Source organism: Aegilops tauschii, chromosome 5 (assembly GCF_002575655.3).
Source record: "Aegilops tauschii subsp. strangulata cultivar AL8/78 chromosome 5, Aet v6.0, whole genome shotgun sequence".
Lineage (NCBI taxonomy): Eukaryota > Viridiplantae > Streptophyta > Magnoliopsida > Poales > Poaceae > Aegilops > Aegilops tauschii.
In genome coordinates this window covers 494,145,561-494,289,739 of record NC_053039.3, presented here as the reverse complement: position 1 = coordinate 494,289,739, position 144,179 = coordinate 494,145,561, and the positions used below count along the sequence as shown (strand labels likewise).

The 144,179-nt window shown below is 44.7% G+C and overlaps 1 protein-coding gene and 2 pseudogenes across 1 annotated transcript; 1 reads left to right on the top strand and 2 right to left on the bottom strand.

Annotated features, from left to right (window-relative positions):
- Positions 1 to 15,539: 15,539 nt before the first annotated feature.
- On the top strand, positions 15,540 to 17,491 carry LOC109783284 (zealexin A1 synthase). The gene is made up of 2 exons (XM_020341895.4): positions 15,540 to 16,660; positions 16,752 to 17,491. Exons 1-2 carry the CDS (start codon positions 15,728 to 15,730, stop codon positions 17,364 to 17,366), a joined length of 1,548 nt encoding a protein of 515 aa, XP_020197484.1. The 5' UTR covers positions 15,540 to 15,727; the 3' UTR covers positions 17,367 to 17,491.
- Positions 17,492 to 26,467: 8,976 nt separating this feature from the next.
- LOC109756999 (zealexin A1 synthase-like) lies at positions 26,468 to 29,124 on the bottom strand (annotated as a pseudogene).
- A 728-nt stretch (positions 29,125 to 29,852) lies between these two features.
- LOC109757001 (L-type lectin-domain containing receptor kinase SIT2-like) lies at positions 29,853 to 122,010 on the bottom strand (annotated as a pseudogene).
- Positions 122,011 to 144,179: the final 22,169 nt, after the last annotated feature.

The following is a 144,179-nucleotide window of genomic DNA, read 5'->3' as shown; positions in this document are numbered from 1 at the left end:
CCTTCTAACTCAGCAGGTGCAATATCATGCATAATTTCTTCTTATAAAGAATGAGGTATTGCACTCGCACTAGCACCCATATCACATAAGCCATGATAACAATGATCTCCTATTTTAACAGAAATAACAGGCATGCCTACAACAGATTTATGTTTATTTTTAGTATCGGGTCTAGCAATTCTAGCAGCTTCATCACAGAGGTAAATAACATGCCCATCAATATTATCGACCAAGAGATCCTTAACCATAGTAATACTAGGTTCAACTTTAATTTTCTCAGAGGGTTTGGGTGTTCTAGTATTACTCTTACGAACCACAATTGAAGCTTTAGCATGATCCTTTATTCTAACAGGGAAAGGTGGTTTCTCAATATAAGCGGTAGGAACAATAGGATCAACATTATAAGTGATAGTCTTTTCTTCAACTTTAATGGGTTCAACTACTTTTACTTCCATGGGAGGATGATATTTAAACCACTTCTCCTTAGGAAGATCAACATGAGTAGCAAATGATTCACAGAAAGAAGCTACTATCTCAGAGTCAAGTCCATATTTAGTGCTAAATTCACGAAAAGCATCGGTATCCATAAAAGATTTAACACAATCAAACTTAGGTGTTATACCTAACTCCTTACCTTCGTCGAGTTCCCAATCTTCATAGTTGCGTTTAATTCTTTCCAATAAATCCCATCTGAATTCAATAGTCTTCATCATAAAAGAACCAGTATAAGAAGTATCGAGCATGGAGCGATTATTGAGAGAAAGCCGAGCATAAATTTTTGAATAATAATTTCTCTTGAGAGCTCATGATTGGGGCATGAATATAACATTGACTTAAGCCTCCCCCAAGTTTGAGCGATACTTTCTCCTTCGCGAGGCCAAAAATTATATGTATAATTACGATCATGATGAACCAGATGCATAGGATAAAACTTCTGATGAAATTCCAATTTCAATCGGTTGTAGTTCCATGATCCAATATCATCACATAGCCTAAACCATGTCAATGCCTTTCCCTTCAAAGATAAAGGGAAGACCTTATTCTTGATAACATCCTCGGGCATACCTGCAAGCTTAAATAATCCACAAACTTCATCCACATAGACTAGGTGCAAATCGGGATGTAATGTTCATCTCCTGTAAAAGGATTAGCTAGCAGTTTCTCTATCATACCCGAAGGAATTTCAATGTAAACATTTTCAGTAGGTTCAGTAGGTTGAGGAGCAACTCTTTGCTCTACTGGTCGGGGTGAAGATACCCCGAACAAGCCCCTCAAAGGATTATTTCCATAGTAACAAGTGACAGTAAATTTCAGCACACTATATAAATTTTTCCTCACCAAATTCCACCTACCAAAGGCGCTTCACTCCCCGGCAACGGCGCTAGAAAAGATTCTTGATGACCCACAAGTATAGGGGATCTATCGTAGTCCTTTCGATAAGTAAGAGTGTCGAACCCAACGAGGAGCAGAAGGAAATGACAAGCGGTTTTCAGTAAGGTATTCTCTGCAAGCACTGAAATTATCGGTAACAGATAGTTTTGTCATAAGGTAACTTGTAACGGGTAACAAGTAATAAAAGTAGATAAGGCGCAGCAAGATGGCCCAATCCTTTTTTTAGCAAACGACTAGCCTGGACAAACTCTTATATAAAGGAAAACGCTCCCGAGGACACATGGGAATTATCATCAAGCTAGTTTTCATCACGCTCATATGATTCACGTTCGTTACTTTGATAATTTGATATGTGGGTGGACTGGTGCTTGGGTACTGCCCTTCCTTGGACAAGCATCCCACTTATGACTAACCCCTATTGCAAGCATCCGCAACTACAAAAGAAGTATTAAGGTAAACCTAACCATAGCATGAAACATGTGGATCCAAATCAGCCCCTTACAAAGCAACGCATAAACTAGGGTTTAAGCTTCTGTCACTCTAGCAACCCATCATCTACTTATTACTTCCCAATGCCTTCCTCTAGGCCCAAACAATGGTCAAGTGTCATGTAGTCGACGTTCACATAACACCACTAGAGGAAAGAAAACATACATCTCATCCAAATATCGAACGAATACCAAATTCACATGACTACTTATAGCAAGACTTCTCCCATGTCCTCAGGAACAAACGTAACTACTCATGAATCATATTCATGTTCATAATCAGAGGGGTATTAATATGCATAAAGGATCTGAACATATGATCTTCCACCAAATAAACCAACTTGCATCAACTACAAGGAGTAATCAACACTACTAGCAACCCACATGTACCAATCTGAGGTTTCGGGACAAAGATTGGATACAAGAGATGAACTAGGGTTTTAGAGGAGATGGTGCTAGTGAAGATGTTGATGGAGATTGACCCCCTCCCGATGAGAGGATCGATGGTGATGATTTCTCCCTCCCGGAGGGATGTTTCCCCGGTAGAACAGCTCCGCCGGAGCCCTAGATTGGTTTCGCCAGGTTCCGCCCGTGGCGGCGGTGCTTCGTCCCGAAAGCTTGCTTCTGATTTTTCCAGGGCGAAAGACTTCATGTAGCCAAATATGGGCACCGGTGGCCTGCCAGGGGGCCCACGAGGCATTATTCATGCTAGAATTGTATTAACCGGAAACTTAGTACATGTGTGAATACATAGACAAACAGAGTGTCACTAGTATGCCTCTACTTGACTAGCTCGTTGAATCAAAGATGGTTAAGTTTCCTAGCCATAGACATGAGTTGTCATTTGATTAATGGGATCACATCATTAGAAAATGATGTGATTGACTTGACCCATTTCGTTAGCTTAGCATTTGATCGGTTAGTATATGGCTATTGCTTTCATCATGACTTATACATGTTCCTATGACTATGAGATTATGCAACTCCCGAATACCGGAGGAACACTTTGTGTGCTACCAAACGTCACAACGTAACTGGGTGATTATAAAGGTGCTCTACAGGTGTCTCCGATGGTACTTGTTGAGTTGGCATAGATCAAGATTAGGATTTGTCACTCCGATTGTCGGAGAGGTATCTCTGGGCCCTCTCGGTAATGCACATCACTATAAGCCTTGCAAGCAATGTGACTAATGAGTTAGTTGCGAGGTGATGCATTACAGAACGAGTAATAAGACTTGCCAGTAACGAGATTGAACTAGGTATTGAGATACCGACGATCGAATCTCGGGCAAGTAACATACCGATGACAAAGGGAACAACGTATGTTGTTATGCGGTTTGCCCGATAAAGATCTTCGTAGAATATGTGGGAGCCAATATGAGCATCCAGGTTCCGCTATTGGTTATTGACCGGAGACGTGTCTCGGTCATGTCTACATAGTTCTTGAACCCGTAGGGTCCGCATGATTAACGTTCGGTGACGATCGGTATTATGAGTTTATGTGTTTTGATGTACCGAAGGTTGTTCCGAGTCCCGGATGAGATCAGGGACATGACGAGGAGTCTCAAAATGATCGAGCCGTAAAGATCGATATATTGGAAGGTGATACGTCTCCAACGTATCTATAATTTATGATTGTTCCATGCTATATTATATTCTGTTTTGGATGTTTAATGGGCTTTATTATACACTTTTATATTATTTTTGGGACTAACCTATTAACCGGAGGCCCAGCCCAAATTGCTGTTTTTTTGCCTATTTCAGTGTTTCACAGAAAAAGAATATCAAATGGACTCCAAACGGAATGAAACCTTCGGGAACGTGATTTTTGGAGTCCACGTCAAGGAAGCAACGAGGAGAGCACGTGACAGGGGGGCGCGCCTACCCCCCCAGGCGCGCCCTCCACCCTCGTGGGGCCCACGTTGCTCCACCAACGTACTTCTTCCTCCTATATATACCTACGTACCCCCAAACCAACAGAAGCATCCACGAAAACCTAATTCCACCGCCGCAACCTTCTGTACCCGTGAGATCCCATCTTGGGCCTTTTCCGGCGTCCTGCCGGAGGGGCCATTGATCACGGAGGGCTTCTACATCAACACCATAGCCTCTCTGATGATGTGTGAGTAGTTTACCTCAGACCTTTAGGTCCATAGTTATTAGCTAGATGGCTTCTTCTCTCTCTTTGGATCTCAATACAAAGTTCTCCACGATTCTCGTGGAGATCAATTCGATGTAATCTTCTTTTGCGGTGTGTTTGTCGGGACCGATGAATTGTGGGTTTATGATCAAGTTTATCTATGAACAATATTTGAATCTTCTCTGAATTCTTTTATGTATGATTGGTTATCTTTGCAAGTCTCTTCGAATTATCAGTTTGGTTTGGCCTACTAGATTGATCTTTCTCGCAATGGGAGAAGTGCTTAGCTTTGGGTTCAATCTTGCGGTGCTCGATCCCAGTGACAGTAGGGAAAACGACACGTATTGTGTTGTTGCCATCGAGGATAAAAAGATGGGGTTTATATCATATTGCATGAGTTTATCCCTCTACATCATGTCATCTTGCTTAAAGCGTTACTCCGTTCTTATGAACTTAATACTCTAGATGCATGCTGGATAGCGGTCGATGTGTGGAGTAATAGTAGTAGATGCAGGCAGGAGTCGGTCTACTTGTCACGGACGTGATGCCTATATACATGATCATACCTAGATATTCTCATAACTATGCTCAATTCTATCAATTGCTCGACAGTAATTTGTTCACCCACCGTAATACTTATGCTCTTGAGAGAAGCCACTAGTGAAACCTATGGCCCCCGGGTCTATTTCCATCATATTAATCTTCCAACACTTAGTTATTTCTATTGCCTTTTATTTTACTTTGCATCTTTATTTCTCTTTATCATAAAAATACCAAAAATATTATCTTATCATATCTATCAGATCTCACTCTCGTAAGTGACCGTGAAGGGATTGACAACCCCTTTATCGCGTTGGTTGTGAGGTTCTTATTTGTTTGTGTAGGTGCGAGGGACTTGAGCGTGGTCTCCTACTGGATTGATACCTTGGTTCTCAAAACTGAGGGAAATACTTACGCTACTTTACTGCATCACCCTTTCTTCTTCATGGGAAAAACCAACGCAGTGCTCAAGAGGTAGCAAGAAGGATTTCTAGCGCCGTTGCCGGGGAGTCTACGCAAAAGTCAACATACCAAGTACCCATCACAAACTCTTATCCCTCGCATTACATTATTTGCCATTTGTCTCTCGTTTTCCTCTCCCCCACTTCACCCTTGACGTTTTATTCGCCCTCTCTTTTCCGTTCGCCTCTTTTTTCGCTTGCCTCTTGTTTGCTCGTGTGTTGGATTGCTTGCTTGCCATAATGGCTCTACCTAGATTTGGTGATCTTCACCTTAAAAGGTTAGAGGAGATTGAAAACAACGTTAGAAGTTTCATGACTTTACAATTTGAGCATAACAATTTCTTTAGCAACGAGCTTAAAGAACAAAAAAGCTTTATGGGTTACATGAATAAAGAGCTCGAGAATATGTCTAAGGAATTTTATGGGTTGAAATCTCAGATTGCTCATCTCGAGAAATTAATTGCTGAAATTTCGGATAAGCAGGCTACCTTAGTTAATAAGATGGCCGCTAAACCGGAATTTTTTTCTAAGAATAAAGATGAAGATCTAAAAGTTATTGATGTGTCCCCTATTAAATCTTTGTTTTGCGATATGAATCTTGATAATGATGGGACTGCATATGATCCACCTTTACCTAGAAGGCGTTCCAAAAATTCGGAGTTTTTAGATCTTGATGCTAAAATTTGTAAAAGTGGGATTGAAGAAGTCAAAACTTTAGATAGCAATGAACCCACTATTTTGGATTTCAAGGAATTTAATTATGATAATTGCTCTTTGATAGATTGTATTTCCTTGTTGCAATCCATGCTAAATTCTCCGCATGCTTATAGTCAACATAAAGCTTTTACCAAACATATCATTGATGCTCATCTCATGAAGAAAAACTTGAGTTGGAAGTTTCTATCCCTAGAAAACTTTATGATGAGTGGGAACCTACTATTAAAATTAAAATTAAAGATCATGAATGCTATGCTTTGTGTGATTTGGGTGCTAGTGTTTCCACGATTCTAAAAACTTTGTGTGATTGGTTAGGTTTCCGCGAATTTGATGATTGCTCTTTAAATTTACACCTTGCGGATTCCACTATTAAAAAACCTATGGGAAGAATTAATGATGTTCTTATTGTTGCAAATCGGAATTATGTGCCCGTAGATTTTATTATTCTTGATATAGATTGCAATCCTTCATGTCCTATTATTCTTGGTAGACCTTTCCTTAGAACGATTGGTGCAATTATTGATATGACGGAAGGGAATATTAGATTCCAATTTCCATTAAGGAAAGGCATGGAACACTTCCCTAGAAAGAAAATTAAATTACCTTCTGAATCTATTATGAGAGCCACTTATGGATAGCCTACCAAAGATGGCAATACCTAGATCTACCCTTGCTTTTATGCCTAGCTGGGGGCGTTAAACGATAGCGCTTGTTGGGAGGCAACCCAATTTTATTTTTAGTGTTTTGCTTTTTGCTTCTGTTTAGGAATAAATATTTGATCTAGCCTCTGGTTAGATTTGTTTTTATGTTTTAATTAGTGTTTGTGCCAAGTTAAACCTATAGGATCTTCTTGGATGATAGTTATTTGATCTTGCTGAAAATTCCAGAAACTTTCTGTTCACGAAAACAATTGTTAAAAATTACCAGAACGTGATATGATATTGATTCCAATTGCAGTAGATCAATAAAAAATTATTTAGGTCGCTATTTTGGCTGAATTTTTAGAGTTCCAGAAGTTTGCGTTAGTTACAGATTACTACAGACTGTTCTGTTTTTGACAGATTCTGTTTTTTGTGTGTTGTTTGCTTATTTTGATGAATCTATGGCTAGTAAAATAGTTTATAAACCATAGATAAGTTGGAATACAGTAGGTTTAACACCAATATAAATAAAGAATGAGTTCATTACAGTACCTTGAAGTGGTGTTTTGTTTTCTTTCGCTAACGGAGCTCACGAGATTTTCTGTTAAGTTTTGTGTTGTGAAGTTTTCAAGTTTTGGGTAAAGATTTGATGGAGTATGGAACAAGGAGTGGCAAGAGCCTAAGCTTGGGGATGCCCATGGCACCCCAAGATAATCTAAGGACACCTAAAATCCAAAGCTTGGGGATGCCCCGGAAGGCATCCCCTCTTTCGTCCTCATCCATCGGTAAATTTACTTGGAGCTATAATTTTTATTCACCACATGATATGTGTTTTGCTTGGAGCGTCTTGTATTATTTGAATCTTTATTTGTTAGTTTGCCACAATCATCCTTGCTGTACACACCTTTTTAGAGAGACACACTTGATTTGGAATTTGTTAGAATACTCTATGTGCTTCACTTATATCTTTTGAGCTATATAGTTTTTGCTCTAGTGCTTCACTTATATCTTTTAGAGCACGGTGGTGGATTTGTTTTATAGAAACTATTGTTCTCTCATGCTTCACTTAGATTATTTTGAGAGTCCTACAAAACAGCGTGGTAATTTGCTCTAATTATGATAGGCATTCAAGATTAGTAAAAAAAATCTTATGAGTGTGTTGAATACTATGAGAAGTTTGATGCTTGATAATTGTTTTGAGATATGAAGATGGTAATATTAGAGTCATGCTAGTTGAGTAGTTGTGAATTTGAGAAATACTTGTGTTGAAGTTTGTGATTCCCGTAGCATGCACGTATGGTGAACCGTTATATGATGAAGTCGGAGCATGATTTATTTATTGATTGTCTTCCTTATGAGTGGCGGTCGGGGACGAGCGATGGTCTTTTCCTACCAATCTATCCCCCTAGGAGCATGTGCGTAATACTTTGTTTCGATAACTAATAGATTTTTGCAACAAGTATATGAGTTCTTTATGACTAATGTTGAGTCCATGGATTATACGCACTCTCATCCTTCCACCATTGCTAGCCTCTCTAATACCGCCCACCTTTCGCCGGTATCATAAACCCACCATATACCTTCCTCAAAACAGCCACCATACCTACCTATCATGGCATTTCCATAGCCATTCCGAGATATATTGCCATGCAACTTACCACCGTTCCGTTTATTATGACACGTTCCATCATTGTCATATTGCTTTGCATGATCATGTAGTTGATATCGTATTTGTGGCAAAGCCACCGTTCATAATTCTTTCATACATGTCACTCTTGATTCATTGCATATCCCGGTATTCCGCCGGAGGCATTCACATAGAGTCATATTGTTGTTCTAAGTATTGAGTTGTAAAAAAATAAAAGTGTGATGATCATCATTATTAGAGCATTGTCCCAAGTGAGTAAAGTATGATGGAGACCATGATTCCCCCATAAGTCGGGATGAGACTCTGGACTAAATAAAAAAAAAGAGAAAGGCCATAAAAAAAGAAAGGCCATAAAAAATGAGAGAAAAAGAGAGAAGGGACAATGCTACTATCCTTTTTACCACACCTGTGCTTCAAAGTAGCACCATGATCTTCATGATAGAGAGTCTCTTATGTTGTCACTTTCATATACTAGTGAGAAATCTTCATTATAGAACTTGGCTTGTATATTCCAATGATGGGCTTCCTCAAAATGCCCTAGGTCTTCGTGAGCAAGCGAGTTGGATGCACACCCACTTAGTTTCTTTTGTTGAGCTTTCATATACTTATAGCTCTAGTGCATTTGTTGCATGGCAATCCCTACTCGCTCACATTGATATCTATTGATGGGCATCTCCATAGCCCATTGATACGCCTAGTTGATGTGAGACTATCTTCTCCCTTTTTGTCTTCTCCACAACCACCATTCTATTCCACATAGGGACATTTCCATTTTTACCCCTAACTCGAACCCACTACTCAGATTTGCCCCTAATTTCGAAGCATGCTCAAATTTGCCCCTCTGCCGTGAGTTACACTTATAGAAATACCCTTCTGTGCCGTTACCGTCTAGTCAAAGGCCTTTGACAGTCAACGTGATGTTTTCTGGACATTTCTACCCCTCCCTCCATATGTCACTGCCATGTGGGACCCACTCATAGAAAAATAAAAAGTATAAGCTCTCTCTCTTCCTCTCTCTGCCTGTCTCACTTACACGTGGGACCGAAATGAAAAAAATATCAATTTCTCATGGGGGCCACATGTCATTGTTGTATTATTTTCTGAAATGGTATTCACTTAATTATTTCAAGGGTGGGCCCTCTAGTCAGCGTCTCTAAAAGGGGTGGTTAAAAGGGGTCGTTAAGAACTAATAATGGTTTATCCCTAATTATAAGTAACAAGCTCGGGCCCACCTTTCATGTACATGACGGAGTTTGAACTCCGGCGAGCACCGGCGCTCCAAGGTCGGCTCGAGACTGCGAGGGAGCACGCAAGGGCGAGCTGCGAATGGTCCAGGAGCAAGGCGGGGTCGTGGGGTGCTCGGCAAGGGCACTGGGAGTTCACAGGACAACCGGGAAGTTCGCCGGCGACGAGGTCCCGTGGAAACGGCACAAGATGTTACGCATGGGTAAGCTACAGAGGGGGAGGGGACTCAAGAACGTGAGAAAACGCTCACTTAAGGCGCGATCCAGGAGGCATGGGATTCACCAGAGTGACGACCTCGTCGTCCATGGCGGACGGCGGAGTGAGGCAACACGAACATGGTGGCTCGGGAATGAAAGGTTCCGCATCGAGGGATCCACAGGTTCTGGAAGCATCAGATCTTGATGAAGCAGCCAAGAGAAAGCACAGGGACGGCGTAGAAGAGGAGGTCGGGGCGCGGTGAAGCATTACCGGAGGGGGAGAAGATGACATCAACCATAATGATTGGTGGCGTTATACTTCAATTCATTTGATGTGGTAGACGAGGATGGACACGCGGATTCTCTGGACAAGGTTACGGGTCGTGGGGTTCCCGCTGGCCGCGTGCACGATGAACAGCACCAGGGCGGACAGCCATGATTCCCATGGAGCACGATTTTGTCGCATGGCTGAGAGAAAAGAGGGGCGGGGGAGGGGGAGAGGGGACCGCGGCGGGGAGGGCAGAAGGAGTCGGAGCCGTGCGGCACCATACCCTGGCGACGACGCGTACGGGGCATGGGCTCCGTCGGAGGTGAGAGAGAGACAGGTGAGGTAGGGAGGGGAGAGTTTTTTCCTTTTTTATATTTTATTTATTAGGTCATACATGTAAGCTAGAGAGAGTTTTTTTTCTATTTCTTTTTTAGGACCCACATGTAAGTGATACTGCATAGAGGTGAGAGAGTTGTTATTTTAATCAGAGGGCCCACCTATAAGGAGGGGCAAAATGTCAAGCAAACGCCCAGAAAACGGTCAAAGGCCTTTGACTGGACGGTAACGGCATAGAAGGGCATTTCTATAAGTGCAACTGACGGCAGAGGGGCAAATTTGAGCATGCTTCGAAATTAGGGGCAAATCTGATTAGTGGGTTCGAGTTAGGGGCACAAATGTAAATGTCCCTTCCACATATAGTGCTATGTCCATGGCTCATGCTCAAGTATTGCGTGAAGATTGAAAAAGTTTGAGAACACCAAAAGTATGAAACAATTGCTTGGCTTGTCATCGGGGTTGTGCATGATTTAAATATTTTGTGTGATGAAGATAGAGCATAGCCAGACTATATGATTTTGTAGGGATAACTTTCTTTGGCCATGTCATTTTGAGAAGACATAATTGCTTAGTTAGTATGCTTGAAGTATTATTATTTTTATGTCAATATTAAACTTATGTCTTGAATCTTTCGGATCTGAACATTCATACCACAATTAAGAGAATTACATTGAAAATTATGCCAAGTAGCATTCCACATCAAAAATTCTGTTTTTATCATTTACCTACTCGAGGACGAGCAGGAATTAAGCTTGGGGATGCTTGATACGTCTCCAACGTATCTATAATTTTTTATTGTTCCATGCTATATTATATTCTGTTTTGGATGTTTAATGGGCTTTATTATGCACTTTTATATTATTTTTGGGACTAACCTATTAACCGGAGGCCCAGCCCAAATTGCTGTTTTTTTGCCTATTTCAGTGCTTCGCAGAAAAAGAATATCAAACGGAGTCCAAACGGAATGAAACCTTCGGGAACGTGATTTTTGGAAAAAACGTGATCCAGAGGACTTGTAGTCCACGTCAAGAAAGCAACGAGGAGAGCACGAGGCAGGGGGGCGCGCCTACCCCCCCAGGCGCGCCCTCCACCCTCATGGGGCCCACGTTGCTCCACCGACGTACATCTTCCTCCTATATATACCTACGTACCCCCAAACCAACAGAAGCATCCACGAAAACCTAATTCCACCGCCGCAACCTTCTGTACCCGTGAGATCCCATCTTGGGGCCTTTTCCGGCATCCTGCCGGAGGGGGCATTGATCACGGAGGGCTTCTACATCAACATCATAGCCTCTCCGATGATGTGTGAGTAGTTTACCTCAGACCTTCGGGTCCATAGTTATTAGCTAGATGGCTTCTTCTCTCTCTTTGGATCTCAATACAAAGTTCTCCACGATTCTCGTGGAGATCTATTCGATGTAATCTTCTTTTGCGGTGTGTTTGTCGGGACCGATGAATTGTGGGTTTATGATCAAGTTTATCTATGAACAATATTTGAATCTTCTCTGAATTCTTTTATGTATGATTGGTTATCTTTGCAAGTCTCTTCGAATTATCAGTTTGGTTTGGCCTACTAGATTGATCTTTCTTGCAATGGGAGAAGTGCTTAGCTTTGGGTTCAATCTTGCGGTGCTCGATCCCAGTGACAGTAGGGGAAACAACACGTATTGTATTGTTGCCATCGAGGATAATAAGATGGGGTTTATATCATATTGCATGAGTTTATCCCTCTACATCATGTCATCTTGCTTAAAGCGTTACTCCGTTCTTATGAACTTAATACGCTAGATGCATGCTGGATAGCGGTCGATGTGTGGAGTAATAGTAGTAGATGCAGGCAGGAGTCGGTCTACTTGTCACGGACGTGATGCCTATATACATGATCATACCTAGATATTCTCATAACTATGCTCAATTCTATCAATTGCTCGACAGTAATTTGTTCACCCACCGTAATACTTATGCTCTTGAGAGAAGCCACTAGTGAAACCTATGGCCCCCGGGTCTATTTTCCATCATATTAATCTTCCAACACTTAGTTATTTCTATTGCCTTTTATTTTACTTTGCATCTTTATTTATCTTTATCATAAAAATACCAAAAATATTATCTTATCATATCTATCAGATCTCACGCTCGTAAGTGACCGTGAAGGGATTGACAACCCCTTTATCGCGTTGGTTGCGAGGTTCTTATTTGTTTGTGTAGGTGCGAGGGACTTGAGCGTGGTCTCCTACTGGATTGATACCTTGGTTCTCAAAACTAAGGGAAATACTTACGCTACTTTACTGCATCACCCTTTCCTCTTCAAGGAAAAAACCAACGCAGTGCTCAAGAGGTAGCAGAAGGCTATATTCGGACATCGGAAAGGTTCCGAGTGATCCGGGTATTTTTCGGAGTACCGGGGGTCTTACGGGAATACGGGAGTACATATGGGCCTTAGTGGGCTTTAGGGGAAAAAGAGGAGAAGCCACGAGGGCTGGCTGCGCGCCCCCCATGGGCCTAGTCCGAATTGGACTAGGGGAGGGGCTGTGCCCCCTCTTTCCTTCTCCTGCCCCTCTCCTTCCTTCCCCCTCCTAGTAGGACTAGGAAAGGAGGAATCCTACTCCTACTAGGAGGAGGATTCCTCACCCTCTTGGCGCGCCTAGAGAGGCCGGCCGGCCTCCCCTCCCTCCTTTATATACGTGGGGGGAGGGGGGCACCCTAGGACACACAAGTTGATCAGTTGATCTTTTAGCCGTGTGCGGTGCCCCCTCCACCATAATCCACCTCGGTGATATCGTAGCGGTGCTTAGGTGAAGCCCTGCGTCGGTAGCATGATTGGTGATGTATCTACTAGTTATTTTTATCATGTGGCTAAACCGTCATCCAAATTGGTCAAATAACGCCAGAGCTATCGTCTTCAAGTAGTTTCACCCTGAGTCCATAGTATACCGTGCCTCCTCCGAATCCTTTAATACAAATAAGCTCAAGAATTTCTACTACCAGAAACATGTTGTGTTTATTAAAATATCTTGAGCTAAAAAAAAGAAATTTTGGACATGTTTAGCAAATAATCAATATTTTGTAACTATGTAGTCCAAATAAGCTAAAAATTTCCATTACTATTGGAAACATTTAATATTTACTAATCCGCCGATCTATATTAATTGCCGCTGCTTTAATACAACTTTGTACTAAAGTTGTACTAAAGGAGCGGCAATTAATATGGATTAGAGGGAGTATAATGTCTTGAGATGTTTTGAAAATATCAAATTTTAAACCAAAATTTGGTTTTGTTTAGCAAAACAATCCAACACAATAAGCGTCGCGAGATGGGCGAGCAATGAGCGATGACACGTGTCTACGAACAGTAGGAGGAGAAGAAAAAACGCACCGATTAAGGCAGAAAGAAAGGGCGACCTCTCGCGCGGATACACCTTTGACCTCCCCCAAATGGACTCCTTCTTTCATTGCCTTTCCCACGAAGGCTTGAAACCCAGACACGCACCTCCTCCCCTCTCTCGTTTCCTCTCCTCCAGCCCCACGCCCATCACCCCCTCCCCTGCTGATTCGCCACTACCTCTTTCTCCACCAAATCCACATCGCCGTTGTCACCGTTACTGGAACAAGACAGGAGGGTGGAGGCGAGGGAGAGAAGGGAGGTTGGACGAGGGTGATGTGGCGTTTCGTGGCCGCGGTGGCTGGACGACAAGGGAGAGTGGGAAGGCCGGACAAGGGCGGCGTGGCCGCGGTGGCTGGTGGGGTGGCTCCCCCGCTCTCGTGCAGCCGCATGTTGATACGTCCATTTTGCATCATGATTTTATATCGATATTTATTGCATTATGGGTTGTTATTACATATTATGTCACAATACTTATACCTATTCTCTCTTATTTTACAAGGTTTACACGAAGAGGGAGAATGCCGGCGGCTGGAATTCTGGGCTGGAAAAGGAGCAAATATTAGAGACCTATTTTGCACAACTCCAAAATTCCTGAAACTCCATGAAAGTCAGCTTTGGAATATATAAAAAATATTGGGCGAAGAAAGCACCAGAGGGGTGTTGGGGAACGCAGTAATTTCAAAAAAATTCCTATGCACACGCAGGATCATGGTGATGCATAGCAACGAGAGGGGAGAGTGTCGTCCACGTACCCTCGTAGACCGTAAGCGGAAGCGTTATGACAACGCAGTTGATGTAGTCGTACGTCTTCACGATCCGACCGATCCAAGTACCGAACACACGGCACCTCCGAGTTCTACACACGTTCAACTCGGTGACGTCCCACGAACTCACGATCCAGCAGAGCTTCGCAGGAGAGTTCCGTCAGCACGACGGCGTGATGATGGTGATACATCACCAATCATGTGGCTAAAAATGCAATAAAAATAACTAGTAGATACATCACCAATCATGTGGCTAAAAATGCAATAAAAATAACTAGTAGATACATATTTGATGCAGAGGCTGATGATATCCCCTTCTCTAACTGAGATGCTGTTCAGCGCTCACCAACGGGGAACGCAAAACTTCTGGATGCCGTCCCGTTTCTTCTTGTCCTGTCCATCTCTGTTTCATTTCCCAGTATGATGCGACATAATTGATCTCTTTCATAGATGCGCCAGCTCCATGATTCACTAATTGCCAATTCCACACAGCAAGGCGAAGCAATATAAAAGGTTCGTTCCTGCACTCGGTAGTCAGTACCAAATGCCAGACATGATCGTACGTTAGTTCGTGCGTGTCTTTCATGGTACCAATTTCTGTCGCTTGTGTACACTCCATGGACTCTCGGTTTGTTAAGTGCATCTTGGAGAAATGCTTTTCTGTTATGCATCGGCCCTAGACTGCTGCCTTGCAAATCCGCAGCCGCACCCATGTACTAGTATTCACGTGCATTTGGATTTTGCTCTTTTGTGTATCTATCTAGCTCGGGTTTCTCAGTTTCCCGTCATTCTTTGCCTCCCCTGTTTCTCTGCTTTTATTCCACGCTTCATATGTTGATTTTGTTGCGATGTATGCCTTCTTTGCCGAGCACACCAAAACATATGTGCCTCCGACTTATTTATGGACCAATAATGCTAGAACTACAAAGGTTTTCTTAACCTTTCAAACTAACTCTCTCTTTCCCTGACCCCTTCGTCTCTCTATTACCAATCACAATCCTTCACATCAGTTTGTACGTAGATTTTTTAAGTAAACCTTTGTAGATGTAGCATTACTCTGGACCATTTGTGTCAGAGTAATGCTACATCCACGTAAAACTTTACGTATGTTTACGCGCTGAACTGATTTGGCTATGTTTGATTGGATTAAGGTGGAGGGTCAGCCCACCCACCCTGAAAATCATCAGTAGTAGATTAAGAAAAAAAGGGGGTTAGTGTGCGTAAGGTTTCGTAGACTTGCACAAACCTTTTATGCACGGCAGCTGGAAGATGATGGGATCTGACGTTGCAGAGGTATGGAGGGATTTAATCTAAGGATTATTAGACAGTGTCGTCCATGCATCGGCCGCAGAGTCATCGGCTGCGTAGCACTGCTGGTAGACTTATCCGTAGGTCTAGCATTCCATAAACTCTCGATTTATTTACAACTCACCTGGTTCAAGTCCTATATAGCTAAGCTGGATTTTCCAATCTTTACACCTACGCTCGATGAGCTAGCTCCAATGGCAGAAACCACTCCCCTTCAGCTCGCCTGCTACACTTTACTCTGCGTCCTTGTCGTCACCATAGTCCTCAAGCTCAAGCTCAAGATCAGAGTCAGACCAGCCTCTGCCGGCCGTCTGAACCTGCCTCCGGGCCCATGGGCGCTGCCGGTGATCGGCCACATGCACTTCCTGCTGGGCGCCCTGCCGCACCAGGCCATGCGCAGTCTCGCCCGGCGGCATGGCCCCGTCATGCTCCTACGCCTCGGCCACGTCCCGACGCTAGTGCTCTCCTCCGAGGAGGCGGCAAGGGAGGTGATGAAGGTCCACGACGCCGCCTTCGCCAACCGGCCCGTGTACGCCACCGCGGACGTCCTCACCTACGGCGGCCAGAACATCTCCTTCGCGCGCCTCGACAGCCGGCACTGGAAGACCGCCCGGAAGCTGTGCACCGTGGAGCTGCTCAGCCCGAGGCGCGTCCGCTCCTTCCGCCCCATCCGGGAGGGGGAGGCGGCGAGGCTCGTGAGGTCCGTCGGTGACGCCGGCGCCACCGTGAACGTCAGCGAGAGGGTGAAGGTGATGATGAACGACGTCATCATGAGGGTCTCCGTCGGCGACCGGTGCCAGCAGCGGGCGCTGTACCTGGAGGAGCTGGACAAGGGACTGGACGTCTTGTCTGGGTTCAACCTGACCGACTTGTTCCCGACGTCGCGCCTGGCACGGGTGCTTGGCGGCGGGTCCGTGAGGGCGGCATGGGAGGTGCGCGAGAGGATCCAGTCCATCTTGGACGCCATGGTCGAGGACCACAAGAGGGCGATGGAGAGTGAGGAAGCCGCTGGCGCTGGCGCCGGCCATGAGAACGAGGACATCCTCACCACCCTACTGCGGTTCCAGAGGGACGGTGGGATGGGCGGCATCACCCTCACGAATGAGAATGTCAACGGCGTCTTGTTCGTAAGTCACTCACCAGTGACCACCACCATCTCTACCATGCGTCCTCCTTCCCGCGCTGCAGAGTATTAAGTGTTGCAATTTTTGTCTTCAGGATATTTTCTCCGCCGGATCAGAGACGACGGCGACGACCACCGTCTGGGCCATGTCGGAGCTTATCAGGAACCCACGGACAATGGCCATCGCACAGTCTGAAGTGCGGCGAGTGCTCCAAGGCAAGACCAAGGTGGCCGAGGCGGACATCGACGGCCAGCTCCACTACCTCCAGATGGTCATCAAGGAGACATTCAGGTTGCACCCTCCGGTGCCGTTGCTCCTCCCGAGGCTGTGCACGGAACAGAAAAAAATCATGGGTTACGACGTGCCTCCAGGCACCACCGTGTTCGCAAACGTGTGGGCCATCGGCAGGGACGAGAAGAGCTGGACCGACGCGAGCGAGTTCAAGCCGGAGAGGTTCGAGGTCCAGAAGGTGGACTATGGTGGTACCAACTTCAGGTTCCTCCCTGGTGGCGCCGGTCGGAGGATGTGCCCTGGTATGATGTTTGGTGTGTCCAACATGGAGATTGCTCTCGCGAGTCTTCTCTATCACTTCGACTGGAGGCTCCCCGATGGCGCGAGCCCGGAGAAGCTTGATATGACCGAGGCATATGGGATCACGGCGCGTCGGAAGACTAACCTCTTGTTGGAAGCTACCGTTTTTGTGCCTTAGTATGTTGGTTTACTAATTGATGTGTGCATCTTTGGCTGCAGAGATTGAGAGAGTGTACTTTTTCACTGTATATGTTACACTGTACTTTGTCGAAATATGTCATTGTATATTATAATTTGTATTAACTCATTGAGTGTTATTTAGTAATTTTGTCGATCTCTATTTTATCCACAAGTACAACTACCATGTCCATACGTGCAAAGCGCATCAAAAGTTTGTGTATGTATATGGACTCATTTGAGATACAATATGAAATAAAATAAACCCGCCTCTTAAAATTTGTCATGCATTTTATATTAGTTTATGCTGAGCCCGGTAAGCCGATTTTCATGATTTGACTATAATAAAGTGCACTTCCGGTTAATCCCTTTGATCTCAACCATTGCATCAACCAAACAACCAGATGGAACTGTTTAGTCCTCACGTCCTATGACTCAACTATTCAAAACTAAAAATATGGGCCTCTTTGGTTTGCAGGATGCTAAAAACGTGAGAACAGAAAATAAATAGGATTCAAATCACACATACCTTGTTGAATTCCGGAGGAACTGAAAACACAAAAACATTGAATAGGAATTTTTGTTGCACCACATGAGATTTGTCCCATGGAAATTTTCCTTACACGCAGCATAGACAAGAGGACAAGTTTCTATAGTTCACAATCTTACTAACCAAATGAGCATTAAAATTCACAGAATCTCCTGGAAATGCTATAAAATCCCTTTGAATCAAAGAAACCTGGATAGATATCTCGGATAATCAACTATTTTTTGGCTGGCCTGATAATCAAATTGTTGCTACATGGTCAATAGGATGGCTAATACATTTGGTTGGATAGGAACCCCAGCCATTCTTTACCATAATGGTGTTTTCTCAGTGCTAGAAGAAAACAGATCGGTGCAACAGAGTGAATGATTGGTATCTTGGCGATTGGGATGGGCACACGATGATAACAATATTTATGTTCCATCTAAGGATATACGTGGAGATTGAAGCAATGGATTGACTTCAACTAGTAGTAAAGAATTTGCAAGGACATTTGGATGCTGATGTTATATTTGTTATTATTTCGATTGTTTGACTTATGTAGAATGTGTAAGGGTCATTATCAATCATGTTTCTCAGCTGCAAGTCGAGGGGGCGTTCGCCGCAGCAAAGCCGATTGCAACATTGGTAAGTACGGGCCGGTATGTTGCAAGTCAAGAATCACGACAAAACAAAGGGTGGGGGGGGGTGGATGCTGCAAGCCTGCATGTATGGTAATGTAAGGCAGGACGACTGAACCAAGGATGCTATAAGCTGGAGCCGTGATGGAACTATGTCGGGACACGTGACACTAGAAGGTGGGGTTGACCGGGGCAAATAAGCTGGAACGATGATTCTTTAAGTCAGTTTCACGACACAGCAAGATAGGGTAACCTAGGCTACAAAGCCGAATGGTGAGGCTGTAAGGCCAAGGCAACATGTTGGGATGTTTTTGTCACATTTCTTTGCAATGAGAGGAGATGTCATCGTTGTCATCGTAGAGGAAGTCACAGGAAAGTTTCGTCAAAAGAGGAAGTCATAGGACATGACGTGGTTGTACCGTCATGCTTCGGTAGCCTTGACAACACCATCATGTCGCTTGGTTCCATGCAACATTGCAAGGCCAACCAACGTTGCTGCAAGTTGGACCGCGACACCGCAAGGCCAGCCGATCGCTGCTACAAACTGGTTGCCGCTATTTTGGCAGTTGCAAAGCCGGACCACCATGCTAGAAAGCCACTCGATGGTGGAAGTCGTTCGTTGATTTGTTATTTTTATTGCAATCAGACCGCTATGCTACAAAGTCCACGATGCTACGCTTCAGAGAATCTGTTGAGTATATTAGCAATACTTCGATCAATTTAATCCACGAAAAATCACTAGCATGGCATTGACAGAAATAGATTATGCAAACACATACTACGGTAACAACAGACACATCTACGTGTAACGCTAGCATGGCTCAAATAGAAATCAATAGGAACGGGATAAACGAGTTGTACCTTCCAATCGGCGAGGCAGAGGCCGCGGCGGCAGCGGTGGCTGTCGAGGCAACAAACTTGACAATGAGTACTAGGGATACGAACAAGGGGTAGAGGCTAGCTACGTCACAGTTGTATCACTCGGATTTAGCGAGTTCAGGCCCCTCTCGAAGAGGTAACAACCCTATGTCTCATGCTCGAAGGCTTGTGTTTTCTCTTGGGGTATATGATTACAATGGGTGTTGAACCCTTGCCACGGAGTCGAGGGGAGGCTTATATAGAGTGCGCTTCGACCCACTAATGCACCGTTACAAGGGAGATGAATGAGCATAACTACAATGGTTACAGGTAACGGTCGCTATAACTACATTTGATGCCTAACATAAAGCCTCTCGTCCGTTGCAATTCCCACGTCGCCTCTATGCCTCCTCTGCCCGACTGGTGCTGGCGAGGCCGACTGGAGGGAAGATGTCCGAGTGCCATTGGTGTATCCGAGTTGATATCCAAGGGGCGCTTCCGAATGCGCCCGTGGTCATGGGACCTGCCGATGATGGTGTAGGACCCCGGGTGGGTCCTGGATGCCCGGTCTATGACCCTACCCTAAGTAGGTGACCCAATCATTAGCCCCCGAATCGGTTGAGGTTTTGTAGTATGATTGGATTGAACTCTTGGTATGCAGAATCTGCCGCCAAGTTGAAAGATCGTGGATGTCGCCTAGAGGGGGGGGGTGAATAGGCGCTTTAAAATAATTACGATTTAGGCTTGAACAAATGTGGAATAAACCTAGCTCGCCTAGAGGGGGGGTGAATAGGCGCTTTAAAATAATTACGGTTTAGGCTTGAACAAATGCGGAATAAACCTAGCGGTTAATTTGTCAAGCACAAAACCTACAACACTAGGCTCACCTATGTGCACCAACAACTTATGCTAAGCAAGATAAACAACTAGGTGATAGCAAGATATATGACAAGAAACAATATGGCTATCACAAAGTAAAGTGCATAAGTAAAGGCCTCGGGTAAGAGATAACCGAGGCACGCGAAGACGACGATGTATCCCGAAGTTCACACCCTTGCGGATGCTAATCTCCGTTTGGAGCGGTGTGGAGGCACAATGCTCCCCAAGAAGCCACTAGGGCCACCGTAATCTCCTCACGCCCTCGCACAATGCAAGATGCCGTGATTCCACTAAGGGACCCTTGAGGGCGGTCACCGAACCCGTACAAATGGCAACCCTTGGGGGCTGTCACCGAACCCGTGCACTTTGGCAACCCTTGGGGGCGGTCACCGGAACCCGTCAAATTGCTCGGGGCGATCTCCACAACCTAATTGGAGACCCCGACGCTTGCCCGGAGCTTTACACCACAATGATTGAGCTCCGAACACCACCAACCGTCTAGGGCGCCCAAGCACCCAAGAGGAACAAGCTCAAGGGCACCAAGCACCCAAGAGTAATAAGCTTCTCAACTTGTAACTTCCACGTATCACCGTGGAGAACTCAAACCGATGCACCAAATGCAATGGCAAGGGCACACGGAGTGCCCAAGTCCTTCTCTCTCAAATCCCACCGAAGCAACTAATGCTAGGGAGGAAAATGAGAGGAAGAACAAGAAGGAGAACACCAAGAACTCCAAGATCTAGATCCAAGGGGTTCCCCTCACATAGAGGAGAAAGTGATTGGTGGAAATGTGGATCTAGATCTCCTCTCTCTTTTCCCTCAAAAACTAGCAAGAATCCATGGAGGGATTGGGAGTTAGCAAGCTCGAAGAAGGTCAACAATGGGGGAAGAACACGAGCTCAAAGGATAAGGTTCATTGGGGAAGAAGACCCCCTTTTATAGGAGGGGGAAAATCCAACCGTTATGTGCTCAGCCCGCACACGAGCGGTACTACCGCTCCACGAGCGGTACTACCGCTCGGGCGGAAGAAGCAGGGAAACGGATCAACAAAACATGAACCTTGGGGCGGTAGTACCGCTTATAAACGGTACTACCGCTCACCCCAGCGGTACTACCGTGGAGTCTGAAGGGCAGGAGAGTGACAGACCCGAGTGGTACCGCCGCGGTGGTTGGGCGGTACTACCGCTCGTGAGCGGTACTGCCGCCCTACTACCGCTGCGAAGTACCGCACTATCCGACACGAAAAATGACCCCTCGAGTCGACGCGGTAGGGGCCTGGTACCGTAGCGGTACTACTGCTGAGGACCCACCAGCGGTACTACCGCTGCGGAGCGGTACTGCCGCTTGTGACCCCTAAGCGGTACTACCGCTGGGACCATCCTAAAGCCACTTCCACGAAAACAAGAATACTCCACGGGAAACCAAAACTGCCATAACTTCTGCATATGAGCTCCGAATTGAGCAAACTCAAGCTTGTTGGAAGTGCGGCGAGTGGAGGTATGCCAACAAATAGAGGAGTGAAACCTCCAACCGAGAAGCACATATAGTAAGAAGAGGCAGGGGAGGTATGCCAACAAATAGAGGAGTGAAACCTCCAACCGAGAAGAACCGGCATAACCTCCAACATCGAAAACATCATAGAAGATGTGAGTGAACTCCGTTTTCGATGAACCATAAGCTCCAAAACTCACAAAGAGAAGAACCAAACAAGAACCAAGAAAGATGATGCAAGGATGCAATGGTTTGAGCTCTCTACGAATGATACGATCAAGCTACTCATCGAGGGCCCCCCCCTTGATAGTACGACAATCGATCCTATAACCCGGTCTCCCAACTACCATCATGAGACCGGTAAAATAGAAAATCTATCAAGGGCAAACCTTTGCCTTGCACATGGTCCACTTGAGCTAGATGATGACGATCTTGACTCCCTCAAGTTGGACCACCTTTCTTGGTTGCGTTGGCTCGATGAAGACTAGTTGATTGCTCCCCCATACTCTACTATGGGTGAGCCACTCTTCCGCACATCTTCACAAGTCCATTGTCACCACAATGGACGGCAAGCTTCAAGCATTTGATCTCTTCATGATGCTTCACTTGAACTTGCACACCGCAACATCTTCACAAGTCCATTGTCACCACAATGGACGGCAAGCTTCAAGCATTTGATCTCTTCATGATGCTTCACTTGAACTTGCACACCGCAACCTAACCCCACAAAGAACTCTCACGAAGATCATGGGTGAGTACACAAAGCGTAATTGACAATGCTTACCACACCATGGGATCGCTTGATCCCTCTCGGTACATCTTCTACGCTTTGTGAGTTGATCAAGTTGATTCACTCTTGACTTAGTCTTGATCAACCATGAATCTTTTCAACTCTCTTCATTTGGATGATGTCTTGAAGATATACATGAATGATCACACAATCTTCTTCTCCAAGACATGCTTGCAATAAGCTCAACTCTCACATGACCAATCTTTGGATAATTCCTTAATAACACCTTGGTCACCACATAAACTCCTTGAAACCAACGCATGAACTTCAAGAAATGCCTATGGACAAATCCTTCAAATATAACTCAAGGCAACCATTAGTCCATAGAGATTGTCATCAATTACCAAAACCAAACATGGGGGCACCGCATGTTCTTTCACAAGTGATTACCCATCGTGAAGGAGGGGGAATCGATCACGGAGAGCTTCTACATCATCCTTGCTGCCTTCCGATGATGCATGCGTAGTTCACCACAGACCTACAGGTCCATAACTAGTAGCTAGTGGTTTCTTCTCTCTTTGATTTTCAATACAACGTTCTCCTCGATCTTGTTGGAGTTCTATCTGATGTAATCTTTTTTTGCGGTGTGTTTGTTGGGATCCGATGAATTGTGGGTTTATGATTTTAATATTCATTTAAAGTAATTAAGTTTTTTCTGAACTTTACTATCCATGATTGTTATAGCTTTGTATTTCTCTCCAGTCTATCCATTTGGTTTGGCCAACTAGATTGATTTATCTTCAGTGGGAGATGTGCTTTGTAATGGGTTCCATCTTGCGGTGCTCTATAACCCAGTGACAGAAGGGGACAAGACATGTATTTGTATTGTTGCCATTAAGAGTAAAATGATTCATATTGATTGGGTTTACTTTGTGTACATCATGTCATCTTGCTTAAGACGTTGCTCCGGTTTTTATGAACTTAATATCATGGATGCATGCTGGATAGTGGTTGATTGGTGGAGTAATAGTAGTAGATGCAGGCAGGAGTCGGTCTACTTGTCTCGGGCGTGATGCCTATATACATGATCATTGACGTGAATACGTCATAACTATATGATTCTCTATCAATTGTCCAACAGTAATTTGTTCATCCACCGTATGCTATGTGTTCGAGAGAGAAGCCTCTAGTGAAAACTATGGCCCCCGGGTCTACTTTAATCATATTATAGAAACCAAAATTATTTGCTACAATTATTTACTTTTATTTTATTTTGCAATTTATCTATCTACCACTACAATATTTGACCCTTGCAAGTAATGAGTTCAAGGGGATGGGCAAACCTCTTGCCTGCGTTGGGTGCAAGTATGTACTGTATCTTCCCTCCTCTTCGAGAAAAATCCCAACGCAGCTCCCAAATAGCAATCGTGGTTATTGAGTGCATTGTTTGATGCATAGTATAGTTATGTTTTATGTCATCAATTTAGTGATTAGATGTGCTATGTTCGTTCACTTGTGCTAAAGCATCTGGTATCATCTTAGCATTTTTTAAATGGAGCTAAGCGGGAGAAAAAACTAGAAATTTTTGAAAAGGAGCTAAGTGAACAATGACATTTGAGTTTGTGAACGAATTTTAAAAATTGAAGGAAACACCTATTGGTTCAATGCATGGTCACATAACTTCACTCTATGTTGGATATATACAATCTAGCATCCAGTGTGCACTTCTATTACTTTTCTCATGTCGCTTTATGCTTCAAATCCTATTTTTTGGGAAAGCATGCACTCATCAAACTATGTTTAGGTCCTATAGATTTTGCAACATTTTCTTTCACGAGGCAATGGCAATAAGTTTAAGTCTTGAAAGTAGAAATCATAGGAAGCATTTATTTGAATGGCATGGTTAGTAAAAAAATATAGGTCTTTTGTCTACACTACTCAATTTTGCCATTAAAAATGTCAACTACTCAAAAATATCACTCGATGCCATTACCGTCCAATCAAGGCCATTACCATCCGTTCAAAGGACCCACATGTTATAGACGGCGCTGACAAGTGGGGTCCAGGGATATTTTGGTCATTGCATGCCGGTCAATGGTCTTTGACCAAACAGTAATGGTGCACAATGACTTTTTTAGCACATGCTTACTAGAAGGATTGTGTTTTTGAGTAGTTGAAACTTCTAGTGACAGAATTCAGTAGAGTAACACAACTAATGGCAAAACTGACAAAACCCCAAAATTCTAGTTGTTCAGAAAGCACACACATACACATAATTGTTACCCATTCATAAAAAAAATCAAATGACAAGCATCTGAATGTCCTGGTTACTCCAAAATCCTCATTATCCAAAGAAACACACACCTACACATGAGTGTTACCCATTCGTATAAAAGGAAATGACAAGCATGTTAAGCGGGAGCTCATCATGTCACATTGGATGTATATGGAGTGAAATAGAGCAACTACACAAAGCTTATGCTCAGGATCTTCCTGTACATAGTAGTAGTAGTTTAGTTGTAGTAGGACTTGCCATGGTGGCGTCATGTGATGTCTTTCTAGAGTTTTGCTTCAACGTTATCAGACAACGTCGAGACCCTCTTTGATCTCTGTTTTCCTCCATGCCAGAGGCTTGCGGAGAGGGAAAGCAAGGCATGGAGCTTCCTATCAATAAGGCCCATGGAGAGCTAGATTTGGCTAGAGTAAGTGTCTTTTTTCCCTCTTCCTTAGGCCATAGTAGCGATGGTATAAGAGAAGTGGAAGGATATGGTCGTGTCGTCTTTGATTTGACGATCCAGGGAAAGACGAACTTGGCTTCAAAATCTTCTCCGATCATCTTCTTCCTCTGCTTCGAACTCGGCTATTGGAGCTGCAAATCAAACATCAACAAATCTCCAGCAAGCACCTCGGGAGGCCGAGCTTAGGAGGTTTCCCGGGCAAAACTGATGCCCTGACCATTTAATATTTAGTCGGGAGCCCTTTCAAGTTCTTGACCAGAGTTGGCGGGGAATCCTATTTGGCGCGTACGTCGCAAGGTAGGGTTTTAGATAGCGACCGAGCGCGTGCCCTTTGGGCCGACCCATTAGCTCTTTCCGATCTAGAACCCTCCCAAACCGGGTTTTCTCTCTTTTTGGTTTTGTTTTTCATTTTTGTTCTTTTCTTTCTTCTTTCCTTTTTCTTTTTTTCATGTCTGTTTTTCTTTTCTTTTTAGTTTTCATTTTACTTATTTTTTTTTACTTTTTTATTTAATTTTTTGAAATTATGAACATTTTTTTACATTATTAAAAAAATGAAACCGTGAACATTTTTTACAAATTCGTGAACATTTTTTGAATTCACAAACACTTTTACAAAATTCCCGAATATTTTTAAAACTGTGAAAAAATATGAAACTCGGAAACTTTTTTGAATGGATGAACTTTTTTTGAATTGATGGACGATTATTTAAATTGGGGAACAAATATTGAAATTCATGAATCTGTTTTAATTTAGAAAAAATATTATTTGAATCAGCTAACATTTTTTGAGTTGATGAACTTTTTTTAACTAGCGTACAATTTTTAAATTTTGTGAACATTTTTCGAATTCATGAACAATTTTTTAATACACGAATATTAAAAATATTAATATGCAAAAATATATTCAAATTCAAGATATTTTTTTGAATACACGAACAGTTTTGCAAAATGAAAAACATTTTTTGGTTATGCGAACATTTTTTTGAATCCGCGGACATTAAATAAGAAAATAAAAATAGAAACAATTAAATGAAAATTACAGGGCTCGCCTTAGCGTGGGCCGGCTCAAAAAGGGCACCCGTGTGGAAGGGGGCCGGCTCAAAAAGGGCATCCGCGGACAACAGGATGTCTCCCCAAGTCCGGCGACTGTGATGGCATGCACAATCCGTAAGAGCCAGCCCTGCTGCGCCGGCACGAGCCCACAGCCGTGCCTCCTCCTGGATCGTACTGGCGGCCGCCTCAACTAGTTAAGTTGTCCGGGACAGGCAAGCGCATGATGGGGCGGAGCAGGAGGCCGGCCTTCCGCCGTGCGGTGATGCCAAACGCCTCGGTCATGTCGAGCGACCCGTTGGGGCCGGGCGCTTCCCAGTCGAAGTGTAGCAGCAAGCTGGCGAGCGCGAGCTCCACGTTGGCGAGCCCGAACGCCATTCCGGGGCACATCCTCCTCCCGGCACCAAACGGCAGGAACTCGAAGTCCACGCCCTTGAAGTCCACCTCCACCGCCGCGCCGTCTTTACCGTCGCCGGCGGGCTCGAAGCGCTCCGGACGGAACTCCTCAGGCTTATCAGGCCAGTACCGCTCGTCGCGGCCCAGCGCCCAGGCGTTGACCAGCACCTGCGTGCCCTTGGGCACGTCGTAGCCGAGCACCCTGCACGCCGGCTCCTCTCGGCACTCCCGGGGGAGCAGCAGCGGCGGCGTGTGCAGCTGTAGAGTCTCCCGGATGACGAGGTGCAGGTACGGGACGAGTTCGCCGAGCTGCTGCTCGACCACCTTGCCGCCGGCCTCGAAGGCTCGCCGCACCTCCATTGTGGCTCGACGCATCACCTTTGGGTTCTTGACCAGTTCCGCCATTATCCACTACAGCGTTGTTGTCGACGTCTCGCTGCCGGCGCCAAATATGTCCCGCGCACACACACACACACACAAGATGACTACCTGCATGTAGTAGTGTCATTTTAATTTTATCTATAGCAACTCAGTTGAGATTATTGTAGAACATGTCGAGTGAGATACATATTTCTTTAAGGAGGGAGTATTTTTCTAAACGCATTTTTTCTGAAAATTATTTTTCCTACTAGTAAGGTTTGGAAATTAATTTCTGTCGCTTTGGCATAAGCAAAGAAAAAAAACACAATTAAAATTGCTTACAAATATGACGGCTTTGATGCAGTCCATGTCGAGTGGAAACTGGAGGCCACCGTCCTTCTGTATCCTCGGCATCGCCGGCACCGGCGCCTACCCTCTCCTGGTGCTCGGCGATAATGCCGTCGAGGATCCCGAACACGGTGTCACGGCACTCCTTGGTGCAGTGGACGGCACCGCTAGCCCAGGCGGCGAGCCGCGACGACCGGCACACATCGGCCGGGTTGAACCCCGCGACGAGCCCGATGGAGCGTTCGAGCTCCCGGAGGAACACGTCGCGGCTGTAGAAATTGTAGGATGGGTAATATTGTGTTGTATTGATCTGACCCTTGTAGGGGTATTTATAGAGTATAATATGAGGGAGAGAGACTTGAAGTAGAGGACAAGTCATACATGGTTTAAACATATCATATCTCTAACTCCTAATTTCTAACTTAACATAATTATACTTCTAACATTCCTCCTCAGTCGTAGAATGAGTGAAGCGGACGATTACGACTGAAGTTGAAGTCCTGCGCTTCTGTCATTTTCTCCACTGTACCATCATCAACTGCGTCTCTGATGGCTGATGGGTCGGCACCTAGGGTGGTGACTGCGTCCCCTTCTGGTGTCTTCCCTATCTTCTCCTCTATTTTGTGGCCACTGCACCCGTCGCCAATCACGACGCGCAGCTCACTCTGTGCATTTTGAAACCGAACCGAAAAACCATACCGAAAATAAACCGAACCAAACCAATTTTACGGTTTTTATGGTTTCTAGTTTTGGTATGATATGAACTTTTCATACCGTTTTGAACTTTGGTTTTTATGATATATACCGAAAAACCGAACGGTTAACCAAATAAACCGAAGTAAAAATAAATTTATATTTCTTGAGGCAAACAACCATACAGGTTATCTTTTTCTTGTACATGAGTCATATTCACTACCAAGCACATACATTTTTTTGTAACATAGTCATTTTTCTCTTTAAAAAATGCTAAGCACGTCCATAACAATCAAGGGATGAATCCATTCATGCATATATAGTTATATAATATTTGTGCAAAATAATACTCCCTCCGTCCGGTGAAGAGTGTACATCTAGTTTTAAAATTTGTTCACAAAAGAGTGTACTTCTATCTTCCCAATGCACTTTAAAGTGAGAAAAAATATTTCTCTCTCAGCACACGGTAATCAAGACCAATAACAATCTACACATGGTCTTTTTTAATTTCTACATGCACTTAGCTCATTGGGGGTTGGGTAATTAAAGAGGAGAGAGATGGTGGTTTGCACCTTTTCAATGTATTTTTTACTCAACTCCATAATTTGTCCTAAAATTTCTAGATGTACACTCTTCACCGGACGGAGGGAGTATGTGTTTTGAGTCATAAATTTGTAAGTTGTTATTACGTCATTTTCAAGTTCGTGTCAACTTTGGTTATTATGGTATATACCGAAACCATACCGAAACAATTTGGTATATACCAAAACCAAATCGTATTTTAGTTTCATACCGTATGTACCGAAGTATTAATACCGTATAAACCAAAAAACCGTATAAATCGAATCATGTAAACCGAACACACATAGTCACGCGCAGCGTGCTGTCGGCCACGAGCACGACAGTCGCGCGTGCATGTCAACCACGGCGCCGCCATCCCCGATGGATGCGACGGCCCAGAGCATGGCGGCGACCTCCTCCTCCCGGATGGCGCGGAAGGAGAGGACGCGACGCGTCGTGAGGAGCTCGTTGACGGCGATGCGGTGCATCTGGCGCCAGTAGTCGCCGTAGGGCGCGATGGCCGCCCTTGGTGAGCACGCGTATGGTGGAGGGAACCGGATCCTCTAACATTGTGAAGGAAAGTCACGGTGCTACAGTGTTTGCCTAATGTAAAATAAAGAAGGAAAGTTAAGGACTGTTAATAGATAATTAGTAGGTTGTTTGCTGTTGGTATTTATTGTAATATAAATAATTTAAAATTAATTTTATTTCACCATTAATTTGTTTGTACGTAATTACTATAAATCTACACAGCAGATCATCAATTTGCAAATTAATTTAAGTCATTTTAGCCATAATCATATGGATAGAAGAAGGAAAGTTAGGGTATTGTAGCTTCTCTAACTTTCCTTCTTAATGTTAGAGGATCCGGTTCCACGGTGGAGCATAGCAGCCGCGTTGACCCAAGCGGACGACCGCTGATGAAGTGGGTACGTGCGTTGGAGTTGCTCTAAGTTATTAAGTTCATATATCCATCTAGTGTGAAAATACACATGGAGACCGAGCTCCATGGAGGCCTTTATTTGAAAACTTCAAAATTCAAACTTTTCAATTTTAAAAAATTCTGAAAGTAAATAGACATATACCTAGATACATATATAATTTACATCTGTGCAAATTTTCAGGTCGAAATATATTAAAATGTGAGCTACACAAAAAAGACAATCTGAGCCTTTTTAGCATATGTACCGTTCATCTTTAAAGTCCATAATTTTGTTTTTTTTTTTTGCAGCTCACAGTTCAAGGTATTTCATCCTGAAATTTTTCACACATACACTTTACATCCTTGCATACATGTGTAATTTTTTTCAATTTTTTTAAAACTGAAATTTATGAATTTTGAATTTTTTAAAATAAAGGGCTCCGTGGAGCTCGGTCTCCAAAATGCCCTGCTCCATCTAGTGTGGCTAAACTTATACATGTATGCTACGAACATCTTATAGAGAAACTATAGCAAGTGTGTACTACTAGTACTCCAAGAAGGCGAGTACTCACGAGTCCGTGAAAACTAACTAATTATGTCATCTCCCTCCTGAGAGTCCACTTATTGTGCCCATGGTCATCGTCGTATTCGTGGCCGACGACGGATCCGACGCCGCCGACAAGACGAAAGCGTCAAACCCTTGGCTCTGCATCAGGGCCAGCATACTGAAACTCATCTGCGTGGGTGTCAGCTCGGGGATCGGCATGTCACCCTCCAGGTACTGCATCACCTGCCGCATGCTAGGCCACGCGCCGGGCATGGGGTGCGAGCACATCAGACCAAGCTTCAGCGCCAGAACCACCTCGCCGGCGTCATAGTTTCCGTCGAGCCTCGCGTCGACCACCTCGAGGAGCGCCTCCTTCTGCCAGTGCTCCAGCACCCAGTCCACCAGCATGAGCCGGCTGTCGTTCATGGCCTGCTCCACGGGCCTCCGGCCGCAGGCCACCTCGAGGATGAAGAAGCCGAAGGCGAACACGTCGGTGAGAGGGGACACCTTCCCCGTCCGCGCCAGCTCCGGGGCCAGGTACCCCATGGTGCCCACCACGTGCGTCGTCTGCGGGTCGGCGCCGTGGTCGTACAGCCGCGCCAGGCCGAAGTCGCCCAGCCGCCCGTTCATGTCGGCGTCGAGAGCACATTGCTGGCCTTGATGTCCCGGTGGATGATCACCTGCTCGAAGTCCTCGTGGGTGTACGGCAGGCCCGACGCCACGCCCTTGATGATCCGGAACCTCTGCGCCCAGTCCAGCGCCGTCTTCTCCTTGTCCTTGCTGCCGCCGTACAGGTACTTGTCCAGGCTGCCGTTGGACATGTAGTCGTACACCAGGAGCAGCTCCCCCTTCCGGCGGCAGTAGCCGAGCAGCTGCACCATGTTGCGGTGCCGGAGCCGGCCGATGGTGACCACCTCCGCCACGAACTCCTTGATGCCCTGCCTCGACTCGTGCGACACCTTCTTCACCGCCACCTCCAGCTTGGACTTGGGGAGCACCCCCTTGTACACCCTCCCGAAGCCGCCGAAGCCCAGCAGCGTCTTGTTCTTGAACCCTTCCGTGGCGCGGAACAGGTCCTTGTACGTGAACCTGTGCGGCCCGAACTCCACCTCCCAGTCCTCCCGCACCTCCGCGTACCTGGACCGCCGCCGGACGAGCAGGATCACCACGGCGACCACGCCGAGGACGAACGCCGCGGTGGCGATCGGCAGGACGATGTCCAGCACCTTAGACCGCGGCTTGGCGCCCACGAACGGCAGCTTCGGCAGGCTGCCGATGTCGATGGGACGAGCAGGGCCGTGCCCGTCGACGACGAGAAGCCGGCGTACGCCGGCTCCACGAGCACCACCGAGAGGTTGTTCTTGGCCGACACCAGGGGCGTCGAAGGCTTGGCGCCATTCTTCAGGGCGCCAGGTGTTGGCCCAGACCCGACGCCGAGCGGTGATACGACCAACGAGCAAAGCTAGCCTTCAGCTAGTAATCAATCCTTTGTCTGATCGTCTACTAGTACGTAAGCACTTCTATCCGGAAGCGTTCCAATCGATCTAGCTATCTCACGTAACCAGCACAACACAAAGAATCGATCTGATGGCCAGACGCACGTATCGTATGTTTCTTTATTGCTTTTAACTCACGGCTATACCGGTGGTTCTTCGTGTAGAAAAGTTATAGACTTTCCATCAACATTGAGCATCACTTGTTTCGGATTTTGATCCACGAGATCACCATGTAGCCTCCCTGACCACATACCTCGACACATCGCAGCTGCAGCCGCAATATACTCTATTGCATCAACTGCGAGTGTTTTGCTCTTCTTGCTTAGCTCAAGACGAGGTTTCATTGGAGCGTCAATTGGATTGCAATATTTCATGCCACAGCTTTCAAGTACCTTCCTTACATATGCCTCCTGGCATAGTGTGACCCCCTCCGGCTTTTGATGTACCTCTATCCCAGGGCAGTAGCTCAAAAGACCTAGATCATCCATCTTGAAAAGCTCTTTCATCTGTAGCTTGAACTTTGCAATCACTTCTTCATCCGCTCCGGTAATTAATAGATCGTGGACGTAGATGCCAACTAGTAGACGATCCCTTCCTTCATCTCTCTTGTACAATTGCATGCTTTAGTGGGGCTTTCTCAAATCCAAGAGAAATCAATGTCCGATCAAGTTTGATGTTCCACTCCCGAGGTCCTTGCCATAGCCCATACAAGATTTTGTGTAACTTCAGTACCTTGTGCTCTTCTCCCTCTTTGATGAAACCCGGTGGTTGATTCACATACACATCTCCTTCTATCTCGTCATTCAAAAATGTGGAATTTACATCCATGTGATGTACTTTTCATGATTCCTGAGCCGCGAGAGCGATGAGTAATCTCACCGACTCCATCTTTGCAATGGGAACGAACACTTCTTTGAAGTCCATAATTTCCTCTTGCACATACTCTTTGGCCACAAACCTTGCTTTGTGCTTCATGCATCCTTCAACATCTTTGTTAACCTTAAATTCGCACTTGAGCTCTATAGCCTTTTCATTGTTGGGAAGATCCACAAGCTCCCATGTATTATTGTCATGGATCGATGCCAACTCTTCTTTCATAGCATGACGCCAACACTCCTTCGTATTTGCGTCCACAAATTTCACCGGTTCCTCGGTGCTTGCTAGACACCGTCGCCCACTCCCTTTCACCTTTACCGGGACAATCATCCGAAGAGTTTTCTCCGAATATGGGTGTAACACCGGCTGTACAGTTGTGGGTGGACGTGTCCTTTCCTCCATTGATGTCCGAGGCAACAACATATCTTCCGGAGTTGCCAAATCTCCTTTTTCTGGCGTTTTTAGACCTCTTGGTTTGCTTCCACCGATTACTGGACAACCGTACTGGTCACCAAGGGCACACAGGCTGCCAAACTTGCGTACGTTTTCTAGCCCGCTAGTGAAGCCAGCAACACTAGATGGACCGCAGCTAACTTGTGGCACGTCTCCTTTTACTGGACGTTGCACATATTTTAGCCCAATCATTACTAGCACTCCACGTGGTAGTGAGCTCCTTGGTGGAGCTGTTGCAGACAGCTTGTAGTGGCCACCACAATCCGGCTTGTTCACTGGACTGTGCATGGTGGAGCTGTTACTAACACCAGCATTTCCGATCCATATGCGTCAACCAGGCCCAACCGAAGAGTTAAAAGCAATAAAGAAATGCACGATACGTGTGTCTGGCCATCAGATGGATTCTTTGTGTTGTGCTAGTTACCTGAGATAGCTAGATCGATTGGAACGCTTCCGGCTAGAAGTGCTCATAGGTACTAGTACTAGTAGACGATCAGATAACGGATTGATTACTAGCTGAAGGCTAGCTTTGCTACGGTGCGTCTCGGCGTAAAAGCAACTCGTCGAGCTCGTCAGCGAGCTTCGTCTGTCATCGTCGTTCGTCACTGATTGTATCACCGCCGCCAAAAGTACTCGCCGTCGGGTCTGGACCAACAATTGGTATCAGAGCCCAGGTGGCCGGAATAAATCTCGGTGAACTCACGGGTGGTCGGTCATGGTTGGTGGGCTGGAAACGCTGGTGTTAGCGGGCCCATGTGTAACCAATGTGTGAGGGGGAGATTGTTGGGTTTAGTCCATATCGATTGTGGGAGGAGACATAACACGATTTATAAGTGCGGGGATGTCCCCTCCTAACAGGCTAGTCTTTTGGGGGAGAGGGTCCAAGACCTCTCATAAGTCGGTGTTGCTCTCCGGTTGGGTCTGGTTGACGCATGTGGGCCAGGCCAACGCGGCGGCGGCGGCAGCAGCCTCGGCGTCGTCCGTGGCCTTCTTCTTGGCAGCGGCGGCGGCCATGGTGTCGATGCAGGGGAAGTAGTGGAAGCAGAGGCGGACGGAGTTGGGGACGGATCGGGAGAAGTCGCGTCGAGACGCTCCCCAAAAACCTTATTGCCGTTCTCCCGGGCAGGATCTCGAACGACAGGGTTCCGGAGGCACCTGCTCTCCCGACCAGCCGTGCACACAGTCGTCGGGATGGTGTCACCGGAGGCAGCACAGAGTGAGGAACAGTAGATGATGGCTAGGTCACGCGAGAGGGAGTGAGTGAACCGAACTAGGTTACTTCACTGGCCAGAGCCTTCTTATATAGTCCGTAAGGAAGAAAGTTGTGGGCCTTGCGGAGGCCCACGACCGAGTCGATCCACTCCCGGCATGGGAGTCGTCGTTCCGGCAAGGGTCGCACTCCCGGCAAGGGAGTCGACGAATCCCGGCAAGGGTCGCACTCCCGGCAAGGGAGTCGACCAATCCCGGCAACGCAAGTCAACCCACAGTCGCGCGTGTGTACCACTCCTCTTCCCAAGCTCCCAATGGCAAGTGGTAGAGCGGCCCTTACAAAGGGGTCTCAACTCTCCTCAACTAGCAAGGTGGGACTAAACTTCCCACCACCTGCCATCTCATACATGGGCCTTAAGATTAACCTGGGATTAATGTCTTATAAGGGCCTAAGCCCATCCATAATCCAACATGATCTGCGTGGACCCGCTGTCGTAGTCCACCCAGACCTGCATAGCCTTGCCGCTGATGAGAAGCAGGTCATGGAACGCACCGGTCTTGTCGTCGTAGTAGCCGGCGTGGCGCGCGGCGATGGATTGCAGGCTGTTGACGTCGATGACGACGTGGTTGTCGTCAGGGTCCTAGAACTCCTTGCTCTGGATGGCGTCGAGCTCGACGCCAAAGATGTGGTTGGTGGCGTTGCCGTTGTTGGCGCTGTTGAGGAGGCCCAGGTACTGGCTCGGCAGCACGGCCGAGAAGTTGTCCTTGCCGACGAAGAAGACGATGCCGTGGCCGCTGAGGTCGGAGTACGGGGGAATGATGCCGAACACGAAGGACGCCGAGAAGGAGCGCACGCCGTTGCCCGGGGACCTCCGGAGGCGCAGCGGCGTCCGGTGGACCACGTGGCTCGAGAGCTGGGCCGTGCCGTTTGTCAGCTCCAGGAGCCCGCTCGGCTGGACGACGGCCGTGCCGTCTGTTGGAAATATTAGCACTTTTCTGATTAGACTAATCCACAAGTAAACATTAAGCATGGCATAAAAGGTACGCATCTCAAGCTATACCTAAGCATACTAGCTCGTACAGGACATAGAGGCGAACCATCTATGAGCAGCACATATACGGCTAGTACAAGTATGAGTAAACGAGGGATGAACAGATCATACCCTCCGGTTGGCCAGGCCAACGCGGCGGCGGCAGCAGCAGCCTCGGCGTCGTCCGTGGCCTTCTTCTTGGCGGCGGCGTCATCGGCCATGGTGTCGATGCAGGGGAAGTAGTGGAAGCAGAGGCAGAGGGAGTTGGGGACGGATCGGGAGCAGTCGCGTCGAGACGCTCCCCAAAAACCTTATTGCCGTTCCCCCGGGCAGGATCTCGAACGACAGGGTTCCGGAGGCACCTGCTCTCCCGACCAGCCGTGCACGCGGTCGTCGGGATGGGGTCGCCGGAGGCAGCACAGAGTGAGGAACAGTAGATGACGGCTAGGTCACGCGAGAGGGAGTGAGTGAACCGAACTAGGTTACTTCACTGGCCAGAACCTTCTTATATAGTCCGTAAGGAAGAAAGTCGTGGGCCTTGCGGAGGCCCACGACCAAGTCGATCCACTCCCAGCAAGGGAGTCGTCATTCCGGCAAGGGTCGCACTCCGGGCAAGGGAGTCGACGAATCCCGGCAACGCAAGTCCCGTCAGGGGTCGCATTCTGATAACCCACAAGTATAGGGGATCGCAACAGTTTTCGAGGGTAGAGTATTCAACCCAAATTTATTGATTCGACACAAGGGGAGCCAAAGAATATTATCAAGTATTAGCAGTTGAGTTGTCAATTCAACCACACCTGGATAACTTAGTATCTGCAGCAAAGTATTTAGTGGCAAAGTAATATGATAGTAGTGGTAATGGTAACAAAAGTAACGGTAGCAAAAGTAATATTTTTGGTGTTTTGTAGTGATTGTACCAGTAGCAACGGAAAAGTAAATAAGCGAAGAACAGTATGTGAAAAGCTCGTAGGCATTAGATCGGTGATGGAGAATTATGCGGATGCGGTTCATCATGTAACAGTCATAACATAGGGTGACACAGAACTAGCTCCAATTCATCAATGTAATGTAGGCATGTATTCCGAATATAGTCATACGTGCTTATGGAAAAGAACTTGCATGACATCTTTTGTCCTACCCTCCCGTGGCAGCGGGGTCCTAATGGAAACTAAGGGATATTAAGGCCTCCTTTTAATAGAGTACCAGAACAAAGCATTAGTACATAGTGAATACATGAACTCCTCAAACTATGGTCATCACCGGGAGTGGTCCCGATTATTGTCACTTCGGGGTTGCCGGATCATAACACACAGTTGGTGACTATAGACTTGCAAGATAGGATATAATGTAATGTAGGCATGTATTCTGAATATAGTCATACGTGCTTATGGAAAAGAACTTGCATGACATCTTTTGTCCTACCCTCCCGTGGCAGCGGGGTCCTAATGGAAACTAAGGGATATTAAGGCCTCCTTTTAATAGAGTACCAAAACAAAGCATTAGTACATAGTGAATACATGAACTCCTCAAACTATGGTCATCACCGGGAGTGGTCCCGATTATTGTCACTTCGGGGTTGCCGGATCATAACACACAGTTGGTGACTATAGACTTGCAATATAGGATCAAGAACTCACATATATTCATGAAAACATAATAGGTTCAGATCTGAAATCATGGCACTCGGGCCTAGTGACAAGCATTAAGCATAGCAAAGTCATAGCAACATCAATCTCAGAACATAGTGGATACTAGGGATCAAACCCTAACAAATCTAACTCGATTAGATGATAAATCTCATCCAACCCATCACCGTCCAGCAAGCCTACGATGGAATTACTCAGGCACGGCGGTGAGCATCATGAAATTGGTCATGGAGGATGGTTGATGATGATGATGGCGACGGATTCCCCTCTCCGGAGCCCCGAACGGACTCCAGATCAGCCCTCCCGAGAGGTTTTAGGGCTTGGCGGCGGCTCCGTATCGTAAAACGCGATGAATCCTTCTCTCTGATTTTTTTCTCCCCGAAAGTGAATATATGGAGTTGGAGTTGAGGTCGGTGGAGCGTCAGGGGGCCCACGAGGTAGGGGCGGCGCGCCCCCCACCCTCGTGGACAGGGTGTGGACCCCTGACATGGATTTTTCTTCCAGTAGTTTTAATATTTTCCAAAAATATGTTCCGTGGAGTTTCAGATCATTCCGAGAACTTTTGTTTCTGCACATAAATAACACCATGGAAAGTCTGCTGAAAATAGCGTCAGTCCGGGTTAGTTCCATTCAAATCATGCAAGTTAGAGTCCAAAACAAGGGCAAAAGTGTTTGGAAAAGTAGATACGACGGAGACGTATCAACTCCCCCAAGCTTAAACCTTTGCTTGTCCTCAAGCAATTCAGTTGATAAACTGAAAGTGATAAAGAAAAACTTTTACAAACTCTGTTTGCTCTTGTTGTTGTAAATATGTAAAGCCAACATTCAAGTTTTCAGCAAAGATTATGACTAACCACATTCGCAATAACTCTTAGGTCTCATGTTTACTCATATCAATGGCATAATCAACTAGCGAGCAATAATAATAAATCTCGGATGACAACACTTTCTCAAAACAATCATGATATGATATAACAAGATGGTATCTCGCTAGCCCTTTCTGAGACCGCAAAACATAAATGCAGAGCACCTTTAAAGATCAAGGACTGACTAGACATTGTAATTCATGGTAAAAGAGATCCAATCATAGTCATACCCAATATAAATTAATAGTAATGGATGCAAATGACAGCAGTGCTCTCCAGCTGGTGCTTTTTAATAAGAGGGTGATGACTCAACATAAAAGTAAATAGATAGGCCCTTCGCAGAGGGAAGCAGGGATTTGTAGAGGTGCCAGAGCTCGGTTTTGAAATAGAGATAAATAATATTTTGAGCGGCATACTTTCATTGTCAACATAACAACCAAGAGATGGCGATGTCTTCCATGCTACACACATTATAGACAGTTCCCAAACAGAATGGTAAAGTTTATACTCCCCCTCCACCAACAAGCATCAATCCATGGCTTGCTCGAAACAACGAGTGCCTCCAACTAGCAACAGTCCCAGGAGGAGTTTTGATTGCAATTATTTTGATTTAGTTTGCATAAAGCATGGGACTGGGCATCCCGATGACCAGCCATTTTCTCGTGAATGAGGAGCGGAGTCCACTCCTCTTGAGAATAACCCGCCTAGCATGGAAGATACGGGCAGTCCTAGTTGATACATGAGCTATTCGAGCATACAAAACAGAATTTCATTTGAAGGTTTAGAGTTTGGCACATACAAATTTACTTGGAACGGCAGGTAGATACCGCATATAGGAAGGTATAGTGGACTCATATGGAATAACTTTGGGGTTTAAGGGATTGGATACACAAGCAGTATTCCCGCTTAGTACAAGTGAAGGCTAGCAAAAGACTGGGAAGCGACCAACTAGAGAGCAACAATAGTCATGAACATGCGTTAAAATTAATAGACATTGAGTGCAAGCATGAGTAGGATATAATCCACCATGAACATAAATATCGTGAAGGCTATGTTGATTTGTTTCAACTACATGTGTGAACATGTGCCAAGTCGAGTCACTTAAACCATTCAAAGGAGGATACCACCCCACTATACCACATCACAACCATTTTAATAGCATGTTGGCACGCAAGATAAACCATTATAACTCATAGCTAATCAAGCATGGCACGAGCAACTATGATCTCTAATTGTCATTGCAAACATGTTTATTCATAATAGGCTGAATCAGGAACGATGAACTAATCATATTTACAAAAACAAGAGAGGTCGAGTTCATACCAGCTTTTCTCATCTCAGTCAGTCCATCATATATCGTCATAAAAGCCTTTCACTTGCACGACCGAACGATGTGAATAATAATTAGAGTGCACGTGCATTGGACTAAGCTGGAATCTGCGAGCATTCAATAAACAGGAGAAGACAAGGAAATATGGGCTCTTGGTTAAATCAACAATAATGCATATAAGAGCCACTTCAACAATTTAATTATGGTCTTCTCCTATCGACCCCCAAAGAAAAGAAAAGAAATAAAACTATTTACACGGGAAAGCTCCCAACAAGCAAAAGAAGAACAGGAAATCTTTTTGGGTTTTCCTTTTAATTATTACTACTACAGCAAGAAAGGTAAACTAACTAAAAGCTACAACTATTTTTTTTGGTTTTCTTAGGGTTTATCAAACACACAAGAAGAAAGCAAGAAAAAGAAAATAAAGTAGCATGGATATTACAGTGAAAAAGTATGAGCACCGACATCTAGCAATGAGTGTGTATGAACATGAATGTACTGTCGGTGGGAAATACGTACTCCCCCAAGCTTAGGCTTTTGTGTTGGAAATATGCCCTAGAGGCAATAATAAATTGGTTATTATTATATTTCCTTGTTCATGATAATTTTTTATTATCCATGCTAGAATTGTATTGATAGGAAACTCAGATACATGTGTGGATACATAGACAACACCATGCCCCTAGTAAGCCTCTAGTTGACTAGCTCGTTGATCAATAGATGGTTACGGTTTCCTGACCATGGACATTGGATGTCGTTGATAACGGGATCACATCATTAGGAGAATGATGTGATGGACAAGACCCAATCCTAAGCCTAGCACAAGATCGTGTAGTTCGTTTGCTAAGAGCTTTTCTAATGTCAAGTATCATTTCCTTAGACCATGAGATTGTGCAACTCCCGGATACCGTAGGAATGCTTTGGGTGTACCAAACGTCACAACGTAACTGGGTGGCTATAAAGGTGCACTACAGGCATCTCCAAAAGTGTCTGTTGGGTTGGCACGAATCGAGACTGGGATTTGTCACTCCGTTTGAACGGAGAGGTATCTCTGGGCCCACTCGGTAGGACATCATCATAATGTGCACAGTGTGACCAAGGAGTTGATCACGGGTTGATGTGTTACGGAATGAGTAAAGGGACTTGCCGGTAACGAGATTGAACAAGGTATCAGGATACCGACGATCGAATCTCGGGCAAGTAACATACCGATAGACAAAGGGAATTGTATACGGGATTGATTGAATCCCCGACATCGTGGTTCATCTGATGAGATCATCGTGGAACATGTGGGAGCCAACATGGGTATCCAGATCCCGCTGTTGATTATTGACCGGAGAACGTCTCGGTCATGTCTGCATGGTTCCCGAACCCGTAGGGTCTACACACTTAAGGTTCGATGACGCTAGGGTTATAGGGAATATATATACGTGGTTACCGAATGTTGTTCGGATTCCCGGATGAGATCCCGGACGTCACGAGGAGTTCTGGAATGGTCCGGAGGTAAAGATTTATATATGGGAAGTCCTGTTTTGGTCACCGGAAAAGTTTCGGGTGCTATCGGTAACGTACCGGGACCACCGGGAGGGTCCCGGGGGTCCACCAGGTGGGGCCACCGGCCCCAGAGGGCTGCGTGGGCCAAGTGTGGGAAGGGGCCATCCCCTAGGTGGGCTGGTGCGCCTCCCACAAGGGGCCCAGGGCACAGGAAAGGGGGGAAGGGGGAAACCCTAGGCTCAGATGGGCCTAAGGCCCACCTAGTGGTGCGCCCCCCCTCTCTCCCCCCTTGGCCGCCCCCCAAGTCCCATCTAGGGCTGGCCGCACCCCTTTGGGGGGGAACCCTAGATGGGGGTGCAGCCCCCTCCCCTCCCCTATAAATAGTGGGGGTTTTGGGGCTGCCATACACATGAGACTTCCTCTCTCTTGGCGCAGCCCTACCCCTCTCCCTCCTCCTCCTCTCCCGCGGTGCTTGGCGAAGCCCTGCAGGATTGCCACGCTCCTCCACCACCACCATGCCGTCGTGCTGCTGCTGGACGGAGTCTTCCCCAACCTCTCCCTCTCTCCTTGCTGGATCAAGGCGTGGGAGACGTCACCGGGCTGCACGTGTGTTGAACACGGAGGGGCCGTGGTTCGGCGCTTAGATCGGAATCAACCGCGATCTGAATCGCTACGAGTACGACTCCTTCATCCGCGTTCTTGCAATGCTTCCGCATCGCGATCTACAAGGGTATGTAGATGCACTCCCCTTCCCCTCGTTGCTAGATTACTCCATAGATTGATCTTGGTGATGCGTAGAAAATTTTGAATTTCTGCTACGTTCCCCAACAGTGGCATCATGAGCTAGGTCTATGCGTAGTTTCTATGCACGAGTAGAACACAAAGTAGTTGTGGGCGTCGATTTTGTCAATTTACTTGCCGTTACTAGTCTTATCTTGATTCGGCGGCATCGTGGGATGAAGCGGCCCGGACCGACCTTACACGTACACTTACGTGAGACAGGTTCCACCGACTGACATGCACTAGTTGCATAAGGTGGCTAGCGGGTGTCTGTCTCTCCCACTTTAGTCGGATCGGATTCGATGAAAAGGGTCCTTATGAAGGGTAAATAGAAATTGGCATATCACGTTGTGGCTTTTGCGTAGGTAAGAAACGTTCTTGCTAGAAACCCATAGCAGCCACGTAAAACATGCAACAACAATTAGAGGACGTCTAACTTGTTTTTGCACGGTATGCTATGTGATGTGATATGGCCAAAAGGATGTGATGAATGATATATGTGATGTATGAGATTGATCATGTTCTTGTAATAGGAATCACGACTTGCATGTCGATGAGTATGACAACCAGCAGGAGCCATAGGAGTTGTCTTAATTTATTGTATGACCTGCGTGTCAATGAAAAACGCCATGTAATTACTTTACTTTATTGCTAACCGTTAGCCATAGTAGTAGAAGTAATAGTTGGCGAGACAACTTCATGAAGACACGATGATGGAGATCATGATGATGGAGATCATGATGATGGAGATCATGGTGTCATGCCGGTGACAAAGGTGATCATGCCGCGCCTCGAAGATGGAGATCAAAAGGCGCAAGATGATATTGGCCATATCATGTCACTTTATGATTTGCATGTGATGTTTGTCATGTTTACATCTTATTTGCTTAGAACGACGGTAGCATAAATAAGATGATCCCTCACTAAAATTTCAAGAGACGTGTTCCCCCTAACTGTGCACCGTTGCGAAGGTTCGTTGTTTCGAAGCACCACGTGATGATCGGGTGTGATAGATTCTAACGTTCGCATACAACGGGTGTTGACGAGCCTAGCATGTACAGACATGGCCTCGGAACACATGCGAAACACTTAGGTTGACTTGACGAGCCTAGCATGTACAGACATGGCCTCGGAACACAAGAGATCGAAAGGTCGAACATGAGTCGTATAGTAGATGCGATCAGCATGGAGATGTTCACTGATGATGACTAGTCTGTCTCACGTGATGATCGGACACGGCCTAGTTTGACTCGGATCATGTATCACTTAGATGACTAGAGGGATGTCTATCTGAGTGGGAGTTCATTGAATAATCAGATGAACTTAATTATCATGAACATAGTCAAAAGGTCTTTGCAAATTATGTCATAGCTTGCGCTTTAGTTCTACTGTTTAAGATATGATCCTAGAGAAAATTTAGTTGAAAGTTGATAGTAGCAATTATGCGGACTGGGTCCGTAAACTGAGGATTGTCCTCATTGCTGCACAGAAGGCTTATGTCCTTAATGCACCGCTCGGTGTGCTGAACCTCAGCGTCGTCTGTAGATGTTGCGGAACATCTGGCATACACGTTTTGATGACTACGTGATAGTTCAGTGCGTAATGCTAACGGTTTAGAATTGTGGCACCAAAGACGTTTTTGAAACGTCGCAGAACATATGAGATGTTCTGAAGACTGAAATTGGGATTTCAGACTAGTGCCCACGTCAAGAGGTATGAGACCTCTGACAAGTTTCTTAAGCCTGCAAACTAAGGGAGAAAAGCTCAATCGTTGAGCATGTGCTCAGATTGTCTGAGTACTACAATCACTTGAATCGAGTGGGAGTTAATCTTCCAGATGAGATAGTGATGGTTCTCCATAGTCACTGCCACCAAGCTATTAGAGCTTCGTGATGAACTATAACATATCAGGGATAGACATGATGATCCTTGAGCAACTCGCAATGTTTGACACCGCGAAAGTAGAAATCAAGTAGGAGCATCAATTGTTGATGGTTAGTAAAACCACTAGTTTCAAGAAGGGCAAGGGCAAAAGGGATACTTCATGAAACAGCAAATCATTTGCTGCTCTAGTGAAGAATCCCAAGGTTAAACCCAAACCCGAGACTAAGTGCTTCTGTAATGAGGGGAACGGTCACTGAAGCAGTACTACCCCAGATACTTGGTAGATGAGAAGGCAGGCAAGGTCGACAGAAGTATATTGGATATACATTATATGAATGTGTACTTTACTAGTACTCCTAGAAGCACCAGGGTATTAGATACCGGTTCGGTTGCTAAGTGTTAGTAACTCGAAATAAAAGCTGCGGAATAAATGGAGACTAGCTAAAGGTGAGATGACGATACGTGTTGGAAGTGTTTCCAAGGTTGATTTGATCAAGCATCGCATGCTCCCTCTACCATCGAGATTGGTGTTAAACCTAAATAATTGTTATTTGGTGTTTGCGTTGAGCATAAACATGATTGGATTATGTTTATCGCAATACGGTTATTCATTTAAGGAGAATAATGGTTACTCTGTTTATTTGAATAATACCTTCAATGGTCTTGCACCTAAAATGAATCTCGATCGCAGTGACACACATGTTCGTGCCAAAAGATATAAAATAGTAATGATAGTACCACATACTTGTGGCACTGCCATTTGAGTCATATTGGTATAGAACGCATGAAGAAGCTCCATGTAGATGGATCTTTGGACTCACTCGTTTTTTAAAAGATTGAGACATGCGAACCATGTCTATTGGTATGAAGAAACTCCATGCAGATGGATCGTTTGGACTCACTTGATTTTGAATCACTTGAGACATGCAAATCATACCACATGGGTAAGATGACTGAAAGGCCTCATTTTCAGTAAGATGGAACAATAGAGCAACTTGTTGGAAGTAATACATTTTGATGTATGCAGTCCAATGAGTGCTGAGGCATGCAGTGGATATCGTTATGTTCTTACTTCACAGATGATTTGAGTAGATGCTGAGTGTATTTACTTGATGAAACACAAGTTTGAATTATTGAAAGGTTCAAGTAATTTCAGAGTGAAGTTGAAGATCGTCGTGACAAGAGGATAAAATGTCTGTGATATGATCATAGAGATGAGTATCTGAGTTACGAGTTTGGCACACAATTAAGACATTGTGGAAAGTGTTTCACAATTAATACCGCCTGGAACACCACAGTGTGATGGTGTGTCCGAACATCATTGGATATGGTGCATACCATGATGTCTCTTATCGAATTACCACTATCGTTTATGGGTTAGGCATTAGAGACAACCGCATTCACTTTAAAAAGGGCACCACGCAATTCCGTTGAGACGACACCGTATGAACTATGGTTTAGAGAAACCTAAGTTGTCGTTTCTTAAAAGTTTGGGGCTGCGACGCTTATGTGAAAAAGTTTCAGGCTGATGAGCTCGAACCCAAAGCAGATAAATGCATCTTCATAGAATACCCAAAACAGTTAGGTATACCTCCTATTTCAGATCTGGAAGCAAAAGTAATTGCTTCTAGAAACGAGTCCTTTCTCGAGGAAAAGTTTCTCTTGAAACAATTGAGTGGGAGGATGGTGGAGACTTGATAAGGTTATTGAACCGTCACTTCAACTAGTGTGTAGCAGGGCACAGGAAGTTGTTCCTGTGGCACCTACACCAATTGAAGTGGAAGCTTATGATAGTGATCATGAAACTTCGGATCAAGTCACTACCAAACCTCGTAGGACGACGAGGATGCGTGCTACTTCAGAGTGGTACGTGATCCTGTCTTAGATATCATGTTGTTAGACAATACTGAACCTACGAGCTATGGAGAAGCGATGGTGGGCCCATATTCCGACAAATGGTTAGAAGCCATGAAATCCGAGATAGGATCCATGTATCAGAACAAAGCATGGACTTTGGTGAACTTGCCCGATGATCGGCAAGCCATTGAGATAAATGGATCTTTAAGAAGAAGACGGACATGGACGGTAATGCTACCGTCTATGAAGCTTGACTTGTGGCAAAGAGTATTTTCACAAGTTCAAGGAGTTGACAACGATGAGATTTTCTCATCCATGGCGATGCTGAAGTCCGTCGGAATCATGTTAGCATTAGCTGCATTTATGAAATCTGGCAGATGGATGTCAAAACAAGTTTCCTTACCAGTTTTCGTAAGGAAAGGTTGTATGTGATACAATCAGAAAGGTTTTGTCGATCCTAAGGATGCTAAAAGGTATGCTAGCTCCAGCGATCCTTCCATGGACTAGAGCAAGCATCTCGGAGTCAGAATATACGCTTTGATGGAGTGATCAAAGTTTTTGGGTTTATACAAAGTTTGTTAGAAACTTGTATTTACAATAAAGTGAGTGGGAGCGCTGCAACATTTCTGATAAGTATATGTGAATGACATATTGTTGATCCGAAATGATGTACAATTTCTGGAAAGCATAAAGGGTTGTTTGAAAGGAGTTTTTCAAGGGAAGACCTGGATAAAGCTGCTTACATATTGGGCATCAAGATCTATAGAGATAGATCAAGATGCCTGATGATACTTTCAAAGAATACATACCGTGACAAGATTTTGAAGGAGTTCAAAATAGATCAGCAAAGAAGGAGTTCTTGGCTGTGTTACAAGGTGTGAGTATTGAGTAAGACTCAAGACCTGACCACAGTAGAAGAGAGAGAAAGGACGAAGGTCGTCCCCTATGCTTTAGACATAGGCTCTACAGTATGCTATGCTGTGTACCGCACATGAAGTGTGCCTTGCCATGAGTTGGTCGAGGGGTACAATAGTGATCCGGGAATGGACCACATGACAGCGGTCGAACTTATCATTAGTATCTAGTGGACTAAGGAATTTTCTCGATTATGGAGGTGAAAAGGAGTTCGTCGTAAAGGGTTACGTCGATGCGAACTTTGACACTAATCCGGATGACTCTGAGTAGTAAACCGGATTCGTATAGTAGAGCAGTTATTTGAAATGGCTCCAAGTAGCGCGCGGTAGCATCCACAAGATGACATAGATATTCGTAAAGCACACACGGATCTGAAAGGTTCAGACCCGTTGACTAATAACCTCTCTCACAAGCATAACATGATCAAACCAGAACTCATTGAGTGGTAATCACATAGTGATGTGAACTAGATTGTTGACACTAGTAAACTCTTCGGATGTTGGTCACATGGTGATGTGACCTGTGAGTGTTAATCACATGGTGATGTGAACTAGATTATTGACTCTAGTGCAAGTGGGAGACTGTTGGAAATATGCCCTAGAGGCAATAATAAATAGGTTATTATTATATTTCCTTGTTCATGATAATCGTTTATTATCCATGCTAGAATTGTATTGATAGGAAACTCAGATACGTGTGGGGATACATAGACAACACCATGTCCCTAGTAAGCCTCTAGTTGACTAGCTCGTTGATCAATAGATGGTTACGGTTTCCTGACCATGGACATTGGATGTCGTTGATAACGGGATCACATCATTAGGAGAATGATGTGATGGACAAGACCCAATCCTAAGCCTAGCACAAGATCGTGTAGTTCGTTTGCTAAGAGCTTCTCTAATGTCAAGTATCATTTCCTTAGACCATGAGATTGTGCAACTCCCAGATACCGCAGGAATGCTTTGGGTGTACCAAATGTCTAAACGTAACTGGGTGGCTATAAAGGTGCACTACAGGCATCTCCGAAAGTGTCTGTTGGGTTGGCACGAATCGAGACTGGGATTTGTCACTCCGTGTGAACGGAGAGGTATCTCTGGGCCCACTCGGTAGGACATCATCATAATGTGCACAGTGTGACCAAGGAGTTGATCACGGGATGATGTGTTACGGAACGAGTAAAGGGACTTGCCGGTAACGAGATTGAACAAGGTATCGGGATACCGACGATCGAATCTCGGGCAAGTAACATACCGATAGACAAAGGGAATTGTATACGGGATTGATTGAATCCCCGACATCGTGGTTCATCCGATGAGATCATCGTGGAACATGTGGGAGCCAACATGGGTATCCAGATCCCGCTGTTGGTTATTGACCGGAGAACGTCTCGGTCATGTCTGCATGGTTCCCGAACCCGTAGGGTCTACACACTTAAGGTTCGATGACGCTAGGGTTATAGGGAATATATATACGTGGTTACCGAATGTTGTTCGGAGTCCCGGATGAGATCCCGGACGTCACGAGGAGTTCCGGAATGGTCCGGAGGTAAAGATTTATATATGAGAAGTCCTGTTTTGGTCACCGGAAAAGTTTCGGGTGCTATCGGTAACGTACCGGGACCACCGGGAGGGTCCCGGGGGTCCACCAGGTGGGGCCACCGGCCCCAGAGGGCTGCGTGGGCCAAGTGTGGTAAGGGACCAGCCCCTAGGTGGGCTGGTGCGCCTCCCACAAGGGGCCCAGGGCGCAGGAAAGGGGGGAAGGGGGAAACCCTCGGCTCAGATGGGCCTAAGGCCCACCTAGTGGTGCGCCCCCCTCTCTCCCCCCCTTGGCCGCCCCCCAAGTCCCATCTAGGGTTGGCCGCACCCCTTTGGGGGGAACCCTAGATGGGGGCGCAGCCCCCTCCCCTCCCCTATAAATAGTGGGGGTTTTGGGGCTGCCATACACATGAGACTTCCTCTCTCTTGGCGCAACCCTACCCCTCTCCCTCCTCCTCCTCCTCTCCCGCGGTGCTTGGCGAAGCCCTGCAGGATTGCCACGCTCCTCCACCACCACCACGCCGTCGTGCTGCTGCTGGATGGAGTCTTCCCCAACCTCTCCCTCTCTCCTTGCTGGATCAAGGCGTGGGAGACGTCACCGGGCTGCACGTGTGTTGAACGCGGAGGGGCCGTGGTTCGGCGCTTAGATCGGAATCAACCGCGATCTGAATCGCTACGAGTACGACTCCTTCATCCGCGTTCTTGCAACGCTTCCGCATCGCGATCTACAAGGGTATGTAGATGCACTCCCCTTCCCCTCGTTGCTAGATTACTCCATAGATTGATTTGGGTGATGCGTATAAAATTTTGAATTTCTGCTACGTTCCCCAACATTTTGGCCTAAGTTGGTTCATTGCCACGGATGACCTGGCAGATATCTATAGTTGTAGCCGGGGTCGTACTGAGATGCGGCAATTATTGCCTCCTGGGCCGTAGCGTGGCGGTGAGCTGCCTCCGCCCTCCTCTTGTACTCATCTGCCTCCTCTTTGGTAATAACATATCTTCCTTTTGCCTGATAATCAAAGAAGGCAGGAGCAGGGAGAGTAATACGGACAGCACGACGTCTGTCAAAGATTAAGCGATACTGGAGAGGTGATTTATTCCTCTCAACAAACTGGTGGTGAACCATAGCATTATAGTCTAGGTAAGCAGGAGGCAATTCAATATCATCATTACGTATGGTTACACCAAGAAAATCAGCTAAGCGGGTTGCATAAATTCCACCAAAGAAATCTCCATTAAAGCTATTATTATGCAACCTACGTGCAACAATGGCTACCAAATTATAAGATTTGTCTCCTAACAGAGCACTCCTAAGAATACTGAGGTCAGGGACACACATATGACATGCTTCATCTTTACCATTTATGCACCTACCTATGAAGAGAGCAAAATAATGTATAGCAGGAAAATGAATGATCCCTATGGTAGCTTGTGCTATGTCTCTCGATTCCCCCACAGTTATACTAGCAAGAAAATTTCTAAATTCAGATTTGCGGGGTTCACTAGCACTACCCCATTGCGGAAGTTTGCAAGCAGTGGTATAAGATTTCTCATAAAGATCAAACAGGACAGTTGGAGAATTACGTGAAGATGAAAATTCAAACCTCCTCAGAAAGGAACTAGTGAGATAGTGATACTGGTGGCATTTTTCTGCCTCAAAGCTCACAAGATCAGCGTTACGCAAATATGCGTTAAATTCTTCCTTGATTCCCGCTCGATCCATAAAATTTTCTGATTCACAAGGCCGCACTGGAGCGTCCCTTGGTGGCTCATCGTCAGCATCACACATTGCAAGCCTGGGTCCTTGCTTCCTTGAAGAACCACCTTGGTACATTTTCCTAAGCATATTTCTTCCTCTGAAAAATTTCTGAAATTTTTAGTAACTTCAAACAAAAGTGAACCAAGCTCAACAAAATTGATAGCAACAACTCCTACAAGTGCCTAGAGGCTATATCATGCATTAGAACTACTTGGAACCATATAAATTTGCATGCAAGCTCAAGAACATGGTCACCTAGGCAGCACAAATTTGCAATGAATAGAGCACTAGAACAAAAACTAATTGGACCAATGGAGGAGTCACATACCAAGGAACAATCCCCCCAAGCAGTTTTGTGAGAGGTGCTTTTAGCAAGGAGATCGAAAATCGCAGCAAAATGAGCTAGAACTCGTGCTTGAGCTGGATAGTGATTTTTTGGGAGGAAGAAGGAGTGTGTGGGTGCAGGAATAAGTGGAGGGGAGCCACCATGGGCCCACGAGGCAGGGGCGCGCCCAGGGGGGTAGGGCACGCCCTCCACCCTCGTGGCCAGGTGCTTGCCCCTCCTGCTGTGTTCTAAGTGCCAGATATTCTCAAATATTCCAAAAAAAATCATATTCCATTTTCAGGGCATTTGGAGAACTTTTATTTTCGGGGTATTTTTATATGGCACGGATAAATCAGAAAACAGACAGAAAAAATACTATTTTTACTTTATTTCAACTAAATAACAGAAAGTAGAGAGAGGGTACAGAAGGTTGTGCCTTCTAGTTTCATTCCTCTCATGCTCATCAAAAGGAATCCACTAACAAGGTTGATCAGGTCTTGTTAATAAACTCATTCCGAATAACATGGAACCGGAGAAATTTCGAATAACACATGTTACCTCAATGGGGATATGCACATCCCCAATAATAAGAATATCATATTTCTTCTTGACAGTAGGAAGAGGAAATTCAAAACCTCCAAAAATAATCGATGGAATTTTTCCAATAGAATTGATACTATGAACTTGAGGTTGTTTCCTCGGAAAGTGTACCGTATGCTCATTACCATTAACATGAAAAGTGGCATTGCCTTTGTTGCAATCAATAACAGCCCCTGCAGTATTCAAAAAGGGTCTTCCAAGAATAATAGACATACTATCGTCCTCGGGAATATCAAGAATAACAAAGTCCATTAAAATAGTAACGTTTGCAACCACAACAGACACATCCTCACAAATACCGACAGGTATAGCAGTTGATTTATCAGCCATTTGCAAAGATATTTCAGTAGGTGTCAACTTATTCAAGTCAAGTCTACGATATAAAGAGAGAGGCATAACACTAACACCGGCTCCAAGATCACATAAAGCAGTTTTAACATAGTTTCTTTTAATGGAGCATGGTATAGTAGGTACTCCTGGATCTCCAAGTTTCTTTGGTATTCCACCCTTAAAAGTGTAATTAGCAAGCATGGTGGAGATCTCAGCTTCTGGTATCTTTCTTTTATTAGTGACAATTTCTTTCATATACTTAGCATAAGGATTCATTTTGAGCATATCAGTTAACCGCATACGCAAAAAGATAGGTCTAATCATTTCTGCAAAGTGCTCAAAATCCTCATCATCCTTTTTCTTGGATGATTTGGGAGGAAAAGACATGGGTTTCTGAACCCAAGGTTCCCTTTCTTTACCATGTTTCCTAGCAACAAAGTTTCTCTTATCATATCGTTGATTCTTTGATTGTGGGTTATCAAGATCGACAGCAGGTTCAATTTCTACATCATTGTCATTACTAGGTTGAGCATCATCATTAACATTATCACTAGTTTCATGTTCATTTCCAGATTGTGTTTCAGTATCAGAAATAGAAATATCATTTGGATTCTCAGGTGGTTCAGCAATAGGTTCACTAGAAACATGCAAAGTCCTATCATTTTTCTTTTTCTTCTTTTTAGAAGGACTAGGTGCCTCAATATTATTTCTCTGAGAATCTTGTTCAATTCTCTTAGGGTGGCCTTTAGGATACAAAGGTTCCTGAGTCATCTTACCAGTTCTAGTAGCCACTCTAACAGCATAATCATTTTTCTTACTATTCAATTCATTGAGCAAATCATTTTGAGCTTTAAGTACTTGTTCTACTTGAGTGGTGACCATAGAAGCATGTTTGCTAATGAGTTTAAGTTCACCCTTAACATTGGCCATGTAATTACTCAAGTGTTCAAGTGTATCAGAATTTATTTCAGTTGTCTACCAAAATAAGCATTGAAGTTTTCTTGTTTGACAATAAAATTATCAAACTCTTCTAAGCATTGTCTAGCAGACTTATAGTGAGGAATATCACCTTCATCAAATCTATAGAGAGAATTTACCTTTACTACCTGTGTCGGGTTATCAAGACCATATGTTTCTTCAACAGGCGGTAAATTAAGACCATGTATTTCTTCAATAGGAGGTAAATTCTTAACATCTTCAGCTTTTATACCTTTTTCTTTCATAGATTTCTTTGCCTCTTGCATATCTTCAGGACTGAGAAATAGAACACCTCTCTTCTTCGGAGTTGGTTTAGGAATAGGCTCAGGAGCTGGCTCAGGAAGTGTCCAATTATTTTCATTTGTCAACATATTATTCAATAGAATTTCATCTTCATCCGGTGTTCTTTCCCTGAAAACAGAACCAGCACAACTATCCAGGTAATCTCTGGAAGCATCGGTTAGTCCATTATAAAAGATATCAAGTATTTCATTTTTCTTAAGAGGATGATCAGGCAAAGCATTAAGTAATTGGAGGAGCCTCCCCCAAGCTTGTGGGAGACTCTCTTCTTCAATTTGCACAAAATTATTTATATCCCTCAAAGCAGCTTGTTTTTTATGAGCAGGGAAATATTTAGCAGAGAAGTAATAAATCATATCCTGGGGACTACGCACACAACCAGGATCAAGAGAATTAAACCATATCTTAGCATCACCCTTTAATGAGAACGGAAATATCTTAAGGATATAAAGGTAGCGAGATTTCTCATCATTAGTGAACGGGGTGGCTATATCATTTAATTTAGTAAGATGTGCCACAACAGTTTCAGATTCATAGCCATGAAAAGGATCAGATTCAACCAAAGTAATTATATCAGGATCAACAGAGAATTCATAATCCTTATCAGTAACATAGATAGGTGAAGTAGCAAAAGCAGGGTCAGGTTTCATTCTAGCATTAACAGATTGCTGCTTCCATTTAGCTAATAACATCTTGAGCTCGTATCTATCTTTGCAAGCTAAAATAGCTAAAGCAGCTTCTTTTTCCAAAACATAACCCTCAGGAATAACATGCGATTCATATTTATTAGGGGGAGAGTCTTCATCATCACTTTCATCAATATTATCAGTTTCAATAATTTCATTCTCTCTAACCCTAGCAAGTTGTTCATCAAGAAATCCACCAAGTGGCACAGTAGTTTCAAGCATAGTAGTAGTTTCATCATAAGTATCATGCATAGCAGAAGTGGCATCATCAATAACATGCGACATATCAGAACGAATAGCAGAAGCAGGTTTAGGTGTCGCAAGCTTACTCAAAACAGAAGGTGAATCAAGTGCAGAGCTAGATGGCAGTTCCTTACCTCCCCTCGTAGTTGAGGGATAAATTTTTGTTTTCTCGTCTTACAAGTTCTTCATAGTGACCAGCAGATATAAATCCCAAGTGACTCAAAGAATAGAGCTATGCTCCCCGGCAACGGCGCCAGAAAATAGTCTTGATAACCCACAAGTATAGGGGATCGCAACAGTTTTCGAGGGTAGTGTTAGATGAGAATACGGCAACATGTCTGGGTAGGATAGAAGGACAGGATCATGATAGACTGTCGATTTCCATGTATAGTTCAAACCCACCTAGCTAAGCTAACTTGTATTGCAAGTCTGTACGTGTATATATGTTGATCAATGAAATCAATCGAGGCGTGCAATTGCAGCCCGATACTGTTATCTTACATGGTATCAGCTTGGCCCTCGATCCTTAGCCTCCCTCCTCTTCCAACCTCGTATTCTCCAAACCCTAGCCTTGAACCTCCATCACCATGACTCCCGAAGAGATTGCCGCCAAAGAAAAAGAGCTGAACGAGCGTGCCAACGCTCTTGACGCCCGTGAGACCCAGCTCAATCAACAAGCCACCGACACCGGCAAAGCAAACGCAACCTCAGCACTTAGCCCTTCCACCTACGCCACCTCCATTAAAATCCATGTTCCCATTACCCTAGACCTCGCTGCCTCCAACTACACCAACTGGCGCAAGCTGTTCCTTGTCGCCCTTGGCCGCTATGGCCTCACCTCCCATGTCGTCAGCAAGGACGGTGCTACACCCTCCGACACCTCGCCCACCTCTGATTGGGGTCGCGGCGATTATACGGTCCTCTCCTGGATCTATGGCTCCATCTCCGCCGATCTTCTCGGCATCGTCATGCGCCCTGGATCTTCGGCGCGCACCATCTGGGACGCCATCGAGAACCTCTTCCGCGACAACAAGAAACATTGGGTGATCCAGCTCGAGGCGGAGTTCCGTAATACCCCGCAAGGCGACATGATGATCAACGACTACTGCACCAAACTCAAGGCTCTCGCGGATGCGCTTGTGGACGTTGGCCAACCGATCAGCGACGAAACACTCGTCCTCACCCTCCTCTGCGGCCTCAATGACAACTTTGCACATCTCCGCTCTTTTCTTCCGTTTCAGGTTCCCTTCCCCACGTTCCTGCAGACACGCTCAGCACTAATCCTGGAGGAGAATCAGAAGAAGACCGACACCAAAAACGCCGCGTCCACGGCGCTTTGGGCAAGCGGCAACAGCGTTCTCTACGAACGCGCTCCTCCTTCCGGCTCCGGGGGCGCGACTGGCGAGCACGCTCCCTCCTCTGGCTACGGGGGCGGACGTGGCCAGGTCTCTAGCAACACAAGCTTCACCAACTACAACAACCGCGGCGGCGGTCGCGGTAGTGGACGCGGTCGCAGCGACAACCCATGGCAGTTCAACCCCTGGACCGGTGCTCCTACGCGCGCCAACCTGCTTCAGCAGCAGCACTCTGTCGTCCCATGGCAGCAGCCCCAGACGCCATGGCAGCCTCGCCCATGGCAAGCTCCTACACAAGGTCTACTTGGTCCCCGCCCACCAACACCAATGGCTCCGCAGGCGTACCCTGCTTATGGCACCAACAACCAGAACCTCTCCATGCGGCCGTCAACGTCCTCAAACTCGGCGATCGACCCAGCTCTCCTAGCGGCCCTCAACAATATGTAGCTCCCTGGCTCACACGAGTGGTACATGGACTCCGGCGCTTCATCTCATATGGCATCCGATCATGGTAACTTTGACTCTCTCACCCCATCTTCTCCCCATCAATCTGTCACCGTTGGTAATGGTGCAACTCTTCCTATCACACATATTGGTTCCTTCGCTCTTACCAGCACATATATTCCTCTCTACCTCCGCAATATATTAATTGTTCCGCAAATAATCAAAAATCTCGTTTCTGTTCGTCAGTTCACTACTGACAATTCTTGCTCCATTGAATTTGATCTGTATGGTTTTTCTGTGAAGGATCTTCTTACCGGGACCGTGATTCTTCGATGCAATAGCTCCGGCCCACTCTACCCCATCTACCAATCCGGCCATGAAGCACACCTCACCACTTCATCGTCTTCATCTGACACTTGGCATCGTCGTCTCGGTCATCCTGGCTCGCACACCATGACGCGTCTTCATCACCTCCATCATATTCCATACAATAAAGCCGGCCACACATTATGTCATGCTTGTCAATTAGGAAAACATGTTAGGTCTCCGTTTTATTCTTCACGGTTTTCTACTGTTCGTCCGTTTGAAAGAGTTCATTGTGATCTTTGGACCTCCCCTATACCTAGCTCATTAGGCTATTGTTACTACTTAATCATTGTGGATGATTTCACTCATTATTTTTGGAGCTTTCCTCTTCGCAAAAAGTCTGATGTGTATGCTACCTTTCTTGCTTTTCATGCTTATGCCTCCACTCAATTTAACCTTTCTATTCAGTCCATCCAATGTGATAACGGACGCGAATCTTCTGCAGCACCAAAGGCATTCTTTTTCGATTTTCTTGTCCTTACACCTCTCAACAAAATGGCAAGGCCGAACGCGCTATTCGCACAACCAATGATGTTATTCGCTCCCTTCTCTTTCAAGCCTCACTCCCCTTATCCTTTTGGGCTGAAGCACTCCATACTGCTACATATTTGATTAACATCCATCCTACCAACACCTCACATATTTACACTCCATATTTTCTTCTTCATGGTCATCATCCTCGTTACAATGATCTACGCATTTTTGGCTGCCTATGCTATCCTAACACCTCCTCGACCTCGCCACACAAGCTAGCTCCACACGCTACTCGTTGCATTTTTCTTGGCTATCCATCACGGCATCGTGGTTACCGCTGTCTTGATTTGACCACTCGTCGTATTATTATTTCTCGCCACGTCACCTTTGATGAGTTAACTTTTCCCTATGCCACCACTGACAAACCTCCCTTCCATGCCACGATTGACGTTTTTGATCCTGTCGAACTAGAACCACTACCTGTATCGCCACCAATTTTCTCTCCTATCGCAGCAGCTGTTCAGCCTATTTCCTCTGCCGCGGGAGCAGATTCGCCCGTTTCTTCTATCACGCCCGACCCTGCCGCGGCAGCATCCCCACCCGACCCTTCGATCCCGTTTCTGCTACTACTGGGGCCTCGGCGCCTGCCTCACCAGCAACACCAGTACCTGTGTCTCCCATTCCTCCACCACCAGCACCTCCACCGGTCCATCGGACATGTCTCACCACCGGTCGGCTTCCAGGACCTCGCCCACGTCTCAACCTTTCTGCTACTATCTCATCCCCTATTCCACATAACTATCTAGTAGCTCTCCGTGATCCTTCCTGGCGTCAAGCCATGCAAGATGAATACGATGCTCTTCTCGAAAACGGCACTTGGACTCTGGTCCCTCCCCCTCCGGGTGCCAACATTGTTAGTGGCAAATGGATATTCCGTCACAAATTCAACTCCGATGGATCTCTTTCCCGTCACAAAGCTCGTTGGGTAGTTCGAGGATTCACACAGCAGGCCGGCATTGATTTTGATGAAACATTCAGTCCTGTCGTCAAGCCCTCTACTATTCGGGTAGTTCTCTCCCTCGCTCTCTCTAAATCCTGGCCAATCCATCAACTCGATGTTAAAAACACATTCTTACACGGCAATCTTGATGAAGAGGTTTATAGCAATCAGCCCTCCGGGTTTGTTGATCCACGTTTTCCTAAACATGTATGTCGTCTTCATAAATCTCTCTACGGTCTTAAACAAGCTCCGCGTGCCTGGTTTCATCGCTTTGCTTCCTACGCTCGTACTATTGGTTTTCTTGAATCTAAATCTGATGCTTCTCTCTTTGTTCTTCATCATGACAACCACACTGCTTACCTACTCCTTTATGTCGATGATATCATTCTCACCGCATCTTCTTCTGTTATTCTTCACACCATCATTGCTAAACTCAGTTCCGAATTTTCTATGAAAGATCTTGGCTCCCTTCATCATTTTCTTGGTATTTCTGTCACTCGCACCTCTTCAACCATTCACTTGTCTCAACGTCAGTATATTCTTGATGTGTTGTCTCGTGCCGGCATGCGAGATTGGAATCCTTCTCCTACACCAATCGATACTAAGTCCAAACTCTCTGCTACAGCAGGTCCACGAGTTTCCGACCCTTCTCATTATCGTAGTCTTGCAGGAGCTCTTCAATACATTACTCTCACTCGTCCTGAAATTGCCTATGCTGTTCATCAAGTTTGTCTTCATATGCATGATCCTCGTGAACCACATTCTCTTCTCATCATACGTATTCTTCGTTATCTCAAAGGAACTCTTGATCATGGTCTCACTCTTTATAAATCTTCCTCTCATAACCTTGTTGCCTACTCGGATGCCGATTGGGCAGGTTGCCCGGATACTCGCCGCTCGACATCAGGGTTTTGTGTGTTTTTGGGGGACAATTTGATTTCTTGGTCTTCTCGTCGACAGCCGACTGTGTCCCGTAGCAGCGCCGAGGCTGAATATCGTGTCGTTGCTACCGCTGTTGCAGAGACATGTTGGCTTCATCATCTCCTGGGTGAATTACATTGCCCGCTTGACAGTGCTACTATTGTGTATTGTGACAACATCTCTGCAGTTTATATGTCAGCTAACCCTGTCCAACATCGACGTACTAAACACATTGAGCTGGATATCCACTTTGTTCAGGAGAAGGTTGCTCTTGGTGCTCTTCGTGTACTACATGTTCCATCCAACTCACAGTTTGCAGATATTTTTACAAAGGGGTTGCCGACACATTTATTTGCTGAGTTCAGGTCCAGTCTTCACATCAGAGATGGTTCAGCCTGCGGGGGAGTGTTAGATGATAATACGACAACATGTCCGAGTAGGATAGAAGGACAGGATCATGATAGACTGTCGGTTTCCATGTATAGTTCAAACCGACCTAGCTAAGCTAACTTGTATTGCAAGTCTGTACGTGTATATATGTTGATCAATGAAATCAATCGAGGCGTGCAATTGCAGCCCGATACTGTTATCTTACAGGTAGAGTATTCAACCCAAATTTGATGATTCGACACAAGGGGAGCCAAAGAATATTCTCAAGTATTAGCAGTTGAGTTGTCAATTCAACCACACCTGGATAACTTAGTATCTGCAGCAAAGTATTTAGTAGCAAAGTAATATGATAGTAGTGGTAATGGTAACAAAAGTAACGGTAGCAAAAGTAATATTTTTGGTGTTTTGTAGTGATTGTACCAGTAGCAATGGAAAAGTAAATAAGCGAAGAACAGTATGTGAAAAGCTCGTAGGCATTGGATCGGTGATGGAGAATTATGCCGGATGCGGTTCATCATGTAACAGTCATAACATAGGGTGAGACAGAACTAGCTCCAATTCATCAATGTAATGTAGGCATGTATTCCGAATATAGTCATACGTGCTTATGGAAAAGAACTTGCATGACATCTTTTGTCCTACCCTCCCGTGGCAGCGGGGTCCTAATGGAAACTAAGGGATATTAAGGCCTCCTTTTAATAGAGTACCGGAACAAAGCATTAGCACATAGTGAATACATGAACTCCTCAAACTATGGTCATCACCGGGAGTGGTCCCGATTATTGTCACTTCGGGGTTGCCGGATCATAACACATAGTTGGTGACTATAGACTTGCAAGATAGGATCAAGAACTCACATATATTCATGAAAACATAACAGGTTCAGATCTGAAATCATGGCACTCGGGCCCTAGTGACAAGCATTAAGCATAGCAAAGTCATAGCAACATCAATCTCAGAACATAGTGGATACTAGGGATCAAACCCTAACAAATCTAACTCGATTACATGATAAAGCTCATCCAGCCCATCACCGTCCAGCAAGCCTACGATGGAATTACTCAGGCACGGTGGTGAGCATCATGAAATTGGTGATGGAGGATGGTTGATGATGACGATGGCGACGGATTCCCCTCTCCGGAGCCCCGAACGGACTCCAGATCAGCCCTCCCGAAAGGTTTTAGGGCTTGGCGGCGGCTCCGTATCGTAAAACGCGATGAATCCTTCTCTCTGATTTTTTCTCCCCGAAAGTGAATATATGGAGTTGGAGTTGAGGTCGGTGGAGCGTCAAGGGGCCCACGAGGTAGGGGGCGCGCCCAGGGGGGCAGGCGCGCCCCACCCTCGTGGACAGGGTGTGGGCCCCCTGATGTGGATTTTTCTTCCAGTATTTTTAATATTTTCCAAAAATATGTTCCGTGGAGTTTCAGATCATTCCGAGAACTTTTGTTTCTGCACATAAATAACACCATGGAAAGTCTGCTAAAAACAGCGTCTGTCCGGGTTAGTTCCATTCAAATCATGCTAGTTAGAGTCCAAAACAAGGGCAAAAGTGTTTGGAAAAGTAGATACGACGGAGACGTATCACACTCCCGGCAAGGGAGTCGACGAATCCCGGCAACGCAAGTCAGCCCACAGTCCAACGTCTCAGACAGTGGCCCACCTGTTAGCGACTCGTTAATTAATCCCCGATTAATTAATTCATTCCTGAGCGGCAAAAATAAGCTTCGGCTCGGCTCATTCCCGCAACCCACGGCGCGCGCGCATCGTGACGAGGCGAGGCGGGATGCGGAGGAGGACGAGCGCGCGTGTACCACTCCTCTTCCCAAGCTCCCAATGGCAAGTGGTAGAGCAGCCCTTATAAAGGGGTCTCAACTCTCCTCAACTAGCAAGGTGGGACTAAACTTCCCACCACCTGCCATCTCATACATGGGCCTCAAGATTAACCAGGGATTAATGTCGTATATGGGCCTAAGCCCATCCATAATCCAACAATCCCCCACCAGATCTCGAGGCACATAAGTTTGTCAACTGTTCCAAACAATGTTTGATATACCAAAATTTTTAGTGGAGACTGTTAGTTGAACTTCCACCTAGAGCAACAGGATTAGACTTCTTCACAACTGAACAATGGACCATGCCTTGAATTGTCAGTTTGGCGTGCAGAAGTTTCGCCTATTGTCAGCTGATACGTGGCTGCCGAAGGCTAAACCCCACGGGTGGAGCTTATTAGTCATACTCCGTGCCTTCTCATGAGCTTCCTAGAGATTACCCAATCTCATAGACTGTGACCGACAGTCGGGCTCACATAGGTGTGTTCCTCTAAAGAATGCTCTGTAGGTTAGCATCTTGCTTACACAAGTTTTGGAACACATTAAGACAAAAGTCAGCCTGCCTTACAGAATTGAGAGTATTGTGCATCTCCGACGGAGTGGGTTAATTAAGGATACTCTCCTCAGTTGACCGTTGGATTGTTTTCCCAGGTCCTAATTCACGGGATCTCCGATCACATAGGTTGGGTTTCCCTCATGGCAACTTACGTGGGTCTCATACCCATCTCCCTCGATGCATTTTCTATCACAATCCGTGATAGCCCTTTGTAAAAGGGTCTGTCAGATTTTTAGCCGTATGGATATATCCAACGCTATTACTCCGGAGTTTCTTGATTTTTTGACAGATTTCAATCTTCTTCTTATGTGCTTTGTGGATTTCATGTTGTCCTTTGAACTCTTAGCCTTGGCAATCACCGTTTGATTGTCACAGTTCATAAGGACAGCCGGCACTGGTTTACCAACCACCGGCAAATCCATCAAAAGCTCTTGAATCCATTCTGCTTCGACGCATGATGTGTCTAATGCTGTGAGTTCTGCTTCCATAGTCGATCTGGTTAAGATCGTCAGCTTGCAAGACTTCCAGGAAACAGCACCACCACCAAGTGTGAAGACATGTCCACTTGTGGCTTTCATCTCATCAGCATCAGATATCCAATTCGAATCACTATACCCCTCAAGTACCGTCGGGTACCCAGAATAGTGCATTCCATAGTTCGCAGTACCTTGCAAATAACGCATCACTCGCTCAACAGCATGCCAATGCACATCTCCCCGATTGGAAACAAATCGGCTCAGTTTGCACACAGCAAATGAGATGTCAGGACGAGTAGCACATGCTAGGTACATCAGTGAACCAACCACTTGAGAATGTCTCAATTGATCTATAGTCGTGCCTTCGAACTTTCGAATCCGCACGCTAGGATCATATGGTGTTGCAGAAGGTTTGCAGTCCGAATATCCAAAACGGCTCAAAATCTTCTCAACATAGTGGGATTGCAAAAGTGTAATTCCACCCTCAGAATTTCTCAGTAGCTTGATGTTCAAGATAACATCAGCCACGCCCAGGTCTTTCATCTCAAAGTTATGAGATAGAAAAGCCTTAACCTCCTCAATGACCTTGAGGTGGGTCCCAAATATCAGTATGTCATCGACATACATACACAGTATAACTCCTTCGCCCCCACCATAGCGATAGTATACACATTTGTCAGCTTCGTTCACAACAAAGCTAGCAGATGTCAGAGTAGTGTTGAACTTCTCATGCCATTGCTTAGGCGCTTGTTTCAGGCCATACAAAGATTTCACTAGCTTGCACACCTTTCTTTCCTGACCATTTACTACAAAGCCATCCGGCTGTTGCATGTAAATTTCCTTGTCTAGCTCTCTGTTAAGGAAAGCCGTCTTAACATCCATTTGATGAACGAGAAGACCATGCGAGGCAGCCAAAGCGAGTAACACTCGAATGGTTGTCAGCCTAGCCACAGGTGAGTAAGTGTCGAAGAAATCCCCTTCTTCCTTTTGGGTATAACCTTTGGCCATAGGCCTAGCCTTGTACTTCTCAATAGTACCATCGGGCCTAAGCTTCTTCTTGAACACCCACTTACATCCTAATGGTCGACAACCATAAGGACGATCAGTGATCTCCCATGTCCCGTTAGCCAAGATGGAGTCCATCTCACTACGGACCGCATCCTTCCAGTAGTTAGCATCCGGAGATGCATAAGCTTCTGAAATGGAGCTGGGAGTATCATCATCCACGAGGTACACGAGGAAATCATCACCAAAAGACTTTGCAGTCCTCTGTCTCTTGCTCCTAATAGGAGCTTCCTCGTCATCCTCCGTGGAACTCTTATCACTTTTATGTTCATAATATTCCATCGGAATAGCAGGTTCAGGAGTCTCATCAGATTCCAGTCTAGAATTGCTTTGCATATCTCTCATGGGGAAAATATCCTCAAAGAATGTAGCATCCCTAGACTCTATAATTGTATCGACCTTCTGCTCAGGTACCTCAGATTTCACCACTAGAAATCTATAGCCAACGCTATGCTTGGCATAGCCAAGAAAAACACAGTCCATGGTCTTTGGTCCCAACTTGCTCTTTTTATTATCGGCACGTTGACTTTCGCCAAACAGCCCCAAGTGTGCAAGTAAGAGAGTGTAGTTCTTTTCTTTTCCCATTGCTCATAGGGAGTAGTCTCATTATCCTTTGTCAGAACTTTATTCAGGACATGACATGATGTCAATACAGCCTCCACCCACCATGCCTTGGATAAACCCTATGTATCTAACATGGCGTTAACCAAATCAGTTAGAGTATGGTTTTTCCGTTCGGCAACCCCGTTTGACTGGGGTGAGTAGGGAGGCATCCTCTCATGAATAATACCATGTTCCGCATAGAATAAACCGAACTCATTAGAAAAGTACTCTCCACCACGATCAGACCGGACTCATTTTATTTTCTTGTCAAGTTGGTTCTCAACTTCAGCCTTATAGACTTTAAAGTAGTGTAGAGCCTCATCCTTAGTATTTAACAAATACACATAGCAGAATCTAGTGGAATCATCAATCAGAGTCATGAAGTATTTCTTTCCACCTTTAGTCAACACACCATTCATTTCATAGAGATCTGAATGTATGAGCTCTAATGGTGCCAGGTGTCTCTCCTTCGCAAGCTTGTGAGGCTTACGAGGTTGCTTAGCTTGCACACACGCATGGCACTTAGAGCCTTTGGCTAAAGTGAAACTCGGTATTAAGTCCATCTTAGCTAGCCGCGTCATACAGCCGAAATTTATGTGACAAAGACGTGAATGTCAAACCTCAGATTCGTTCACATTAGAATGAATTTGGTTCATGACTTTATTACATAAATCCTCCAGGGAAAGGCGGAACAAACCACCATAGTCATAACCTTTTCCAACAAACAGTCCATACCGAGATACGACTACTTTGTTGGACTCAAATACTAACTTAAACCCTTCTTTACATAGAAGGGAGCCACTAACGAGATTCTTCTTGATGGCGGGGACATGCTGCACGTTCTTCAGTTGCATGATCTTTCCCGAAGTAAACTTCAGATCTACCGTGCTAACACCATGAACAGAAGCATGCGAGCCATTCCCCATCAGGACGGAACAATCTCGTGCGACCTGGTAAGAAGAAAACAAAGACACATCAGCACACACATGAATATTGGCCCCAGTGTTAACCCACCAATCGGTGGACTGACAAACTGAAAGTATGGTAAACAGATTACCATACCCAGATGCCGCATCATTGTTGCTCAGAGTGACATTCATAGACTTGGAGTCCTGCGTTGGCTTCTTGTACTTGTTTGGGAACTTGTTTGCCCAATATTCATCTGAACCACAAGTAAAGCAGCCATCTCTCTTTTTGTCTTTCTTCTTACCCTTCTTCTTAAAGGTAGTATTCTGCTGGACAGAGTTCTTTCCCTTGAACTTGTGGAAGTTCTTCTGCACCACATTGGTGCTAGAAGAACCCTCTACCCCTTTCACGAGTGAGTCCTTTGCTCTCGAGTTCTGCTCAACACTGAGATGACCGATGAGATCCTCAACAGAGAATTCACGTCTCAAGTGCTTGGGAGAAGTAGCAAAGTTCCTCCAACTAGGAGGGAGTTTCGCAATAATGCAACCCGCGACAAACTTGTCCGGTAACTCACACTTCAAGAGCTCCAGCTCCTTAGCAATGCACTGTATCTCATGAGCCTGGTCCAATACAGAACGGTTATCAACCATCCTGTAATCATGGAACTGCTCCATGGCATACAGCTCACTGCCAGCATCAGTTGCGCCGAATTTGACTTCGAGTGCATCCCACAAGTTTTTGGCAACCCCCATATGAATATAGGCGTCAACCAACTTGTCTCCAATCACACTCAGAACTGCTCCTAAAAATATTGTGGTTGCCTCCCTAAACGCCTTCTCTTGTTCAGGAGCAATCGTTTCTGTGAGGGACACACCACTAACCCAGAACATGTTCATCGCTGTGAGCCAGCAGGTGGTCCTAGTCTGCCAACGCTTAAAATGCGTCCCGGTAAACTTTTCCGGTTTCCGAGTAGCAGCAAAGCCTTGAATCAAAAAGTGCCTAAAATAAGGTTTTTGGATTGTTGGAAATATTAGCACTTTTCCGATTATACTAATCCACGAGTAAACAGTAAGCATGGCATAAAAGGTATGCATCTCATAGCTATACCAAAGCATACTAGCTCGTACAGAACATAGAGGCGAACCATCTATGAGCAGCACATATACCACTAATACAAGTATGAGTAAACGAGGGATGAACAGATCACACCGTCCGGTTGGCCAGGCCAACGCGGCGGCGGCAGCAGCAGCCTCGGCGTCGTCCGTGGCCTTCTTCTTGGCGGCGGCGGCCATGGTGTCGATGCAGGGGAAGTAGTGGAAGCAGAGGCGGACGGAGTTGGGGACGAATCGGGAGCAGTCGCGTCGAGACGCTCCCCAAAAACCTTATTGCTGTTCTCCCGGGCAGGATTTCGAACGATAGGGTTCCGGAGGCACCTGCTCTCCCGACCAGCCATGCACGCGGTCGTTGGGATGGGGTCGCCAGAGGCAGCACAGAGTGAGGAACAATAGATGACGGCTAGGTCACGCGAGAGGGAGTGAGGGAACCGGACTAGGTTACTTCACTGGCTAGAGCCTTCTTATATAGTCCGTAAGGAAGAAAGTCGTGGGCCTTGCGGAGGCCCACGACCGAGTCGATCCACTCCCGGCAAGGGATTCGTCGTTCCGGCAAGGATCGCACTCCCGGCAAGGGAGTCAATGAATCCCGGCAATGCAAGTCCCGGCAAGGGAGTCGACCAATCCCGGCAACGCAAGTTAGCCCACAGTCCAACGTCTCGGACAGTGGGCCACCTGTTTGCGACTCATTAATTAATCCCCGATTAATTAATTCATTCCTGAGCGGCAAAAATAAGCTTCGGCTCGGCTCATACCCGCAACACGCGGCGCGCGCACGTCGTGACGAGGCATGGCGAGGCGGGCGGCGGATGAGGAGGAGCGCACGTGTACCACTCCTCTTCCCAAGCTCCCAATGGCAAGTGGTAGAGCAGCCCTTATAAAGGGGTCTCAACTCTCCTCAACTAGCAAGGTGGGACTAAACTTCCCACCACCTGCCATCTCGTACATGGGCCTCAAGATTAACCAGAGATTAATGTCTTATATGGGCCTAAGCCCATCCATAGTCCAACATGATCTGCGTGGACCCGCTGTCGTAGTCCACCTAGACCTGCATAGCCTTGCCGCTGATGAGAAGCAGGTCATGGAACGCGTCGGTCTTGTCGTAGTAGTAGCCGGCGTGGCGCGCGGCGATGGATTGCAGGCTGTTGGCGTCGATGCCGACGTGGTTGTCGTCAGGGTCCTGGAACTCCTTGCTCTGGATGGTGTCGAGCTCGACGCCGAAGATGTGGTTGGTGGCGTTGCCGTTGTTGGCGCTATTAAGGAGGCCCAGGTACTAGCTCGGCAGCGCGGTCGAGAAGTTGTCCTTGCCGACGAAGAAGACGATGCTGTGGCCGCTGAGGTCGGCGTACGGGGGAATGATGCCGAACACGAAGGATGCCGAGAAGGAGCGCACGCCGTTGCCCGGGGACCTCCGCAGGCGCAGCGGCGACCGGTGGACCACGTGGCTCGAGAGCTGGGCCGTGCCGTTGGTCAGCTCCAGGAGTCCGCTCGGCTTGACGACGGCCGTGCCGTCTGTTGGAAATATTAGCACTTTTCCGATTAGACCAATCCACGAGTAAACAGTACGCATGGCATAAAAGGTACGCATCTCATAGCTATACCTAAGCATACTAGCTCGTACATAACATATAGGCGAACCATCTATTAGTAGCACATATACGGCTAGTACAAGCACGAGTAAACGAGGGATGAACAAATCATACCCTCCGGTTGGCCAGGCAAACGCGGCGGCGACGGCAACAGCCTCGGCGTCGTCCGTGGCCTTCTTCTTGGTGGCGGCATCGTCGGCCATGGTGTCGATGCAAGGGAAGTAGTGGAAGCAGAGGCGGAGGGAGTTGGGGACGGATCGGGAGCAGTCGCGTCGAGACGCTCCCCAAAAACCTTATTGCCGTTCTCCCAGGCAGGATCTGGAACGACAGGGTTCCGGAGGCACCTGCTCTCCCGACCAGCCGTGCACGCGGTCTCGGAATGGGGTCACCGGAGGCAGCACGGAGTGAGGAACAATAGATGACGGCTAGGTCACGCGAGAGGGAGTGAGTGAACCGAACTAGGTTACTTCACTGGCCAGAGCCTTCTTATATAGTTCGTAAGGAAGAAAGTCGTGGGCCTTGCAGAGGCCCACGACCGAGTCGATCCACTCCCGGCAAGGGAGTCGTCGTTCCGGCAAGGGTCGCACTCCCGGCAAGGGAGTCGACGAATCCCGGCAACGCAAGTCCCGGCAAGGGTCACACTCCCGGCAACGCAAGTCAGCCAACAGTCCAATGTCTCGGACAGTGGCCCACCTGTTAGCGACTCGTTAATTAATCCCCGATTAATAATTCATTCCTGAGCGGCAAAAATAAGCTTCGGCTCAGCTCATTCCCACAACCCATGGCGCGCACCCGTCGTGATGAGGCGAGGCATGGCGAGGCGGGCTGCGGAGGAGGAGGAGCACGCGTGTACCACTCCTCTTCCCAAGCTCCCAATGGCAAGTGGTAGAGCAGCCGTTATAAAGGGGTCTCAACTCTCCTCAACTAGCAAGGTGGGACTAAACTTCCCACCACCTGCCATCTCATACATGGGCCTCAAGATTAACCAGGGATTAATGTCTTATATGGGCCTAAGCCCATCCATAATCCAACAATCCCCCACCAGATCTCGAGGCACATAAGTTTGTCAATTGTTCCAAACAATGTTTGATATACCAGAATTTTTAGTGGAGACTGTTAAGATGAACTTCCACCTAGAGCAACAGGATTAGACTTCTTCACAACTGAACAATGGACTATGCCTTGAATTGTCAGTTTGGCGTGCAGAAGTTTCGCCTATTGTCAGCTGATACGTGGTTGCCGAAGGCTAAACCCCATGGGTGGAGCTTATTAGTCATACTCCGTACCTTCTCATGAGCTTCCTAGAGATTACCCAATCTCATATACTGTGACCGGCAGTCAGGCTCACATAGGTGTGTTCCTCCAAAGAATGCTCTGTAGGTTAGCATCTTGCTTACACAAGCTTTGGAACACATTAAGACAAAAGTCAGCCTGCCTTACAGAGTTGAGAGTATTGTGCATCTCCGACGGAGTGGGTTAATTAAGGATACTCTCCACAGTTGCCGCTGGATTGTTTTCCCAGGTCCTAATTCATGGGATCTCCGATCACATAGGTTGGGTTACCCCCATGGCAATTTACGTGGGTCTCATACTGATACGTCTCCAACGTATCTATAATTTTTGATTGCTTCATGCTATATTATATTTTGTTTTGGATGTTTAATGGGCTTTGTTATACACTTTTATATTATTTTTGGGACTAACCTATTAACCAGAGGCCCAGCCCAGAATTGCTGTTTTTTTTTCCTATTTCAGTGTTTCGCGGAAAAAGAATATCAAACGGAGTCCAAACGGAATGAAACCTTCGGGAACGTGATTTTTGGAACGAACGTGATCCAGAGGACTTGGACCCTACATCAAGAAAGCTACCAGGAGGGCACGAGGTAGGGGGCGTGCCTACCCCCCCAGGCGCGCCATCCACCCTCGTGGGGACCACGTTGCTCCACCGACGTACTTCTTCCTCCTATATATACCTACGTACCCCCAAACCAACAGAGGCATCCACGAAAACCTAATTCCACCGCCGCAACCTTCTGTACCCGTGAGATCCCATCTTGGGGCCTTTTCCGGCATCCTGCCGGAGGGGGCATTGATCACGGAGGGCTTCTACATCAACACCATAGCCTCTCCGATGATGTGTGAGTAGTTTACCTCAGACCTTCGGGTCCATAGTTATTAGCTAGATGGCTTCTTCTCTCTCTTTGGATCTCAATACAAAGTTCTCCACGATTCTCGTGGAGATCTATTCGATGTAATCTTCTTTTGCGGTGTGTTTGTTGAAACCGATGAATTGTGGGTTTATGATCAAGTTTATCTATGAACAATATTTGAATCTCCTCTGAATTCTTTTATGTATGATTGGTTATCTTTGCAAGTCTCTTCGAATTATCAGTTTGGTTTGGCCTACTAGATTGATCTTTCTTGCAATGGGAGAAGTGCTTAGCTTTGGGTTCAATCTTGCGGTGTCCTTTCCCAGTGACAGTAGGGGCAGCAAGGCACGTATTGTATTGTTGCCATCGAGGATAACAAGATGGGGTTTATATCATATTGCATGAGTTTATCCCTCTACATCATGTCATCTTGCTTAAAGCGTTACTCTGTTCTTATGAACTTAATACTCTAGATGCATGCTGGATAGCGGTCGATGTGTGGAGTAATAGTAGTAGATGCAGGCAGGAGTCGGTCTACTTGTCGCGGACGTGATGCCTATATACATGATCATACCTAAATATTCTCATAACTATGCTCAATTCTATCAATTGCTCAAAAGTAATTTGTTCACCCACCGTAATACTTATGCTCTCGAGAGAAGCCACTAGTGAAACCTATGGCCCCCGGGTCTATTTTCCATCATATTAATCTTCCACCACTTAGCTATTTTTATTGCCCTTTTATTTTACTTTGCATCTTTATCATAAAAATACCAAAAATATTATCTTATCATATCTATCAGATCTCACTCTCGTAAGTGACCGTTGAGGATTGACAACCCCTTTATCGCGTTGGTTGCGAGGTTCTTGTTTGTTTGTGTAGGTGCGAGGGACTCGTGCGTGGTCTCCTACTGGATTGATACCTTGGTTCTCAAAAACTGAGGGAAATACTTACGCTACTTTACTGCATCACCCTTTCCTCTTCAAGGGAAAACCAACGCAGTGCTCAAGAGGTAGCAAGAAGTATTTCTGGCGCCGTTGCCGGGGAGATCTACGCCAAGTCAAGTCAAGTCAAGACATACCAAGTACCCATCACAAACTCATCTCCCTCGCATTAAATTATTTGCCATTTGCCTCTCGTTTTCCTCTCCCCCACTTCACCCTTGCCGTTTTATTCGCCCTCTCTTTTCCGTTTGCCTCTTGTTTGCTCGTGTGTTGGATTGCTTGTTTGTCACGATGGCTCAAGATAATACTAAATTGTGTGACTTTACCAATACCAACAACAATGATTTCCTTAGCACTCCGATTGCTCCTCTTACCGATACTGAATCTTGTGAAATTAATGCTACTTTGTTGAATCTTGTCGTGAAAGATCAATTCGCCAACCTTCCTAGTGAAGATGCCGCTACCCATCTAAATAGCTTCGTTGATTTGTGTGATATGCAAAAGAAGAAAGATGTGGACAATAATATTGTTAAATTGAAGCTATTTCCTTTTTTGCTTAGAGATCGTGCTAAAGCTTGGTTTTCGTCTTTGCCTAAAAATAGTATTGATTCTTGGAATAAGTGCAAAGATGCTTTTATCTCTAAGTATTTTCCTCCCGCTAAGATCATCTCTCTTAGAAACGATATTATGAATTTTAAGTAACTTGATCATGAACATGTTGCACAAGCTTGGGAGAGGATGAAATTGATGATACGTAATTGCCCTACACATGGTTTGAATTTGTGGATGATTATACAAAAAAATTTATGCCGGATTGAATTTTGCTTCTAGAAATCTTTTAGATTCGGCCGCGGGAGGCACTTTTATGGAAATCACTTTTGGAGAAGCTACTAAACTCCTAGATAATATTATGGTTAATTATTCTCAATGGCACACTGAAAGATCTACTAATAAGAAAGTGCATGCGATAGCAGAAATTAATGTTTTGAGTGGAAAGATGGATGAACTTATGAAATTATTTGCTAATAAAAGTGTTTCTTCTGATCCTAATGATATGCCTATGTCTACTTTTATTGAGAATAATAATGAATCTATGGATGTGAATTTTGTTGGTATTAATAATTTTGGTAACAACGCGTATAGAGGAAACTTTAATCCTAGGCCGTACCCTAGTAATTCCTCTAATAATTATGGTAATTCCTACAACAATTCTTATGGAAATTTTAATAATATGCCTTCTGAATTTGAGACTAGTGTTAAATAATTTATGAATTCGCAAAAGAATTTCAATGGTTTGCTTGAAGAAAAATTGCTTAAAGTTGATGAATTGGCTAGGAACGTTGATAGAATTTCTCTTGATGTTGATTCTTTGAAACATAGATCTATTCCACCTAAGCATGATATCAATGAGTCTTTCAAATCCATGATAATTTCCATTGATGAGTGCAAAGAAAGAACCGCTAGGATGCGTGCTAAGAAAGATTGCTTTGTGAAAGTGTATGCCTAGCTAGGGGCGTTAAACGATAGCACTTCTTGGGAGGCAACCCAATTTTATTTTTAGTTTTTTGCCTTTTGCTTCTGTTTAGGAATAAATATTTGATCTAGCCTCTGGTTAGATTTGTTTTTATGTTTTAATTAGTGTTTGTGCCAAGTTAAACCTATAGGATCTTCTTGGATGATAGTTATTTGATCTTGCTGAAAATTCCAGAAACTTTCTGTTCACGAAAACAATTGTTAAAAATAACCAGAACGTGATAAAATATTGATTCCAATTTCTGCTGATCAATAAACAAATTGTCTAGGTCGTCCTATTTTGGCTGAATTTTGTGAGTTCCAGAAGTTTGCGTTAGTTACAGATTACTACAGACTGTTCTGTTTTTGACAGACTCTGTTTTTCGTGTGTTGTTTGCTTATTTTGATGAATCTATGGCTAGTAAAATAGTTTATAAACCATAGAGAAGTTGGAATACAGTAGGTTTAACACCAATATAAATAAAGAATGAGTTCATTACAGTACCTTGAAGTGGTGTTTTGTTTTCTTTCGCAAACGGAGCTCACGAGATTTTCTGTTAAGTTTTGTGTTGTGAAGTTTTCAAGTTTTGGGTAAAGATTTGATGGATTATGGAATAAGGAGTGGCAAGAGCCTAATCTTGGGGATGCTCATGGCACCCCAAGATAATCTAAGGACACCAAAAAGCCAAAGCTTGGGGATGCCCCGGAAGGCATCCCCTCTTTCGTCTACTTCCATCGGTAACTTTACTTGGAGCTATATTTTTATTCACCACATGATAAGTGTTTTGCTTGGAGCGTCTTGTATGATTTGAGTCTTTGCTTTTTAGTTTACCACAATCATCTTTGCTGTACAAACCTTTTGAGAGAGACACACTTGATTCGGAATTTGTTAGAATACTCTATGTGCTTCACTTATATCTTTTGAGCTATATAGTTTTTGCTCTAGTGCTTCACTTATAACTTTTAGAGCACGGTGGTGGATTTGTTTTATAGAAACTATTGTTCTCTCATGCTTCACTTATACTATTTTGAGATTCCTACAAAACAGCGTGGTAATTTGCTTTAATTATAATAGGCATTCAAGATTAGTAAAAAAATTCTTATGAGTGTGTTGAATACTATGAGAAGTTTGATGCTTGATAATTGTTTTGAGATATAAAGATGGTGATATTAGAGTCATGCTAGTTGAGTAGTTGTGGATTTGAGAAATACTTGTGTTAAAGTTTGTGATTCCCGTAGCATGCACGTATGGTGAACCGTTATGTGATGAAGTCGGAGCATGATTTATTTATTAATTGTCTTCCTTATGAGTGGCGGCCGGGGACGAGCGATGGTCTTTTCCTACCAATCTATCCCCCTAGGAGCATGCGCGTAATACTTTGCTTCGATAACTAATAGATTTTTGCAACAAGTATATGAGTTCTTTATGACTAATATTGAGTCCATGGATTATACGCACTTTTCTTCCTTCCACCATTGCTAGCCTCTCTAATACCGCGCACTTTTCGCCGGTATCATACACCCACCATATACCTTCCTCAAAACAGCCACCATACCTACCTATCATGGCATTTCCATAGCCATTCCGAGATATATTGACATGCGACTTACCACCGTTCTGTTTACTATGACACGCTCCATCATTGTCATATTGCCTCGCATGATCATGTAGTTGACATCGTATTTGTGGCAAAGCCGCCGTTCATAATTCTTTCATACATGTCACTCTTGATTCATTACATATCCCGGTACACCGCCAGAGGCATTCACATAGAGTCATATTTTGTTCCAAGTATTGAGTTGTAATTGTTGAGTTGTAAGTAAATAAAAGTGTGATGATCATCATTTTTAGAGCATTGTCCCAAGTGAGGAAAGGATGATGGAGACTATGATTCCCCCACAAGTCGGGATGAGACTCCGGACGAAAAAAGAAAAAGAAAAAAGAGGCCATAAAAAGGGGGAAAAGGCCCAAATAAAAAAATATGAGAGAAAAAGAGAGCAGGGAAATGTTACTATCCTTTTACCACACTTGTGCTTCAAAGTAGCACCATGATCTTCATGATAGAGAGTCTCCTATGATATCACATTCATATACTAGTGGGAATTTTTTATTATAGAACTTGGCTTGTATATTCCAATGATGGGCTTCCTCAAAATGCCCTAGGTCTTCGTGAGCAAGCGAGTTGGATGCACACCCACTTAGTTTCTTTTGTTGAGCTTTCATACACTTATAGCTCTAGTGCATCCGTTGCATGGCAATCCCTACTCACCCACATTGATATCTATTGATGGGCATCTCCATAGCCGATTGATACGCCTAGTTGATGTGAGACTATCTTCTCCCTTTTTGTCTTCTCGACAACCACCATTCTATTCCACATATAGTGCTATGTCCATGGCTCACGCTCATGTATTGCGTGAAGATTGAAAAGTTTGAGAACAACAAAAGTATGAAACAATTGCTTGGCTTGTCATCGGGGTTGTGCATGATTTAAATACTTTGTGTGGTGAAGATAGAGCATAGCCAGACTATATGATTTTGTAGGGATAACTTTCTTTGGTCATGTTATTTTGAGAAGACATGATTGCTTAGTTAGTATGCTTGAAGTATTATTATTTTTATGTCAATATTAAACTTTTGTCTTGAATCTTTCGGATCTGAATATTCATACCAAAATTAAGAGAATTGCATTGAAATTATGCCAAGTAGCATTCCGCATCAAAAATTCTGTTTTTATCATTTACCTACTCGAGGACGAGCAGGAATTAAGCTTGGGGATGCTTGATACGTCTCCAACGTATCTATAATTTTTGATTGCTTCATGCTATATTATATTTTGTTTTGGATGTTTAATGGGCTTTGTTATACACTTTTATATTATTTTTGGGACTAACCTATTAACCAGAGGCCCAACCCAGAATTGCTGTTTTTTTTCTATTTCAGTGTTTCGCGGAAAAAGAATATCAAACGGAGTCCAAACGGAATGAAACCTTCGGGAACGTGATTTTTGGAACGAACGTGATCCAGAGGACTTGGACCCTACATCAAGAAAGCTACCAGGAGGGCACGAGGTAGGGGGGCGCGCCTACCCCCCCAGGCGCGCCATCCACCCCCGTGGGGACCACATTGCTCCACCGACGTACTTCTTCCTCCTATATATACCTACGTACCGCCAAACCAACAGAGGCATCCACGAAAACCTAATTCCACCGCCGCAACCTTCTGTACCCGTGAGATCCCATCTTGGGGCCTTTTCCGGCATCCTGCCGGAGGGGGCATTGATCACGGAGGGCTTCTACATCAACACCATAGCCTCTCCGATGATGTGTGAGTAGTTTACCTCAGACCTTCGGGTCCATAGTTATTAGCTAGATGGCTTCTTCTCTCTCTTTGGATCTCAATACAACGTTCTCCACGATTCTCGTGGAGATCTATTCGATGTAATCTTCTTTTGCGGTGTGTTTGTTGAAACCGATGAATTGTGGGTTTATGATCAAGTTTATCTATGAACAATATTTGAATCTCCTCTGAATTCTTTTATGTATGATTGGTTATCTTTGCAAGCATCTTCGAATTATCAGTTTGGTTTGGCCTACTAGATTGATCTTTCTTGCAATGGGAGAAGTGCTTAGCTTTGGGTTCAATCTTGATGTGTCCTTTCCCAGTGACAGTAGGGGCAGGAAGGCACATATTGTATTGTTGCCATCGAGGATAATAAGATGGGGTTTATATCATATTGCATGAGTTTATCCCTCTACATCATGTCATCTTGCTTAAAGCGTTACTCTGTTCTTATGAACTTAATACTCTAGATGCATGCTGGATAGCGGTTGATGTGTGGAGTAATAGTAGTAGATGCAGGCAGTGTTGGAAATATGCCCTAGAGGCAATAATAAATGGTTATTATTATATTTCTTTGTTCATGATAATTGTCTATTGTTCATGCTATAATTGTGTTATCCGGAAATCGTAATACATGTGTGAATACATAGACCACAACGTGTCCCTAGTAAGCCTCTAGTTGACTAGCTCGTTGATCAACAGATAGTCATGGTTTCCTGACTATGGACATTGGATGTCAATGATAACGGGATCACATCATTAGGAGAATGATGTGATGGACAAGACCCAATCCTAAGCATAGCTCAAAGATCGTGTAGTTCGTTTGCTAGAGCTTTTCCAATGTCAAGTATCTTCTCCTTAGACCATGAGATCGTGCACCTCCCGGATACCGTAGGAGTACTTTGGGTGTGCCAAACGTCACAACGTAACTGGGTGATTATAAAGGTACACTACGGGTATCTCCGAAAGTGTCTGTTGGGTTGGCATGGATCGAGACTGGGATTTGTCACTCCGTATGACGGAGAGGTATCTCTGGGCCCACTCGGTAATGCATCATCATAATGAGCTCAATGTGGCTAAGGAGTTAGTCATGGGATCATGCATTGCGGTACGAGTAAAGAGACTTGCCGGTAACGAGATTGAACAAGGTATTGGGATACCGACGATCGAATCTCGGGCAAGTAACATACCGATTGACAAAGGGAATTGTATACGGGATTGATTGAATCCTCGACATCGTGGTTCATCCGATGAGATCATCGTGGAACATGTGGGAGCCAACATGGGTATCCAGATCCACTGTTGGTTATTGACCGGAGAGGCGTCTCGGTCATGTCTGCATGTCTCCCGAACCCGTAGGGTGTACACACTTAAGGTTCAGTGACGCTAGGGTTGTAGAGATATGAGTATGCGGAAACCAGAAAGTTGTTCGGAGTTCCGGATGAGATCCCGGACGTCACGAGGAGTTCCGGAATGGTCCGGAGGTGAAGAATTATATATAGGAAGTCAAGTTTCGGCCACCGGGAAAGTTTCGGGGGTCACCGGTATTGTACCGGGACCACCGGAAGGGTCCCGGGGGTCCACCGGGTGGGGCCACCTATCCCGGAGGGCCCCATGGGCTGAAGTGGGAAGGGAACCAGCCCTTAGTGGGCTGGGGCGCCCCCCATGGGCCTCCTCCCTGCGCCTAGGTTTGGAAACCCTAGGGTGGGGGGGCGCCCCACTTGCCTTGGGGGGCAAGTCTCCCCCCTGGCCGCCGCCCCCCCATCCAGATGGGTTCCTGGCCGGCCCCCCCCTCCCAGGGGGCCTATATAAAGGGGGGAGGGAGGGCAGTAGTACAACAGCCTTGGGCGCCTCCCTCCTCCCCTGCAACACCTCTCCCTCTCGCAGAAGCTCGGCGAAGCCCTGCCGAGACCCCTCTACATCCACCACCACGCCGTCGTGCTGCTGGATCTCCATCAACCTCTCCTTCCCCCTTGCTGGATCAAGAAGGAGGAGACGTCGCTGCTCCGTACGTGTGTTGAACGCGGAGGTGCCGTCCGTTCGGCACTCGGTCATCGGTGATTTGGATCACGGCGAGTACGACTCCATCAACCTTGTTCATTGGAACGCTTCCGCTCGCGATCTACAAGGGTATGTAGATGCACTCGTTTCCCCTCGTTGCTAGTATACTCCATAGATGGATCTTGGTGAGCGTAGGAAAATTTTAAAATTCTGCTACGATCCCCAACAGTGGCATCATGAGCCAGGCCTATGCGTAGTTACTATGCACGAGTACAACACAAAGCAGTTGTGGGCGTAGATGTTGCCAATTCTTCTTGCCGCTACTAGTCTTATCTTGTTTCGGCGGCATTGTGGGATGAAGCGGCCCGGACTGACCTTACACATACGCTTACGTGAGACAGGTTCCACCGACTGACATGCACTAGTTGCATAAGGTGGCTAGCGGGTGTCTGTCTCTCCCACTTTAGTCAGAACGGATTCGATGAAAAGGGTCCTTATGAAGGGTAAATAGAAATTGGCATATCACGTTGTGGTCATACGTAGGTAAGAAACGTTCTTGCTAGATACCTACAAGCCACGTAAAAACTTGCAACAACAATTAGAGGACGTCTAACTTGTTTTTGCAGCATGTGCTATGTGATGTGATATGGCCAGAAGATGTGATGAATGATATATGTGATGTATGAGATTGATCATATTCTTGTAATAGGAATCACGACTTGCATGTCGATGAGTATGACAACCGGCAGGAGCCATAGGAGTTGTCTTTATTATTTTGTATGACCTGCGTGTCATTGAATAACGCCATGTAAATTACTTTACTTTATTGCTACACGCGTTAGCCATGTAAGTAGAAGTAATCGTTGGCGTGACAACTTCATGAAGACACGATGATGGAGATCATGATGATGGAGATCATGGTGTCATGCCGGTGACGAAGATGATCATGGTGCCCCGAAGATGGAGATCAAAGGAGCAGAATGATTTTGGCCATATCATGTCACTATTTGATTGCATGTGATGTTTATCATGTTTTGCATCTTATTTGCTTAGAACGACGGTAGTAAGTAAGATGATCCCTTATAATAATTTCAAGAAAGTGTTCACCCTAACTGTGCACCATTGCGAAGGTTCGTTGTTTCGAAGCACCACGTGATGATCGGGTGTGATAGATTCTAATGTTCGCATACAACGGGTGTTGACGAGCCTAGCATGTACAGACATAGCCTCGGAACACACGCAATACACTTAGGTTGACTTGACGAGCCTAGCATGTACAGACATGGCCTCGGAACACGGAGGACCGAAAGGTCGAGCATGAGTCGTATAGAAGATACGATCAACATGGAGATGTTCACCGATCTTGACTAGTCCGTCTCACGTGATGATCGGACACGGCCTAGTTAACTCGGATCATGTTTCACTTAGATGACTAGAGGGATGTCTGTCTGAGTGGGAGTTCATTGAATAATTTGATTATATGAACTTAATTATCATGAACTTAGTCTAAAATCTTTACAATATGTCTTGTAGATCAAATGGCCCACGTTGTCCTCAACTTCAACGCGTTCCTAGAGAAAACCAAGCTGAAAGATGATGGCAGCAACTATACGGACTGGGTCCGGAACCTGAGGATCATCCTCATAGCAGCCAAGAAAGATTATGTCCTAGAAGCACCGCTAGGTGAATCACCAATCCCAGAGAACCAAGACGTTATGAATGCTTGGCAATCACGTGCTGATGATTACTCCCTCGTTCAGTGCGGCATGCTTTACAGTTTAGAACCAGGGCTCCAAAAGCGTTTTGAGAAGCATGGAGCATATGAGATGTTCGAAGAGCTGAAAATGGTTTTCCAAGCTCATGCCCGGGTCGAGAGATATGAAGTCTCCGACAAGTTCTTCAGCTGTAAAATGGAGGAGAATAGTTCTGTTAGTGAGCACATACTCAGAATGTCTGGGTTGCACAACCGCTTGTCTCAGCTGGGAGTTAATCTCCCGGATGACGCGGTCATTGACAGAATCCTTCAGTCGCTTCCACCAAGCTACAAGAGCTTTGTGATGAACTTCAATATGCAGGGGATGGAAAAGACCATTCCTGAGGTATATTCGATGCTGAAATCAGCGGAAGTGGAGATCAGAAAAGAACATCAAGTGTTGATGGTGAATAAAACCACTAAGTTCAAGAAGGGCAAGGGTAAGAAGAACCTCAAGAAGGACGGCAAGGGAGTTGCCGCGCCCGGTAAGCCTGTTGCCGGGAAGAAGTCAAAGAATGGACCCAAGCCTGAGACTGAGTGCTTTTATTGCAAGGGAAGTGGTCACTGGAAGCGGAACTGCCCCAAATACTTAGCGGACAAGAAGGCCGGAAACACCAAAGGTATATGTGATATACATGTAATTGATGTGTACCTTACCAGTACTCGTAGTAGCTCCTGGGTATTTGATACCGGTGCGGTTGCTCATATTTGTAACTCAAAACAGGAACTGCGGAATAAACGGAGACTGGCAAAGTACGAGGTGACGATGCACGTCGGGAATGGTTCCAAGGTCGATGTGATCCCCGTCGGCACGCTACCTCTGCATCTACCTACGGGATTAGTTTTAAACCTCAATAATTGTTATTTAGTGCCAGCTTTGAGCATGAACATTGTATCTGGATCTCGTTTAATTCGAGATGGCTACTCATTTAAATTCGAGAATTATGGTTGTTCTATTTATTTGAGAGATATGTTTTATGGTCATGCCCCGCTGGTCAATGGTTTATTCTTGATGAATCTCGAACGTGATGTTACACATATTCATAATGTGAATACCAAAAGATGTAAAGTTGATAACGATAGTCCCACATACTTGTGGCACTGCCGCCTTGGTCACATTGGTGTCAAGCGCATGAAGAAGCTCCATGCAGATGGACTTTTGGAGTCTCTTGATTACGAATCATTTGACACGTGCGAACCATGCCTCATGGGTAAGATGACCAAGACTCCGTTCTCCGGAACAATGGAGCGAGCAACCAACTTATTGGAAATCATACATACCGATGTGTGCGGTCCAATGAGTGTTGAGGCTCGCGGAGGATATCGTTATGTTCTCACTCTCACTGATGACTTAAGTAGATATGGGTATGTCTACCTAATGAAACACAAGTCTGAAACCTTTGAAAAATTCAAGGAATTTCAGAGTGAGGTTGAGAATCAACGTGACAGAAAAATAAAATTCTTACGATCAGATCGTGGTGGAGAATATTTAAGTCACGAATTTGGTGCACACTTAAGGAAATGTGGAATCGTTTCACAACTCACGCCGCCTGGAACACCTCAGCGAAACGGTGTGTCCGAACGTCGTAATCGCACTCTATTGGATATGGTGCGATCTATGATGTCTCTTACCGATTTACCGCTCTCATTTTGGGGCTATGCTTTAGAGACTGCCGCATTCACTTTAAATAGGGCTCCGTCGAAATCCGTTGAGACGACACCGTATGAATTATGGTTTGGGAAGAAACCTAAGCTGTCGTTTCTAAAAGTTTGGGGATGCGATGCTTATGTCAAGAAACTTCAACCTGAAAAGCTCGAACCCAAGTCGGAGAAATGCGTCTTCATAGGATACCCTAAGGAAACTATTGGGTACACCTTCTACCTCAGATCCGAAGGCAAGATCTTTGTTGCCAAGAATGGGTCCTTTCTGGAGAAAGAGTTTCTCTCGAAGGAAGTAAGTGGGAGGAAAGTGGAACTTGATGAGGTGATAGTCACCCCTTCCGTACCGGAAAGTAGCGCAGCGCGGGAAGATGTTCCTGTGGTGCCTACACCGACTCGGGAGGAAGTTAATGATGATGATCATGAAGCTTCGGATCAAGTTACTGCTGAACTTCGTAGGTCCACAAGGACACGTTCCGCACCAGAGTGGTACGGCAACCCTGTCCTAGAAATCATGTTGTTAGACAACGGTGAACCTTCGAACTATGAAGAAGCGATGGCGGGCCCGGATTCCGACAAATGGCTAGAAGCCATGAAATCCGAGATAGGATCCATGTATGAAAACGAAGTATGGACTTTGACTGACTTGCCCGATGATCGGCGAGCCATAGAAAATAAATGGATCTTTAAGAAGAAGACAGACGTGGATGGTAATGTAACCATCTATAAGGCTCGACTTGTCGCTAAGGGTTATCGACAAGTTCAAGGGGTTGACTACGATGAGACTTTCTCACCCGTAGCGAAGCTGAAGTCCGTCCAAATCATGTTAGCAATTGCCGCATACTATGATTATGAGATATGGCAGATGGACGTCAAAACGGCATTCCTTAACGGCTTCCTTAAGGAAGAATTGTATATGATGCAGCCGGAAGGTTTTGTCGATCCTAAGAATGCTAACAAAGTATGCAAGCTCCAGCGCTCAATCTATGGGCTGGTGCAAGCATCTCGGAGTTGGAACATTCGCTTTGATGTGATGATCAAAGCGTTTGGGTTTACACAGACTTATGGAGAAGCCTGTGTTTACAAGAAAGTGAGTGGGAGCTCTGTAGCATTTCTCTTATTGTATGTGGATGACATACTATTGATGGGAAATGATATAGAATTCTTGGAAAGTATAAAGGCCTATTTGAATAAGTGTTTTTCAATGAAGGACCTTGGAGAAGCTGCTTATATATTAGGCATCAAGATCTATAGAGATAGATCAAGACGCCTCATTGGTCTTTCACAGAGTACTTACCTTGACAAGATATTGAAGAAGTTCAATATGGATCAGTCCAAGAAGGGGTTCTTGCCTGTATTGCAAGGTGTGCAATTGAGCACGGCTCAATGCCCGACCACGGCAGAAGATAGAGAAAAGATGAGTGTCATCCCCTATGCCTCGGCCATAGGGTCTATTATGGATGCCATGCTGTGTACCAGACCTGATGTAAACCTTGCCGTAAGTTTGGTAGGAAGGTACCAAAGAAATCCCGGCATGGAACACTGGACAGCGGTCAAGAATATCCTGAAGTACCTGAAGAGGACTAAGGATATGTTTCTCGTTTATGGAGGTGACAAAGAGCTCGTCGTAAAGGGTTACGTCGACGCTAGCTTCGACACAGATCTGGATGACTCGAAGTCACAAACCGGATACGTGTATATTTTGAATGGAGGAGCAGTAAGCTGGTGCAATTGCAAGCAAAGCGTCGTGGCGGGATCTACATGTGAAGCGGAATACATGGCAGCCTCGGAGGCAGCACAGGAAGCAGTCTGGATGAAGGAGTTCATTACCGACCTAGGGGTGATTCCCAATGCGTCGGGCCCGATGACTCTCTTCTGTGACAACACTGGAGCTATTGCCCTTGCAAAGGAGCCCAGGTTTCACAGGAAGACCAGGCATATCAAGCGTCGCTTCAACTCCATTCGTGAAAGTGTTCAAAATGGAGACATAGATATTTGTAAAGTACATACGGACCTGAATGTAGCAGATCCGTTGACTAAACCTCTCCCTAGAGCAAAACATGATCAACACCAGGACGCAATGGGTGTTCGATTCATCACAATGTAACTAGATTACTGACTCTAGTGCAAGTGGGAGACTGTTGGAAATATGCCCTAGAGGCAATAATAAATGGTTATTATTATATTTCTTTGTTCATGATAATTGTCAATTGTTCATGCTATAATTGTGTTATCCGGAAATCGTAATACATGTGTGAATACATAGACCACAACGTGTCCCTAGTAAGCCTCTAATTGACTAGCTCGTTGATCAACAGATAGTCATGGTTTCCTGACTATGGACATTGGATGTCAATGATAACGGGATCACATCATTAGGAGAATGATGTGATGGACAAGACCCAATCCTAAGCATAGCTCAAAGATCGTGTAGTTCGTTTGCTAGAGCTTTTCCAATGTCAAGTATCTTCTCCTTAGACCATGAGATCGTGCAACTCCCTGATACCGTAGGAGTACTTTGGGTGTGCCAAACGTCACAACATAACTGGGTGACTATAAAGGTACACTACGGGTATCTCCGAAAGTGTCTGTTGGGTTGGCACGGATCGAGACTGGGATTTGTCACTCCGTATGACGGAGAGGTATCTCTGGGCCCACTCGGTAATGCATCATCATAATGAGCTCAATGTGGCTAAGGAGTTAGTCACGGGATCATGCATTGCGGTATGAGTAAAGAGACTTGCCGGTAACGAGATTGAACAAGGTATTGGGATACCGACGATCGAATCTCGGGCAAGTAACATACCGATTGACAAAGGGAATTGTATACGGGATTGATTGAATCCTCGACATCGTGGTTCATCCGATGAGATCATCGTGGAACATGTGGGAGCCAACATGGGTATCCAGATCCCGATGTTGGTTATTGACCGGAGAGGCGTCTCGGTCATGTCTGCATGTCTCCCGAACCCGTAGGGTCTACACACTTAAGGTTCAGTGACGCTAGGGTTGTAGAGATATGAGTATGTGGAAACCCGAAAGTTGTTCGGAGTCCCGGATGAGATCCCGGACGTCACGAGGAGTTCCGGAATGGTCCGGAGGTGAAGAATTATATATAGGAAGTCAAGTTTCGGCCACCGGGAAAGTTTCGGGGGTCACCGGTATTGTACCGGGAGCACCGGAAGGGTCCCGGGGGTCCACCGGGTGGGGCCACCTATCCCGGAGGGCCCCATGGGCTGAAGTGGGAAGGGAACCAGCCCTTAGTGGGCTGGGGCGCCCCCCATGGGCCTCCCCCCTGCGCCTAGGGTTGGAAACCCTAGGGTGGGGGGCGCCCCACTTGCCTTGGGGGGCAAGTCTCCCCCCTGGCCGCCGCCCCCCCCATCCAGATGGGTTCCTGGCCGGCGCCCCCCTCCCAGGGGGCCTATATAAAGGGGGGGAGGGAGGGCAGTAGTACAACAGCCTTGGGCGCCTCCCTCCTCCCCTGCAACACCTCTCCCTCTCGTAGAAGCTCGGCGAAGCCTTGCCGAGACCCCGCTACATCCACCACCACGCCGTCGTGCTGCTGGATCTCCATCAACCTCTCCTTCCCCCTTGCTGGATCAAGAAGGAGGAGACGTCGCTGCTCCGTACGTGTGTTGAACGCGGAGGTGCCGTCCGTTCGGCACTCGGTCATCGGTGATTTGGATCACGGCGAGTATGACTCCATCAACCTCGTTCATTGGAACGCTTCCGCTCACGATCTACAAGGGTATGTAGATGCACTCCTTTCCCCTCGTTGCTAGTATACTCCATAGATTGATCTTGGTGAGCGTAGGAAAATTTTAAAATTCTGCTACGATCCCCAACAGGCAGGAGCCGGTCTACTTCTCGCGGATGTGATGCCTATATACATGATCATACCTAGATATTCTCATAACTATGCTCAATTCTATCAATTGCTCAACAGTAATTTGTTCACCCACCGTAATACTTATGCTCTCAAGAGAAGCCACTAGTGAAACCTATGGCCCCCGGGACTATTTTCCATCATATTAATCTTCCACCACTTAGCTATTTTTATTGCCATTTTATTTTACTTTGCATCTTTATCATAAAAATACCAAAAATACTATCTTATCATATCTATCAGATCTCACTCTCGTAAGTGACCATTGAGGGATTGACAACCCCTTTATCGTGTTGGTTGCGAGGTTCTTGTTTGTTTGTGTAGGTGCGAGGGACTCGTGCGTGGTCTCCTACTGGATTGATACCTTGGTTCTCAAAAACTGAGGGAAATACTTACGCTATTTTATTGCATCACCCTTTCCTCTTCAAGGGAAAACCAACGCAGTGCTCAAGAGGTAGCACATACCCATCTCCCTCGATGCATTTTCTTGTTGGGGAACATAGTAATTTCAAAAAAATTCCTACGCACACGCAAGATCATGGTGATGCATAGAAACGAGAGGGGAGAGTGTGTCCACGTACCCTCGTAGACCGAAAGCGGAAGCGTTAGCACAACGCGGTTGATGTAGTCGTACGTCTTCACAATCCGACCGATCAAGTACCGAACGCACGACACCTCCGAGTTCAGCACACGTTCAGCCCGATGACGTCCCTCGAACTCCGATCCAGCCGAGTGTTGAGGGAGAGTTTCGTCAGCACGACGGCGTGGTGGCGATGATGATGTTCTACCGATGCAGGGCTTCGCCTAAGCACCGCTACGATATTATCGAGGTGGACTATGGTGGAGGGGGGCACCGCACACGGCTAAAAGATCAATGATAATTTGTTGTGTCCTTGGGGTGCCCCCTGCCCCCGTATATAAAGGAGCAAGGGGGGAGAGGCGGCCGGCTAGGAGAGGGGCGCGCCAGGAGGAGTCCTACTCCCACCGGGAGTAGGACTCTCTCCCTTCCTTGTTGGATTAGGAGAAGGGGGAAAGAGGAGAGAGAGAGGAAGGAAAGGGGGGGCGCCGCCCCCCTTCTTGTCCAATTCGGACTAGAGGGGGAGGGGGCGCGCGGCCTGCCCTAGCCGCCTCTCCTCTTCTCCACTAAGGCCCATGTAGGCCCATTAAACCCCCGGGGGGGTTCCGGTAACCTCCCGGTACTCCGGTATATATCCTATAACCCCCGGAACCATTCCGGTGTCCGAATATAGTCGTCCAATATATCTATCTTCATGTCTCGACCATTTTGAGACTCCTCGTCATGTCCGTGATCACATCCGGGACTCCGAACTACCTTCGGTACATCAAAACATATAAACTCATAATATAACTATCATTGAAACTTTAAGCGTGCGGACCCTATGGGTTCGATAACTATGCAGACATGACCGAGACACGTCTCCGGTCAATAACCAATAGCGGAACCTGGATGCTCATATTGGCTCCCACATATTCTACGAAGATCTTTATCGGTCAGACCGCATAACAACATACGTTGTTCCCTTTGTCATCGATATGTTACTTGCCCGAGATTCGATCGTCAGTATCTCAATACCTAGTTCAATCTCGTTACCGGCAAGTCTCTTTACTCGTTCCGTAATACATCATCTCGCAACTAACTCATTAGTTGTAATGCTTGCAAGGCTTAAGTGATGTGCATTACCGAGTGGGCCTAGAGATACCTCTCCGACAATCGGAGTGACAAATCCTAATCTCGAAATACGCCAACCCAACAAGTACCTTCGGAGACACCTGTAGAGCACCTTTATAATCACCCAGTTACGTTGTGACGTTTGGTAGCACACAAAGTGTTCCTCTGGTAAACGGGAGTTACATAATCTCATAGTCATAGTAACATGTATAAGTCATGAAGAAAGCAATAGCAACATACTAAACGATCGAGTGCTAAGCTAACGGAATGGGTCAAGTCAATCACATCATTCTCCTAATGATGTGATCCCATTAATCAAATGACAACTCATGTCAATGGCTAGGAAACATAACCATCTTTGATCAACGAGCTAGTCAAGTAGAGGCATACTAGTGACACTCTGTTTGTCTATGTATTCACACAAGTATTATGTTTCCGGTTAATACAATTCTAGCATGAATAATAAACATTTATCATGATATAAGGAAATAAATAGTAACTTTATTATTGCCTCTAGGGCATATTTTCTTCAGTCTCCCACTTGCACTAGGGTCAATAATCTAGATTACACAGTAATGATTCTAACACCCATGGAGTCTTGGTGCTGATCATGTTTTGCTCGTGGAAGAGGCTTAGTCAACGGGTTTGCAACATTCAGATCCGTATGTATCTTGCAAATTTCTATGTCTCCCACCTGGACTAGATCCCGGATGGAATTGAAGCGTCTCTTGATGTGCTTGGTTCTCTTGTGAAATCTGGATTCCTTCGCCAAGGCAATTGCACCAGTATTGTCACAAAAGATTTTCATTGGACCCGATGCACTAGGTATGACACCTAGATCGGATATGAACTCCTTCATCCAGACTCCTTCATTTGCTGCTTCCGAAGCAGCTATGTACTCCGCTTCACACGTAGATCCCGCCACAACGCTTTGTTTAGAACTGCACCAACTGACAGCTCCACCGTTCAATGTAAACACGTATCCGGTTTGCGATTTAGAATCGTCCGGATCAGTGTCAAAGCTTGCATCGACGTAACCATTTACGACTAGCTCTTTTTCACCTCCATAAACGAGAAACATATCCTTAGTCCTTTTCAGGTATTTCAGGATGTTCTTGACCGATGTCCAGTGATCCACTCCTGGATTACTTTGGTACCTCCCTGCTAAACTTATAGCAAGGCACACATCAGGTCTGGTACACAGCATTGCATACATGATAGAGCCTATGGCTGAAGCATAGGGAACATCTTTCATCTTCTCTCTATCTTCTGCAGTGGTCGGGCATTGGGTCTTACTCAACTGCACGCCTTGTAACACAGGCAAGAACCCTTTCTTTGCTTGATCCATTTTGAACTTCTTCAAAACTTTGTCAAGGTATGTGCTTTGTGAAAGTCCAATTAAGCGTCTTGATCTATCTCTATAGATCTTGATGCCCAATATATAAGCAGCTTCACCGAGGTCCTTCATTGAAAAAATCTTATTCAAGTATCCCTTTATGCTATCCAGAAATTATATATCATTTCCAATCAGCAATATGTCATCCACATATAATATCAGAAATGCTACAGAGCTCCCACTCACTTTCTTGTAAATACAGGCTTCTCCAAAAGTCTGTATAAAACCAAATGCTTTGATCACACTATCAAAGCATTTATTCCAACTCCGAGAGGCTTGCACCAGTCCATAAATGGATCGCTGGAGCTTGCACACTTTGTTAGCTCCTTTTGGATCGACAAAACCTTCCGGTTGCATCATATACAACTCTTCTTCCATTTGCCAAATTTCATAATCATAAAATGCGGCAATTGCTAACATGATTCAGACAGACTTAAGCATCGCTACGGGTGAGAAGTCTCATCGTAGTCAACCCCTTGAACTTGTCGAAAACCTTTTGCAACAAGTCGAGCTTTATAGACAGTAACATTACCGTCAGCGTCAGTCTTCTTCTTGAAGATCCATTTATTCTCGATGGCTTGCCGATCATCGGGCAAGTCAACCAAAGTCCACACTTTGTTCTCATACATGGATCCCATCTCAGATTTCATGGCCTCAAGCCATTTTGCGGAATCTGGGCTCACCATCGCTTCTTCATAGTTCGTAGGTTCATCATGGTCTAGTAACATAACTTCTAGAACAGGATTACCGTACCACTCTGGTGCGGATCTTACTCTGGTTGACCTACGAGGTTCAGTAACAACTTGACTGAAGTTTCATGATCATCATCATTAACTTCCTCACTAATTAGTGTAGGTGTCACAGGAACCGGTTTCTGTGATGAACTACTTTCCAATAAGGGAGTAGGTACTGTTACCTCATCAAGTTCTACTTTCCTCCCACTCACTTCTTTCGAGAGAAACTCCTTCTCTAGAAAGATTCCAAATTTAGCAACAAAAGTCTTGCCTTCGGATCTGTGATAGAAGGTGTACCCAACAGTCTCTTTTGGGTATCCTATGAAGACACATTTTTCTGATTTGGATTCGAGCTTATCAGGTTGAAGCTTTTTCACATAAGCATCGCAACCCCAAACTTTAAGAAATGACAACTTTGGTTTCTTGCCAAACCACAGTTCATAAGGTGTCGTCTCAACGGATTTCGATGGTGTCCTATTTAACGTGAATGCAACCGTCTCTAGAGCATAACCCCAAAACGATAGCGGTAAATCAGTAAGAGACATCATAGATCGCACCATATCTAGTAAAGTATGATTACAACGTTCGGACACACCATTACGCTGTGGTGTTCCGGGTGGCGTGAGTTGCGAAACTATTCCGCATTGTTTCAAATGAAGACCAAACTCGTAACTCAAATATTCTTCTCCATGATCAGATCGTAGAAACTTTATTTTCTTGTTACGATGATTTTCCACTTCACTCTGAAATTATATGAACTTTTCAAATGTTTCAGACTTCTGTTTCATTAAGTAGATATACCCATATCTGCTCAAATCATCTGTGAAGGTTAGAAAATAATGATACCCGCTGCAAGCCTCAATATTCATCGGACCACATACATCAGTATGTATGATTTCCAACAAATCTGTTGCTTGCTCCATTGTTCCAGAGAACGGCGTTTTAGTCATCTTGCCCAAGAGGCATGGTTCGCAAGCATCAAGTGATTCCAAAATCCCATCAGCATGGAGTTTCTTCATGCGCTTTACACCAATATGACCTAAACGGCAGTGCCACAAATAAGTTGCACTATCATTATTAACTTTGCATCTTTTGGCTTCAATATTATGAATATGTGTATCACTACGATCGAGATCTAACAAACCATTTTATTGGGTGTATGACCATAGAAGGTTTTATTCATGTAAACAGACAACAATTATTCTCTAATTTAAATGAATAACCGTATTGCAACAAACATGATCAAATCATATTCATGCTCAACGCAAACACCAAATAACACTTATTTAGTTTCAACACTAATCCCGAAAGTATAGGGAGTGTGCGATGATGATCATATCAATCTTGGAACTACTTCCAACACACATCGTCACCTCGCCTTTTACTAGTTTATGTTTATTCTGCAACTCCCGTTTTGAGTTACTACTCTTAGCAACTGAACCAGTATCAAATGCCGAGGGGTTGCTATAAACACTAGTAAAGTACACATCAATAACATGTATATCCAATATACCTTTGTTCACTTTGCCATCCTTCTTATCCGCCAAATACTTGGGGCAGTTCCGCTTCCAGTGACCAGTCTGCTTGCAGTAGAAGCACTCAGTCTCAGGCTTAGGTCCAGACTTGGGTTTCTTCTCCTGAGCGGCAACTTGCTTGCTGTTCTTCTTGAAGTTCCCCTTCTTCTTCCCTTTGCCCTTTTTCTTGAAACTGGTGGTCTCGTTGACCATCAACACTTGATGCTCCTTTTTGATTTCTACCTCCGCAGCTTTTAGCATTGAGAAGAGCTCGGGAATCGTCTTATCCATCCCTTGCATGTTATAGTTCATCACGAAGCTCTTGTAGCTTGGTGGCAGTGATTGAAGAATTTTGTCAATGACACTATCATCCGAAGGTTAACTCCCAGTTGAATCAAGTGATTGTTATACCCAGACATTTTGAGTATATACTCACTGACAGAACTATTCTCCTCCATCTTGCAGCTGTAGAACTTATTGGAGACTTCATATCTCTCAATCCGGGCATTTGCTTGAAATATTAACTTTAACTCCTGGAACATCTCATATGCTCCATGATGTTCAAAATGTCGTTGAAGTCCCGGTCCTAAGCCGTAAAGCATGGCACACTGAACTATTGAGTAGTCATCAGCTTTGCTCTGCCAGACGTTCATAACATCTGGTGTTGCTCCTGCAGCAGGTCTGGCACCTAGCGGTGCTTCCAGGACATAATGCTTCTGTGCAGCAATGAGGATAATCCTCAAGTTACGGACCCAGTCCGTGTAATTGCTACCATCGTCTTTAAACTTTGCTTTCTCAAGGAACGCATTAAAATTCAATGGAACAACTGCACGGGCCATCTATCTACAATCAACATAGACAAGCAAAATACTATCAGGTACTAAGTTCATGATAAATTTAAGTTCAATTAATCATATTACTTAAGAACTCCCACTTAGATAGACATCCCTCTAATCCTCTAAGTGATCACGTGATCCAAATCAACTAAACCATGTCCGATCATCACGTGAGATGGAGTAGTTTCAATGGTGAACATCACTATGTTGACCATATCTACTATATGATTCACGCTCGACCTTTCGGTCTCCGTGTTCCGAGGCCATATCTGTTATATGCTAGGCTCGTCAAGTTTAACCTGAGTATTCCGCGTGTGCAACTGTTTTGCACCCGTTGTATTTGAACGTAGAGCCTATCACACCCGATCATCACGTGGTGTCTCAGCACGAAGAACTTTCGCAACGGTGCATACTCAGGGAGAACACTTATACTTTGATAATTTAGTGAGAGATCATCTTATAATGCTACCGTCAATCAAAGCAAGATAAGATGCATAAAAGATAAACATCACATGCAATCAATATAAGTGATATGATATGGCCATCATCATTTTGTGCTTGTGATCTCCATCTCCGAAGCACCGTCATGATCACCATCGTCACCGGCGCGACACCTTGATCTCCATCGTAGCATCGTTGTCGTCTCGCCAATCTTATGCTTCTACGACTATCGCTACCGCTTAGTGATAAAGTAAAGCATTACAGGGCGATTGCATTGCATACAATAAAGCGACAACCATATGGCTCCTGCCAGTTGCCGATAACTCGGTTACAAAACATGATCATCTCATATAATAAAATTTGGGACAATTGCATTTTTACCCCTAGTTGGTTCCTACCCACGGGTTTTGCCCTTACTTTTCGAGCTTGCTCAGTTTTGCCCTTACTTTTTCCGTCGAGGGCCCTCGAATGCCCTTTGACCGTTTGACCAAAACTTTGAAAATTTGTAACTAATTCATATGAACTCAGAAAAATGCAAATAAGATATCAAAATGTTCAGATAAACATTACCTTTATGTGCATATCATTTGCATTCAGGACAAAAGAACACTTTAAACTACCTGAGGTAATTAATGTTATTAACATTATTAAAAATAAAAAGGTATAAACAATTTTTTTTCATGAATAAAAATTACAGGCAAATGTAGGTGATGTTTTCGGAACATCCTGATATCTTATTTGCATTTTTCTGAGTTCATATCAACTTGTTATGAAGTTTCCAAATAATGGTCAAAGTCGTTAGAACATTCTTAACAAGATGATACGAACTCAGAAAAATGCAAATAAGATATCTGGATGTTCACAAAACATCACCTACATTTGCATGTAATTTTATTCATGAAAAAAATATGATCAATCAGAGTCATGAAGTATTTCTTTCGACCTTTAGTCAACACACCATTCATCTCATAGAGATCTGAATGTATGGGCTCTAATGGTGCCAGGTGTCTCTCCTTCGCAAGCTTGTGAGGCTTACGAGGTTGCTTAGCTTGCACACACGTATGGCACTTAGAGCCTTTGGCTAAAGTGAAACTCGGTATTAAGTCCATCTTAGCTAGCCGTCTCATACAACCGAAATTTATGTGACAAAGACGTGAATGTCAAACCTTAGATTCGTTCACATTAGAATGAATTTGGTTCATGACTTTATTACATAAATCCTCCAGGGAAAGGCGGAACAAACCACCACAGTCATATCCTTTTCCAACAAACAGTCCATACCGAGATACGACTACTTTGTTGGACTCAAATACTAACCTAAACCCTTCATTACATAGAAGAGAGCCACTAACGAGATTCTTCTTGATGACGGGGACATGCTGCACGTTCTTCAGTTGCATGATCTTTCCCGAAGTAAACTTCAGATCTACCGTGCCAACACCATGAACAGAAGCATGCGAGCCATTCCCCATCAGGACGGAACAATCTCGTGCGACCTGGTAAGAAGAAAACAAAGACACATCAGCACACACATGAATATTGGCCCCAGCGTCAACCCACCAATCGGTGGACTGACAAACTGAAAGTATGGTAAACAGATTACCATACCCAGATGCCGCATCATTGTTGCTCAGAGTGACATTCACAGACTTGGAGTCCTGTGCTGGCTTCTTGTACTTGTTTGGACACTTGTTTGCCCAATGTTCATCTGAACCACAAGTAAAGCAGCCATCTCTCTTTTTGTCTTTCTTCTTACCCTTCTTCTTAAAGGTAGTATTCTGCTTGACAGAGTTCTTTCCCTTGAACTTGTGGAAGTTCTTCTGCACCATATTGGCGCTAGAAGAACCCTCTGCCCCTTTCACGTGTGAGTCCTTTGCTCTCGAGTCCTGCTCAACACTGAGATGACCGATGACATCCTCAACAGAGAATTCACGTCTCAAGTGCTTGAGAGAAGTAGCAAAGTTCCTCCAACTAGGAGGGAGTTTTGCAATAATGCAACCCGCGACAAACTTGTCCGGTAACTCACACTTCAAGAGCTCCAGCTCCTTAGCAATGTACTGTATCTCATGAGCCTGGTTCAATACAGAATGGTTATCAACCATCCTGTAATCATGGAACTGCTCCATGGCATACAGCTCACTGCCAGCATCAGTTGCGCCGAATTTGACTTCGAGCGCATCCCACAAGTTTTTTGCAACCCCATGAATATAGGCGTCAACCAACTTGTCTCCAATCAGACTCAGAACTGCTCCTAAAAAGATTGTGGTTGCCTCCCTAAATGCCTTCTCCTGTTCAGGAGCAATCGTTTCTGTGAGGGACACACCACCAACCCAGAACACGTTCATCGCTGTGACCAACAAGGTGGTCCTAGTCTGTCAACGCTTAAAATGTGTCGCGGTAAACTTTTCCGGTTTCAGAGTAGCAGCAAAGCCTTGAATCGAAAAGAGCCTAAAATAAGGTTTTTGGATTGTTGGAAATATTAGCATTTTTCCGATTAGACTAATCCACGAGTAAACAGTAAGCATGGCATGAAATGTACGCATCTCATAGCTATACCTAAGCATACTAGCTCGTACAGAACATCCTTGGTATTTAACAAATACACATAGCAGAATCTAGTGGAATCATCAATCAGAGTCATGAAGTATTTCTTTCGACCTTTAGTCAACACACCATTCATCTCATAGAGATCTGAATGTATAGGCTCTAATGGTGCCAGGTGTCTCTCCTTCGCAAGCTTGTGAGGCTTACGAGGTTGCTTAGCTTGCACACACGTATGGCACTTAGAGCCTTTGGCTAAAGTGAAACTCGGTATTAAGTCCATCTTAGCTAGCCGTGTCATACAACCGAAATTTATGTGACAAAGACGGGAATGTCAAACCTTAGATTCGTTCACATTAGAATGAATTTGGTTCATGACTTTATTACATAAATCCTCCAGGGAAAGGCGGAACAAACCACCACAGTCATATCCTTTTCCAACAAACAGTCCATACCGAGATACGACTACTTTGTTGGACTCAAATACTAACCTAAACCCTTCATTACATAGAAGGGAGCCACTAACGAGATTCTTCTTGATGGCGGGGACATGCTGCACGTTCTTCAGTTGCACGATCTTTCCCGAAGTAAACTTCAGATCTACCGTGCCAACACCATGAACAGAAGCATGCGAGCCATTCCCCATCAGGACGGAACAATCTCGTGCGACCTGGTAAGAAGAAAACAAAGACACATCAGCACACACATGAATATTGGCCCCAGCGTCAACCCACCAATCGGTGGACTGACAAACTGAAAGTATGGTAAACAGATTACCATACCCAGATGCCGCATCATTGTTGCTCAGAGTGACATTCACAGACTTGGAGTCCTGTGCTGGCTTCTTGTACTTGTTTGGACACTTGTTTGCCCAATGTTCATCTGAACCACAAGTAAAACAGCCATCTCTCTTTTTGTCTTTCTTCTTACCCTTCTTCTTAAAGGTAGTATTCTGCTTGACAGAGTTCTTTCCCTTGAACTTGTGGAAGTTCTTCTACACCATATTGGCGCTAGAAGAACCCTCTGCCCCTTTCACGTGTGAGTCCTTTGCTCTCGAGTCCTGCTCAACACTGAGATGACCGATGACATCCTCAACAGAGAATTCACGTCTCAAGTGCTTGAGAGAAGTAGCAAAGTTCCTCCAACTAGGAGGGAGTTTTGCAATAATGCAACCCGCGACAAACTTGTCCGGTAACTCACACTTCAAGAGCTCCAGCTCCTTAGCAATGTACTGTATCTCATGAGCCTGGTTCAATACAGAACGGTTATCAACCATCCTGTAATCATGGAACTGCTCCATGGCATACAGCTCACTGCCAGCATCAGTTGCGCCGAATTTGACTTCGAGCGCATCCCACAAGTTTTTTGCAACCCCATGAATATAGGCGTCAACCAACTTGTCTCCAATCAGACTCAGAACTGCTCCTAAAAAGATTGTGGTTGCCTCCCTAAACGCCTTCTCCTGTTCAGGAGCAATCGTTTCTGTGAGGGACACACCACCAACCCAGAACACGTTCATCGCTGTGACCAACAAGGTGGTCCTAGTCTGTCAACGCTTAAAATGTGTCGCGGTAAACTTTTCCGGTTTCAGAGTAGCAGCAAAGCCTTGAATCGAAAAGAGCCTAAAATAAGGTTTTTGGATTGTTGGAAATATTAGCATTTTTCCGATTAGACTAATCCACGAGTAAACAGTAAGCATGGCATGAAATGTACGCATCTCATAGCTATACCTAAGCATACTAGCTCGTACAGAACATCCTTGGTATTTAACAAATACACATAGCAGAATCTAGTGGAATCATCAATCAGAGTCATGAAGTATTTCTTTCGACCTTTAGTCAACACACCATTCATCTCATAGAGATCTGAATGTATAGGCTCTAATGGTGCCAGGTGTCTCTCCTTCGCAAGCTTGTGAGGCTTACAAGGTTGCTTAGCTTGCACACACGTATGGCACTTAGAGCCTTTGGCTAAAGTGAAACTCGGTATTAAGTCCATCTTAGCTAGCCGTGTCATACAACCGAAATTTATGTGACAAAGACGGGAATGTCAAACCTTAGATTCGTTCACATTAGAATGAATTTGGTTCATGACTTTATTACATAAATCCTCCAGGGAAAGGCGGAACAAACCACCACAGTCATATCCTTTTCCAACAAACAGTCCATACCGAGATACGACTACTTTGTTGGACTCAAATACTAACCTAAACCCTTCATTACATAGAAGGGAGCCACTAACGAGATTCTTCTTGATGGCGGGGACATGCTGCACGTTCTTCAGTTGCACGATCTTTCCCGAAGTAAACTTCAGATCTACCGTGCCAACACCATGAACAGAAGCATGCGAGCCATTCCCCATCAGGACGGAACAATCTCGTGCGACCTGGTAAGAAGAAAACAAAGACACATCAGCACACACATGAATATTGGCCCCAGCGTCAACCCACCAATCGGTGGACTGACAAACTGAAAGTATGGTAAACAGATTACCATACCCAGATGCCGCATCATTGTTGCTCTGAGTGACATTCACAGACTTGGAGTCCTGTGCTGGCTTCTTGTACTTGTTTGGACACTTGTTTGCCCAATGTTCATCTGAACCACAAGTAAAGCAGCCATCTCTCTTTTTGTCTTTCTTCTTACCCTTCTTCTTAAAGGTAGTATTCTGCTTGACAGAGTTCTTTCCCTTGAACTTGTGGAAGTTCTTCTGCACCATATTGGCGCTAGAAGAACCCTCTGCCCCTTTCACGTGTGAGTCCTTTGCTCTCGAGTTCTGCTCAACACTGAGATGACCGATGACATCCTCAACAGAGAATTCACGTCTCAAGTGCTTGAGAGAAGTAGCAAAGTTCCTCCAACTAGGAGGGAGTTTTGCAATAATGCAACCCGCGACAAACTTGTCCGGTAACTCACACTTCAAGAGCTCCAGCTCCTTAGCAATGTACTGTATCTCATGAGCCTGGTTCAATACAGAACGGTTATCAACCATCCTGTAATCATGGAACTGCTCCATGGCATACAGCTCACTGCCAGCATCAGTTGCGCCGAATTTGACTTCGAGCGCATCCCACAAGTTTTTTGCAACCCCATGAATATAGGCGTCAACCAACTTGTCTCCAATCAGACTCAGAACTGCTCCTAAAAAGATTGTGGTTGCCTCCCTAAACGCCTTCTCCTGTTCAGGAGCAATCGTTTCTGTGAGGGACACACCACCAACCCAGAACACGTTCATCGCTGTGACCAACAAGGTGGTCCTAGTCTGTCAACGCTTAAAATGTGTCGCGGTAAACTTTTCCGGTTTCAGAGTAGCAGCAAAGCCTTGAATCGAAAAGAGCCTAAAATAAGGTTTTTGGATTGTTGGAAATATTAGCATTTTTCCGATTAGACTAATCCACGAGTAAACAGTAAGCATGGCATGAAATGTACGCATCTCATAGCTATACCTAAGCATACTAGCTCGTACAGAACATCCTTGGTATTTAACAAATACACATAGCAGAATCTAGTGGAATCATCAATCAGAGTCATGAAGTATTTCTTTCGACCTTTAGTCAACACACCATTCATCTCATAGAGATCTGAATGTATAGGCTCTAATGGTGCCAGGTGTCTCTCCTTCGCAAGCTTGTGAGGCTTACGAGGTTGCTTAGCTTGCACACACGTATGGCACTTAGAGCCTTTGGCTAAAGTGAAACTCGGTATTAAGTCCATCTTAGCTAGCCGTGTCATACAACCGAAATTTATGTGACAAAGACGGGAATGTCAAACCTTAGATTCGTTCACATTAGAATGAATTTGGTTCATGACTTTATTACATAAATCCTCCAGGGAAAGGCGGAACAAACCACCACAGTCATATCCTTTTCCAACAAACAGTCCATACCGAGATACGACTACTTTGTTGGACTCAAATACTAACCTAAACCCTTCATTACATAGAAGGGAGCCACTAACGAGATTCTTCTTGATGGCGGGGACATGCTGCACGTTCTTCAGTTGCACGATCTTTCCCGAAGTAAACTTCAGATCTACCGTGCCAACACCATGAACAGAAGCATGCGAGCCATTCCCCATCAGGACGGAACAATCTCGTGCGACCTGGTAAGAAGAAAACAAAGACACATCAGCACACACATGAATATTGGCCCCAGCGTCAACCCACCAATCGGTGGACTGACAAACTGAAAGTATGGTAAACAGATTACCATACCCAGATGCCGCATCATTGTTGCTCAGAGTGACATTCACAGACTTGGAGTCCTGTGCTGGCTTCTTGTACTTGTTTGGACACTTGTTTGCCCAATGTTCATCTGAACCACAAGTAAAACAGCCATCTCTCTTTTTGTCTTTCTTCTTACCCTTCTTCTTAAAGGTAGTATTCTGCTTGACAGAGTTCTTTCCCTTGAACTTGTGGAAGTTCTTCTGCACCATATTGGCGCTAGAAGAACCCTCTGCCCCTTTCACGTGTGAGTCCTTTGCTCTCGAGTCCTGCTCAACACTGAGATGACCGATGACATCCTCAACAGAGAATTCACGTCTCAAGTGCTTGAGAGAAGTAGCAAAGTTCCTCCAACTAGGAGGGAGTTTTGCAATAATGCAACCCGCGACAAACTTGTCCGGTAACTCACACTTCAAGAGCTCCAGCTCCTTAGCAATGTACTGTATCTCATGAGCCTGGTTCAATACAGAATGGTTATCAACCATCCTGTAATCATGGAACTGCTCCATGGCATACAGCTCACTGCCAGCATCAGTTGCGCCGAATTTGACTTCGAGCGCATCCCACAAGTTTTTTGCAACCCCATGAATATAGGCGTCAACCAACTTGTCTCCAATCAGACTCAGAACTGCTCCTAAAAAGATTGTGGTTGCCTCCCTAAACGCCTTCTCCTGTTCAGGAGCAATCGTTTCTTTGAGGGACACACCACCAACCCAGAACACGTTCATCGCTGTGACCAACAAGGTGGTCCTAGTCTGTCAACGCTTAAAATGTGTCGCGGTAAACTTTTCCGGTTTCAGAGTAGCAGCAAAGCCTTGAATCGAAAAGAGCCTAAAATAAGGTTTTTGGATTGTTGGAAATATTAGCATTTTTCCGATTAGACTAATCCACGAGTAAACAGTAAGCATGGCATGAAATGTACGCATCTCATAGCTATACCTAAGCATACTAGCTCGTACAGAACATCCTTGGTATTTAACAAATACACATAGCAGAATCTAGTGGAATCATCAATCAGAGTCATGAAGTATTTCTTTCGACCTTTAGTCAACACACCATTCATCTCATAGAGATCTGAATGTATAGGCTCTAATGGTGCCAGGTGTCTCTCCTTCGCAAGCTTGTGAGGCTTACAAGGTTGCTTAGCTTGCACACACGTATGGCACTTAGAGCCTTTGGCTAAAGTGAAACTCGGTATTAAGTCCATCTTAGCTAGCCGTGTCATACAACCGAAATTTATGTGACAAAGACGGGAATGTCAAACCTTAGATTCGTTCACATTAGAATGAATTTGGTTCATGACTTTATTACATAAATCCTCCAGGGAAAGGCGGAACAAACCACCACAGTCATATCCTTTTCCAACAAACAGTCCATACCGAGATACGACTACTTTGTTGGACTCAAATACTAACCTAAACCCTTCATTACATAGAAGGGAGCCACTAACGAGATTCTTCTTGATGGCGGGGACATGCTGCACGTTCTTCAGTTGCACGATCTTTCCCGAAGTAAACTTCAGATCTACCGTGCCAACACCATGAACAGAAGCATGCGAGCCATTCCCCATCAGGACGGAACAATCTCGTGCGACCTGGTAAGAAGAAAACAAAGACACATCAGCACACACATGAATATTGGCCCCAGCGTCAACCCACCAATCGGTGGACTGACAAACTGAAAGTATGGTAAACAGATTACCATACCCAGATGCCGCATCATTGTTGCTCTGAGTGACATTCACAGACTTGGAGTCCTGTGCTGGCTTCTTGTACTTGTTTGGACACTTGTTTGCCCAATGTTCATCTGAACCACAAGTAAAGCAGCCATCTCTCTTTTTGTCTTTCTTCTTACCCTTCTTCTTAAAGGTAGTATTCTGCTTGACAGAGTTCTTTCCCTTGAACTTGTGGAAGTTCTTCTGCACCATATTGGCGCTAGAAGAACCCTCTGCCCCTTTCACGTGTGAGTCCTTTGCTCTCGAGTTCTGCTCAACACTGAGATGACCGATGACATCCTCAACAGAGAATTCACGTCTCAAGTGCTTGAGAGAAGTAGCAAAGTTCCTCCAACTAGGAGGGAGTTTTGCAATAATGCAACCCGCGACAAACTTGTCCGGTAACTCACACTTCAAGAGCTCCAGCTCCTTAGCAATGTACTGTATCTCATGAGCCTGGTTCAATACAGAACGGTTATCAACCATCCTGTAATCATGGAACTGCTCCATGGCATACAGCTCACTGCCAGCATCAGTTGCGCCGAATTTGACTTCGAGCGCATCCCACAAGTTTTTTGCAACCCCATGAATATAGGCGTCAACCAACTTGTCTCCAATCAGACTCAGAACTGCTCCTAAAAAGATTGTGGTTGCCTCCCTAAACGCCTTCTCCTGTTCAGGAGCAATCGTTTCTGTGAGGGACACACCACCAACCCAGAACACGTTCATCGCTGTGACCAACAAGGTGGTCCTAGTCTGTCAACGCTTAAAATGTGTCGCGGTAAACTTTTCCGGTTTCAGAGTAGCAGCAAAGCCTTGAATCGAAAAGAGCCTAAAATAAGGTTTTTGGATTGTTGGAAATATTAGCATTTTTCCGATTAGACTAATCCACGAGTAAACAGTAAGCATGGCATGAAATGTACGCATCTCATAGCTATACCTAAGCATACTAGCTCGTACAGAACATCCTTGGTATTTAACAAATACACATAGCAGAATCTAGTGGAATCATCAATCAGAGTCATGAAGTATTTCTTTCGACCTTTAGTCAACACACCATTCATCTCATAGAGATCTGAATGTATAGGCTCTAATGGTGCCAGGTGTCTCTCCTTCGCAAGCTTGTGAGGCTTACGAGGTTGCTTAGCTTGCACACACGTATGGCACTTAGAGCCTTTGGCTAAAGTGAAACTCGGTATTAAGTCCATCTTAGCTAGCCGTGTCATACAACCGAAATTTATGTGACAAAGACGGGAATGTCAAACCTTAGATTCGTTCACATTAGAATGAATTTGGTTCATGACTTTATTACATAAATCCTCCAGGGAAAGGCGGAACAAACCACCACAGTCATATCCTTTTCCAACAAACAGTCCATACCGAGATACGACTACTTTGTTGGACTCAAATACTAACCTAAACCCTTCATTACATAGAAGGGAGCCACTAACGAGATTCTTCTTGATGGCGGGGACATGCTGCACGTTCTTCAGTTGCACGATCTTTCCCGAAGTAAACTTCAGATCTACCGTGCCAACACCATGAACAGAAGCATGCGAGCCATTCCCCATCAGGACGGAACAATCTCGTGCGACCTGGTAAGAAGAAAACAAAGACACATCAGCACACACATGAATATTGGCCCCAGCGTCAACCCACCAATCGGTGGACTGACAAACTGAAAGTATGGTAAACAGATTACCATACCCAGATGCCGCATCATTGTTGCTCTGAGTGACATTCACAGACTTGGAGTCCTGTGCTGGCTTCTTGTACTTGTTTGGACACTTGTTTGCCCAATGTTCATCTGAACCACAAGTAAAACAGCCATCTCTCTTTTTGTCTTTCTTCTTACCCTTCTTCTTAAAGGTAGTATTCTGCTTGACAGAGTTCTTTCCCTTGAACTTGTGGAAGTTCTTCTGCACCATATTGGCGCTAGAAGAACCCTCTGCCCCTTTCACGTGTGAGTCCTTTGCTCTCGAGTCCTGCTCAACACTGAGATGACCGATGACATCCTCAACAGAGAATTCACGTCTCAAGTGCTTGAGAGAAGTAGCAAAGTTCCTCCAACTAGGAGGGAGTTTTGCAATAATGCAACCCGCGACAAACTTGTCCGGTAACTCACACTTCAAGAGCTCCAGCTCCTTAGCAATGTACTGTATCTCATGAGCCTGGTTCAATACAGAATGGTTATCAACCATCCTGTAATCATGGAACTGCTCCATGGCATACAGCTCACTGCCAGCATCAGTTGCGCCGAATTTGACTTCGAGCGCATCCCACAAGTTTTTTGCAACCCCATGAATATAGGCGTCAACCAACTTGTCTCCAATCAGACTCAGAACTGCTCCTAAAAAGATTGTGGTTGCCTCCCTAAACGCCTTCTCCTGTTCAGGAGCAATCGTTTCTGTGAGGGACACACCACCAACCCAGAACACGTTCATCGCTGTGACCAACAAGGTGGTCCTAGTCTGTCAACGCTTAAAATGTGTCGCGGTAAACTTTTCCGGTTTCAGAGTAGCAGCAAAGCCTTGAATCGAATAGAGCCTAAAATAAGGTTTTTGGATTGTTGGAAATATTAGCATTTTTCCGATTAGACTAATCCACGAGTAAACAGTAAGCATGGCATGAAATGTACGCATCTCATAGCTATACCTAAGCATACTAGCTCGTACAGAACATCCTTGGTATTTAACAAATACACATAGCAGAATCTAGTGGAATCATCAATCAGAGTCATGAAGTATTTCTTTCGACCTTTAGTCAACACACCATTCATCTCATAGAGATCTGAATGTATAGGCTCTAATGGTGCCAGGTGTCTCTCCTTCGCAAGCTTGTGAGGCTTACAAGGTTGCTTAGCTTGCACACACGTATGGCACTTAGAGCCTTTGGCTAAAGTGAAACTCGGTATTAAGTCCATCTTAGCTAGCCGTGTCATACAACCGAAATTTATGTGACAAAGACGGGAATGTCAAACCTTAGATTCGTTCACATTAGAATGAATTTGGTTCATGACTTTATTACATAAATCCTCCAGGGAAAGGCGGAACAAACCACCACAGTCATATCCTTTTCCAACAAACAGTCCTTACCGAGATACGACTACTTTGTTGGACTCAAATACTAACCTAAACCCTTCATTACATAGAAGGGAGCCACTAACGAGATTCTTCTTGATGGCGGGGACATGCTGCACGTTCTTCAGTTGCACGATCTTTCCCGAAGTAAACTTCAGATCTACCGTGCCAACACCATGAACAGAAGCATGCGAGCCATTCCCCATCAGGACGGAACAATCTCGTGCGACCTGGTAAGAAGAAAACAAAGACACATCAGCACACACATGAATATTGGCCCCAGCGTCAACCCACCAATCGGTGGACTGACAAACTGAAAGTATGGTAAACAGATTACCATACCCAGATGCCGCATCATTGTTGCTCTGAGTGACATTCACAGACTTGGAGTCCTGTGCTGGCTTCTTGTACTTGTTTGGACACTTGTTTGCCCAATGTTCATCTGAACCACAAGTAAAGCAGCCATCTCTCTTTTTGTCTTTCTTCTTACCCTTCTTCTTAAAGGTAGTATTCTGCTTGACAGAGTTCTTTCCCTTGAACTTGTGGAAGTTCTTCTGCACCATATTGGCGCTAGAAGAACCCTCTGCCCCTTTCACGTGTGAGTCCTTTGCTCTCGAGTTCTGCTCAACACTGAGATGACCGATGACATCCTCAACAGAGAATTCACGTCTCAAGTGCTTGAGAGAAGTAGCAAAGTTCCTCCAACTAGGAGGGAGTTTTGCAATAATGCAACCCGCGACAAACTTGTCCGGTAACTCACACTTCAAGAGCTCCAGCTCCTTAGCAATGTACTGTATCTCATGAGCCTGGTTCAATACAGAACGGTTATCAACCATCCTGTAATCATGGAACTGCTCCATGGCATACAGCTCACTGCCAGCATCAGTTGCGCCGAATTTGACTTCGAGCGCATCCCACAAGTTTTTTGCAACCCCATGAATATAGGCGTCAACCAACTTGTCTCCAATCAGACTCAGAACTGCTCCTAAAAAGATTGTGGTTGCCTCCCTAAACGCCTTCTCCTGTTCAGGAGCAATCGTTTCTGTGAGGGACACACCACCAACCCAGAACACGTTCATCGCTGTGCCCAACAAGGTGGTCCTAGTCTGTCAACGCTTAAAATGTGTCGCGGTAAACTTTTCCGGTTTCAGAGTAGCAGCAAAGCCTTGAATCGAAAAGAGCCTAAAATAAGGTTTTTGGATTGTTGGAAATATTAGCATTTTTCCGATTAGACTAATCCACGAGTAAACAGTAAGCATGGCATGAAATGTACGCATCTCATAGCTATACCTAAGCATACTAGCTCGTACAGAACATCCTTGGTATTTAACAAATACACATAGCAGAATCTAGTGGAATCATCAATCAGAGTCATGAAGTATTTCTTTCGACCTTTAGTCAACACACCATTCATCTCATAGAGATCTGAATGTATAGGCTCTAATGGTGCCAGGTGTCTCTCCTTCGCAAGCTTGTGAGGCTTACGAGGTTGCTTAGCTTGCACACACGTATGGCACTTAGAGCCTTTGGCTAAAGTGAAACTCGGTATTAAGACCATCTTAGCTAGCCGTGTCATACAACCGAAATTTATGTGACAAAGACGGGAATGTCAAACCTTAGATTCGTTCACATTAGAATGAATTTGGTTCATGACTTTATTACATAAATCCTCCAGGGAAAGGCGGAACAAACCACCACAGTCATATCCTTTTCCAACAAACAGTCCATACCGAGATACGACTACTTTGTTGGACTCAAATACTAACCTAAACCCTTCATTACATAGAAGGGAGCCACTAACGAGATTCTTCTTGATGGCGGGGACATGCTGCACGTTCTTCAGTTGCACGATCTTTCCCGAAGTAAACTTCAGATCTACCGTGCCAACACCATGAACAGAAGCATGCGAGCCATTCCCCATCAGGACGGAACAATCTCGTGCGACCTGGTAAGAAGAAAACAAAGACACATCAGCACACACATGAATATTGGCCCCAGCGTCAACCCACCAATCGGTGGACTGACAAACTGAAAGTATGGTAAACAGATTACCATACCCAGATGCCGCATCATTGTTGCTCAGAGTGACATTCACAGACTTGGAGTCCTGTGCTGGCTTCTTGTACTTGTTTGGACACTTGTTTGCCCAATGTTCATCTGAACCACAAGTAAAGCAGCCATCTCTCTTTTTGTCTTTCTTCTTACCCTTCTTCTTAAAGGTAGTATTCTGCTTGACAGAGTTCTTTCCCTTGAACTTGTGGAAGTTCTTCTGCACCATATTGGCGCTAGAAGAACCCTCTGCCCCTTTCACGTGTGAGTCCTTTGCTCTCGAGTTCTGCTCAACACTGAGATGACCGATGACATCCTCAACAGAGAATTCACGTCTCAAGTGCTTGAGAGAAGTAGCAAAGTTCCTCCAACTAGGAGGGAGTTTTGCAATAATGCAACCCGCGACAAACTTGTCCGGTAACTCACACTTCAAGAGCTCCAGCTCCTTAGCAATGTACTGTATCTCATGAGCCTGGTTCAATACAGAACGGTTATCAACCATCTTGTAATCATGGAACTGCTCCATGGCATACAGCTCACTGCCAGCATCAGTTGCGCCGAATTTGACTTCGAGCGCATCCCACAAGTTTTTTGCAACCCCATGAATATAGGCGTCAACCAACTTGTCTCCAATCAGACTCAGAACTGCTCCTAAAAAGATTGTGGTTGCCTCCCTAAACGCCTTCTCCTGTTCAGGAGCAATCGTTTCTGTGAGGGACACACCACCAACCCAGAACACGTTCATCGCTGTGAGCCACAAGGTGGTCCTAGTCTGTCAACGCTTAAAATGTGTCGCGGTAAACTTTTCCGGTTTCAGAGTAGCAGCAAAGCCTTGAATCGAAAAGAGCCTAAAATAAGGTTTTTGGATTGTTGGAAATATTAGCATTTTTCCGATTAGACTAATCCACGAGTAAACAGTAAGCATGGCATGAAATGTACGCATCTCATAGCTATACCTAAGCATACTAGCTCGTACAGAACATCCTTGGTATTTAACAAATACACATAGCAGAATCTAGTGGAATCATCAATCAGAGTCATGAAGTATTTCTTTCCACCTTTAGTTAACACACCATTCATCTCATAGAGATCTGAATGTATGGGCTCTAATGGTGCCAGGTGTCTCTCCTTCGCAAGCTTGTGAGGCTTACGAGGTTGCTTAGCTTGCACACACGCATGGCACTTAGAGCCTTTGGCTAAAGTGAAACTCGGTATTAAGTCCATCTTAGCTAGCCGTGTCATACAACCGAAATTTATGTGACAAAGACGTCAATGTCAAACCTTAGATTCGTTCACATTAGAATGAATTTGGTTCATGACTTTATTACATAAATCCTCCAGGGAAAGGCGGAACAAACCACCACAGTCATATCCTTTTCCAACAAACAGTCCATACCGAGATACGACTACTTTGTTGGACTCAAATACTAACTTAAACCCTTCTTTACATAGAAGGGAGCCACTAACGAGATTCTTCTTGATGGCGGGGACATGTTGCACGTTCTTCAGTTGCACGATCTTTCCCGAAGTAAACTTCAGATCTACCGTGCCAACACCATGAACAGAAGCATGCGAGCCATTCCCCATCAGGATGGAACAATCTCGTGCGACCTGGTAAGAAGAAAACAAAGACACATCAGCACACACATGAATATTGGCCCCAGCATCAACCCACCAATCGGTGGACTGACAAACGGAAAGTATGGTAAACAGATTACCATACCCAGATGCCGCATCATTGTTGCTCAGAGTGAAATTCACAGACTTGGAGTCCTGTGCTGGCTTCTTGTACTTGTTTGGACACTTGTTTGCCCAATGTTCATCTGAACCACAAGTAAAGCAGCCATCTCTCTTTTTGTCTTTCTTCTTACCCTTCTTCTTAAAGGTAGTATTCTGCTTGACAGAGTTCTTTCCCTTGAACTTGTGGAAGTTCTTCTGCACCATATTGGCGCTAGAAGAACCCTCTGCCCCTTTCACGTGTGAGTCCTTTGCTCTCGAGTTCTGCTCAACACTGAGATGACCGATGACATCCTCAACAGAGAATTCACGTCTCAAGTGCTTGAGAGAAGTAGCAAAGTTCCTCCAACTAGGAGGGAGTTTTGCAATAATGCAACCCGCGACAAACTTGTCCGGTAACTCACACTTCAAGAGCTCCAGCTCCTTAGCAATGTACTGTATCTCATGAGCCTGGTTCAATACAGAACGGTTATCAACCATCCTGTAATCATGGAACTGCTCCATGGCATACAGCTCACTGCCAGCATCAGTTGCGCCGAATTTGACTTCGAGCGCATTCCACAAGTTTTTTGCAACCCCATGAATATAGGCGTCAACCAACTTGTCTCCAATCAGACTCAGAACTGCTCCTAAAAAGATTGTGGGTGCCTCCCTAAACGCCTTCTCCTGTTCAGGAGCAATCGTTTCTGTGAGGGACACACCACCAACCCAGAACACGTTCATCGCTGTGAGCCACAAGGTGGTCCTAGTCTGTCAACGCTTAAAATGTGTCCCGGTAAACTTTTCCGGTTTCAGAGTAGCAGCAAAGCCTTGAATCGAAAAGAGCCTAAAATAAGGTTTTTGGATTGTTGGAAATATTAGCATTTTTCCGATTAGACTAATCCACGAGTAAACAGTAAGCATGGCATGAAATGTACGCATCTCATAGCTATACCTAAGCATACAAGCTCGTACAGAACATCCTTGGTATTTAACAAATACACATAGCAGAATCTAGTGGAATCATCAATCAGAGTCATGAAGTATTTCTTTCCACCTTTAGTCAACACACCATTCATCTCATAGAGATCTAAATGTATGGGCTCTAATGGTGCCAGGTGTCTCTCCTTCGCAAGCTTGTGAGGCTTACGAGGTTGCTTAGCTTGCACACACGCATGGCACTTAGAGCCTTTGGCTAAAGTGAAACTCGGTATTAAGTCCATCTTAGCTAGCCGTGTCATACAACCGAAATTTATGTGACAAAGACGTGAATGTCAAACCTTAGATTCGTTCACATTAGAATGAATTTGGTTCATGACTTTATTACATAAATCCTCCAGGGAAAGGCGGAACAAACCACCACAGTCATATCCTTTTCCAACAAACAGTCCATACCGAGATACGACTACTTTGTTGGACTCAAATACTAACCTAAACCCTTCTTTACATAGAAGGGAGCCACTAACGAGATTCTTCTTGATGGCGGGGACATGCTGCACGTTCTTCAGTTGCACGATCTTTCCCGAAGTAAACTTCAGATCTACCGTGCCAACACCATGAACAGAGGCATGCGAGCCATTCCCCATCAGGACGGAACAATCTCGTGCGACCTGGTAAGAAGAAAACAAAGACACATCAGCACACACATGAATATTGGCCCCAGCGTCAACCCACCAATCGGTGGACTGACAAACTGAAAGTATGGTAAACAGATTACCATACCCAGATGCCGCATCATTGTTGCTCTGAGTGACATTCACAGACTTGGAGTCCTGTGCTGGCTTCTTGTACTTGTTTGGACACTTGTTTGCCCAATGTTCATCTGAACCACAAGTAAAGCAGCCATCTCTCTTTTTGTCTTTCTTCTTACCCTTCTTCTTAAAGGTAGTATTCTGCTTGACAGAGTTCTTTCCCTTGAACTTGTGGAAGTTCTTCTGCACCATATTGGCGCTAGAAGAACCCTCTGCCCCTTTCACGTGTGAGTCCTTTGCTCTCGAGTTCTGCTCAACACTGAGATGACCGATGACATCCTCAACAGAGAATTCACGTCTCAAGTGCTTGAGAGAAGTAGCAAAGTTCCTCCAACTAGGAGGGAGTTTTGCAATAATGCAACCCGCGACAAACTTGTCCGGTAACTCACACTTCAAGAGCTCCATCTCCGTAGCAATGTACTGTATCTCATGAGCCTGGTTCAATACAGAACGGTTATCAACCATCCTGTAATCATGGAACTGCTCCATGGCATACAGCTCACTGCCAGCATCAGTTGCGTCGAATTTGACTTCGAGCGCATCCCACAAGTTTTTTGCAACCCCATGAATATAGGCGTCAACCAACTTGTCTCCAATCAGACTCAGAACTGCTCCTAAAAAGATTGTGGTTGCCTCCCTAAACGTCTTCTCCTGTTCAGGAGCAATCGTTTCTGTGAGGGACACACCACCAACCCAGAACACGTTCATCGCTGTGAGCCACAAGGTGGTCCTAGTCTGTCAACGCTTGAAATGTGTCGCGGTAAACTTTTCCGGTTTCAGAGTAGCAGCAAAGCCTTGAATCGAAAAGAGCCTAAAATAAGGTTTTTGGATTGTTGGAAATATTAGCATTTTTCCGATTAGACTAATCCACGAGTAAACAGTAAGCATGGCATGAAATGTACGCATCTCATAGCTATACCTAAGCATACTAGCTCGTACAGAACATCCTTGGTATCTAACAAATACACATAGCAGAATCTAGTGGAATCATCAATCAGAGTCATGAAGTATTTCTTTCCACCTTTAGTCAACACACCATTCATCTCATAGAGATCTAAATGTATGGGCTCTAATGGTGCCAGGTGTCTCTCCTTCGCAAGCTTGTGAGGCTTACGAGGTTGCTTAGCTTGCACACACGCATGGCACTTAGAGCCTTTGGCTAAAGTGAAACTCGGTATTAAGTCCATCTTAGCTAGCCGTGTCATACAACCAAAATTTATGTGACAAAGACGTGAATGTCAAACCTTAGATTCGTTCACATTAGAATGAATTTGGTTCATGACTTTATTACATAAATCCTCCAGGGAAAGGCGGAACAAACCACCACAGTCATATCCTTTTCCAACAAACAGTCCATACCGAGATACGACTACTTTGTTGGACTCAAATACTAACTTAAACCCTTCTTTACATAGAAGGGAGCCACTAACGAGATTCTTCTTGATGGCGGGGACATGCTGCACGTTCTTCAGTTGCACGATCTTTCCCGAAGTAAACTTCAGATCTACCGTGCCAACACCATGAACAGAGGCATGCGAGCCATTCCCCATCAGGACGGAACAATCTCGTGCGACCTGGTAAGAAGAAAACAAAGACACATCAGCACACACATGAATATTGGCCCCAGCGTCAACCCACCAATCGGTGGACTGACAAACCGAAAGTATGGTAAACAGATTACCATACCCAGATGCCGCATCATTGTTGCTCAGAGTGACATTCACAGACTTGGAGTCCTGTGCTGGCTTCTTGTACTTGTTTGGACACTTGTTTGCCCAATGTTCATCTGAACCACAAGTAAAGCAGCCATCTCTCTTTTTGTCTTTCTTCTTACCCTTCTTCTTAAAGGTAGTATTCTGCTTGACAGAGTTCTTTCCCTTGAACTTGTGGAAGTTCTTCTGCACCATATTGGCGCTAGAAGAACCCTCTGCCCCTTTCACGTGTGAGTCCTTTGCTCTCGAGTTCTGCTCAACACTGAGATGACCGATGACATCCTCAACAGAGAATTCACGTCTCAAGTGCTTGAGAGAAGTAGCAAAGTTCCTCCAACTAGGAGGGAGTTTTGCAATAATGCAACCCGCGACAAACTTGTCCGGTAACTCACACTTCAAGAGCTCCAGCTCCTTAGCAATGTACTGTATCTCATGAGCCTGGTTCAATACAGAACGGTTATCAACCATCCTGTAATCATGGAACTGCTCCATGGCATACAGCTCACTGCCAGCATCAGTTGCGCCGAATTTGACTTCGAGCGCATCCCACAAGTTTTTTGCAACCCCATGAATATAGGCGTCAACCAACTTGTCTCCAATCAGACTCAGAACTGCTCCAAAAAAGATTGTGGTTGCCTCCCTAAACGCCTTCTCCTGTTCAGGAGCAATCGTTTCTGTGAGGGACACACCACCAACCCAGAACACGTTCATCGCTGTGAGCCACAAGTTGGTCCTAGTCTGTCAACGCTTAAAATGTGTCCCCGTAAACTTTTCCGGTTTCAGAGTAGCAGCAAAGCCTTGAATCGAAAAGATCCTAAAATAAGGTTTTTGGATTGTTGGAAATATTAGCATTTTTCCGATTAGACTAATCCACGAGTAAACAGTAAGCATGGCATGAAATGTACGCATCTCATAGCTATACCTAAGCATACTAGCTCGTACAGAACATCCTTGGTATTTAAAAAATACACATAGCAGAATCTAGTGGAATCATCAATCAGAGTCATGAAGTATTTCTTTCCACCTTTAGTCAACACACCATTCATCTCATAGAGATCTGAATGTATGGGCTCTAATGGTGCCAGGTGTCTCTCCTTCGCAAGCTTGTGAGGCTTACGAGGTTGCTTAGCTTGCACACACGTATGGCACTTAGAGCCTTTGGCTAAAGTGAAACTCGGTATTAAGTCCATCTTAGCTAGCCGTGTCATACAACCGAAATTTATGTGACAAAGACGTGAATGTCAAACCTTAGATTCGTTCACATTAGAATGAATTTGGTTCATGACTTTATTACATAAATCCTCCAGGGAAAGGCGGAACAAACCACCACAGTCATATCCTTTTCCAACAAACAGTCCATACCGAGATACGACTACTTTGTTGGACTCAAATACTAACTTAAACCCTTCTTTACATAGAAGGGAGCCACTAACGAGATTCTTCTTGATGGCGGGGACATGCTGCACGTTCTTCAGTTGCACGATCTTTCCCGAAGTAAACTTCAGATCTACCGTGCCAACACCATGAACAGAGGCATGCGAGCCATTCCCCATCAGGACGGAACAATCTCGTGCGACCTGGTAAGAAGAAAACAAAGACACATCAGCACACACATGAATATTGGCCCCAGCGTCAACCCACCAATCGGTGGACTGACAAACCGAAAGTATGGTAAACAGATTACCATACCCAGATGCCGCATCATTGTTGCTCAGAGTGACATTCACAGACTTGGAGTCCTGTGCTGGCTTCTTGTACTTGTTTGGACACTTGTTTGCCCAATGTTCATCTGAACCACAAGTAAAGCAGCCATCTCTCTTTTTGTCTTTCTTCTTACCCTTCTTCTTAAAGGTAGTATTCTGCTTGACAGAGTTCTTTCCCTTGAACTTGTGGAAGTTCTTCTGCACCATATTGGCGCTAGAAGAACCCTCTGCCCCTTTCACGTGTGAGTCCTTTGCTCTCGAGTTCTGCTCAACACTGAGATGACCGATGACATCCTCAACAGAGAATTCACGTCTCAAGTGCTTGAGAGAAGTAGCAAAGTTCCTCCAACTAGGAGGGAGTTTTGCAATAATGCAACCCGCGACAAACTTGTCCGGTAACTCACACTTCAAGAGCTCCAGCTCCTTAGCAATGTACTGTATCTCATGAGCCTGGTTCAATACAGAACGGTTATCAACCATCCTGTAATCATGGAACTGCTCCATGGCATACAGCTCACTGCCAGCATCAGTTGCGCCGAATTTGACTTCGAGCGCATCCCACAAGTTTTTTGCAACCCCATGAATATAGGCGTCAACCAACTTGTCTCCAATCAGACTCAGAACTGCTCCTAAAAAGATTGTGGTTGCCTCCCTAAACGCCTTCTCCTTTTCAGGAGCAATCGTTTCTGTGAGGGACACACCACCAACCCAGAACACGTTCATCGCTGTGAGCCACAAGGTGGTCCTAGTCTGTCAACGCTTAAAATGTGTCGCGGTAAACTTTTCCGGTTTCAGAGTAGCAGCAAAGCCTTGAATCGAAAAGAGACTAAAATAAGGTTTTTGGATTGTTGGAAATATTAGCATTTTTCCGATTAGACTAATCCACGAGTAAACAGTAAGCATGGCATGGAATGTACGCATCTCATAGCTATACCTAAGCATACTAGCTCGTACAGAACATCCTTGGTATTTAACAAATACACATAGCAGAATCTAGTGGAATCATCAATCAGAGTCATGAAGTATTTCTTTCCACCTTTAGTCAACACACCATTCATCTCATAGAGATCTGAATGTATGAGCTCTAATGGTGCCAGGTGTCTCTCCTTCGCAAGCTTTTGAGGCTTACGAGGTTGCTTAGCTTGCACACACGCATGGCACTTAGAGCCTTTGGCTAAAGTGAAACTCGGTATTAAGTCCATCTTAGCTAGCCGCGTCATACAACCGAAATTTATGTGACAAAGACGTGAATGTCAAACCTCAGATTCGTTCACATTAGAATGAATTTGGTTCATGACTTTATTACATAAATCCTCCAGGGAAAGGCGGAACAAACCACCACAGTCATATCCTTTTCCAACAAACAGTCCATACCGAGATACGACTACTTTGTTGGACTCAAATACTAACTTAAACCCTTCTTTACATAGAAGGGAGCCACTAACGAGATTCTTCTTGATGGCGGGGACATGCTGCACGTTCTTCAGTTGCATGACCTTTCCCGAAGTAAACTTCAGATCTACCGTGCCAACACCATGAACAGAAGCATGCGAGCCATTCCCCATCAGGACGGAACAATCTCGTGCGACCTGGTAAGAAGAAAACAAAGACACATCAGCACACACATGAATATTGGCCCCAGCGTCAACCCACCAATCGGTGGACTGACAAACTGAAAGTATGGTAAACAGATTACCATACCCAGATGCTGCATCATTGTTGCTCAGAGTGACATTCACAGACTTGGAGTCCTGTGCTGGCTTCTTGTACTTGTTTGGACACTTGTTTGCCCAATGTTCATCTGAACCACAAGTAAAGCAGCCATCTCTCTTTTTGTCTTTCTTCTTACCCTTCTTCTTAAAGGTAGTATTCTGCTTGACAGAGTTCTTTCCCTTGAACTTGTGGAAGTTCTTCTGCACCATATTGGCGCTAGAAGAACCCTCTGCCCCTTTCACGTGTGAGTCCTTTGCTCTCGAGTTCTGCTCAACACTGAGATGACCGATGACATCCTCAACAGAGAATTCACGTCTCAAGTGCTTGAGAGAAGTAGCAAAGTTCCTCCAACTAGGAGGGAGTTTTGCAATAATGCAACCCACGACAAACTTGTCCGGTAACTCACACTTCAAGAGCTCCAGCTCCTTAGCAATGTACTGTATCTCATGAGCCTGGTTCAATACAGAACGGTTATCAACCATCCTGTAATCATGGAACTGCTCCATGGCATACAGCTCACTGCCAGCATCAGTTGCGCCGAATTGACTTCGAGCGCATCCCACAAGTTTTTTGCAACCCCATGAATATAGGCGTCAACCAACTTGTCTCCAATCAGACTCAGAACTGCTCCTAAAAAGATTGTGGTGGCCTCCCTAAACGCCTTCTCCTGTTCAGGAGCAATCGTTTCTGTGAGGGACACACCACCAACCCAGAACACGTTCATCGCTATGAGCCACAAGGTGGTCCTAGTCTGTCAACGCTGAAAATGTGTCGCGGTAAACTTTTCCGGTTTCAGAGTAGCAGCAAAGCCTTGAATCGAAAAGAGACTAAAATAAGGTTTTTGGATTGTTGGAAATATTAGCATTTTTCCGATTAGACTAATCCACGAGTAAACAGTAAGCATGGCATGAAATGTATGCATCTCATAGCTATACCTAAGCATACTAGCTCGTACAGAACATCCTTGGTATTTAACAAATACACATAGCAGAATCTAGTGGAATCATCAATCAGAGTCATGAAGTATTTCTTTCCACCTTTAGTCAACACACCATTCATCTCATAGAGATCTGAATGTATGAGCTCTAATGGTGCCAGGTGTCTCTCCTTCGCAAGCTTGTGAGGCTTACGAGGTTGCTTAGCTTGCACACACGCATGGCACTTAGAGCCTTTGGCTAAAGTGAAACTCAGTATTAAGTCCATCTTAGCTAGCCGCATCATACAACCGAAATTTATGTGACAAAGGCGTGAATGTCAAAGCTTAGATTCGTTCACATTAGAATGAATTTGGTTCATGACTTTATTACATAAATCCTCCAGGGAAAGGCGGAACAAACCACCACAGTCATATCCTTTTCCAACAAACAGTCCATACCGAGATACGACTACTTTGTTGGACTCAAATACTAACTTAAACCCTTCTTTACATAGAAGGGAGCCACTAACGAGATTCTTCTTGATGGCGGGGACATGCTGCACGTTCTTTAGTTGCATGACCTTTCCCGAAGTAAACTTCAGATCTACCGTGCCAACACCATGAACAGAGGCATGCGAGCCATTCCCCATCAGGACAGAACAATCTCGTGCGACCTGGTAAGAAGAAAACAAAGACACATCAGCACACACATGAATATTGGCCCCAGCGTCAACCCACCAATCGGTGGACTGACAAACTGAAAGTATGGTAAACAGATTACCATACCCAGATGCTGCATCATTGTTGCTCAGAGTGACATTCACAGACTTGGAGTCCTGTGCTGGCTTCTTGTACTTGTTTGGACACTTGTTTGCCCAATGTTCATCTGAACCACAAGTAAAGCAGCCATCTCTCTTTTTGTCTTTCTTCTTACCCTTCTTCCTAAAGGTAGTATTCTGCTGACAGAGTTCTTTCCCTTGAACTTGTGGAAGTTCTTCTGCACCATATTGGCGCTAGAAGAACCCTCTGCCCCTTTCACGTGTGAGTCCTTTGCTCTCGAGTTCTGCTCAACACTGAGATGACCGATGACATCCTCAACAGAGAATTCACGTCTCAAGTGCTTGAGAGAAGTAGCAAAGTTCCTCCAACTAGGAGGGAGTTTTGCAATAATGCAACCCGCGACAAACTTGTCCGGTAACTCACACTTCAAGAGCTCCAGCTCCTTAGCAATGTACTGTATCTCATGTGCCTGGTTCAATACAGAACGGTTATCAACCATCATGTAATCATGGAACTGCTCCATGGCATACAGCTCACTGCCAGCATCAGTTGCGCCGAATTTGACTTCGAGCGCATCCCACAAGTTTTTTGCAACCCCATGAATATAGGCGTCAACCAACTTGTCTCCAATCAGACTCAGAACTGCTCCTAAACAGATTGTGGTTGCCTCCCTAAACGCCTTCACCTGTTCAGGAGCAATTGTTTCTGTGAGGGACACACCACCAACCCAGAACACGTTCATCGCTGTGAGCCACAAGGTGATCCTAGTCTGTCAACGCTTAAAATGTGTCGCGGTAAACTTTTCCGGTTTCAGAGTAGCAGCAACGCCTTGAATCGAAAAGAGACTAAAATAAGGTTTTTGGATTGTTGGAAATATTAGCATTTTTCTGATTAGACTAATCCACGAGTAAACAGTAAGCATGGCATGGAATGTACGCATCTCATAGCTATACCTAAGCATACTAGCTCGTACAGAACATCCTTGGTATTTAACAAATACACATAGCAGAATCTAGTGGAATCATCAATCAGAGTCATGAAGTATTTCTTTCCACCTTTAGTCAACACACCATTCATCTCATAGAGATCTGAATGTATGAGCTCTAATGGTGCCAGGTGTCTCTCCTTCGCAAGCTTGTGAGGCTTACGAGGTTGCTTAGCTTGCACACACGCATGGCACTTAGAGCCTTTGGCTAAAGTGAAACTCGTTATTAAGTCCATCTTAGCTAGCCGCGTCATACAACCGAAATTTATGTGACAAAGACGTGAATGTCAAACCTCAGATTCGTTCACATTAGAATGAATTTGGTTCATGACTTTATTACATAAATCCTCCAAGGAAAGGCGGAACAAACCACCACAGTCATATCCTTTTCCAACAAACAGTCCATACCGAGATACGACTACTTTGTTGGACTCAAATACTAACTTAAACCCTTCTTTACATAGAAGGGAGCCACTAACGAGATTCTTCTTGATGGCGGGGACATGCTGCACGTTCTTTAGTTGCATGACCTTTCCCAAAGTAAACTTCAGATCTACCGTGCCAACACCATGAACAGAAGCATGCGAGCCATTCCCCATCAGGACGGAACAATCTCGTGCGACCTGGTAAGAAGAAAACAAAGACACATCAGCACACACATGAATATTGGCCCCAGCGTCAACCCACCAATCGGTGGACTGACAAACTGAAAGTATGGTAAACAGATTACCATACCCAGATGCCGCATCATTGTTGCTCAGAGTGACATTCACAGACTTGGAGTCCTGTGCTGGCTTCTTGTACTTGTTTGGACACTTGTTTGCCCAATGTTCATCTGAACCACAAGTAAAGCAGCCATCTCTCTTTTTGTCTTTCTTCTTACCCTTCTTCTTAAAGGTAGTATTCTGCTTGACAGAGTTCTTTCCCTTGAACTTGTGGAAGTTCTTCTGCACCATATTGGCGCTAGAAGAACCCTCTGCCCCTTTCACGTGTGAGTCCTTTGCTCTCGAGTTCTGCTCAACACTGAGATGACCGATGACATCCTCAACAGAGAATTCACGTCTCAAGTGCTTGAGAGAAGTAGCAAAGTTCCTCCAACTAGGAGGGAGTTTTGCAATAATGCAACCCGCGACAAACTTGTCCGGTAACTCACACTTCAAGAGCTCCAGCTCCTTAGCAATGTACTGTATCTCATGAGCCTGGTTCAATACAGAACGGTTATCAACCATCCTGTAATCATGGAACTGCTCCATGGCATACAGCTCACTGCCAGCATCAGTTGCGCTGAATTTGACTTCGAGCGCATCCCACAAGTTTTTTGCAACCCCATGAATATAGGCGTCAACCAACTTATCTCCAATCAGACTCAGAACTGCTCCTAAAAAGATTGTGGTGGCCTCCCTAAACGCCTTCTCCTGTTCAGGAGCAATCGTTTCTGTGAGGGACACACCACCAACCCAGAACACGTTCATCGCTGTGAGCCACAAGGTGGTCCTAGTCTGTCAACGCTTAAAATGTGTCCCGGTAAACTTTTCCGGTTTCAGAGTAGCAGCAAAGCCTTGAATCGAAAAGAGACTAAAATAAGGTTTTTGGATTGTTGGAAATATTAGCATTTTTTCGATTAGACTGATCCACGAGTAAACAGTAAGCATGGCATGAAATGTACGCATCTCATAGCTATACCTAAGCATACTAGCTCGTACAGAACATCCTTGGTATTTAACAAATACACATAGCAGAATCTAGTGGAATCATCAATCAGAGTCATGAAGTATTTCTTTCCACCTTTAGTCAACACACCATTCATCTCATAGAGATCTGAATGTATGAGCTCTAATGGTGCCAGGTGTCTCTCCTTCGCAAGCTTGTGAGGCTTACGAGGTTGCTTAGCTTGCACACACGCATGGCACTTAGAGCCTTTGGCTAAAGTGAAACTCGGTATTAAGTCCATCTTAGCTAGCCGTGTCATACAACTGAAATTTATGTGACAAAGACGTGAATGTCAAACCTCAGATTCGTTCACATTAGAATGAATTTGGTTCATGACTTTATTACATAAATCCTCCAGGGAAAGGCGGAACAAACCACCACAGTCATATCCTTTTCCAACAAACAGTCCATACCGAGATACGACTACTTTGTTGGACTCAAATACTAACTAAACCCTTCTTTACATAGAAGGGAGGCACTAACGAGATTCTTCTTGATGGCGGGGACATGCTGCACGTTCTTTAGTTGCATGACCTTTCCCGAAGTAAACTTCAGATCTACCGTGCCAACACCATGAACAGAAGCATGCGAGCCATTCCCCATCAGGACGGAACAATCTCGTGCGACCTGGTAAGAAGAAAACAAAGACACATCAGCACACACATGAATATTGGCCCCAGCGTCAACCCACCAATCGGTGGACTGACAAACTGAAAGTATGGTAAACAGATTACCATACCCAGATGCCGCATCATTGTTGCTCTGAGTGACATTCACAGACTTGGAGTCCTGTGCTGGCTTCTTGTACTTGTTTGGACACTTGTTTGCCCAATGTTCATCTGAACCACAAGTAAAGCAGCCATCTCTCTTTTTGTCTTTCTTCTTACCCTTCTTCTTAAAGGTAGTATTCTGCTTGACAGAGTTCTTTCCCTTGAACTTGTGGAAGTTCTTCTGCACCATATTGGCGCTAGAAGAACCCTCTGCCCCTTTCACGTGTGAGTCCTTTGCTCTCGAGTTCTGCTCAACACTGAGATGACCGATGACATCCTCAACAGAGAATTCACGTCTCAAGTGCTTGAGAGAAGTAGCAAAGTTCCTCCAACTAGGAGGGAGTTTTGCAATAATGCAACCCACGACAAACTTGTCCGGTAACTCACACTTCAAGAGCTCCAGCTCCTTAGCAATGTACTGTATCTCATGAGCCTGGTTCAATACAGAACGGTTATCAACCATCCTGTAATCATGGAACTGCTCCATGGCATACAGCTCACTGCCAGCATCAGTTGCGCCGAATTGACTTCGAGCGCATCCCACAAGTTTTTTGCAACCCCATGAATATAGGCGTCAACCAACTTGTCTCCAATCAGACTCAGAACTGCTCCTAAAAAGATTGTGGTGGCCTCCCTAAACGCCTTCTCCTGTTCAGGAGCAATCGTTTCTGTGAGGGACACACCACCAACCCAGAACACGTTCATCGCTATGAGCCACAAGGTGGTCCTAGTCTGTCAACGCTGAAAATGTGTCGCGGTAAACTTTTCCGGTTTCAGAGTAGCAGCAAAGCCTTGAATCGAAAAGAGACTAAAATAAGGTTTTTGGATTGTTGGAAATATTAGCATTTTTCCGATTAGACTAATCCACGAGTAAACAGTAAGCATGGCATGAAATGTATGCATCTCATAGCTATACCTAAGCATACTAGCTCGTACAGAACATCCTTGGTATTTAACAAATACACATAGCAGAATCTAGTGGAATCATCAATCAGAGTCATGAAGTATTTCTTTCGACCTTTAGTCAACACACCATTCATCTCATAGAGATCTGAATGTATGGGCTCTAATGGTGCCAGGTGTCTCTCCTTCGCAAGCTTGTGAGGCTTACGAGGTTGCTTAGCTTGCACACACGTATGGCACTTAGAGCCTTTGGCTAAAGTGAAACTTGGTATTAAGTCCATCTTAGCTAGCCGTGTCATACAACCGAAATTTATGTGACAAAGACGTGAATGTCAAACCTTAGATTCGTTCACATTAGAATGAATTTGGTTCATGACTTTATTACATAAATCCTCCAGGGAAAGGCGGAACAAACCACCACAGTCATATCCTTTTCCAACAAACAGTCCATACCGAGATACGACTACTTTGTTGGACTCAAATACTAACTTAAACCCTTCTTTACATAGAAGGGAGCCACTAACGAGATTCTTCTTGATGGCGGGGACATGCTGCACGTTCTTCAGTTGCACGATCTTTCCCGAAGTAAACTTCAGATCTACCGTGCCAACACCATGAACAGAAGCATGCGAGCCATTCCCCATCAGGACGGAACAATCTCGTGCGACCTGGTAAGAAGAAAACAAAGGCACATCAGCACACACATGAATATTGGCCCCAGCGTCAACCCACCAATCGGTGGACTGACAAACTGAAAGTATGGTAAACAGATTACCATACCCAGATGCCGCATCATTGTTGCTCTGAGTGACATTCACAGACTTGGAGTCCTGTGCTGGCTTCTTGTACTTGTTTGGACACTTGTTTGCCCAATGTTCATCTGAACCACAAGTAAAGCAGCCATCTCTCTTTTTGTCTTTCTTCTTACCCTTCTTCTTAAAGGTAGTATTCTGCTTGACAGAGTTCTTTCCCTTGAACTTGTGGAAGTTCTTCTGCACCATATTGGCGCTAGAAGAACCCTCTGCCCCTTTCACGTGTGAGTCCTTTGCTCTCGAGTTCTGCTCAACACTGAGATGACCGATGACATCCTCAACAGAGAATTCACGTCTCAAGTGCTTGAGAGAAGTAGAAAAGTTCCTCCAACTAGGAGGGAGTTTTGCAATAATGCAACCCGCGACAAACTTGTCCGGTAACTCACACTTCAAGAGCTCCAGCTCCTTAGCAATGTACTGTATCTCATGAGCCTGGTTCAATACAGAACGGTTATCAACCATCCTGTAATCATGGAACTGCTCCATGGCATACAGCTCACTGCCAGCATCAGTTGCGCCGAATTTGACTTCGAGCGCATCCCACAAGTTTTTTGCAACCCCATGAATATAGGCGTCAACCAACTTGTCTCCAATCAGACTCAGAACTGCTCCTAAAAAGATTGTGGTGGCCTCCCTAAACGCCTTCTCCTGTTCAGGAGCAATCGTTTCTGTGAGGGACACACCACCAACCCAGAACACGTTCATCGCTGTGAGCCACAAGGTGGTCCTAGTCTGTCAACGCTTAAAATGTGTCCCGGTAAACTTTTCCGGTTTCAGAGTAGCAGCAAAGCCTTGAATCGAAAAGAGACTAAAATAAGGTTTTTGGATTGTTGGAAATATTAGCATTTTTCCGATTAGACTAATCCACGAGTAAACAGTAAGCATGGCATGAAATGTACACATCTCATAGCTATACCTAAGCATACTAGCTCGTACAGAACATCCTTGGTATTTAACAAATACACATAGCAGAATCTAGTGGAATCATCAATCAGAGTCATGAAGTATTTCTTTCCACCTTTAGTCAACACACCATTCATCTCATAGAGATCTGAATGTATGAGCTCTAATGGTGCCAGGTGTCTCTCCTTCGCAAGCTTGTGAGGCTTACGAGGTTGCTTAGCTTGCACACACGCATGGCACTTAGAGCCTTTGGCTAAAGTGAAACTCGGTATTAAGTCCATCTTAGCTAGCCGCGTCATACAACCGAAATTTATGTGACAAAGACGTGAATGTCAAACCTCAGATTTGTTCACATTAGAATGAATTTGGTTCATGACTTTATTACATAAATCCTCTAGGGAAAGGCGGAACAAACCACCACAGTCATATCCTTTTCCAACAAACAGTCCATACCGAGATACGACTACTTTGTTGGACTCAAATACTAACGTAAACCCTTCTTTACATAGAAGGGATCCACTAACGAGATTCTTCTTGATGGCGGGGACATGCTGCACGTTCTTCAGTTGCACGATCTTTCCCGAAGTAAACTTCAGATCTACCGTGCCAACACCATGAACAGAAGCATGCGAGCCATTCCCCATCAGGACGGAACAATCTCGTGCGACCTGGTAAGAAGAAAACAAAGACACATCAGCACACACATGAATATTGGCCCCAGCGTCAACCCACCAATCGGTGGACTGACAAACTGAAAGTATGGTAAACAGATTACCATACCCAGATGCCGCATCATTGTTGCTCTGAGTGACATTCACAGACTTGGAGTCCTGTGCTGGCTTCTTGTACTTGTTTGGACACTTGTTTGCCCAATGTTCATTTGAACCACAAGTAAAGCAGCCATCTCTCTTTTTGTCTTTCTTCTTACCCTTCTTCTTAAAGGTAGTATTCTGCTTGACAGAGTTCTTTCCCTTGAACTTGTGGAAGTTCTTCTGCACCATATTGGCGCTAGAAGAACCCTCTGCCCCTTTCACGTGTGAGTCCTTTGCTCTCGAGTTCTGCTCAACACTGAGATGACCGATGACATCCTCAACAGAGAATTCACGTCTCAAGTGCTTGAGAGAAGTAGCAAAGTTCCTCCAACTAGGAGGGAGTTTTGCAATAATGCAACCCGCGACAAACTTGTCCGGTAACTCACACTTCAAGAGCTCCAGCTCCTTAGCAATGTACTGTATCTCATGAGCCTGGTTCAATACAGAACGGTTATCAACCATCCTGTAATCATGGAACTGCTCCATGGCATACAGCTCACTGCGGGCATCAGTTGCGCCAAATTTGACTTCGAGCGCATCCCACAAGTTTTTTGCAACCCCCATGAATATAGGCGTCAACCAACTTGTCTCCAATCAGACTCAGAACTGCTCCTAAAAAGATTGTGGTTGCCTCCCTAAACGCCTTCACCTGTTCAGGAGCAATCGTTTCTGTGAGGGACACACCACCAACCCAGAACACGTTCATCGTTGTGAGCCACAAGGTGGTCCTAGTCTGTCAACGCTTAAAATGCGTCCCGGTAAACTTTTCCGGTTTCAGAGTAGCAGCAAAGCCTTGAATCGAAAAGAGCCTAAAATAAGGTTTTTGGATTGTTGGAAATATTAGCATTTTTCCGATTAGACTAATCCACGAGTAAACAGTAAGCATGGCATGAAATGTACGCATCTCATAGCTATACCTAAGCATACTAGCTCATACAGAACATAGAGGCGAACCATCTATGAGCAGCACATATACGGCTAGTACAAGTACGAGTAAACGAGGGATGAACAGATCATACCCTCCGGTTGGCCAGGCCAACGCGGCGGCGGCAGGAGCAGCCTCGGCGTCGTCCGTGGCCTTCTTCTTGGCGGCGGCGTCGTCGGCCATGTTGTCGATGCAGGGGAAGCAGAGGCGGACGGAGTTGGGAGCAGTCGCGTCGAGACGCTCCCCAAAAACCTTATTGCGTCGGGATGGTGTCGCCGGAGGCAGCACAGTGTGAGGAGCGCGCGGCGGAGAAGGGACGCGCGTGTACCACTCCTCTAACCGAGCTCCCAATGGCATGTGGTAGAGCAGCCCTTATAAAAGGGTCTCAACTCTCCTCAACTAGTAAGGTAGGACTAAACTTCCCACCACCTGCCATCTCATACATGGGCCTCAAGATTAACCAGAGATTAATGTCTTATATGGGTCTAAGCCCATCCATAATCCACCACCGTCCAGGCCAGGGAAGCCTTCGCGCCGGCAAAGCCGGAGTAGACGAACTGCTCGCCATCGCCGTCGCCCAGGATGGCGGCGCTGAAGCCAAAGCACACGAGGAGGAGAGCCGCGAGAAGGGAGCGCAGATTGTCCATGCCAGCTACGCCGCCAGCGAGAGAGAGGAGTGTGGCAAGCTCAGCTAGTGCAGCCGGCGCAATGCCGAGTCGCCGTATATGATTTGCAGCTGCGGAGTCCGTGTCCGGCTACTATTATGCGCTTGACTTCGCTGCCGGAGTCTTCGTCTTCCCGAGAAGAGCTCGTGGCGCAGCTGCGGCGAATCACGCTCGTGAGATGCCATCTACTCCTATCTATCTTCTTCCCGGTTGGTCCGGGTCCGAAGTTTCCGAGCCTCGTGCATACACACTCGCTCGCGATTCGCGAGGCGCTGACTGACACAGACATTTGCACACAAATGGCGTAGAAATGCAGACTTGATCGATCGGTAGATCGGGACTGCTCTATTTGTCATTAATGGTCGGCAAGTAGGTTTCGTGGGGCCGGTAACAACAACATATGTGTGGTTCCGATGTTTTCTACGTCAAGGACAAAGAAGAATTCAAATTGGGATCCGCCAAGGATGTTTAGGAAATGCTATGACGCACCCGACTGATCTCTTCGCGCGCGCCCACACCCTCCATGGCTGTCGGATCTGTTTTTTATCGACGGCTTCCGAGCAACCTCCACCATAGCCCAGATTTGCAACTTGGCCCTTGTTGCAATTGTTCGAGCACAACAAAAGGTTTGTTGCCGGCCGATCAGGCGTGAGGCAGCTGCAATCTCCTGGGGCGAGGGTACCGTGTGAAGGAAATATGCCCTAGAGGCAATAATAAAGTTATTATTCATTTCCTCATATCATGATAAATGTTTATTATTCATGCCAAAATTGTATTAACCGGAAACATAATACATGTGTGAATACATAGACAAACATAGTGTCACTAGTATGCCTCTACTTGACTAGCTCGTTGATCAAAGATGGTTGAGTTTCCTAGCCATAGACATGAGTTGTCATTTGATTAACGGGATCACATCATTAGGAGAATGATGTGATTGACTTGACCCATTTCGTTAGCTTAGCACTTGATCATTTAGTTTACTGCTATTGCTTTCTCCATGACTTATACATGTTCCTATGACTATGAGATTATGCAACTCCCGAATACCGGAGGAACACTTTGTGTGCTACCAAACATCACAACGTATCTGGGTGATTATAAAGGTGCTCTACAGGTGTCTCCGATGGTGTTTGTTGAGTTGGCATAGATCAAGAATAGGATTTGTCACTCCGATTGTCGGAGAGGTATCTCTGGGCCCTCTCGGTAATGCACATCACTATAAGCCTTGCAAGCAATGTGACTAATGAGTTAGTTACGGGATGATGCACTACAGAACGAGTAAAGAGACTTGCCGGTAACAAGATTGAGCTAGGTATTGAGATGCCAACGATCGAATCTCGGGCAAGTAATGTTGGGGAACGTAGTAATTTCAAAAAAAATCCTACGCACATGCAAGATCATGGTGATGCATCGCAACGAGAGGGGAGAGTATGTCTACGTACCCTCGTAGACCGAAAGCGGAAGCATTTATCAACGCGGTTGATGTAGTCGTACACCTTCACGATCCGTCCCGATCAAGTACCGAATGTACGACACCTCCGTGTTCAGCACACGTTCAGCTCGATGACGTCCTCGCCTTCTTGATCCAGCAAGAGGGGCGAAGTAGTAGATGAGTTCCGGCAGCACGACGGCGTGGTGACGGTGTTGGTGAAGAACAATCTCCGCAGGGCTTCGCCTAAGCACTACGAAAACTATGACGGAGGATAAACTAGAGGGGACGGGGTTGCCGGCACACGGCTTGGTGTTTCTTGATGTATCTTGGGTGCTAGCCCTACCCCTCTATTTATATGTTGAGCCTTGGGGTCGAAACTTGGAGTAAAAGCCTCCACAAAGTCGGTTTCACCCGAAAGGCAAGAGTCCTTCTTGGACTCCAGGGCCAGACGCCAGGGTTCCCGGCGTCTGGACCCAGATGCCAGGGACCCTGGTGTCTGGCCCCTGGACTCCGCAAAACTTCCTTTTGCGCTTTCCAAAAACTTTGTGGGCTTTCCCCTTTGGCCCAAATAAAGTGTTCTCGTACCCAAACATTTCGGGAAACATCCGGAACCCCTACCGGTGAATTCCGGAACCCGTCCGGAGACCAAATACTATTATCCCATATATCAAACTTTATCTCCGGACCATTCCGGAGTTCCTCGTCATGTCCGTGATCTTATCCGGGACTCCGAACAATAGTCGGTTGCCAACATACATAACTCATATAATACTATATCATCAACGAATGTTAAGCGTGCGGACCCTACGGGTTCGAGAACTGTGTTGACATGACCGAGACACCTCTCTGGTCAATAACCAATAGCGGAACCTGGATGCCCATATTGGCTCCTACATATTCTACGAAGATCTTTATCGGTCGAACCGCATAACAATATACGTTGTTCCCTTTGTCATCGGTATGTTACTTGCCCGAGATTCGATCGTCGGTATCACTATACCTAGTTCAATCTCGTTACCGATAAGTCTCTTTACTCGTTCCGTAATGCATCATCCCACAACTAACTCATTAGTCACATTGCTTGCAAGGCTTATAGTGATGTGCATTACCGAGAGGGCCAAGAGATACCTCTCCGACAATCGGAGTGACAAATCCTAATCTCGATCTATGCCAACTCAACAAGTACCATTGGAGACACCTGTAGAGCATCTTTATAATCACCCAGTTACGTTGTGACATTTGATAGCACACAAGGTGTTCCTTCGGTATTCGGGATTTGCATAATCTCATAGTCTTAGGAACATGTATAAGTCATGAAGAAAGCAGTAGCAATGAAACTGTAACGATCATAATGCTAAGCTAATGAATGGGTCTTGTCCATCACATCATTCTCCTAATGATGTGATCCCGTTCATCAAATGACAACACATGTCTATGGTTTAGGAAACATAACCATCTTTGATAAACGAGCTAGTCAAGTAGAGGCATACTAGGGACACTTTGTTTTGTCTATGTATTCACACATGTACTAAGTTTCCGGTTAATACAATTCTAGCATGAATAATAAACATTTATCATGAAATAAGGAAATAAATAATAACTTTATTATTGCCTCTAGGGCATATTTCCTTCAGTCTCCCACTTGCACTAGAGTCAATAATCTAGTTCACATCGCCATGTGATTTAACACCAATAGTTCACATCACCATGTGATTAACACCCATAGTTCACATCATCATGTGACCAACACTCAAAGGATTTACTAGAGTCAGTAATCTAGTTCACATCGCCATGTGATTAACACCCAAAGAGTACTAAGGTGTGATCATGTTTTGCTTGTGAGAGAAGTTTAGTCATCGGGTCTGCCAAATTCCGATCCGTATGTATTTTGCAAATTTCTATGTCTACAATGCTCTGCACGGAGCTACTTTAGCTAATTGCTCCCACTTTTAATATGTATCCGGATTGTGACTTAGAGTCATCCAGATCGGTGTCAAAGCATGCATCGACGTAACTCTTTACGACGAATTCTTTATCACCTCCATAACCGAGAAATATTTCCTTAGTCCTCTAAGGATAATTTTGATTGCTGTCCAGAGATCTACTCCTAGATCAAAATTGTACTCCCTTGCCAAACTCAGGGCAGGGTATACAATAGGTCTGGTACACAGCATGGCATACTTTATAGAACCTATGGCTGAGGCATAGGGAATGACTTTCATTCTCTCTCTATCTTTTGTCGTGGTCGTGCTTTGAGTCTTACTCAACTTCACACATTGCAACGCAGGCAAGAACTCCTTCTTTGACTTTTCCATTTTGAACTACTTCAAAAACTTGTCAAGGTATGTACTCATTGAAAAAAAACTTATCAAGCGTCTTGATCTATCTCTATAGATCTTGATGCTCAATATGTAAGCAGCTTCACCGAGGTCTTTCTTTCAAACACTCCTTTATGCTTTCCAGAAAATTCTACATTATTTCCGATCAACAATATGTCATTCACATATACTTATCAGAAATGATGTAGTGCTCCCACTCACTTTCTTGTAAATACAGGCTTCACCATAAGTCTATATAAAACTATATGCTTTGATCAACTTATCAAAGCGTATATTCCAACTCCGAGATGCTTGCACCAGTCCATAGATGGATCGCAGGAGCTTGCATATTTTGTTAGCACCTTTAGGATCGACAAAACCTTCTGGTTGCATCACATACAACTCTTCTTTAAGAAATCCATTAAGGAATGCATGTTTGACATCCATTTGCCAAATTTCATAAAATGCGGCAATTGCTAACATGATTCGGACAGACTTTTAAGCATCGATACAAGTGAGAAAATCTCATCGTAGTCAACACCTTGAACTTGTCGAAAACATTTTTGTGACAATTTGAGCTTTGTAGATAGTAACACTACTATCAGCGTCCGTCTTCCTCTTGAAGATCCATTTATTCTCTATTGCTTGCCGATCATCGGGCAAGTCAACCAAAGTCCATACTTTGTTCTCATACATGGATCCCATCTCAGATTTCATGGCCTCAAGCCATTTCGCGGAATCTGGGCTCATCATCGCTTCCTCATAGTTCGTAGGTTCGTCATGGTCAAGTAACATGACCTCCAGAACAGGATTACCGTACCACTCTGATGCGGATCTTACTCCGGTTGACCTACGAGGTTCAATAGTAACTTGATCTGAAGTTATATGATCATCATCATTAGCTTCCTCACTAATTGATGTAGGAGTCACATGAACTTATTTCTGCGATGAACTACTTTCCAATAAGGGATCAGGTACAGTTACCTCATCAAGTTCTACTTTCCTCCCACTCACTTCTTTCGAGAGAAACTCCTTCTCTAGAAAGGATTCATTCTTAGCAACAAAGATCTTGCTTTTGGATCTGTGATAGAAGGTGTACCCAACATTTTCTTTTGGGTATCCTATGAAGACGCACTTCTCCGATTTGGGTTTGAGCTTATCAGGTTGAAACTTTTTCACATAAGCATTGCAACCTCAAACTTTAAGAAACGACAGCTTAGGTTTCTTGCCAAACCATAGTTTATACGGTGTCGTCTCAACGGATTTAGATGGTGCCCTATTTAACGTGAATGCAGTTGTCTCTAATGCATAACCCCAAAACGATAGTGGTAAATCGGTAAGAGACATCATAGATCGCACCATATCTAATAAAGTACGGTCACGATGTTTGGACACACCATTATGCTATGATGTTCCAGGTGGCATCAGTTTGTGAAACTATTCCACATTGTTTTAATTGAAGGCCAAACTCGTAACTCAAATATTTGCCTCTGCGATCAGATCGTAGAAACTTTATTTTCTTGTTACGATGATTCTCTACTTCATTCTGAAATTATTTGAACTTTTTAAATGTTTCAGACTTATGTTTCATCAAGTAGATATACCCATATGTGCTCAAATCATCTGTGAAGGTCAGAAAATAATGATACCCGCCGCGAGCCTCAACACTCATCGGACCGCATACATCAGTATGTATTATTTCCAACAAGTCTGTTGCTCGCTCCATTGTTCCGGAAAATGGAGTCTTAGTCATCTTGCCCATGAGTCATGGTTCGCAAGCATCAAGTGATTCCAAAAGCCCATCAGCATGGAGTTTCTTCATGCGCTTTTACACCAATATGACCTAAACGGCAGTGCCACATATAAGTTGCACTATCATTATTAACTTTGCATCTTTTGGCTTCACTATTATGAATATGTGTATCACTAAGATTGAGATTCAATAAACCATTCACTTTGGGCGTATGACCTCAAAAGGTTTTATTCATGTAAACAGAATAACAATTATTCTTTGACTTAAATGAATAACCGTATTGCAATAAACATGATCCAATCATATTATGCTCAATGCAAACACCAAATAACATTTATTTTAGGTTTAACACTAATCCCGAAGGTAAAGGGAGTGTGCGATGGTGATCTTATCAACCTTGGAATCATTTCCAATTCACATCATCACCTCGCCCTTAACTAGTCTCTGTTTATATTGCAACTCCCGTTTCGAGTTACTACTCTTAGCAACTGAACTAGTATCAAATACCGAGCGGTTGCTATAAACACTAGTAAAGTACACATCAATAACATGTATATCAAATATACCTTTGTTCACTTTGCCATCCTTCTTATCCGCCAAGTATCTAGGGGCAGTTCCACTTCCAGTGACCATTTCCTTTGCAGTAGAAGCACTTAGTTTCAGGCTTGAGTCTAGCTTTGGGTTTCTTCACGGGAGTGACAACTTGTTTGTCATTCTTTCTTGAAGTTCTCTTTCTATTCCTTTGCCCTTTTCTTGAAACTAGTGGTCTTGTAAACCATCAACATTTGATGCTCTTTCCTGATTTCTACCTTCGTCGATTTCAACATCGCGAAGAGCTCGGGAATTAGTTTCATCATCCATTGCATATTATAGTTCATCATGAAGTTCTAGTAACTTGGAGATAGTGACTAGAGAACTTTGTCAATTACTATCTTATCTGCAAGATTAACTCCCACTTGATTCAAGCAATTGTAGTCCTCACACATTCCGAGCACATGCTCACTAGCTGAGCTATTCTCCTCCATCTTGTAGAAAACAAAAAACCACTTCAAGGTACTGTAATGAACTCATTCTTTATTTGTATTGGTGTTAAATCTACTGTATTCCAACTTGTCTATGGTTTATAAACTATTTTACTAGCAATAGATTCATCAAAATAAGCAAACAACACACGAAAAACAGAATCTGTCAAAAACAGAAGAGTCTGTAGTAATCTGTATCAAACGTATACTTCTGTAACTCCAAAAATTCTGAAATAAATTGGTGGACCTGAGGAATTTGTCTATTAATCTTCTGCAAAAAGAATCAACTTAAAAGCACTCTTCTGTAAAAAATGACAGCTAAACTCGTGAGTGCAAAGTTTCTGTTTTTTACAGCAAGATCACATTAACTTCCACCCAAGTCTTCCCAAAGGTTCTACTTGGCACTTTATTGAAACAAAAGCTATAAAACATGATTACTACAGTATATTAATCATGTGAACACACAAAAACAGTAGGGGTAAATATTGTATTGTCTCCCAACAAGCGCTTTCCTTTAATGCCTTTCTAGCTAGGATGATGATTTCAATGATGCTCACATAAAAGATAAGAGTTGAAACATAAAGAGAGCATCATGAAGAATATGACTAGCACATTTAAGTCTAACCCACTTACTATGCATAGGGATTTTGTGAGCAAACAACTTATGGGAACAATAATCAACTAGCATAGGAAGGCAAAACAAGCATAACTTTAAAACTTTGAGCACATAGAGAGGAAACTTGATATTATTGCAATTCCTACAAGCATATGTTCCTCCCTCATAATAATTTTCAGTAGCATCATGGATGAATTCAACAATATAACCATCACATAAAGCATTATTTTCATGATGCACAAGCATATAAATTTTACTACTCTCCACATAAGCAAAATTCTTCTCATTTGGAATAGTGGGAGCAAACTCAACAAAATAACTATCATGTGAAGCATAATCCAATTGAAAATTAAAATCATGAGGACAAGTTTCATGGTTATCTTTATTCATTATAGAATATGTGTCATCACAATAAACATCATAAATAGGAGGCATGCTTTCATCATAATAAATTTGCTCATCAAAACTTGGGGGACTAAACATATCATCTTCATCAAACATAGGCCCTGTTTGGTTCATAAGTCCTAGGACTTTTTCTAGTCCCAACTAAAAAGTCCCTAGTCCCTAAAAAGTCCCTCCCTGTTTGTTTCCAGAGACTAAAAAGTCCCTAGTCCCTTCCTAGAGGTTATTAAATGACCATGTTGCCCCTAGTATATAGAAAAATAACAATCAAACAACACCATGGGGTGGCGGGCCAATGGATGCATGGAGGGGCATTGTTGGAAAAGTCCCAAAAAAGACTCTCCTTGAGAGTCTTCTTCATTTAGTCCCAAATGCCTAGTTTAGTCCCTAAAAAGTCCCTCCCATTTGGTAAAAAAGTCTCTAAGAGGGACTTTTTCTAGTCCCTACACAAAAAAGTCCCTGGAAACAAACAACCCCATAGCATCCCCAAGCTTGTGGCTTTGCATATCATTAGCATCATGGGTATTCAAAGAATTCATACTAACAACATTGCAATCATACTCATCATTCAAATATTTTATGCCAAGCATTCTATGTAATTCTTCTTCTAGTACTTGAGCACACTTTTCCTTCCCATCATACTAACGAAAGATATTAAAAATATGAAGCGTATGAGACAAACTCAATTCCATTTTTTTGTAATTTTCTTTTATAGACTAAACTAGTGATAAAACAAGAAAGAAAAAGCTTCGATTGCAAGATCTAAAGATATACCTTCAAGCACTCACCTCCCCGGCAACGGTGCCAGAAAAGATCTTGATGTCTACTACACAACCTTCTTCTTGTAGACGTTGTTGGGCCTCCAAGTGCAGAGGTTTGTAGGACAGTAGCAAATTTTCCTCAAGTGGATGGCCTAAGGTTTATCAATCCATGGGAGGCGTAGGTTGAAGATGGTCTCTCTCAAACAACCCTGCAACCAAATAACAAAGAGTCTCTTGTGTCCCCGACACACCCAATACAATGGTAAATTGTATAGGTGCACTAGTTCGGCGAAGAGATGGTGATACAAGTGCAATATGGATGGTAGATATGTGTTTTTGTAATCTGAAAAATATAAAAACAGCAAGGTAACTAATGATAAAAGTGAGCACAAACGGTATTGCAATGCTAGGAAACAAGGCCTAGGGTTCATACTTTCACTAGTGCAAGTTCTCTCAACAATAATAACATAATTGGATCACATAACTATCCCTCAACATGCAACAAAGAGTCACTCCAAAGCCACCAATAGCGGAGAACAAACGAAGAGATTATGGTAGGGTACGAAACCACCTCAAAGTTATTCTTTCGGATCGATCTATTCAAGAGTTCGTACTAGAATAACACCTTAAGACACATATCAACCAAAACCCTAATGTCACCTAGATACTCCAATGTCACCTCAAGTATCCGTGGGCATGATTATACGATATGCATCACACAATCTCATATTCATCTATTCAACCAACACAAAGTACTTCAAAGAGTGCCCCAAAGTTTCTATCGGAGAGTCAAGACGAAAACGTGTGCCAACCCCTATGCATAGGTTCATGGGCGGAACCCGCGAGTTGATCACCAAAACATACATCAAGTGGATCACGTGATATCCCATTGTCACCACAGATAAGCACGACAAGACATACATCAAGTGTTCTCAAATCCTTAAAGACTCGATCGGATAAGATAACTTCAAAGGGAAAACTCAATCCATTACAAGAGAGTAGAGGGGGAGAAACATCATAAGATCCAACTATAATAGCAAAGCTCGCGATACATCAAGATCGTATCACCTCAAGAACACGAGAGAGAGAGAGAGAGAGAGAGAGAGAGAGATCAAACACATAGCTACTGGTACATACCCTCAGCCCCGAGGGTGAACTACTCCCTCCTCATCATGGAGAGCGCCGGGATGATGAAGATGGCCACCGATGAGGGTTCCCCCCCCCCTCCGGCAGGGTGCCGGAACAGGGTCCCGATTGGTTTTTGGTGGCTACAGAGGCTTGTGGCGGCGGAACTCCCGATCTATTCTGTTCCCCGATGGTTTTAGGGTATATGGATATATATAGGCGAAAGAAGTCGGTCGGGGAAGCCACGAGGGGCCCACGAGGGTGGAGGGCGCGCCCATGGGGTGTAGGCACGCCCCCCTACCTCGTGCTCTCCTCGTTGATTCCCTGACGTGCACTCCAAGTCTCCTTGATTGCTTCCGTTCCAAAAATAACTCTCCCGAAGGTTTCATTCCGTTTGGACTCCGTTTGATATTCCTTTTCTGCGGAACACTGAAATAGGCAAAAAACAGAAACTGGCACTAGGCTCTGGGTTAATAGGTTAGTCCTAAAAATAATAAAAAAGTGCATAGTAAAGCCCAGTAAACATCCAAGATGGATAATATAATATCATGAATACTTCATAAATTATAGATACGTTGGAGACGTATCAGCATCCCCAAGCTTAATTCCTGCTCGTCCTCGAGTAGGTAAATGATAAAAGAAAGAATTTATGAAGTGCGAATGCTAGCAGGTGCACAAGTTTGATCAATGATAATTTCAATCACCTTTTCTAGCATCATTATATGTCATAACAGTAGCTCATATCATAAAACTTTGCATGATCAAGTAACAAACTATTCACATGTTAAAGTATAGATCATAAACTTTCTTGAAAACTAACAAACCGTATTATTAGTCATCAAACAATTACAATTCATCTTATTTTCAGGAAGAGTCTATGTCAGAGCTTTGATTCAGCAAATTTCACATACTCAACTATCATTTAGTCTTCCATGATTGCTACCACTCAAAGCATATTTTTAGAACAAATAGTATTCATCGAACAAAGAGAAAGATAGGGGCTTAATGTTTCGCCTCCCAACCTTTTACCTCAAGGGTAATGTCAACAATAATAATTCATGCTCAAATATATTTGAATGGCCATATATGCTTAGATCTTTCCATCACATGATGCTTGCCAACTAAAGAGTAGGTTGGAATGAGAAGGAATACTACTGACTCTTGCATAAAAGTAAAAGATAGGCCCTTCGCAGAGGGAAGCAGGGATTTGCAGAGGTGCCAGAGCTCGAAGCAAAAACAGAGATGAAAATAATTTTGAGAGGTATGCTTTCATTGTCAACATAACGACCAAGAGTTCCCAATATCTTACATACTAGATACATTATAGGCGGTTCCCACGCAGAAAGGTAAAGTTTTTTACTCCCCCTCCACCAACATTCACACTCCACGGCTTGTCCGAAACAACGGGTGCCGTCCAACTATCAACATTCCTAGGGGAGTTTTGTTTAAATTATTTGAGATTTTGTTTTTGATCTTTTGATCATAGGACTGGGCATCCCAGTTACCAGCCATTTTCTCGTGAATGATGAGCGGAGTCCACTCATCGTGAGAATAACCCACCTAGCATGGAAGATACTGACAGCCCCTAGTCGCTACATGAGCGATTCGGGCATACAAAACAGATTATTATTTGAAGGTTTAGAGTTTGGCACATGCAAATTCACTTGGAACGGCAGGTAAATACCGCATATAGGTAGATATGGTGGACACTCATGGAAGAAACTTGGTTCAAGGAATTTGGATGCACAAGCAGTATTCCCGCTTAGTACAGATATTTTGGCTAGCAAAGGATTCTAAATAGCAAGCACCACATGTTAGAGGATCCATAACAATATAACTTCTATACAAATATACCCAAGCATAACTCATTATGTTGTCTTCCTTGTCCAACTTCAACTAATTTGCTCAGGTTTGAAAATAATTAATGGGGCTCACAATCATAGAAGATGTCCAAGATAGTATATTTATATGTGAAATCTCTCTTCCTTCAATATTCTTTCATGAAAATTGTTCAAGTGACCAATACAATGTTTGCTAACCTTCAAAAAAATTTACCACCTCTACTTCTTATATGTGAAGTCATTACTCCCCATGGGAAGCATATGAAACATATATAATTTCAGATTTATGACATTCAAATCATTCAACCATTTACTCACAGGATATAAGTGAAGCACATGAGTAAATGACAAACTACTCCAAAAAGATATAAGTGAAGATCAATGAGTAGTTAAATAATTATGTAGCTATGTGAGGACTCTCTCTCATTTAAGAATTTCAGATCTTGGGATATTATTCAAACAGCAAACAAAACAATATAAAACGACATTTCAAGGATAGCACTCATCATGTGAAGAAGCAAAAACTTAGGCTCAAACGATACTAACCGATAATTGTTGAAGAAGAAAGGTGGGATGCCTACCGGGGCATCCCCAAGCTTAGATGCTTGAGACTTCTTGAAATATTATCTTGGGGGTGCCTTGGGCATCCCCAAGCTTGAGCTTTTGTGTCTCCTTAATTCCTCTCATATCACGGTTTCCTAAATCTCGAAAGCTTCATCCACACCAAACTCAACAAGAACTCGTGAGATAAGTTAGTATAAACCAATGCAAAAACCTTATCGTTTTCTAATGTAACAAATCACTAAAATTATTATTCAACATTGCATACTAAATGCTTCTGCATATTTAATAGTCCTATCCTCAAATAGAATCATTAAACAAGCAAACATATGCAAACAATGCAAACATAACAGCAATCTGCCTAAACAGGACAGTCTGTAAAGAATGCAGCAAGATCCATACTTCCCTAGCTCCAAAAATTATGAAAGAAAATTCCCACTGTAGTGAATTTATCATAGCTTATTATGCAAAAGGTTTCAACATTTTATCACATTCTGACTTTTCTAGGGAATTTTTGCAACAGCGGTAAACTTTCTGTTTTGAAACAGCAACATATATACTTGCAAAATAAGCATGGTAAAGGCTATCCTTGACATTTTTATTGAAAATAGAGATGCAAAACATTATTCTAAATAACAGAAACCAAATACTAACAAAATAAAATGACGCTCCAAACAAAACACATATCATCTGGTGAATAAAAATATAGCTCCAAGTAAAGTTACCGATGAACGAAGACGAAAGAGGGGATGCCATCCGGGGCATCCCCAAGCGTAGGCTCTTAGTTGTCCTTGAATATTACCTTGGGGTGCCTTGGGAATCCCCAAGATTAGGCTCTTGCCACTCCTTATTCCATAGTCCATCGAATCTTTACCCAAAACTTGAAAACTTCACAACACAAAACTTAACAGAAGGTCTCGTGAGCTCCGTTAGCGAAAGAAAACAAAAAACCACTTCAAGGTACTGTAATGAACTCATTCTTTATTTTATTGGTGTTAAATATAATGTATTCCAACTTATCTATGGTTTATAAACTATTTTACTAGCCATAGATTCATCAAAATAAGCAAACAACACACGAAAAACAGAATCTGTCAAAAACAGAAGAGTCTGTAGTAATCTGTATCAAACGTATACTTCTGGAACTCCAAAAATTCTGAAATAAATTGGTGGACCTGAGGAATTTGTGTATTAATCTTCTGAAAAATGAATCAACTTAAAATCACTCTTCTGTAAAACATAACAGCTAAACTCGTGAGCGCAAAGTTTCTGTTTTTTACAGCAAGATCACATTAACTTCCACCCAAGTCTTCCCAAAGGTTCTACTTGGCACTTTATTGAAACAAAAGCTATAAAACATGCTTACTACAGTAGATTAATCATGTTAACACACAAAAACAGTAGGGGTAAATATTGGGTTGTCTCCCAACAAGCGCTTTTCTTTAATGCCTTTCTAGCTAGGCATGATGATTTCAATGATGCTCACATAAAAGATAAGAGTTGAAACATAAAGAGAGCATCATGAAGAATATGACTAGCACATTTAAGTCTAACCCACTTCCTATGCATAGGGATTTTGTGAGCAAACAACTTATTGGAACAATAATCAACTAGCATAGGAAGGAAAAACAAGCATAACTTTAAAACTTTGAGCACATAGAGAGGAAACTTGATATTATTGCAATTCCTACAAGCATATGTTCCTCCCTCATAATAATTTTCAGTAGCATCATGGATGAATTCAACAATATAACCATCACATAAAGCATTATTCTCATGTTTCACAAGCATATAAATTTTACTACTCTCCACATAAGCAAAATTCTTCTCATTCGGAATAGTGGGAGCAAACTCAACAAAATAACTATCATGTGAAGCATAATCCAATTGAAAATTAAAATCATGATGACAAGTTTCATGGTTATCTTTATTCTTTATAGCATACGTGTCATCACAATAAACATCATAAATAGGTGGCATGCTTTCATCATAATAAATTTGCTCATCAAAACTTGGGGGACTAAACATATCATCTTCATCAAACATAGAATTCCCAAGCTTGTGGCTTTGCATATCATTAGCATCATGGGTATTCAAAGAATTCATACTAACAACATTGCAATCATGCTCATCATTCAAATATTTTATGCCAAGCATTCTATGTAATTCTTCTTCTAGTACTTGAGCACAATTTTCCTTCCCATCATACTTACGAAAGATATTAAAAAGATGAAGCGTATGAGACAAACTCAATTCCATTTTTTGTAATTTTCTTTTATAGACTAAACTAGTGATAAAACATGAAACAAAAAGATTCGATTGCAAGATCTAAAGATATACCTTCAAGCACTCACCTCCCCGGCAACGGCGCCAGAAAAGAGCTTGATGTCTACTACATAACCTTCTTCTTGTAGACGTTGTTGGGCCTCCAAGTGCAGAGGTTTGTAGGACAGTAGCTAATTTCCCTCAAGTAGATGACCTAAGGTTTATCAATCCGTGGGAGGCGTAGGTTGAAGATGGTCTCTCTCAAACAACCCTGCAACCAAATAACAAAGAGTCTCTTGTGTCCCCGACACACCCAATACAATGGTAAATTGTATAGGTGCACTAGTTCGGCGAAGAGATGGTGATACAAGTGCAATACGGATGGTAGCATAGGTTTTTGTAATCTGAAAAATATAAAAACAGCAAGGTAACTAATGATAAAAGTGAGCACAAACGGTATTGCAATGCTAGGAAACAAGGCCTAGGGTTCATACTTTCACTAGTGCAAGTTCTCTCAACAATAATAACATAATTGGATCACATAACTATCCCTCAACATGCAACAAAGAGTCACTCCAAAGCCACTAATAGCGGAGAACAAACGAAGAGATTATGGTAGGGTACGAAACCACCTCAAAGTTATTCTTTCGGATCGATCTATTCAAGAGTTCGTACTAGAATAACACCTTAAGACACATATCAACCAAAACCCTAATGTCACCTAGATACTCCAATGTCACCTCAAGTATCCGTGGGCATGATTATACGATATGCATCACACAATCTCATATTCATCTATTCAACCAACACAAAGTACTTCAAAGAGTGCCCCAAAGTTTCTACCGGAGAGTCAAGACGAAAACGTGTGCCAACCCCTATGCATAGGTTCATGGGCGGAACCCGCAAGTTGATCACCAAAACATACATCAAGTGGATCACGTGATATCCCATTGTCACCACAGATAAGCACGACAAGACATACATCAAGTGTTCTCAAATCCTTAAAGACTCAATCGGATAAGATAACTTCAAAGGGAAAACTCAATCCATTACAAGAGAGTAGAGGGGGAGAAACATCATAAGATCCAACTATAATAGCAAAGCTCGCGATACATCAAGATCGTATCACCTCAAGAACACGAGAGAGAGAGAGAGAGATCAAACACATAGCTACTGGTACATACCCTCAGCCCCGAGGGTGAACTACTCCCTCCTCGTCATGGATAGCGTCGAGATGATGAAGATGGCCACCGGTGAGGGTTCCCCCCCTCCGGCAGGGTGCCGGAACAGGGTCCCGATTGGTTTTTGGTGGCTACAGAGGCTTGCGGCGGCGGAACTCCCGATCTATTCTGTTCCCCGATGGTTTTAGGGTATATGGATATATATAGGCGAAAGAAGTCAGTCAGGGAAGCCACGAGGGGCCCACGAGGGTGGAGGGCGCGCCCCCCTGCCTCGTGCTCTCCTCGTTGATTCCCTGACGTGCACTCCAAGTCTCCTGGATTGCTTCTGTTCCAAAAAATAACTCTCCCGAAGGTTTCATTCCGTTTGGACTCTTTTTGATATTCCTTTTCTGCGAAACACTGAAATAGGCAAAAAAAAAAGAAACTGGCACTGGGCTCTGGGTTAATAGGTTAGTCCCAAAAATAATATAAAAGTGCATAGTAAAGCCCATTAAACATCCAAGATGGATAATATAATAGCATGAATACTTCAGAAATTATAGATACGTTGGAGACATATCACAACTCCCGTTTCGAGTTACTACTCTTAGCAACTGAACTAGTATCAAATACCGAGGGGTTGCTATAAACACTAGTAAAGTACACATCAAAAACATGTATATCAAATATACCTTTGTTCACTTTGCCATCCTTCTTATCCGCCAAGTATCTAGGGGCAGTTCCACTTCCAGTGACCATTTCCTTTGCAGTAGAAGCACTCAGTTTCAGGCGTGAGTCTAGCTTTGGGTTTCTTCACGGGAGTGACAACTTGTTTGTCATTCTTTCTTGAAGTTCCCTTTCTATTCCTTTGCCCTTTTCTTGAAACTAGTGGTCTTGTAAACCATCAACATTTGATGCTCTTTCCTGATTTCCACCTTCGTCGATTTCAACATCGCGAAGAGCTCGGGAATTAGTTTCATCATCCCTTGCATATTATAGTTCATCATGAAGTTCTAGTAACTTGGAGATAGTGACTAGAGAACTTTGTCAATTACTATCTTATCTGGAAGATTAACTCCCACTTGATTCAAGCAATTGTAGTCCTCAGACATTCCGAGCACATGCTCACTAGCTGAGCTATTCTCCTCCATCTTGTAGGCAAAGTACCGTCAAAGGTCTCATACCTTTCGACATGGGCATGAGTCTGAAATGCTAATTTCAACTCTTGGAACATCTCATATGCTCCGTGGCATTCAAAACATTTTTGAAGTCCTGGTTCTAAGACGTAAAGCATGGTGCACTAAACTATCAAGTAGTCATCATACCGAGCTTTTGTCAAAACGTTCATCACGTCTGCATCTGCTCCCGCAATAGGTCTGTCACCTAGTGGTGCATCAAGGACATAATTCTTCTGTGCAGCAATGAGGATAATCCTCAGATCACGGATCCAATCCGCATCATTGCTACTAACATCTTTCAACTTATTTTTCTCTAGGAACATATCAAAAATAAACGGGGAGCGACATCGCGAGCTATTGATCTACAACATAGATATGCTAATATTACCAGGACTAAGTTCATGATAAATTAAAGTTCAATTAATCATATTACTTAAGAACTCCCACTTAGATAGACATCCCTCTAATCATCTAAGTGATCACGTGATCCATATCAACTAAACATGTCCGATCATCACGTGAGATGGAGTAGTTTTCAATGGTGAATATCACTATGTTGATCATATCTACTATATGATTCACGCTCGACCTTTCGGTCTCAGTGTTCCGAGGCCATATCTGCGTATGCTAGGCTCGTCAAGTTTAACCCGAGTATTCTGCGTGTGCAAAACTGGCTTGCACCCTGAGGGAGTCCTGGACTAAGGGGTCCTCGGGCGTCCGGCCTATTATCTGTTGGGCCGGACTGATGGGCTATGAAGACATGAAGGCCAAAGACTATACCCGTGTCCGGATTGGACTCTACTTGGCGTAGAAGGCAAGCTAGGCGATCGATTATGAAGATTTCCTCCTATGTAACCGACTCCATGTAACCCTAGATCTCTCCGGTGTCTATGTAAACCGGAGGGCATAGTCCGGATAGGACAGATTCATTACCCTATACTCATAGGCTAGACTTCTAGGGTTTAGCCATTACGATCTCGTGGTAGATCAACTCTTGTAACACTCATATTCATCAAGATCAATCAAGCAGGAAGTAGGGTATTACCTCCATAGAGAGGGCCCGAACCTGGGTAAACCTTGTGTCCCCCGTCTCCTGTAACCATCGATCCTAGACGCACAGTTCAGGACCCCCTACCCGAGATCCGCCGGTTTTGACACCGACATTGGTGCTTTCATTGAGAGTTTCGCTGTGCCGTCGACGAAAGGTTCGATGGCTCCTTCGATCGTCAGTCATGACGTGGTCCAGGGAGAAACCTTCCTCCCCGGACAGATCTTCGTATTCGGCGACTTCGTACTGCGGGCCAACTCGCTCGGCCACCTGGAGCAGATCGACAGCTACGCCCCTGGCCATCAGGTCAGATTCGGAAGTTTGAACTATGTCGCAGACATCCATGGGGACTTGATCTTCGACGGATTTGAGACCGCGGCAACCGCTCCCCTTCACCCTGTTGAACATGGCTTAAACCTGTCCTCGGGCCGCATCCAGGAGATAGCTCCTGCAACAACTCTGGCCTTAGATCCGGAGCAGATCAAGACGTCCGAAGGTGGGAGGCTCAACCCCATCACGGGGGCCACCGAGTCCGTGGCGTTGGGGCCACGCGCAGATCCCTCTTCATATGATACCTGCACCAACGAAACCCCGGACTCGTCTCCGATATCGAGTTTCGAACCCTACGAGCCCGTAGATACCGAACTCAATCGGTTATCGATCTTCAAGTTCAGCGCCGCGGACATCTTCCAACACTCGCCCATGGGCGACCTACCAAACTCACTAAAAAACCTATCCCTGGCAGACGGCTCATCGCCGAACTATGTTCGGTTCGACCTTACGGCGGATGATGGAGAATTTTGCTTCCCACCCGCCACCCACTTCATAGCCACCGTCGAAGACCCAACCAACACGCCTGGCCTCTGCTCCGAAGACATCGACGGTCTGGACGACGACGAGGGGCAGGGCCAGAGCTTACTATCCGCTAGACGCGGGACGACCACTTCCTGGTATGACGTGTGCATGGTAGACACACCCAACGACAATCTCGACGATGAGAAGGAGGATCCAGTCGAGGATAAGCCTCCTGGTATCCAGCCCGAACACCTGCGCCCCCGCGCCACTCTCAGTCACGCCACTCAAGAGAAAACAATACTAGCACCGGAGGTGATAATACGCCGGACAATGAAGACCCTATTGAGGCAGGATCCGAACAGGAGGACCAGGAAAGCGGGCAAGATAGCCCCGATGAACAGGTCATGTACGGAGACTCGGAGGATAGTAATTATCTTCCCCTCTCCGAGGAGGAGGAGAGCCTCGACAACGAAGAATTCATCGTGCCGGAGGAACCTCTCGAGCAGGAGCGCTTAAACGCCGGCTAATGGCCACAGCAAGGAATCTAAGAATAAAACAGCTGCAGCTTCAAGCAAGCCAAGATCTGCTCAATGATAAATGGACCGAGGTCCTAGCCGCCATAGAATACGGCCCTAGTGGCCCGGACAAAAGCCACCCCAAGAACAGGTGGCTCCCTCCACATGATGACAAGGCATTGGAGCCCATTCCACCATTGAACAATGCAGCAGGTCGACCATAGTTCAGTCCGGATAAAGCAGCAGCCCAAGCAGAACAGCATACTAACCAATACGGCCGTAAGAAGAACACGGTTCGGGAAAACAATCGCGACATCCGCCAAAACATAGTGGGCAGAACAGGAGAGACAAGATCGACGTACAGATCAAGGGGATATGCCCCGACCGGTGATGATGGTCAATCAGTCGGACTTAACCGAGCCAACCACGCCCGAGGCCGCCAACGGCATCCAACGGAGGTGCTTCACAGTGTGGCCAAACATAGAGGGGCCGCACACCCTCTTTGCTTCACCAATGAGGTAATGGAGCACGAATTTCCAGACGGGTTTAAACCCATCAACATTGCATCATACGACGGAACAACAGATCCCGCAGCATGGATTGAGGATTACCTCCTCCATATCCACCTGGCTCGCGGAGACGACCTTCATGCCATTAAATACCTGCCTCTCAAGCTTAAGGGGCCAGCGCGGTACTGGCTAAAAAGTTTGCCGGAAAATTCTATTAGCAGCTGGGAAGATTTGGAAGACGCCTTTCGTGACAACTTCCAAGGAACATACGTCTGGCCATCCGATGCCGATGACTTACACATTGTCCAACAGCGCGGCGAGTCAGCCAGGGAACTCTGGACTAGGTTCTTAGTCAAAAAGAACCAAATTGTCGACTGTCCAGACGCAGAAGCCCTTGCGGCCTTCAAATATAGCGTCCCGGACGAATGGCTAGCACGTCACCTCGGCCAGGAAGGACCTAAATCCATGACAGCCCTTACCGCTCTAATGACTCGCTTTTGTGCGGGAGAAGACAACTGGCTCGCTCGTAAAAGCAACAACGCCAGCGACCCGGGCACTTCCGAAATCCGAGACGGCAACGGCAAGCCACGACTAAACAAACACAACAGTCGTAGCAATAGTGAAAGACTACGCGACACAGCGGTCAACGCCAGATTTCACAATCCGAAAACCGGTCAACGGAAGAAGCCATTTAAGGCAAACCAGGACGGACCATCCACCCTCGACAGGATATTGGACCGACCTTGTCAAATTCACGGCCACCCTCACAAGCCAGCTAATCACACCAACAGAAACTGTTGGGTCTTTAAGCAGGCAGGCAAGCTTAACGCCGAACACAATGGGAGGAGGCCACCAGGCGATGAATACGACGGATCGGCTCACCAGCCGAACACCAGGGGCCAGAAACAGTTTCCCTTCGAAGTTCGACCACTCCCGGAACGGAAGTAGCAGTTCGGCTTCCGCCACCCACCCGCTATACCGGCAAGATTCACACCACGCATACATCACTATGCGCTCAAGATACCATGGGCACCGGCGGAAGCACAATACGGGCAACCCTGCAAACATTCCCGTAACGTTCTTCATCTATTTTCCATATTTTTCTTTATTATCTCTTAAAAATAGGTGACCATCAGGACAGCATCTAGTCGGACTCTATCGGAGTTCGGACCCGTACACTCACCTAAGGGGCCACTTCCGGTAAGAACTCCCCTCCCAGAGGACGGGCGGCGCAGACATGCGACAGGAGGTCCAAAATAGCTTTTTGTAGACCACACTCGTTATTTTGAGCATGTACTATGCCCTTTTCCTCTGTTCCCGACCCCGAGCATGTCAAATAGCCGGGTTGTGGTTCTTCCTTTTATACGAATTTATCATTGGCATATTGCTCCACTCCCAATAAACTTTATCTGAGCTAATCCTAAAAGCTTTGTATACAATGAGTATGGCTGTAACGGCTGTGTTACAAGACGCACCTTGGCATAACTTGCCAGGGGCTCGGTATGGGAACAAATGAGTCGCCAATAAAAGTCCGAACAGCTCTATAGCATACTTCGGCGTCGCAAGTTTGGCCTTATATGCATCAGCTCCGAATCATTGTCTTTGGTCAATAGTTGGGTTGCCCGGCTCCTGTGCTTGCTACCCTACGTTCCGCTCTATCGACTAGGGTAGTAAAGGGAGAACTACTGCGATTGTGCCCTGGCTTTGACCGGATGAGCGCCTCAGTAGAGAAAGCCGAAAACTGACTGTCATGATGCGGTGAGAGCTGGTCAACCACTTGACGACTTATTCGAATCTTTAGCAATTCTCCGTGTTACACGAAGGATCTTTTTCAGATCAAAACATGTAAGGCACAATATTAGGATACGCCGCATACATACCAGGGGCTATGTCGTAGCCCCACCATAAAACTCCTATGGCTAAGTGAAAGTGTTAATGCCCTATAGTCCGATTGCCTGGTTCGCCGCATTATCACCTCCTTTATGGACCAAGACGTTGGATAAAGAGTGATTCAATGCTTTTCCGAACACCCCCGTATTTCCTACGAGGGGGCTGAAGTCGATGACTGGAAAACTTTCAATTTATATTAAAACGGCCGCACAGGAGGAATACAAGCTCTCGAGCAAAACATAAAAATAGATTAACTATAAAGTTGTCTGTTACAACCCTTGTACACATCACTCGAATATTATGTTTTTCGAGCACTGACCCTCTATCAAGCGGGCGGCCTCAAGAACGTCTTCAAAATAACGCTCCGGTTCCGGACGGTCCTTGCCTTTGGGTGGACTCCTCGTCGCAACGTCGATGGCCTTCATCTTCCCCCAGAATGTCTTGACATGGGCGAAGGCCATCCGTGCACCTTCAATGCACGCTGACCGCTTCACAGCATCGATACGCGGCACCGCGTCAGCAAGCCGCTACACCAGGCTGAAGTAACTACTAGGAACAGGTTCAGTCGGCCACAACCGGACTATGACGTCCTTCATGGCCGCGCCGGATATCCTATGCAGCTCGGCCCACTGGGACATCTGTTCATTCAGCAACAGAGGGCGCTTCGACGCGCCAAATTGTGACCAAAAAAGCTTCTCCGTTGCATACCCCTCTTGCGCCTGATAAAACTGCGCCGCGTCGGAAGAACTCTTCGACAAATCTAAAAAATTGTCTGGAGAACTCCATACTTGGTTAAGCTGAGCATAGTTCGGATCGCCGAACCTAGCCTGTAGCAAAAAGGGCTTGCCAGCCACAATCTCCCCAGCTTGCCGGATCTCCTCACGGGCTGCTCTGGATTCAGACTGCGCTTGTCTCGCCTCTCGTAAGGCCTTGTCAAGTTCAGCCGTTTTGGCTTCA

What these genes read in the sequence shown, in the direction of transcription:
- LOC109783284 (XM_020341895.4), top strand. Translation starts at nt 15,728, where the DNA reads ATGGCAGAAACCACTCCCCTTCAGCTCGCCTGCTACACTTTACTCTGC. An exon ending in ATGTCAACGGCGTCTTGTTC is followed by an intron (nt 16,661 to 16,751) that starts GTAAGTCACTCA and finishes TTTTGTCTTCAG; the next exon opens with GATATTTTCTCCGCCGGATC.